The 144,179-nt window shown below is 41.8% G+C and overlaps 8 protein-coding genes across 9 annotated transcripts; 5 read left to right on the forward strand and 3 right to left on the reverse strand.

The window, feature by feature from the left end:
* Nucleotides 1-695: 695 nt before the first annotated feature.
* Nucleotides 696-6,494, reverse strand: trim105 (tripartite motif containing 105). Its single transcript, XM_069670146.1, has 7 exons — nucleotides 6,411-6,494; nucleotides 5,596-5,941; nucleotides 3,879-3,974; nucleotides 2,949-3,182; nucleotides 2,742-2,755; nucleotides 2,475-2,590; nucleotides 696-2,217 (listed from the first exon to the last, which is right to left on the reverse strand). Exons 2-7 carry the CDS (start codon nucleotides 5,881-5,883, stop codon nucleotides 1,658-1,660), a joined length of 1,308 nt encoding a protein of 435 aa, XP_069526247.1. The 5' UTR covers nucleotides 5,884-5,941; nucleotides 6,411-6,494; the 3' UTR covers nucleotides 696-1,657.
* A 3,221-nt stretch (nucleotides 6,495-9,715) lies between these two features.
* npy7r (neuropeptide Y receptor Y7) lies at nucleotides 9,716-14,017 on the forward strand. The gene is made up of 2 exons (XM_069670450.1): nucleotides 9,716-9,767; nucleotides 12,865-14,017. Exon 2 carries the CDS (start codon nucleotides 12,902-12,904, stop codon nucleotides 14,015-14,017), a length of 1,116 nt encoding a protein of 371 aa, XP_069526551.1. The 5' UTR covers nucleotides 9,716-9,767; nucleotides 12,865-12,901.
* A 1,835-nt stretch (nucleotides 14,018-15,852) lies between these two features.
* Nucleotides 15,853-22,074, forward strand: prelid1a (PRELI domain containing 1a). 2 transcript variants are annotated; one of them, XM_069670034.1, is made up of 6 exons: nucleotides 15,853-15,942; nucleotides 16,550-16,669; nucleotides 18,721-18,946; nucleotides 19,040-19,153; nucleotides 19,444-19,522; nucleotides 21,093-22,074. In XM_069670034.1, the coding sequence occupies exons 2-6, from the start codon at nucleotides 16,578-16,580 to the stop codon at nucleotides 21,212-21,214; spliced, it is 633 nt and encodes a 210-aa protein (XP_069526135.1). In that variant the 5' UTR covers nucleotides 15,853-15,942; nucleotides 16,550-16,577; the 3' UTR covers nucleotides 21,215-22,074. The 2 variants fall into 2 exon arrangements, with proteins under 2 accessions (XP_069526135.1, XP_069526136.1); XM_069670035.1 differs by lacking the exon at nucleotides 15,853-15,942 and adding an exon at nucleotides 16,028-16,100.
* A 1,322-nt stretch (nucleotides 22,075-23,396) lies between these two features.
* On the reverse strand, nucleotides 23,397-26,529 carry mxd3 (MAX dimerization protein 3). Its single transcript, XM_069670103.1, has 6 exons — nucleotides 26,390-26,529; nucleotides 25,641-25,740; nucleotides 25,436-25,465; nucleotides 25,176-25,290; nucleotides 24,780-24,945; nucleotides 23,397-24,633 (listed from the first exon to the last, which is right to left on the reverse strand). The coding sequence occupies exons 1-6, from the start codon at nucleotides 26,457-26,459 to the stop codon at nucleotides 24,515-24,517; spliced, it is 600 nt and encodes a 199-aa protein (XP_069526204.1). The 5' UTR covers nucleotides 26,460-26,529; the 3' UTR covers nucleotides 23,397-24,514.
* A 1,168-nt stretch (nucleotides 26,530-27,697) lies between these two features.
* On the forward strand, nucleotides 27,698-41,664 carry fam193b (family with sequence similarity 193 member B). Its single transcript, XM_069670613.1, has 10 exons — nucleotides 27,698-27,953; nucleotides 29,791-30,069; nucleotides 30,691-30,877; nucleotides 33,346-33,564; nucleotides 36,021-36,432; nucleotides 36,534-36,717; nucleotides 36,829-37,062; nucleotides 38,584-39,661; nucleotides 39,748-39,823; nucleotides 39,987-41,664. Exons 1-10 carry the CDS (start codon nucleotides 27,795-27,797, stop codon nucleotides 40,081-40,083), a joined length of 2,925 nt encoding a protein of 974 aa, XP_069526714.1. The 5' UTR covers nucleotides 27,698-27,794; the 3' UTR covers nucleotides 40,084-41,664.
* Nucleotides 41,665-41,865: 201 nt separating this feature from the next.
* Nucleotides 41,866-48,639, forward strand: ddx41 (DEAD (Asp-Glu-Ala-Asp) box polypeptide 41). Its single transcript, XM_069669963.1, has 17 exons — nucleotides 41,866-42,006; nucleotides 42,898-42,993; nucleotides 43,231-43,381; nucleotides 43,523-43,597; nucleotides 43,734-43,794; nucleotides 43,878-44,014; nucleotides 44,121-44,193; nucleotides 44,275-44,428; nucleotides 44,720-44,856; nucleotides 45,001-45,163; nucleotides 45,832-45,963; nucleotides 46,084-46,155; nucleotides 46,247-46,343; nucleotides 46,668-46,817; nucleotides 47,772-47,843; nucleotides 47,994-48,104; nucleotides 48,260-48,639. Exons 1-17 carry the CDS (start codon nucleotides 41,905-41,907, stop codon nucleotides 48,394-48,396), a joined length of 1,920 nt encoding a protein of 639 aa, XP_069526064.1. The 5' UTR covers nucleotides 41,866-41,904; the 3' UTR covers nucleotides 48,397-48,639.
* A 116-nt stretch (nucleotides 48,640-48,755) lies between these two features.
* On the forward strand, nucleotides 48,756-55,121 carry dok3 (docking protein 3). Its single transcript, XM_069670138.1, has 5 exons — nucleotides 48,756-49,058; nucleotides 50,483-50,785; nucleotides 51,075-51,165; nucleotides 52,540-52,727; nucleotides 53,318-55,121. The coding sequence occupies exons 1-5, from the start codon at nucleotides 49,002-49,004 to the stop codon at nucleotides 54,194-54,196; spliced, it is 1,518 nt and encodes a 505-aa protein (XP_069526239.1). The 5' UTR covers nucleotides 48,756-49,001; the 3' UTR covers nucleotides 54,197-55,121.
* A 324-nt stretch (nucleotides 55,122-55,445) lies between these two features.
* atoh1b (atonal bHLH transcription factor 1b) lies at nucleotides 55,446-56,153 on the reverse strand. Its single transcript, XM_069670629.1, has one exon. The coding sequence runs from the start codon at nucleotides 56,151-56,153 to the stop codon at nucleotides 55,446-55,448; it is 708 nt and encodes a 235-aa protein (XP_069526730.1).
* Between the last annotated feature and the right edge of the window lie 88,026 nt (nucleotides 56,154-144,179).

The following is a 144,179-nucleotide window of genomic DNA, read 5'->3' on the forward strand; positions in this document are numbered from 1 at the left end:
TTCACATTAATGCAGCAGTAATACGTTTATACGTATATAATAGTAAAACACTTACAGGGACCTCCTGTTGCATAGTGTGCGCTTTCTGTACATTTTTCTGGTAATACAAACTTTCATGTTTTGACTTTTAAGGATCTGAATCCAGGACTTGTTGTGGCAGTGGACTGTAATATTGCCACTTTTACTGAAATAAAGGATGTGAGTACTTCATTAGTATTCACACACAGCAGGGGTTCTCTTCAATGAACAGATTGAATTGTTTTAGCCTGCATTCACAGGTCAAAGTGAACGTGCTTTAAGTGTTTCGAAACCACCTCTTTGAAGAGGAAAAGCACGAGTCCCCATCTGGCGCAGCTTATTGTGCCACTTTTCCAATCTGCAGAGGAGGCAGCAGCATCCTGCTTTCTGTGCCCCCGAGGCCCGCCGAGCGGCGCAGAGGCATCCCCACTGTCACTGTGTTTATATGACCCCTCACCTGGCGGGAGGAAACAGGACATCAGTGCTCTTGTGTGTTTGTGAAGATAAGCGAGAGCCCGCCTGTTCTCGCTGTTTAAGTGTCAGAGATGGCTCGTGTATTCATAGTTGCGCGTTGTGCTTTGATGATGCTTAATAACATCCTTGATTATTTCAAGTGAGGTCAAGGGAGTGTGCGGTGTCACAGCTGCAGAGAAGGATCAAAGACAAAGTTTGTTTGAGAAAGAAAAAGTGATTTGGTTTATTGTTTGAATCAGCAGTTTTTACACTAATGTTTTGGTCTTTATCAGGAAACGATTGACAGGTAACATGCAATGAAAACAAAGTGACTGCATAGACTCAATACTGCAAATAATTACATTAGAGTTATTTATAGTTGAAAATAAGTGAGCAACATATCATGAGTTCAAACTAAGGCACATGTAATATATATAAATGATTGTACAATAAAAAAATAAAAATCAACAGGGGCTGCTAAGTTGTCTGATTAATTCATAAGGTGCTTTGAAGTTACATTTGGGTGTCAAGCTCAAGTCAGAAAATCCACTGGAAATACAAATGCACATGATTTTCATTTCAGGCTTATGTTTAAAACATGAGGAACCATTAAATCAAACATAAAAACTCAGTAGTAAAGTGCACGATTCCTCAAGGCTGATTGAACTTTTTGGTGATTAAAAGGCTTCTGCAAACGAGCCAAAGGCCAGTCTGACTTGATGGAGGATAATTATTCAGATGATCATTGCAAGGTTAAAAATATATCCTTTAGAAATATGGTTGAACAGTAAAGAACTTGTACGTCTTCATGTGTGATTTAATGGTTCTTATTCAACCCAGAGTGGCTGAATATTTGTGTTTTTAATGTCATTTTGCTGATTGCTCCTTCAAAATAAGAGCCTCTTCAGAATGATTACATAACAATGACGATCTTTAAAAGGATAAAATGACAAGTTCAGAACGTTTCAAGGCTCTTGAGGTCATTTACAGATATAAACTAGAAGCTTCTGACAATACCCCACACATCACTACAGCATTAACGATAAAGACACCGTCTGGAAGTTTAAACTCGGACAGCTAACAATGGCAGGTCTGTCTTTTAATCGCAGAGAGATAACAGTCATTGGTCAATAAGTGAACCGACAGCTCCTACATACTGAAAAGCTATTTATTGATTGGACCCACGTTAGCCGGACAGAGCGACAGGAGGGTAGTGGATGAGTTTGATAGGCTGAGGCTTCTGACGACTGTCGCTGATGCATGGGCTGAAGAAGGGGAACACCTTCCCCCTCGGCCCGTTGGTGAACGAGTAGAGCAGACTCATGTCATCGCCGTTGTAGAAGGACACCCTCCTCTCCTCGCAGTCTAAGAAAACGCCCACCGTCTTGGGGGAACAGCCCAGCTGCAGCCTCGTCCACGGCTGCGTGCCGGCCGAGTACTCGGCCCCGTTTCGCACTCGCAGCGTCCAGTAGCCGCTCTCGGGGCTCAGCTTGATCCGAGCTTGCCGGTCTACGGCCTCAGAGGCCACGCCCAGGTCCCACTTGGGTTTGGAGCCCACTTCTATCTCCCAGTAGTGTCGGCCTGACTGGAAGCCCTGCGCTGCCAGAACGTTGATGCACTGGATGAAGCGTTTGTTGTGGCCTGCATGTGGGATCACAACGTCACATTCGACTGCCACAGTTTTGTCCCTGGAGACGTAGATGCTCGGGTGCGCTGTGTCAACATCGAAAGTTAATGGCGAAGGACCTTTGGGATGAAACAATTCATTAAATTATAACAGTGATAAAATCTTCGCTAATAGGATCCAACAGAGTGTCAAATTATAAATTGAAAGCTACTTATCACTAGAACAACCCTGTCATTACCTCCATTCTGCTACCACTTCAGTATCTATATATATAATACGCTGGTAATTCTTCTGTAATTACTCCCATTGTCGAGGCAGAACCACTTTTCAGCTTTCATCTTTACTGTTTAATGAAGCACAACGGAGGGGGAATTACCTGGCTTCAAAGCCTTGAACATTTTTCTCCATGTGATGTACTGTAATGGGGCCATGTACTTGTTGCTGAAAGCGTTTATATCAAACTCTGGAGCAATATCCGCCCGCACACACGGTCTGTCGAAGGAAAGCAAACACGTGTTTAGTTAAGGTGATTTATTCTCGGCACAAAAATACAATAAATGGAGACAGAAATCAAATAAGCATATGACAGATGCAAAAATGCCAAAAGCACTGAATCATTTGTGACACTGAAATGAATGCTTACCGAAGCTGTGGGAGCTGGAGGGAGGAAATGAAAGAAACATGACATTAACAACTTTTGTTTCCATTTGATGCAAAACTTGACACTCTGGGATTTATTTAAAGTGGCATGTGATTTATATACTCACAGCTTGACAGCTGCCACGAGGCATTAAACTTTTGGACAAACTTTGATCCACATTTAAACTTTTTGTCCTAGCTGGATCCTTACCTCTGTCACTACCACGCTCTCAGTGTCAGCGCTAGCCTGCTGTAGCATTCTCATATTTTCCTCCAGCTCCCTCAGAGCCAGCTCGATGGCCTCCAGGTGGTGCTGGACTTTCCCCAGCTCCTCCTCCTGCTCTCTCCTGAGCTGCTCCAGCACGCAGGTCTCCTCGTCCAGCAGGATCTGGTGGAGAGCTCTGAATTCTCCTTTGACACGAGCCTGCAGATCTGACCCCAGTTTCTGTGGAAGGGAAAAATTGACCGATGACACCAGAAGAAGACAAAACGTAGCATGTTGTTTTCTTCATATTAACACATTTTTTTCACCAGTTACCAAAGTTGTATGTACCATTAAAGCCCTAAATAACTTACAACTTTATCCTGCAAAAGTGCCAATCTCTAGAGTGAGGCAAACAAGGAATAATGAAGCTACAATTAGCATCTCAAAGCTCGGTGTCAAACAGACACAGAGTGTTGAAGCAAGGAAAGTTTTCCTGTTCGACGTAGCAGCACAGCATGCCCAAAAAAGTCTAGCTTTTATCTTCCATCTGTCTCACATTCATTAGATGTGTTGGTGTTTGTCTCACGGCGTCATGCAGTTTGGTATTGTTCAAACATTTAAAGGACTTCAGAACTGCTTGTGTCAATGCACAAGGAAGAAAATATGGCAGACTTGTTCCCATGTATAAGGCTGAATAGCAGAAAGGATTGCCTATGCATAGTTAACACACAGTGAAGTCAGAGGTTAGAGAGCCATTTATGCACCCAAGCGTAGACACTGTAATGATTTACATATCAAAGCACAAGCTGTCACTTGCTACGTGTGCAAACAGCTCCAAACATGCACAGCAACATATTGCAAACAGCCATTAGGGAGGACGTGTGCATTCTTATCTGCTAAGTGCTGCCATCCCTCGACTTCCCCGGAGGAGTGTACCTTTATGGTTTCCATCTTGTCTTTGTCTCGCCGAATACTGTTGACGAAGTCGTCCTTCCTGAGGCGGTGGTTCTCCAAAGTCTCCTTCAGTTGTTTCTGCATGTTACACAAAGCAAATCAGTGTGAGGCAGGGTTATTATAGTTAACGAAAACTAATATTAAAACTAGCAGTGAAATAATTATTTCGTTAACTGAAATAAAAATTAAAATGACAGTTTTTAGAAAACTGCTTCGTTTCGTAGTAAAACCACTTGAAGATGACATAAAACTAGTTCCAGAAGGTGGCAGCAAAGCAACACAGCGGATATCGGCTCCTGTAGAACCTCCAAAGAAGACGATACTTAATGTGCAAACTAGATTTTCTCAAAATGGCTAAAGTAGCAGGCAGGAAGCGGCACAGTCCTGTATGGAAATACTTTGACTACGACCCTGTAGTAGACAAAAGCAAATGTATCGTGATGAAGAGCAACGGCGACATTTGTGGGAGGCAGCTAAAAGGGAAAAATCCCACTAATTTGAAAGTTCACCTGAGAGGCTCTCACAGAGAAGCACACTAAAAGTTCCGGCTACGGCAGTCAAGGGAGCAGGAGACTGCTAACGTAAGGTCACAGTCAGACAACGGCACAACATCTAGACCTCCAGAGTACATGGTGTACTACCACATAATACCTAAAGAGCTAAAACTAAACTAAAACTAGTCAAATTCTGAAAATAAAACTAATATTACCCTGAAATCAGAAACCAAAAAGAAAGACTAATGGAACTTTCAAAACTATAATAACTCAGGTGAGAGGACAGAAACAAGAGGACATAAAGAGAGACCGTGCAGAGAATCAAGGATCTCAAATGTGAACTTGCCTAACACTGAGCAACAACAATAACGATCCTGGACTAACTACTACTACCTCAAGACTTTTTGTTGTTATTGGAACTTTTTGAGTGATGAGTAAACTCTTTGGTAATGATTGATGAAGAAAGAACACTTATTGTGTTGCACAATTAAACTGCAGTTTTAATTTAATGTATTTCTAATGTCTTGAATTATCTTATAATTGATTGCAATTTGGTGTAAAAACAGCACAAATTACAGTCTATTTTAACATCTTAGTAATTACACCGCAAGTCACCATTAGGTTGGCAGGAAGTAAGCAGGGATTACAGGAAGTGACTTCATCCAGTCAAGAAATCAACACAGGCACGTAAGGCCCGTTAAACTGCTACTTGTTGTGTGTTTGTTGCTTACTTTAGTTTCTGTATGGATTTCAAAAATTAGATATAACCTGTTGATCAATAAACTTTACAGGTGTTCAAATGGTGGATTTGATCACTTCTGGAAAAGAGCCTGGCTAGCTGTTTCCCCCTGTTTCCAGTATTTAAGCTAGCAGGCTTTTGCCTTGTATTTATTTTGTTATTTACTGGAGAGAGTGGTATTGATCTTCTTATCTTATTCTCTGCATGTTACTGAATAAACCAATTTCCCAAAATGAAACTAGAGTCAAAACACACCTTTGTGACAAAGAGTGACAAAGTAACGCAGATATTGAGCGAAACTTACGTCAGAAGTGTATTCGAGTTATATAACACAGAAGGTACAGAATGATCATTTTCAATTAGTTAATTTACTGCCAAAAACTTAATAACACTTTCCAAAGGACCAAAAGCAAAGGTGATTAAGGTAATCCAGCAGGATCATAGTTTAACATAAGCTTGAACTCACCTCTAGGTTCTTGAGGTAAGTGTCCGAGGTTGTGGCCCTGACTTTCTCCACCATGGCTGTCACAAGGTAGTTGGTTTGAAACTGCTTGCAGCTGAACTCCTTGCGACACTGTGGGCAGGTCACAGGTCCCTGGGTTCCTCTCCAGTACCTCGAGATGCAGGGTTTGCAGAAGTGGTGCATGCAGGCCAGCATGACAGGCTCCCGAAACAGGTCGCAGCAGATGGCACATGTCAGGTCCTCTTTCAGGCTGTCTTTGGAAGATGTAGCGGGGTTAGCAGCAGCAGCCATGGTTAAGGGGAGTTTCCTCTCCAAAGACTGTCCACACTGAGGAAGTGAAAGCAGAAGCCTGGATGGAAAGAGGGACAGAGAGAGTTCCTGAAGACAGTTTCAAGACAGTTACTTTAGTTCATAACATTATGTGAAGTTAATCATTGTCTAAATCTGGATCCGGCATAGTGTGCTGTGCCCCTCCCCTCTGAGGTCCAACACTTACAATAAATCGTTGCATATAACTTCCCACTTGCTCCTTTGTATTCGCCTACTTGAAATGTAAACGACAGCCAGTTCAAGTGTAAATGTTAATCAGGGCGAGCAGGAGCAGAAGTCAGGTGGTTTCTCACGGGACTCTATAAGCTAGCTTGTGATTTGTATTGTCAAAGCTTGGTCAGATGTTTGCTTTGGTTTTGCACTGTATGAAGCTTGCTAGCGTTTAGCTTAGTATAGCAGCCAGTAAACCGCCTGTTTATGCAACAAAAATGTAAAACTCGGATATAATGACAACAATTGACTTTAAGTTAACACTTTGACGAACTTACGTTGTCTGTTGTTCGCAGAATTATGACGCCAAATACTTCAAGGTCCCTCCATCCGCTCCCTGATCCCTCTTCGGCTGCTGTTTGGGAACAAGACGTACATCTCTACTGCGCATGTGTCAGCCAAAGGCGCACATGTGATTGGTCCAAATGTTCCAAAGCAAACAGCAGGATCTGAAGTCGTGTGGTCCGATACTTTTTCTGTAATCTCCCTCGCTTATTTCTCTTTCACTTTGCAAAGGCGCTGCTCGGAACACTGCTGTGAAATAAAGTTACATTTGCGTGCTATGACGAACGTACAGAATCATCTACTTCCTTCATGAGCAACCAATGACAGTCTGTGGTCATGACACAAGCAGAGCAGTAGTCAGCATTTTAGAAATACCAAGGAAATCTTTTAAAGGAAGTTTTGGACTAGCCAACCTAAAAATGACATAAAATGACAAAATAAAATAATAGAAAAAAGATAGATAAAAATAAGAAAAAAGAGAAGACAGATGAATATAAAATGAGAGAAAACAAAACAAAAACAGTCAGTTTATAGGATATAAATGATGAATATCTATTTTTAAGTCTGAGGATATATTGTACCAATATAGAAAAACGTCAGGGACCACAAATACAGTGGTAAAAATAAATAAATAATTATTTAATCTATCAATTGTGGCTGATGAAGTTTCCCCATTACATTATAGCTTATCTATTTAAAAGCCATCTCCACAAAGACATTTATAAGAGTACAATTCTGGAAGTGGCCCCCTAAATTCCTACGGTTTCATATGATTTAAATGACCACTCCAGTAAAGTAATGCACTTACGCAAAGTAACTTACAAGAATTCCTATATAAGAAAATTCCCATAAATACTCAGGTCTTTCAAAGTCCACACACACCCACTTTGTAACGCTGGCTCTTTGCCAAAATGTGTGAATTTTAGAGCTTGAAAACAACAACACGCAGACAGCAGAAGGGAGGAGAACTCATACGCATCCATTTTACATCCACTGAGTCAGACTAGACATCATAAAATTGTTTGTGTGACAACTCCAGGTGTAAAATCAGTGAAGTGCACCTGTAACTAAATAACTTTTGCCAACATCAACTATCTAATTTTCTGAACAGGATATGTGGCGTGTGTGTCTTAGAATAAAAGATAAGTACACCAGGAGGTATAATTGAAACATCCCACACAGAGGTTTGCCTCTGGGATCTAATTTGCAGACTTCACACATCATCCATCCTTTTAGATCAATGTTTTAATCACTGAAGAATTCAAGATTTGGCTAAATGCTCCACCTGTCAAATAGTACCCATGTCAGAAACACCAAAAGGAGAAAGAAGGAGGCACGAACGGGAAATGTCTGTTTTTCTGTCCTCATCTCCACATTTATTCATTCACATGGCCTACACACGGAGAGACGGACCCTGGTAGTGTGTGCACTGTGAATTTCCTGGATGTGCTGCTCATTATTCAGGTACATGTATGATATGAGCTCAGGTAAATGTGTAACGCTGCAAAGAACTGCAGTTAAACCAACTGTTTAACTGACGCTCACACTGCAGAGAGGCCTAATTTTCTCCAAGGCCATACTGTAAAACTCTAAAGAACCCTTGTGAGATAAACAAGTTTGTGACAAGGGCAGAAATCCTTTATCATTCGTGCATGCAGGTCATGCTGACAGAATTGCTAACCTTGACTGCAGAGTGACCGGGTGCACATGGAGGCAGGGGCACGGCTATCATAATTGAGAGAATAAATTGAGGCAGAGAGGCGGCCTGCACCGCGATCAATGAGGGTAATCTCTGCAGCCCAGTCAATCAGCATGGCAATTATTTCATCACGACATAAAATCTCACCAAAATGATTCAAGGATCTTGCGGCAAGTCCAGGGACGTTCAAGAAACAAGCGTGAAGGGAGGCATGATCTCTTGATCTGTTTGCAGAATCACATCATTAGAGGCTGACAGTTGCTGAAGCTCCTCTATATATATCTGTCTGATGAGAGGAGATAATTTCAGACTGAGGGTCCTGTTCAGGGTCATGGGGGGCTGGAGCCTATCCCAGCTTTCATGGGGAGCAAGCTTTTCACACTCACACCCACGGGCAATGAACCTAATGAGCATGTCTTTGGATGGTGGGAAGAAGCTGGACTACCCGGAAACTCCACTATGTCCGAACTGGGGTTTGAACTTGGAACCTTCTAGCTGTGAGGCAACAGTGCTAACCACTGCACCAACCTACAGCCCCTGCAAATTCATATTAGTTTTATATTCATTGTGTTATTGGTTCAATAAATCCTGTTTATGTCAAGGTAACTTTTGCCCAAAGCTTTTCCAGGATTGTTGAGTGTGCTCAGAAATAGCTTTATTTCATACTTTGTCAATCAACCTTGAAATGTCTTGATGTCTGTCCAAATATCTTTTCACAATGTGATAGAAGCTGGTGCTCCAATGTGTGAAAGAAAATTACTCCCGGCACACAGCAATGTAGCGCCGTTCATTCAGACCTCAGAAGAACTGATATCATTCAGGTTAGTGACTCACTCTGAGTACTATTGATTGAAGCTTCCAACCAAACCCCATTCAAAAAGCACAACAGTTCGATGAAATGTTCTGAGATTATGTTTTGGCACCCAAAACTGAGATTTTATGTTTGTGTTTAGATCTTAAACAAAAAGAAAAATACGACAAACTTTGATCTATTTGAGGAAGCCATGGGAGCTCAGAGAAATGAGCTTGTGAGAGATTTGTGTCTTTATTGTCTTCACAGTGAATCAACTCAATCTGGCAGCACGTTCATGCTGCTGCATAACAATTAGAAGTTGTGTCATGTTTTATAATGTTCATTTGATTGCTTAAATTAGATCCGTAACACTGAGCCTCAAGTAAAGAAATAAAGGAGGATTTCCTTTACAGCCGTGTACGGCTCCAAAGTTCACTCACTGTACACATGCACGAGAGGAGGAAAGAAGAGGGTTTAAGAGGAAAGCCTTCCTGGAAATGAAGTGACTAATAAATGAAGATAAAACTGCAAAATGTCATAAACTCGGTGATGTAACCACTTTAAATTACATTATGGGATGTTGCATTGCGTTCCTGTTACTGTTCATCGCAATAGAATCGACATATAATACATCCCTTCGAATATAAATGTCATCTACAGAGCGCACTTCCTGCGCAGATCTCCACTGACAGTCCCTGGCACTGATGTGGACGCTGTAGACCTGCCTCAGGAACGCACAGTCGAGCCACAAGATGCGCACTGGGCGCTACAGCTTGGGAGGAGCTTCGGGATTTTTCCCCTCGTTTCACGCCACAGTCGAGTGAAGACTCGTTTTCAAAAGGAGAAATAGTGGGAAAGGTGAGTGCATTAATATGTGGATAGCGTTTATTTGTACTTTATTGTGACAATGTATCCCTTAGATGGAAAGATTAAGCATTTTCTGCTCTGTTCTGACTGCGTAACTTGTAGTTGCTTTAAGTGTTATATGTGCGTAATTTGGATGTGAGAGCAATATTTGAGACAGAACAAGAACAAGTGTCCAAATTGCGTAGAACAAGAAAGTATTTGTGTTGGAGGCAAACGATCTGCACCTGTCGAGCTTGCTGAATGAGCTTGGAGAGCTGCTTTTGGGATAATTGATTGCGCACTCCTCAGTAAGTTAATTAAATGGCGACAAATTACGCACAACCGAAGCATCGGTGTATATTTGATTGGCATTTAGGTGGCTCGTCATCATTTGGCAATTGTGCGTAGAGTTCACAAGAGCCCGGTTGCACTGTGTCCTCTTGCTCCAGCAGGTGTATGCTGACAGATCGCTCTCTGGCACAAGCTCGCCACAAGTCAAGAATTACCATCGCTGATCAGAAAAATGGTGCTTTGACAAATTACGGATGCTTTGGAAAGTGCACATGTCGCCTACATCCTGACTGTGTGCTCCTGTAGGAGGGCTGTGATGGCAGAGGGTGCAGACAGGGTGTGCATGCCTTTTGGTTTATTGGCAGTGCAACAACAGTTGTCATGAGCACAATTTCAGTCAGTTATTCTGCAAGTCATTTCCATGATGTCTGTGTGGGGCCTCACTCCTGACATTTTATATTGCTTACTTAAATCTTCAGGGGCACATGCAGAGGATGAGTTGGTGCTATTTAATTTCCGGGGAAATGCACACATCACACACACACACATATACTGAGACATACAGACTCTTTCCTGTCTGAACCCCCTGCTGCTGGAAGGCAATTAGAGAGAGGACAATATGATTCAGGTAGCGTAGATACAAAAGACAAAAGGAACCACAATAATGCAGCATTATTTAAAATGTGCGCCTTATTTTCCTCAATTAAATATCTAATTGTTAAAAAAATAATGAAAAAGCAAAGAAAAGCCAAGCAGAGATTATCCAAGGGTCTGTCACAGAAGACATGACCTCTCACTAAATGGAGTCTGTTTGTCTTAGTAGTCCCTTAGAGAGAACTAGGGTGTCAGCCGCAGATGTCTGTTTCTAACTATAAAACTTCCTCACTGTCCAGTTTGAAATGAAATTCTTTAAAACCAGAGTACAGATTTATTTGAAGCCTCTGGCTGAGTCTAGTGTCACTTAATTTAATTAGCCTTCATCTGCTTAATGTGGTTGCACAGCCTTAGCTGTCATTTAAGATTCAAACGCAAAAGTGATGACAGTATGTTCTCCCCGTCTTCAGCAGGAGCTCGCACGTAAAAGATGAGATAACAAACAACATAAAGTTTCCTGAAAATTGAGTATTTCTACCTGAAATTGCTTTGTGCAACACGTCCCAGCACCGATCCCTCCGGCAGAAATGAGACATACTTCACCATATTCCCTTTATGAGATTGCAGACTGTGAATGAGAGAGCAGCCTGCCGCTCTAATGATGTGGCTTTGAACTGGCTGGCTTCTCCTGATCACATTGCTTCCTCAATCATTTGCCTTTAGCCTTTATAATGGCACAGGTGTTCATGAAAAACTTGCAAGGTACGTGCACAAAATGTACAACTGCTGGAGCTGATGTCAAGGCCGCGGGGAAGCATATCTTCCATATACACAGCTTCAGGTAGCTTTTTGGTGTATTTTGTCCTCGGCATTGGAGCGCAGAAGGATTATATTTGTGTTCAAAGAGAGCTGATTATCATCTGTTACTGAAATGCATGTTTCATTTGCTTTGCTTGTCAGTACCCTCACTTCCTCAGTGCAATCTTGCGCAGTTGTTCTTATAATTAGGCCACATTCATTAGAGACTTCTCTTATCTGCAGCACTCACGTTAAACACTAAATGAGTGTAAAAACAGTCTGACAAACTAGCCACTCCAGGTGATATGAATAGAAACATAGTTGGATATCAGCGCTCTTCAGTTGAATTTCATAAGAGTTTGGATTTAGTCAAAGCTCTTGCTGTTCTTTCTACAGTGAGAAGGGAAAAACACCCTGAGAATAAATGACGTGATTTTATTTGAACCACTCATGATGCCGCTTTCTGAACACATTAATGAAGGAATGTGTGCATTAAGGGAGCGACAAAGTGGGCTAGGAGATATTAAAGGAGCAATTGGCCCTTGGAAAAAGCCACTGTCAGTCAAAGCTGGTCTTCTCTGTAATCGATAGAAGCGATAATATTTGAAATTGGCGCCATAACTGTGGAGAAAGTTGTACGAACAGCTCGTGGTTTCGCCCATTCCACATTCCTACAACACCCAGCGTGCATTGCGCCCCTCCCTCTGAAACGAACAGCCCAGCGAGAGACGCTGGAAAGACTCCGAAATAGGATGAGAATATACCGGGGGGTCATCAAAGAATCTTCAGGTCTGCAGTCTACATCTCAAACCTGACGATTTTGAACGAGCCATGACATCAGAGGCGGAGCCTAGATTGAGGAAGTGTAGTTTAGCGAGCTCCCTGGCCTCCAGATGACGCGTTTTACGTAGTCTGGCGGAGGTTTTCCAGGGCTCATTGGAGAAGCGGATAGCGTCCTCCAAAGGCACAGAGTGAAATTCCATTTGTTTTTCTACCATAATGGCATTAGCTCCACATAATAGCATGATAGGACTGAGGTTGAAGATTGGTGACCTGGCCCTTTAAGGAAGACCAGGGTTTAATTCCCAGCAGCGCTAACCCCTGGCTTGGTCATGCATTGAAGCGAAGAAGTGACCGGTGGGAAGCCAGTGAGGGATCCTGTTTTCACCCTTGGGTCGGATGTACAGAGGGGGATACCTGGGGAATGACCCTCCTGTGCAGATAAGCAACTGGTGACACCATGTGTATCTGTCTGTGGAGTCAGCAGTGACTAGAAATTGAGTTTTATCACTGGTAATAAATAAACACCTCTAGCTCAGGTGTTTTTCTGAATGACTACCTTTGTTTCTTTTCATATCTTGACGGAAATACTGCTCTGCCTGGTTTGTGCCACAAACTGATTTTATTTCACATTCTCTCTCCTTAGGTGTCAGCTCAGACTCCTTCTGGCATCTTCAGCTAAAATGAGCCCACCAGACACATCCAACAGCACAAGCGAAGGAGAGGAGGGTGAATCCGATCCTTTGACTCAACTCAACAGCAGCATGGATTTCCACACGCCTGGTTTTCACACAGACGTCACAAAGCACCTCAGGGTCCAGATCACATTAATCACAGCGTATTCCCTCATCATTCTGCTGGGGCTGCTGGGGAACGCTCTCGTTATCTACATGATAATTCGCTACAGAAACATGCGAACTGTGACCAACTTCTTCATCGCTAACCTGGCTCTAGCAGACCTCCTGGTGAACACGCTCTGCCTGCCCTTCACTCTGGTTTACACTCTGCTGGACGAGTGGAAGTTTGGGGCCGTGTTGTGCCACATGGTGCCCTTCGCCCAGGCCCTGAGTGTGCACGTGTCCATCCTGACCCTGACTGTTATCGCTCTGGAGCGTTACCGCTGCATCGTCTTCCACCTCGGTCGACGCCTGACGTGGCACTCCAGCTTCTTCATCATGGCCTTCACCTGGACTACGTCTGCTGTCCTGGCAGCACCCCTGGCCATCTTCAGAGAGTACCGCCATGAACAGATCCCTTCTATTAACATGGACTTCGCAGTCTGCTCTGAGAAGTGGCCCCACGGGACCAGCAGGGACGGGGTCATCTACAGCCTCTCAATGCTGCTCCTACAGTACATCATTCCTTTAGCCATCATCAGCTACGCTTACATCTGCATCTGGGTCAAACTGAAGAATCACGTCAGCCCGTCCAGCCGCAACGACAGCATCAAGCGCCGCAAAAAGACCACCAAGATGCTGGCGCTGGTGGTGGTGGTGTTTGCCATCTGCTGGTTGCCGTTCCACGTGTTTCAGCTGGCCTCTGACCTGGACCTGGTGCTCAGGCTGAAGGAGTACAAACTCATATACACAGTTTTCCACATCGTAGCTATGTGTTCGACTTTTGCCAACCCTCTGCTGTACGGGTGGATGAATAAAAACTACCGGACCGGCTTCCTCATGGTCTTCCGCTGCGAGGATAAGCCGGAGTCTTTCCACCCCGATGGCTCGTTCAGGACTCGCTCTATAAGAGGTCTGACTCTGAATGGTCGCAATGGCGGACATCCTCCCACTGCAGTATGAGCTTAACATAATGGAAAGAGACATTGAAAGCACCTCTAGTTTGTGGTGCTTGTGGTTCAAAAGTAGCCTTTTGACTTGAATGGTCTGAGCTTGAGTATCTGTGTCACTGGAGCGGGCTCAGGGTTTGCATGCGAATAGCTTTATGTAAAGCTCGTCTTTCCTTTGTGAACGGTACTTGTGAAAAAAACGTTTGTCGAACCTATTCAAATATGTGTTTAAGATGTTTACTCGGGTGTTAATTAACTTGGTATAATGTATAATGTGATTGTAACCACAGAGGTCTTGTTGGTAAGTAACGTCCAATTTATTATGCACTCCATTGCATACGTGAGGCCATTAATGTGTTCATGAAGGGAAGAGAGGGATCATCGTGACTGTGAGAGAATTTAATTTTCACACTTGTTTTTCTATTTGTTGGCTGTCAAAAACATTTGGACGATTTTCTCTTAATTAATCCAAATGTTGTGTTTTGGATTTATTTCAATATTCCAAAAATTACATTCAATCCTCGTCCAAGGAATCCAGACGAGGCTCTCTATGAATTTGTTTCCATCCAGGAAATTAATTGCTCTTACCTGACAACCAGCTGTTCCTGATTAGACGGACCAGCAGGCCCCTGCGTCCGAAGGAACCGGAGTGCACATTACTGAACACTGTAAAGTGAGAGGCACACATTCTTTATAACATATCATAATAACAGCATGAGGGCCGCTGCTAAGAGGATCAGAAAGTGATTTGGAAGAAGTCAACACATGTAATTGTCCACTCAGCTGCTCATTGTTTGAACACAGGAAAATGTATCCATGACTTCACCTCATATGGAGTCCCCATTCTGCACAGGTCTCCAACAGGTAGCTTCCATGCCAAACTAAACCGATCTTTGCTTGCAGAAAGCTTTGTTAAGTCTATCAGTGTAAGGTAGGAGCAACATATATGTCTGTCACATCCTGTATGGAAACACAGTAAAACTGAAAATAGTGCCACATTACACTCTGTAATACAATAAGCAGGTTACTCAAACATTTGGTGTTAGCTGTCCAGTGCACACACTTTCTGTATTACAGGAAACTTTAACCTCAAAGCTGCACAAACCACCAAGACAAGGGAACACACTTCACACAGAAGGAACATAGATATAACGTGCTGAGGTTCATTAAAGTCATACGCCAAAACTTCATTTCATACAACAAAAAAGAACCAGTGGGTCCAAATATCATCCAATAAAGCATTTAATGAATATGTGGCCTATGCTGTGTGATTTATTTAAAACAGAGAAACTGTCTAATGGGTTTGTATTGCTGGGTTTTTGACACCCACGTTACTGATTTCCTTCCTCAGCATATTTTCCTTTACATGCTGTAGATTATTTGAGAGGCTCTGAGCCTTCTTAAGGACTTAGCAGGCTAACACTATGGCATTAGACCTAGGGTATAAGCCATGTGTAAAGATTCAGCTCCAAACCACCGATTTTTCTCAGGGATTATTATTATTAGTATGCAGAGGAGATTATCCATGCCCTCCAGTAGGCCATAGGGTGTTTTAGGGGATACATCTGCAATAATAGCAAGACAAAGCCAGACTAACCAGAGTAATGTTACCTTTGAGTTTAGAGGTCTTTCTTTTCAACGAGCCTGACAGATGGCATTTTTAGTTGTTTTGACAGCATCCAACGACATTTGACCAAAAGGTTTTATTATGAAATCAGTTTAAATGCTGTGTGTCGTTTTGCACAGTCATCTGCTGCCCTCTAGCGTTCAATATGGATATCGCACCCGCACCACCCACCGGATATGACGTTAATGTTTGACCTTCCCTCTAGTCCGAGTGACGTTTGACAGAATTTGTCGGTGGCTGCATGGCTGAAGTTCATCCCGACAGAAGTTTAAAATGCAAAAACATAGCCTTTGAGGGTTGTCGACATACAGGTAACCATCACTGCCTCTGAGATTAACTCAGCAATTGCCTGTTTGAATGTCGGTCAGAGACATTTCTGGGTTACACTGGGCCATTCATTCACGAGGTTTGCTTCATGCTAGGCTAGCTGATGCTAACGAGGAAGCTAAGGAGTGCGGACGTGACAAATGTAATTGACGTTATATTTGATGTAAATCACTCACTGTTTAAACATGCATCAGTCTGAGCTTTTAGTGTTAGCTGAATAGCCTGTTCATATTCATACCGTAAGCGTAAGTGAGGTGCTTATTAGTTAAAACGATGCTTTTATCTGTCTGACAGCTGTCATGTTGCGTTCAGGTTAGCTGGAAAGTTCGGGATCATGTGCACCCCATTAACGTCTATGGCCTTTTAAAACGTAAAACTCACTTAAACAAACCTAAATCCTGTCATTCATTAATGGTATTTTTGTTAATTATTTGTCTGGCTCGTTGACAGAAAACATAAACTTCCCATTGGTCGAAATGCCATTGACTTACTCACCGTGTGTTTACCCTGAGTAAACACACCGGTCACTATGATGCTGTATTTGAAGGCTTGAATGAAACTGACTCGGTTTTTTGTCATCTGTTTCCGCAGGGTATTGCCAGAGTAAACGCACGGGACAATGGTGAAATACTACTGCTGCGCAGGTTTGCTCAAAAGCACCTGGGACCAAGTTTGTGTTGCTTTCTGGCAACGATATCCCAACCCTTACAGGTGAGGTCGAATTTCACCTCTCATCGTTGCATGAAATTCTTCATTCATATTTCATTGTGTAAATAACTGGAATTATGTCTCAGCATTTGTATGCATGGAATGCTAAGATGTGGTGCAAAATAGTTAGCTAATGTAAGTTTAGGATCCTACATGCTAAAAACCTCTCATCAGGGATTGGATTTAGTCATGTTATGTGGGGGGCTCTGTGGTTTCAGGGTTGCCATTGACTCAGAAAACTTTATAATATGTAAACAGTAAAATATGACAAGGTGAGATAAGTCTCTGTTCTGAACATTAAAGGCTTATAAAGTCACTCTAGATATTTTAGAAGTGTGTGAAACTACAGATGATTACGATAAAATGTAGCCAGTTTAGATCAATAGTGATGTCTAATATACTTTCTGGTGTAGTTTGCAAGTTTCCCCCTCTTTGCTTTACTTATCCTCTGAAAATTCAAAATCTACATGAATGCTAAATACGCAATTTAATAATAATTATAGAAGGGAAATGGTGAAATTAGCATTCATTACCTAGCCTTGGTGTAATTTAAGTTGCTCTGATATTCTGCTAAAACAATGATTGCCCAGATAATGCTGAAAGATTTAAATACGAGCTATCTTGACAGCTTAATGTTTAAGTTCCCTCAGTAGCAAAGACTGATTACCAAAGATTGCAGCAAGTTATCTTGCATTAAAGTTAAAGTATCATTTTGAAAAATCAGAAGATTTTTATGACAGGATAATCAGATAAATGTACATATTATATCTGTCAGTGTCAGACGTATTGTTCTCTCTACCATGTCGTTCACCTTTCACTCTGACGTGCTGTCTGACTGATTTACGCATGACTGAGGTCACTGATTGGCTGGGTTGCTTTAAAGCAGAACTACTGACAGGAAAAGGGGAACCGAATGAAATTTGCAAGTTCTTACATTTAGTGAATGTTCTCTACAGCTACAACAAACTTGTTTTGGTCATTGTTTAAATTATATAGATGAAAAAAGTATTAAAATATAAAAAATGATGACATGCAAGAGCGTACACCGATGTGCTGGGGCTGAGCCCTGGACTGCCCTGGCCCACTTTAACCCTTGGTAATACGAATCTCATAATCAATATAAAGACGCCATTCTGTCATAGAATAAGTAATTGAACTCTTTTGCTTTTATAGCATGATATTGCTGATTCTACAGTCGACAGATTAGGTCTGACACCACTGAGGTTGAGTAGACTTTTACATTTATATTCATGCGGTAACAACCATGAGTTTGATTGATAAATGAAAAGGTGCAATATTAATAAATTGGTTCCCAACCTTTTTTACTACACGGACCAGACAGTAGCTATAATATTTCTGACAGACATTAGGAGAGGAGCAGATATGACACAGATCTGTGTGTGTTTTGTTGCTCTGTAGCCTACCTGTCTCAATAGCGTCACGATCTGTAGAAGTATAAACTTTTTCTCCACCAGCTGTCATATGTCCATGCTGTGTAGTTCATATATTTCACTGATAAACACAGAGCTGAAGAGGAGCATCAGGCTTCATGATCAAACAAAGTTTCATATCACGTCATAGGATGTGATTAGGGTTGCCATGTCTGCGGGTTCCCAGGGGATTTGGTCTACCTTTGAAGTGTTGAAGCGCAAGGTCCTGTGCGGTTGCACACTTCGCACAGCCCACACAACGCTGCTGACTCCGTGTATGTTTGTCACAGACATCTTTAGGGTTTCGCGGCCCGGGGGTTGTGAACCTTTAGCAAGCAAAATGACGCAGCTTCTCAGCCTTAAATATTTGGTAGTTTTCCTAGAGATATAATGGCTTGATAGTTATATATGATATGATATTTAATTACGTTAAATAAGTTGCAACGCTTGCTCCTGCTCTTTTCTATTTTGGAAATAATTTTTTTAAAAAGTCCACAAAATCTTATATAATAGAAGAAACATAAAAGGTATATAATAAAATTTTAGTGGTGAAAATAATCATTAGTTGCAGACCGATACAGATGTTTATTGTCTTGAGCCACAGCTTGTCCTTCTCTCCCGCAGTAACCATGTCTTGACGGAGGACATCATCTTCCGAGAGGTAACTCCAGCCAACTGCCTCATTTCCAGACGTCTGTTGACCAAAACTAGCCGAGCTCCTCGCTGGATGGAGCGGTACCTTCCAAAGCAAATGGCCAGCTCGGCGTACATCATCGAGGACTCAATTGTGGACCCTCAGAAAAGGACCATGACCACACTCACATGGAACATCAGCCACGCACGTCTCATGGTACCACAACGTCTGCTTCCAGACACTCAGCACTGCACAGAGTAACAACACTGCCTCATGTTGCCTTTGTTTGTTTTTTCCTCTCTGTCCCAGTCCGTGGAGGAGCGCTGCGAGTACCAAATTAACCCTGAGAACGGCGGCTGGACGGAGATAAAAAGAGAAGCTTGGATCTCCTCCAATGTGTACGGACTGACTAGAGCTATTCAGGTCAGTAGAGTAAAGTGGAGCGCCACACTACGTAACAGCCCAGGGAAAGTGGTGTGTGGCGTCTGAAAGACAGACTTTCATTCTGTAATTGGAAACTTTATACACAGTGTTAAGATGCAACAGCTGAGCAGTCGAAGCTGCCTGCCAAAGTTAGATTGCTGAATGATTGATGACGGAATATGAGTGGTATTTTTTTTTATGTTGTCACGCTCTGAGAACATGTGTTAGTAAATATGTGACAACATGAGTTAAAGGTTGTCAACAACAGACTTTGTGTTTTGTCTTTCCAGGAATTTGGCCTTGCAAGGTTCAAGACCAGCGTTACAAAGACCATGAAAGGCTTTGAATTTGTGCTGGCCAAAATGCAAGGTAAATGGTGAACAATAACAACAATACTTACTGGATTACATTAGTGGATACAATTATATTTTTAATCTTTTTCTTTTGGGTCTCGTCAAAATATCTGCTATGACCAAGAAATAATAAGGAAGCAAAAGTGAAGCTCGCTAGGTTGTTAAAGCTGCAGCGGACTTTGCTTCACAATTGTAATAAAAGATCACAACCTCCAGGTCCCTCCCCCTCTCTCTCTCCGCGGCGCTCAGTCCTGCCTCCAAAGCCCTCCCTGCAGAGGAGGCTGTCATGCACGCGCAGGCTAGTAACCATGGTAACTGAAGGAACGAGATATATAATATGGCGGACACACCGGTAAAAACGTGAAATGACAACAACCGCAGCCGTTGTATTACACCACCAACACTATCGAAGCAGAGAGACATCAAACCAGCGGAAATCAGTGTTTTTGCTGTGAACGGTAATCTACAGCTAATTCTCTTCGGTAAAACCAACAGCACTAAGTTTGCTAACAGAGACAGTGTAAAAAACAGAGCCAACTGAGCAGTATCTCACTGATGTTGAGAAAGTTTAGCCGTGAGAGCACAGGCACACAGAACTATCAGGAGAAAGTCCGAAACGGTCACACTGCCTGGGCACTTCACAAACATATTTTCAGCCACACCACCATGAAACAACGCTGAACAGCAGCGGGAACAAGCTAACGTTAGCCCGTCTGCAACACCAATGTAACACAATGTCTCAGTAACCGCAGACATCTTGGCAATGTGGAAACATTTTTTGAAAACAAGCAGAAATGAAGCTGGGGTAATTACCTGTCGATCAGAACGGTCTTACTCTGCATCGCTTTTTATCCTTTCGGGTCCCGTAGCTCTCTTCACCTCGGATATGCCGCTCCAATGTTTACTCTCGTTTCGTTTCTGTCTCGGTCCAACTCTTTCTTTTTAGCTTGCTTTTCCTCTTTTCTGTTCTTCGGTTTAACAGTCCTGTAGTGTAAGCCTAGTTGGCAATAGAGGGACGGGCAGTTTCTTTATTCCCGGTGGTTGTTTTTAACCCTTTGTGGACACATACCTGCTGACGCTGCGCACACTGAAGAAATCGAGCTTGACCGTGTGAGCATGTGCGGTGGAGTGGTGATGCGCAGCGTGTGATTGACAGCCTGAGAGACTGCTCGGCTCTGATTGGTTGTTGTGTTTCGATTCTTGCAATTGCCATTAATGAACATATTCACGTATTAGCTTAACTATATTTGAATTGGAGCAAAGTGTGTTAAAGGCTGTAAGAATCTAAAATACAATACATTTTGCAACACTTTCAGTCACTTTTTGGGCAGTTCAGTGCAAACAAAATAAGGTATCAAATACAAAAGCTAAATATATTTGTTTTGGAAGTCAAGCATATCTCTGCATCCTCTTGATGTTGTAATATTTTGCTGGAAGTCGGCAAAATGTATATAAAGAGTGAAAATGTTATGCAAGTGTTGTCACAAAATGTAGAGCCATATAAATAGAACAGTTTTTTTCTATAATCACATTAATACACAAATATTTCAACAGATTTTCTAATAAAAGTGTTGTTACTGTTGCAGGTGAGACTCCTTCAAGAACTTTAGCGGAAACCGCTACGGAGCGAGCGAGAGAGACGGCGCTGGCAGCTAAGGAGAAAGCCAAAGACCTCGCCTCACACGCCCAGAAGAAACAATATGTGTGATCGGAGATATGCATCAATCATCAGTTCTGTGCAACTGATACTGGGACACATTTGTCTTTACCCCCCCTTTGGTTCAGTTAAGCACTGGGGGTAAGACGAACTGATCCCAGTCATGGGTAGACGCCTCTATGAGGAAGCATCCGACTTAAATGGTGGGTGGACCATAACAGGCCTGAGCTGGTCTAAGAGCCGGTTTGAGCCTCCTTGTTTGCCTCATGCTGAATTTATTTTACCTTTGATACCACATCATCTCAGTGTTTACCAGAGATAGTGAGAGGAACGGTTGAGTATGGCTCGGTGTGCCATAAAACGATCACAGCACTTTGCCAAGCTTGACACTTCCTCAGACCTTTGCTCAACCTCTGTGCCCATCAACATTTGCTTTTTACTCTGTTCCTTTTGACTATGTCTTGTTTTGTAATAGCTTTGTATTATTAACAGCTTCTTACTCCAGAAGTTAAGATTAGCACAGAATATTTATGAATAATGCTAATTCATGTGTACGATTAACTTCAGTTTTATGTTTTGTTGCTATCATGTTTAGTTCAGTTCACCCAGCCACACCTTAACCATCCCACCAAGACTGATTGCTTCAAGTTGAAGTTTATTGACTGGAGAAGGGTCCATATTGTTGGCTTTCATAGCTTGATAAAAAAATAATAATTTAGCACTCGATTATGTGGTAAGATCTGGTTGCTGTGGCTATCAGTGTATTCGTCTACATTTACAATGCCTGTACAAAAGATGACACCTTGTATTGTACATATAGCTTAGGTCCAATGGCACAACCAAGAACCAACCCAGCATCATGCTCTTACTGTATTAAATAAATATCAGCTTGTCAATAAATGGACAGTTTCTTTCTAACCATCATGTTGTGAAGTCTTTGAACAATAATCCCTCCATTTCAGTTTGTTCAGTTTGTCCCAGCACTGTTTGCAGGTGTTGGAGCCACAAATGGAAGTTAAGTGAATTTATTATTGGTATTTATTATTGGTGTTGGGCGCTCACTGGAACTTAATAACGGTAATGTCACTGATTATATTGATTGAACTCACTTGTTCACTTCCTGGTTTTGGCATTGACGGAGAAGGGGTTGGATTGGGAGTGAATATTTTTTGTTCAGAATCAGCTTTATTGGTTAGGTATAAACACATACAAGGAATTTGACTCCGGTTTATCTTTGCTCTCGAAGTATATTTAAACATTACAAGCCTGTGAAATACAATAGTGCAAGTATGACAGGTGTAATGATGCTGAAATATATAATATAATTTAGAAAAAATATAATATATATATATAATAATAGATTCGTGCCAGATGAGGGATGATATTTACATGAATAAAATGTGTGTCCACACGATGAGATGAACAATAAACATCTTATTTGCAGGTGACAGGGTTTTTCCACACTGATTGTTCTGCCGCTCTGTGACTGTTCAGTGTTCATCAGAGTGACAGCCTGTGGGAAGAAACTGTTGCTCTGTCTGTTGATGGCACGAATGCACTTGTGCACAAATTAACTAAGAAGTTTGATTTTCCGAGCAGGTAACCGGTACCTTTTGTGTTTTTCTGTGTTTTGTGTGAAAGAATAAATGTTGGAATACAGTTATTTATTTGTGTTATTCCTAGAGCGCGTCACAGTGTTACTTTAATTTGACAAGTTTCATAGGCTGATACCTGCAACAGTAGGAGTGAACCATGTTCATCTCACTTAACTTAGCGCAGACTTTTGTGTTGCAAATTTTTGCCGACATAAAAGATTAAAAGGAGCTGAACTTGGACATCAGACTGCAAAAAACAATGTTTTGGTTTGTGCAGCCACAGATTCTTAAAATTGTTGGCAGAAATAAAATGCTGGGTATAACTATCAATCCCGACTGCAATGCAAGGACCACCCCCAAAGTCCCTGGGGACAGAACACCTACGAAGGGTTGCAGGACATATCTCTGGGGTTGCTTGATGATAAACAGTATATCAATTTATCTTTCATTTTAAAACTTGCCTGTAATCTTTGCTTTATATTCTTTAACTACATAGCTATTACTTCTACTTTATATTTAAAACAAGTGGGAAAATTCCTTCTGTGATTGTACTGGTCACGCACAGAAGGACAAATAAATACAACTGGGGAAAACAGTTCACAAAGTGTTCAGTCCACTGAAATGAACACAAAAGCACATAAATATAGAAAATATTTATTCGATAAAAAAAACTTACACCAGTACAAAATGCTACATAATATTACTGGGCGGAGAGACAGATGAATGCATACATAATAATAAAAGATAAGGCATCTTGCATATACAAAGTGAAGAGAAAAAGCACCTTCAGTTATTAAATACATAGCAATGAATATGATACATACTTGTAATACAACATACATTGCATGATTACAAGTAGACATTACCTGCCTGGCTGTTTGTGTTGCATGCATAATTTACATTTATACTGACAAATGCAAAAGCCATGAAGTGTACAGTTGTGACGTACTAATGCATCTTTAATACTAGGCATCAGAATTCTTGCACTTAATTACAGACTGAATTGTCTACAAATACACCAGATGAACACTTGGCACTGTTACTTAATTGCCAGTTATAAATGTGCAAATATGACCAGTTCATTTCTGTTTCCTTTTGATATTTACCCACAATCCTTTAGGAACAAAACAAGTGCAATATGAGGACGTTTTGTGCAACAGAAGGAAAAGATCAAAATACATGGCTGAACTTACATAATAATACAACAAAATAGCACAGAATAATGTTTAAGTGCATGCTACATGACATTACTGAAATATGAACTTAGTGCTAAAGAAAAGCCGTATTGAATGCTAGAATAAATCTGATTTAAGGCAGAATTCAGTACAGACATACTGTAGTAAAGAATAAGTTAAGAGTATTGAATAAAAAGCCCTTATTTGGATATTAAAAAGCCCTTAAAATAAATGGTCAGAATGGTTTAAATCATTAAAGTTATAGATGTCTCATGGCTTTTAAAGAAATGCTGTTAATGCTTGCCAGAAAATATATATGCATTATGTTACATCCATCCCAGCCCAGTGATTTTAACTGCTATTCAGTGCAAATGGACACAGCTCATTCATGTTATGGTTTAGCTTGTATTCTGAAATATTCTGGAAAGAGATAGTCCAAAGTTACTCCTTCTGTGTGACAAAAATATGTCCAGTTGTATGGTAACATCTTTCGCCTCCCACATCCTCCTCAGTTTGCTTGTTTTTGGAATGTTTCTCCTCTTCCTGTTTACCTGGTTACACGAGTTACTGCTTTACTGCCGTCATAGCCAGGCTTTGTCCATGCTGGAGTAACAGTGGTCTGAATCAGTGTGTGTCATGCTCAGTCCATCAGAGTCCATGCAGTCAAACACGATGCTCTCCACATCAACCTCCACATCCTCTGTAAGGTAACCAAGCAGAGATGGACACATGAGAAATGTACTTGTTACTTGGTTTGAATGAAAAATGCTTATTGAAACAAAAGCTGTATTGCACTGCCAACTGTTCTGAGTTGAGACCCTCCTTTCTTGTTCCTGAGAGACCTACCTCTGTCAGAGTCGGACCTCTCGGAGGACATGGTCGACCCCTGACTGTTGTTCCTCATCCTCTCTGTTCCTCTCTGCAGCTGCTCCAGCCGAACCTGCAGCTCCCTCTGCTCCCAGCGCAGGCGACCCTTCAGCTGCTCCGCATTCTCATCCTGCTCTTGCAGCTTCTGAAGGGAGAAAGCAGAGAGGCGGTCGAGTGAGCAGGAGACACAAAAGCATTTGGAGGCCACCAAGCACCACAAACAAATGCACAATAACAATGCTCTTGTAAAAGAAAGTAACATGGCGTATTATTTAAAAGGAGACGCTGTGAATTCAGCAGCAAAGGACAAACACCTATATGAGTTAAGTTTACTTTAACTCTCTATACAGTACGATGCAAGGGTATTTTGTCTACCTTTATGTGAAGCTGGGCTCGTCTCAACAGACTGAGGGTGGTGTTTCTTGTAGAGTCAGATGACAGAGGGACTTGCTTCTTGAGCTGCTCCATGCCATGCTTCAGCTGAGCCCGTCTGCAAAGCACAACAAGCAGCAAATAAAGATATTTATCCATGCACGTGTAAACAGGAAGTTCAACATTGTTGCTTATTTTTTTCTAGAATATATAAACAATGAACCTAAAAAAATTTTTAATTTTTATATGACAACTTTCATTACCTGTTTTTCTCCAGCTCATTGTGAACCGACCTACAGTGACAGAAAGAAAGTATGTTAAGGTCTAAAATACACTCATCATAATAAGTGCTGCTCAGCACCGTGTGGGTGTGAGGTATTCATGCTTAAAAGGGAGCTCTCTCAAAACTGAAAGACAAACTACACAACCACGCCCTCTTGTCAGTTATCTGTTATGTAATGTATTCACCTATTGCCACCAGCAGATATCTTCTTGCTCTTCTGTTTGCTTCTCTTATCGGAATAATCTGGACTGAGAGGCAGGACTGACGCATATCCATGTTCTGCCTCTGCGCAGAAAAAGAAACCACACAATGTGTAAAACAAACATAAAAAATAGTCTGAAACTCAATGGTGTGCAGGGCTAAATATAAAGTTTTAACTTTTCTTAACACAAGCGAGCCTGTTGCTACAAATACACATCTATTACCATCTATTACCAGCTGTGAAATAAGGGGGGACAGATAGACCCGACTCCTGTCATCAGCATCATCAGCTGGAAGATCTGTTTTTAGTTTTGGCGCCATCACACACTAGCTATTCACAACAATGAAACCACTTTCTGCAGCCTCTCAAGCACAAATACACGACACAATGTCTAAAGTGTGTAAATAATGACAGAAAGTTGAAGCGTTGTCTGTTTCTGCCTCGCTTTCATTCATCCCAATAAGCGCTCAGATTCATTTTCAAACTGGAGCAGATTGGCGCCTTTGAGTACAATGATGCGACCGATATGTAGGTCACTGAGTCAAATGAGAAAGATCGCATTAAATAACCCTCTAGCAAGAATCTCGATGGTTTCTCGGACAAATGTATTACATTATGTTTCTGTAATATGTTTTGCTTGCATAGATACAGTCGCTTCATTGAGCATTTTGTTGTTTTAACAATAACCAACTTCCTCCCTTGTAGACTGACAGTTTGTCATAAAATACTTACCCCGCTCTCTTCTCTCCACAAACTCTGCAGCCCGAAGAAGCACCTGGATGTTGCAGACGTTTCCTTCCATTATTATTTTTGTTGAGATAAAACAAAAGCGGGTAAACAACCTACTGTGGTGCAAAGCGTCAGTAGCCCGAAGTAGCTGAAGCTGTGTCTGTGCTACGTCCTCAATCCACTGAACTCCCAACACTGGCGCTGCTTTCAAGTGTTCACGTAAGCTCGGACATCTGGAACTTTCGTTACGATTACGATCATCCGTATATGATAACAGAAGGGACAATCGAAAGTATTGGTATCTAGTGGTTTGTTATCGGCAAACAAATAGTTATTATTTGGTTGAAATATCAATAATATTTTTCAAATGTGACATTAACCTGTACAGACAGTTCTGGTGCATAAGCTAATACCCCAATGCCTAGAATACAATAATGACATTGTAAAAAGTCATATATCTAACAATACAATAAGATCATATTGTCATGAACACTATTAATGTAAAAATAATATCAAGCAAAAAATTAACATACCTTTCTGTAATAGGTCCATGGGTTGGTCGTTATGGCCCATTTACGCTGCCAATACAATTTCCGAAAGCCTTTAAAGGCATCGACAGACAACGTAAAACGTCATAGTCAAGCCCCCATCCCCTCTCACGGCACCTTTATTTTTCTGACATTTTATACCGGTTAACAGTGACATTGACGTGTGCTGAAGCATATTTGCGCCTAATAAATGAAACAAGAAACCATTGCATACGTTTATTGGCTATGAATTAGTAGTGCTGTTATATATGTGTGTAATTATTGTTACCCTTGTGACTTATTTTACTCTGTCCAACTAATGTCTCAATGTCTGAAAAAAATCTATATTCCTCGACTTAAGTCTAGATATTGTTAGAGAGAGAAAATTGAGATATTTTCTCCATAATAATACATGTTAGTGTTGTGCTATTGCTATGTAAGATACAGACTTCATGCTGAAAACACGATATAGCAATATTATGGATGTATCAAGCGAGTATTAACAACAATATCCTTAAAAATATGTTTAAACACTTAAAAAACTGCTTTTATTGCTACACTGAGCAGGGGGGACGATTTAATTGTCTTTTGAGACATAAGAAAGTGGGAGGGGAGGATTGCCCTTTCTAAATATGGCGGCGTCTGGCTTCACTTACTGTATCGGGTTTCAGCTGTATACTCCGTATTGCAGTGAAGCCTCTTTGCCAGCAGTATCTTTAACCTATGAACTCCTGAGTGTGCCAGTCCTCCGCCATATTGACTGTTGTCTTGACTGGAGGAGATAGAGAACATTTTGAGGTCCGAGAAGAAACGAAAGTGTGCTCTCTAAATCATTGAAACTGGTGCAAACTTGGCCAAAGCGTTTTATAAATAGCGTCGTGATGGCAAGGAAGAAAAGCAAGCAGCAAGGGGTCGCGCAGAAGGAGCTCGGTCCTGGACAGCAGACCGCACCGAAGAGCCCAGTCTCTCCCGGCGATGCAGCTGGCGGTGGCGGCGGAGATGCTGGGCTGGATAGGCTGGCCACCACCAGGGCGAACCAGGTAGGTTAGCTAGCAGCGAGCCAAGCGCTGCTTTTAACACAGGCTAGCTAGCATCTCAGCTAGCACCTCTCTGCTAATCCAAGCACCCTCCATTGTGTTTGTGTTTTTTGTAGTTAAATCTTGCAGAGGAGAAGTTACATGTAGCTGGTTGGAAGCTGTTTTAGTGTTAATGTTGTTGTGGATGTAGAGCTCTCACGTCGTTTGACATGTAATTAAATAAATAATACGCTCAACTTAGCGAGCAGAGCAGGCGGCTCTGAGGCACTGTGGCTAGCACTGCAGACTGTCTCTCCCTTGCCGGACAGGTGACATTGTGTCTCGGACAGGTCGTCCCATTTCCAGCGTTTACTACTCTCCACCCGCCCAGCTAACATTAGCCAGGAGGCTAGCCGGGCTATCATCTCATGCTAGCGTGCTGCAAGCGTGCTTACTGCCTACACTTGAACCCCTCAGACAGTAGAGGCTAACCAGTTACTAGCTAATGAGCTAGTTAGCCATAAGTGATAACGGGTTCATAATAAGGGGAGGTAACACTGAGAGTTGTTTATATAACTAGATCGTACTATTTATGCTTTTTTTGCTTTGCCAAACTCTTCTTCGTCTCTTTTGAGCTGATGTCAAAAGTTTGAACGCATGCAGACATCAGTCAGTGATGCAGAGTTGTATCAGTAATGTCAGCCTGCTAAGTTGATAGTAACAGTTGTGACGCTGGACCCCTGTCCCTCAGACACGGCTAACCTTACACCTGACCTCTGCGCCAGCCTGGCTGCTGCCTGGACTGAGTAATAACATTGTATACCTCATGTGAAAGGTGCCCGTCTAGACAGGCCTCATAGGTGTCAAATTTTGCAATATAAATTTCTTGGCAGAATTGTGTTGTGCTTCAGTAATTATGAGTTACATAGTTGTTTGTAAAACCGTAATATCTTTCATAAATTTATGTTTTGTCAGAGAATACTGAGAGGTAATTATAATCCATCTGTCTATGCCAGTTTAAGTTAATTTAGATTAAATACCATGTAACAGCTTCGCAATTAACCTTCTGCTGTGAAGTTTAAAGCGTCCACTTTTCTTTTGAACTGTTTTGGATCGTATCGATGTCACTTAGGGTTTGGCTTTATGGCCAAAATCCTATCACCATATAAGATTTTTCATATTTCAATAACGATCTATATCACGATATAGCATGTTTTCTGTTAATTTATCAAATAATTAGTCTTTATGAAATAACCACATGGTAAAGCCTATTTTTGGATAATCCTGTAAAATAAAAAGTACTGAGTTTCCCTTTTCGCTTGAGCTGAGCCTGAGACCTTTTCTGCACGTTGTGAGTCCACCCTGTCCACGTTAATAAACAGCGCCTCCCTCTATGGTTCGCTCCAGGTTTAGGCTACTCCCATGTGCAAGGATTAGAAAGTAAAACTTTTTCAAAATGCCGTAAAAATAGCCGTAAAGCAGTTCAGCCGCTGGTTTTGTGACATCACGATAGAGACGATATAGAAAAACACATACGATAGACATTTTCATATCGTTTTAATGATATATATTGTCATATTGCCCAGCCTTAATGCCCGTTTCTAACTGGAGGATGTTTTGCATTATTTTTGTAGTAGACTGCATTTGTTTTGATCATCTTTAAACTGAGTGTATATGCACATACATATTAATATTAGCATAAAGATCATCTGTTTAAATGCTTTCAATGTTGGGAAATATCACAGATTTGTTTTCTAAGATATCTAGCCTGTTTGATGTTAATTTCAAATTATGTGTCACATCACAGTTCAGCTATTAATCACATGCTAGTACTTGACCTCTTTATCCTTTCTCTACCTAGCCTATGCACACCTGCTGCCTCCTGTGCCACCGTGAGTTTAAGGATTGGGGAGCAGGCTCTGTTAACGGACTCCCTGGGGGCCATGGGACCAAGCTGGCTGATGCCGTGCCTGCACTCTCCCAGGCCTTATTGCGGGAGGCGCCAGGGCGTAAGCTTGCTGATGCCGTGCCCTCGCTGTCACAGTCCCTGTTGGGAGAGGTGCCTCTGTGGATCTGTCAGAGCTGCTGCAAGAGTGTGGAAGAGGAGGAGAGGCGGAGCACCCAGGAGCAGCCAACGCCGGTAAATAAAATGGGACTGATTTGGGTCATATGTCTGGAACCTTTTCACGATTTCTTTTTCCTACTTTTTAGTAAAACTGTGTTTTAGTTTCTGTAGACTGAGGTAAGCTCATCTCCATTCACCCGACAGATTTGAATTTGCATGTGTTTACTCACTAAAAGTATCTGTCTAAATGTCACATTGGATTTCATGTTTATTCGTGTTAAGTTTAAAATACTGTCTACTTTTTCTCTCTCCAGTTGAATTATTTGTACTCGTGTGTCTGTGGAATTTTGTAAGGCAGCAGTGTTTTTTTTTTACTTCTTTGGATGTTTTTACATACTTTACTTAAATGCAAATTCCTAAGACTTACTGTATCACCACACTTAAGCTGGACTGCAGATGTGTTGTTGATTCTTGGCTGATACTTGCAAATGCTAAAAAGCAACATAGGGGGAGGTTGCTGAACAGTGATTTTTATTTAACTTTATTTATTTATTTATTTTTAATTAAGATTGATTGACACATCTCTTAATGTGTTATAAGCTAATATTGGTAGTTCGTTTTTGCTACAGTGTAAGCCTTCGAAACAACCCTGTAATTGAGCACTTTGGTTTTTTCGTTGTGTTTTTTTTTATTCAGGTACCATTGTCACACTCTTCCTCCTGTAAGTCCCAGAGCTGTGGGAACGGTTACCCCGAGCAAAGTACTGTGGATTGGGACCCGAGTTCCTTCCTGTCAGCCCACAAACTGTCAGGTCTCTGGAACTCTGCCCACACCAACGGAGGGGAGCACTGCAACCACAACACTTCGTCACACTCACAACAAGGTCTGTCATGTCAGGGTGAAAGACAGCGGCAGAAAATATTTAATGACACTGACAGCAAAGTTTAAAACATCACACACCTCACTTTCAGACTATGTTGTAGGTTTCAGGTTTGTAAAACGGACCTAAATTTGGTTAAAATAAGAGCTGCACCATCGGCTTGTTAGCTTTCTTACATAGCAGTAAATGTTTGATATATTTTTGAACACTTTGTTCAGGTGTTACAAAGAAGGTGCATTTTTAAAGAAGAAAGAAGCTTGTTGTGAAGTTCACAGGTTCTACTTTCTTACAGCTCAGCAGGATGAAAGGTGGAAAAATGTTTTAAAATAAGCCTCTTGTCAAAACTACCAAGCGTCCTCAGATAGTGGAGATAAATTTAGAAATAACAGAATTGCCAGTGAAGATGATTTAAGAATTCAGAAAATATGACCTCAGTCACCATTTATGGAATATCAAGAAGAAACCCCTTTAAAATATTCAAACTATATATATTTTAACAATCAACAAATACATATTTTTTTATATTTTAATTTAAATTTTGCTGTTTGAATAGAAAAGTAATTTTTGCTGTAATAACAGTAAAATATCAGAAGAGTAGATGCAGTAGTCAGCCTGATCTTCTTGAACCATGCACTGTTCCAACATCAGTGTACCAAAATCTTCAGCTTTTTCTAAATCTACAGAAGGAAGCATTTCTTCACACTCATTATTCTCAGATTAGGACCTGCAGCTTTACAATATGACGAGACCCTCCAAAACATGTTTTCATAGGGACAGTGACAAGTAATCATCTCTTGCATGCATTGTGATACTTCTCTTTAAAGGGCCAGTTTGCTGATTTTCAACCTCAGTCCTATCATACTATTTTGGGGAGCTATGGAGCTAATGCTAATGCCATCATGGTGGAAAAACAATTTCACTCTGTGCCTTTGGAGGACGCTATCCGCTTCTCCAATGGGCCCTGGAAAACCTCCGCTAGACTACGTAAAAAGCTTTATCTGGCGGAGGCCAGGGAGCTCGCTAAACTATACTTCCTCAGTGTAGGACGCTCGCCTCCGATGTCATGTCTCGTTCAAAATCGTCGGGTTTGAAATGTAGACTGCAGACATGAAGAGAACTTTCTCTGCGTATTTCAGATTCTGTTCCGCTCTGAGTCAGTGCCTGCAGCGAAAACGGTAGTATTTCACTGCAGTGTCTCTCGCTGGGACGTTCCTTTCAGAGGAAGGGCACAATGCATGCTGGGTGTTGTAGGAACGTAGAATGGGCAAAACCAAAAGCTGTTTGTAGAACTTTCTCCACAGCTATGGCACCAATTCAAACATTATTGCTTCTATTGATTACAGAGAACACCAGCTTTGACTGACAGGGGCCTTTTTCCAGGGACGAACTGCTCTTTTAAATAACGTCTAATACTGTCTGTAATGGATGTTATAGGTTATCCAATGGAATTGTATCCATACACAAATTAGATGCATTTACTTGAATCTATAATATTTTTGCTGTCATATAATAGCATGTTAAATTTTAATATTATCTTAAGCATGTCTTTTAACAGGCATAGTAAGACATTACAGTAAACAGATCAAAAGTAAATTGACTAAAGTCTGATGTTTATAAATACCTGTACTTTATGTTTGGAGTGTTTCATGGTTTAGTGCGACTAAAGTAGCTCAGGTGCTCTACTTAGCTCTATGATTTTTAAGCCGTTATTGTGATACCAGATATCATAAGAGGAAATTTGACTGTGAAAGTGAAACGTGTTGGTCCGGGGCCAAAGCAAATGGGAAGAACAGAGTTTCAGACAGCTATGATCTTTGCTGTTGCCTGTTTTCTTCCTGTTTCCTGGCTGTCATGAAATCACCCTGCGGTTACACTGAGTATAACTGTGCTTGTATTTCTAGTTTAGCAAATATGTTAATGGTTCATTGTGCCAAATTGCATTTAAACTTGGGTAATTAAAAGGAGCCCTAAATAAGGGTATATCTGCTCGGTGAGTTTAGCTGTGCCCTTCTTTGCTGGTTTCTCAAGTATAAGTTATATCAAACAAAAAAGGTTTAGGGTTGGGCTGCCATTAAGAGTTACTTTTTTAAAATAAAGGACTATGTTAAATAGTTTAGATGTTGTAGTGCTACTTTCCGTCTCTTTTTTATCAGTCCTATTTTGGTTATCCAAATAGGTTTCCATCCTCTGGGTCTCATAATAGTGAAAAGTTATCACTATGGACAAATAAACTTGCTAAAACACGCCTCCAAAAAGCAGGGATTTATCTCAAACTCCAGAAAACATTATGGTGATTTTGTGATAGTATACATATTTCCAAGTGTTCCTCTTGTCACCTATTTTTACTGCATTTTTAAGGTCATGACTTTCATAGATGTTTTCCCAGGCTTGGGTGTTTGCAAAGTCTGTGAAAACAATTTGCTTTTATCGTAACAGTTCAATTTTTTTGAAACATTTTTTTCTATTTGCAGGTCTAGCAGCAGGTTCGGCCTGTCATGAGAAAAGAGGGCTCCATGAAGCGCCTGGGAAATCTGCTAAAATGTCAGCACCCAAAGTCTGTCCCTACAGTCACCCGTCATCCCAGAATTCCAGCGGATCTTCTGCTGGAAACTCCATGTCTACCTCAGCAGACCTTTGTAAGACCACTCCCAAGCACTTCAAGACCATGTGCCGTCGACCAACACCACCAGGTAACTTTTCCTCTGACTCCTAAAGGCGGAGATATACTGGCTGCCCTGTGTTCCCTGTGTCTGTTTGGCGTGTCTCCTGTGCACGTCCTCAAAAATTTAAGCTATGCAGTATGCACATGATCGGTAGGGGCAGTGTCGCAGCAGAGGGGATGTCAAGGTCAACACAGCAGCAGGGACAACAATGGCAAAAAGCTTTGAAGAAGAGCTGGTCAAGTCCGCGGTTATCCACATTTGTTCGATGTGTCATTGTCACTGCACAGAGAAAAACATGCCTGTCAAAACAGCTGGAGACAGATAAGATCCTTTTAGAATTTGACGTGGAAACCTGCAAAACTAAATGGAAACAAGTCCGGAGCGGTTACGTCCGTGCACGGAGCAAAATGTTGGAGAAACGGAGCGGGGGGCCGTGCCGACAGCGTGTTCTGCCCACCGAACACACAAAACCTGTCACTTATTCTGCTGTGATCTCAGAATGAACATGATGGCATCCTCCTCGAGTGTCGCCATGTCTGTTGTTTACATCCCGCACATACGATAGTTGCATACGACCTGAGCTCTCTGGTCTGCCCTCTAGAGGTATCCTCCAGTAACACACATAGTGCATAGACAAGTATGTAAGAAATGACGTTCATGACGCAGCCTGTTGTTAGAGTTTGTTGACTTTTTACATTAACAATATTGGCATGCCAGTGTTTGTATTTTAGTTTGGACTAAGGTTGTCATAATTTTCTTCTTCGATACTTTTTTGATACCACGTGTTCTAAACGTTACAATCCCCATTTTTTTTATGATCGATGGTACTGAAAGGTACCCAAGCTTTGAAAAAAAACACATGTACGATCAGTTTTCAACCCAAGTCTGCCGCGAGCAAAAGAGAGAGAGCTGTGGTCGAGCGACATAGAAGAGAGCGAGCGCCGTTAATGTAAATAAAGCAGTAAAACAGAGAAATGGGACTTTATTTTACGCTTGTTTCACTGCGGTTACGCTCTAAACAACAAGCTAACACACCTACACCTCCGTACAACCCCACAGGAAGGTACAGGGTTTAGTTTGTCTGCACCTGAAGTCATGCTTCCTACTGCTGACTGTGTCTGTCTGCTCTGCCCTCCGTCACCTGCAGCTCTACAGCAACGACACAGTACTCATTCACATGTCTGCAAATACCGACATATTGTTGAGTCCTTTTGACATCTTGTAAAAGACGAACAAGTTACATTATGTGTCTACATTATTGCAGACAGACAGAGAGCGGAGAGGAGAGGGGGCACTGTTACCTGGTCTTTACATTTCGTCCCTTCCTGCAGACTGTTGTCTGTGTGCTGAACACCACTGCACAACTATTGACTCCCAGAAATGTCCCAAACACAGCAGAATTAGAAGAACATGAGAAAATACAGATAAAGGATGGATTCTCTTAGACTTAGACTCAACTTTATTGATCCCTTTGGGATGACTCCCTCTGGGAAATTCAGTCTGCAGATACAGGCAAAACTTAACACTTCTTTTTATGTTTATGATTGGTATTTGAGAGGGTAGGCTATGTTTTATTATGCGTCTTAACAATATCAAATAATCATGAAGCCTTTAATCACTGTAAACAGTATGTCAAATCAGAATCAGCTTTATTGGCCAGGTATGTACACATACAAGGAATTTGACTCCGGTTTAACTTCGCTCTCTGTCTACACTGAAACATTAAAAAGCCTACGAAAGACAATAGTGCAAATAAGAGGAGTGCAACGATGCTGCAATATATAATATGATTTTAAAAAATTAGCTGGTTTTGTGTTCAGTGACTTTTTCTGTACCAGCACTGTGTGCAAGAAGAAATTTAAAAACAATAACATCACCCAATTTTGGTACCTAATGCCTTTTTTACGCTGCGGTTCCACCTCAGTGCCGTAACGAAGCTCCGTCCTCGTGCCACCTTTGTCATTCTACACTGGACCACATACGTAGCGTTGCGGAAGCAAAATGTGCGCGTGGTCTAAACAAATAGCGCGTGCATTAAATACACACATGGCATTGTTTACACAAACGCCATTTTGTTCCTGTTACGCCTCTGTTACTGTTACTACCTCTGATGCCGGACTTCGCCCCACCATTACGCCTCCGTGCGTTTTACAGAGAAGACCGAACGTAACAGAGGCGTAATAATCTTGCCTTGAACTGGCATTTTAAAAGGGCTTAAGAGTTCTTTTTTTGTTGCCCTCGTACTGAAACGGGTATCGCGTATCGTTTTTTATTTTTTTTACTAGTATCCTATCGAAGTTTAGAATTCTGGTATTGTGACAACCCTGCTTTGGACTCAACTTTAAAGAAGCCTTGATGGATCTATAGAAAAGTGACTTATTTGCATTAGTGTGTATATTGTAATACAGCTAATAAGAAATCATCATAAGCTAATGAGCCTATGGTTTTTGTCATTTTATCACATCATGTTTTCCGTTGTCCAGGTGAAGCCTTCCACCCCAGTGACCACCATCAACACACAGACTTGTCGGTACCCCCCAACAGCCCTACCGGCCTTTCTTCCCAGCATTCCTCACTCCTGCCCCCAAAACCGAGCTCAGGGCAGCACGGTCACGTAACTTCCTCGTCTGGCCCCGGTGTTGCAGCCCACGCTCCCTTCTCCCCGCTGGTACCAAACCTCCACGGCCCCACAGCCAAACTCAGTTCACCCAGTCCAGACAGTCCAACATCTGTCCACAAGCCCAGCCCCTGCAAAAACTCCCACATTCCTGCCGTGAACACACAACACAGCAAACTGGGCACATCGATCATGGGCTGTAACCACCCGTGTAATGGACACAGTGCGGGAACAGTGGCCACTTCAAATGTAGGCCATCTGACAGCTGGGGCCTGCAGGTTAGTGTAACTGTATCAGTATTGCTCTTCTGGAGCTTCTGAAGCTGTGTTTATTCAGGATGCAAATCCCTTATGAGGGTTAACTCTTCCTTTTTTTGTAGGGACCAGGCATGTAAGGGGCACAAAATGACTAATGGGACGTTGTGCCACCCTCCGTCTGAGCTAGAGGAGGGGGAGGATGAAGACAGCAGCTCTGAGAGGAGCTCCTGTGCCTCCTCTTCCACCAACCAGAAGGACGGGAAGTACTGCGACTGCTGCTACTGCGAGTTCTTTGGACACAATGCGGTAATTTCACGCTTATGTTTTTGCAATCCTTTTGTTAAGTTGTAACTAAAACTTCCTGTTGCCTAAAAAGCTAACAATATGAGTAAATTGTAATTTATCATTTGGTCGCAGCCTCCAGCTGCACCAACGAGCCGAAACTACGCAGAGATCCGAGAGAAGCTCCGCTCACGTCTGACCCGGCGTAAAGAGGAGCTGCCTCAGCGTCAGGACTCAGACCTGACGGTGACTGGTGCCATTGACAACCGGGACGTCGACGAGCTGCTAGACTTCATAAACAGTTCTGAGCCCAAACCTGTCAACAGTGCCAAGGCGGCCAAAAGGGCACGGCACAAACAGAAGAAGAAGGTGGGTTACTTTGGAAATGAGGTCTTTCAATGTTTTTATTCCATTTAAAACATTTTAATTTGGAAGATTTTGAAACTAATACTCTAAACAATACAGTACCTAAACAACCAACAGTTTTCTTGATAAGCTAGTGAGTTATCTGAACATGTATGTTTGAATTAGAGAAAAGAAGCAGATGTTCTGAATGGATGATTATTATCTAAAAATGCTTCAATAACTTGCCTAAAAATTGGCTAAGTTCAGTCCCTTCAATTTCAGTCAAGCACACACACTTTAAACAGGTCTGATACTGCATTAGGGATAAACAAGATAAAAGAGAGAAAAACTGAGATAAACAATTTTTGAGGTTGAGGTTTGAGGCACCTGCCTGTCCAACAGAAAGAAGGCCAGCTCTGCATCGCTCTCTCACCATGTTCCCCCCGTCTGAATGGGGCTCAGATGCTAATTTGAACCACCACCCACACTCACCTATGTCAGGGAACCACAACAGCGCCCCTCCTGTTTTGCTTTGCACGGAGGGGCAAAGCAAAACAACAGAATAGATGCAGAGGGAAGGGTCTCACAAGGGTCTGCACGCACACTCATAAGTGCCCATTATGAGTGTGTGCCCATAAGTGATGATTTATATTATATCTGTAAAAATCCTACTTATTATACCTTTTTAAAATAATTTATTTTTTTTGTTAACTTTTTCTTGATGTTTAACATGGACAGCAAACAACTTACACAAAGAAGTACACAACAATTACCCCCCACCCCTGGTGGCAACCCAATCTATATCACAATCAGCCTTAATACATCAAAATGGAGAAAGAAAGAGAGTATGAGGGGACAAATAAATAAATGAAATAAAGTAAAATGAAATAAAAATTAATGATTTCTTGAATATAAGATCAAATTTGAAAATATCTGTATGATATTAGCTGCATAACAATAATTGAGTAGGGTCTCTGACTAAGTGCGCATGCTAAGAAAAATTTTACTTTGTCAGTAAAGGAAGCCCAGGCACTGGTGGTAGATTGTTTAGCATTGTGCATTCTTGCCACTGACATCTCCATATACGATATATCTAATAAAGATTGTAGCCAATGATTACGGGAGAGAGAATGTGGAGGGTGCTAGTGAAGGGCTCACATTTTTTTTGCTGCTGTCAGACAAAAAAATAACACAAGCTTCTGATGAAATGAGAGAGCTAAAGAAGATGTATCATTCAAGAGGAGCAGCTTTGGACAATATGGAACGCTAATATAAAGTAGGTTAGATATAGTTGTAGAAACCATTTTCCAAAAATACACAACCCCAGAGCAATTCCAGTACATGTGCAGAAAGTTTGGATTTGGACGGTTGGGATTTTTGGAAGTGTCATCTAAATTTCAAAAGAATTTCTTAAATTTAGTTAATCTAAAAAGTAAGATAACGAATCTGACCAAACATTTAATGCAATTTTTTGGGTGGTTTAATTATGATACTATTTATTGTCCCAATAATTGCATTTTATGTGTGTACCTGTTCCCCTTTCAGGAAAAAGCTCAGCTTGGCAACATGGGTGCTGCAGGCAGTGACCCCCACTCCAATCCATCTGAGCCTGCGGACGAGCCCCTCCCTGATGGCTCAGAAGCCAGCCGGTTGCTCGACTGGCCGCAGCTGGAGCTGGAGCGTGTCAACAGTTTCCTCACCAGTCGGCTCGAAGAGATTAAGAACACCATCAAAGACTCAATCCGGGCCTCGTTTAGTATGTACGACCTCAATCTGGACGTCAACGACTTCCCAAAGAAAGCAGCCACGTTGGAGGGCAACCACTTACTGTCTCATCTCAATGGTTCCTCTGACCTGCAGCAGATAGACCTGGACCTGGCTCCTCTTTCACTGGGAAACTTTAAGAGCCATCTGGACCTGGTTAATGGATGGGATGACACAACAACTGTCTCATCCCCTAACAACAACACCACCACCACCACCACCACGGCATCAGGGGTCTCTGCTGGGTCCAAAGACATCCAGCGGTTGCACACAACCCCAAGTCTCTCAAAGCTCATAAGGGTTCGATCCCCAGAGAGATGCATTTCCACTGGATCTGACAGTTTGCCACAGGTGCCAGCCCAAGCTACAGCTAAATCGAAGGAAGATGTACCTGATCCCAAGAACTCAGTGGTTGGAAACGCTGGTGCAAAGACAAAGAAGAATAAAAAGCAGCAGCAAAGGCATGAGCAATCTGTGTCAGAGCAAAACTCCAACAAACCAACCAAAGCTGCCTCTGGGAATGAAACACAGAAAACCAATGAGTCTAAAGAAGTGGCCTCCAATGGCTCAAAAGCTGGAAACAAGCAGCCCCAGCACTCTGCAGACCACCAGAGAAATGGGCCCAAGAAGGCCGAGGAGAGTAGATCGTCCAAACATCCAGCACATGGAACAAACGGTAGCCTCTTGAATGCACAAAGGGGGAAAGGTGAGACAGAAACGCGAGGAAGTCGGTCGGAGCAGGATTCGGACAGCAGAGCTCACCCCACCATTACAGCAAACGGGCAGCAGCAGCAGCAGCAATCCAAGGGCAAGAATAAGAAGAACAAGAACAAGGGCGAGAAATCCAGCAGTGCTATCGGTACTATAAACCAGCTGCAACATCGTATGAAAAATATGAAATTCTTTATTTATAATGTTAACTAATGTAAAATTGTTTTTCCCTAGATGATGTATTTCTCCCTAAAGATGTGGATCCAACTGAAATGGATGAGATCGATCGTGAGGTGGAATACTTTAAAAGGTAGTGAAGCTGTTTATCAGGATACTTTTTATATACAAACTTTAAACAAAACTGTTTTACTGATTCACATTAACTGCATCACTAAAACTTGGCATTTTGTCTCCTCCTCCTCCTTCTCCTCCTCCTCCTCCTCCTCCTGTTCGTCTGTCTTTGTTCCCTCCAGGTTTTGCCTTGATTCTGCAAAACAAACCCGCCAGAAGGTAGCAGTGAATTGGTCCAACTTCAGCCTCAAAAAGGTTCCTTCCAATGCAGCTCAATAACTTGGACGAGTGCCAGAGAAAAAACTTACCGACACAAACTCTTTCAGTAGAGCCCTATTTGGCCCGAGGCCTTCTCTCATTCCCTGTTTTCTTCTCTTCCTTACTAAGCCAAGGGAACCTGGTTCAAATTCACACTCTCCATTCAGAAGACTGAAACATAACTTGTCGTGGCTGACAGGCCGGGGATCATTCTTAAGGCCAACTTGACCCTTTGCTATTATTGCAATGTTCACTAAATGAGATGCAAAAATGGAAAAAAGTCTGTTGAATCCACTGCATCTATGTGCTTATGTAGTATGTAAACAATTACCTTACATGAAATAAATGTTTTTATCACAAATCTGAGACATTTTAACGTCGTTAAACTTCTGAATTCCAATCAGTTCAATTTGGTGCTCACCATTATTATATATTATGCCTTGCCAGTGTCCCGCCCACAACACCAGTCTCAGTTGACACACGAGATCATTCATCTCATACTGTACACGTGTGTAGAACGACCACAAGACAACAGTTTGACATTTTATGAAAAAACACTCCTCTGCAGGCAGCAACAATGCATTGATTTCACTGCAGTGCATTGGGTGCTTGTTGATCGTAATCAAATGGGAATATTTTTTTCAATATTCAACTTTGATCATCAAATAATGTTGTAAATGATGGTAGAAAACTGGATGAACTAGCGGCCACACTGATCATGAAAATGATGAAATTATGCTTTCAAAACATGAATGTTTGACAGTTTTGAGTACACCTACAAGGTGTGCAACACTCGGCTAACAGGATGTATTTTAATAAAAAATAAATCAAATTAAGTAACCATGTAATATTTTCCTACGCATGAAATTTAGGATGGAAATATTTGAATACTGCCCCCCTTCTTTATCAGGAAAGCTAAATGTGTCAGTCACTTCAACGTCACTCCTTGCTGTTTATCTTGAACAATATCTCTTTACCCAGTATACACGCTGCCATCTGTAGAAGAAAGTCCTTTACCACAGTTTTCTCACTCTCTAATTGTTATTTTAACCCCTATATCCCAGCAGTGACAGGTACACCGGTGTGCATTGTTCATTTTACCTTTGGAACCATCACACATTGTTTGACAGTTATTTTCAATGCTTGTACATATTGAGTGATTTTTGGGCCCTTTTGAGCCTTTGTCATGCGTTTATGGAGGTTGTGTGTGTGAGCTACAATTTCAACCATTCTACTCTTTTCCCTGTACTGTGACCTTGGTGGCATCCTGTACCTCAGCTAGCCTATCTGAAGTCCAAGTCTTGATCATCTTTTGATGGGAAATACAACTGAAGAGTTGATACCTTTGGGACAAGGGCCTATTTTACATCAGTACCAATGTTATAGCTCTCATTATGGCTTTCATTGCGATGGATTATTTCTTTCTTGAATCTGTGCTAAGATTTTGTTTTCATATTACATCTCTGATGCTTTCCAGGTTATATTCAATTAGAGAAGATTATCTTAATGTTTCGAATGTAGATTTATACTATATCAATAATAGCCAAGTGTATGTTGGCTTGTTTCTTTTTTTAAAATTCACTTTTGATACTGTGAAAAATCTTTCGCCCAGAAAGATTAAAAACAATACAGTTTTGACAAAAATAAAGTGTGGTGTTTGCTTTCTAAGTTTACATATTGGTTTGGTTTGCATAATATACAATGCACACGACCTGCCTCTCCAGAAAATCGCCTTGAAATTTGAGAACGCATCGTCTCGATTAGGTTTGACCCGTCCGGCGTTCCGTACAGTAGTGAAGCTTCCTGTGTTGTGTAAACATGTGGATTAGCTCTATTTATTGAATGCGTGTCGGTAGTTTGATCCTTAAATCTGTGTGTTCAATAAAAAAGGAGAAGGCCACTGTATTCGCATATAAAATGGAGATCGATAACCGACCTAAAAAGGTAAGTTAACCGTATGCTATTCGCATTGTGTAGAGGTTGGCTAGCCAAAGCTAGCTAAAGTTAGCTAGCTTTATCTTGCTAGCCTGTATAGTTTTATTCAGGACGTACGATCAACGACGTGAAACTAAAGTTTTTTTTAATGGTATGTGGGGTTTTTTTTATTTGTGAACAGTGCTTTGTCACATTAAAGCCCCACTATCTACAAAATCAACGGTCGGTACGTCATTGTGACGTTAACTTTATAGAAACACAAAAGGTTAATTTCAGCTCAGAAGAAAGTAGCCTGCGTTTGTATTTAAGTGTTATATATGAGTGGGTGTTTGCGTTTTTAATTAATTCATAACATTTTGAAGTTTGAGGCAATGCAACTGAAATGGACACGATTGCCTTTCAGTTTATGCTCCTATAGTTTCACTGTGGACCTAATAATGTTGTTTGTGATCAGTGTGACAACGCTTACAAGACCCTAGAGTCCTCTAACTCTAGGGTAATGCAGTGTCTTTAGATGACTGAAAGTTTTCAAAAAGACAACCTGTTGCAAAAGTGTATGGTATATCATAAAATCATTTTGCCATACTGCTCAAATGTGTTTTCAGTTGGGGTATGCAAAGATATGACTCTGGCAAATTCAATCACATCCCAAAAATATCATGGTATTAAAGTCTTTGAGGTCATCTGTAGTGTCTTGCATGTATGATCTGCAAATAAACTTGTGGAAATAACCACTGAATTAGAATACTTGCCTATTTTAGCATGTTTTACTGTATGGTTAAGTTTCTTGAATTAACTTGCTCTGGATGTGTTTGAAGGGCTTTCTGCTGAATTTTAAGATGTAGCCTCTGTAGAGTGAAAAAACGTAACACTGCTGGTGACGGTAATGTGTTTGTACAGAGATCCCATGGGGAGGATGGGAGGTCTGGCTCAGAAGGATCTGAGGATGATGATTATGTCCCGTATGTTCCCGTCAAAATAAGAAAACAACAAATGGTAAGTTGTATTACGCCATTACGAAACTCTGTTTTGCTACAGGCTCAGTTTTCAGTATCACAGTAATTCCAGCTCTCATGCTTTAGATTTTTTGGATAAACTAAACCCTATTGTTAACATGTTTTTATTTATAAAAAAAGGACATTTTAAATGTTCCAAGAGTACACAAATATCACTTTCAAAACTTCAGATATCATCCAAACTGAATGCATTTATTTGAACGTGTGTACCTGACAGCTTCAGAAGATGTTGCGTCTGCGAGGAAAGGCGGTGGATGAGGAGCAGAAGGACAGCGGGGAGGAGCAGAGGGATGAGGACGAGGGTCTTGGTCCACGCTCCAACGTCAGTCTCCTCGATCAGCATCAGCACCTGAAGGAAAAAGCAGAAGGTATCCATCTCAAACTCAACCAACTATGGATTATGATCATTACCTATCTAATTCTTTTGACAGTCCAACTAAACATATTCTCACATTGCTCATTAGCTATATGATTGATTTCTCACCTGCTGTATGTTGTTGTATCTACAGCGCGTAAGGAGTCAGCCAAGGAGAAACAGCTGAAAGAAGAGGAGAAGATTCTTGAGAGTGTTGCAGAAGGAAGAGGTAAACATACAATACTGTCAAGTTCCTGTGATCATTTCTTAATGATATATTTACTTTGATAAACTTGTAAGATGTTAAAACAGTTGGTTCAAAAGGTTTTAAACTTGATAGACTAACTCACTTTCTCCTTTATCAGCCCTCATGTCTGTGAAGGAAATGGCCAAAGGTATCATATATGATGATCCAATTAAAACAAGGTCAGTTCTTGATCCATACATTTTATACAGTCTCATTGTTGGTTCTTTTGTTACTTTTAATTCAACCTGACTGCTCTTTATAGCTGGAAGGCACCACGCTACATACTGAATATGCCAGACACCCGACATGAGCGTGTCAGGAAGAAGTTTCACATCCTGGTCGATGGAGACGGCATCCCTCCTCCCATCAAAAGCTTCAGGGAGATGAAGCTTCCACCAGGTAACAACACACTCCTTCTCCAATACATACAAACACTTTGTGTTTCTGTACGAGGCCTGCAGTGACCCCACATGAATAGCGAGTAAAAACTTAATTGTTTTTGCAGCAATTCTTAAAGGTTTGAAGAAGAAGGGCATCGTGCATCCCACACCCATTCAGATTCAAGGAATCCCAACAGTGTAAGTACTTCTATTTCACAAATACTACAGAAACAGACTGTGCCATTGCTGTCAATGCTCATTTACCGACATTGTCTGTAGTCTGTCAGGTCGAGACATGATTGGCATCGCCTTCACGGGTTCTGGAAAGACTTTGGTCTTCACTCTGCCCATCATCATGTTTGCCCTGGAGCAGGAGAAAAGGCTGCCTTTCTTTAAGAGAGAGGGACCGTATGGACTCATCATCTGTCCATCAGTAAGACAAACCTATTCTATTGACAACACAGCTTTAAATTATGTGTAAGGTCTAAACTGTTGTTAAAAAACAGCTTTAGGATTCTAATAGATGGCTTAAACATCATCCAAATCAGTCAGACTGCATTTAAATTTCATTTCATTTACACATATAAACTGCAAATTAGTTTTAAAACTGCAAGTGACCATGAAAAGCTCAAATAATTATTCACTTTTTTACAGATGGTGTTTACTACAAGCAACCTTTCTGCAACTAAGCATGTCTGATTTTATACCTTCCTCTTTTCTCCAGCGAGAGTTGGCTCGGCAGACTCACGGCATCATCGAGTACTACTGCAAGCTGCTGGAGGAGGAGGGAGCTCCTCAGATGCGCTCGGCCCTCTGCATCGGAGGAATGTCTGTCAAGGAGCAGATGGAAGTAGTTAAACAGTAAGTCAATCAATCTGTTTCTGGCTTATTCTGAATTTCTCAATTTTGAAATAGTGTCAAGCAAAAAAAACCTGATTCACTGACATGGAATCATTAAAAATAGAAGCAGCATATAGTTCCATCTTTATCTCCTCTTGGTCGTAGTGGTGTCCACATGATGGTGGCGACCCCCGGCAGACTGATGGACTTGCTTCAGAAGAAGATGGTGAGTCTGGATATCTGCCGCTACCTGGCTCTGGATGAGGCTGATAGGATGATTGACATGGGCTTTGAGGAGGACATCAGAACCATCTTCTCCTATTTCAAGGTGAGCTCCTCCTCTGTAACAGTGTCCACCATATATTTATTTAATAAATACAGTAGACTTGTTTTCTTTTCTTTATTATTTCTATGTTCTGGTTGTAAAAGCAAGACAAGTATCATCCTCACAAATTAATACTACGTGTACGTGAGATGCAGTATGCACATGAATGGTAGGGGAGTGTATAGGCTGAGGGGATGTGACATGGACAACACAGCAGCAGGGACAACACTGGTCCGCAATTATCCATATTTATATGATGTGTCATTACCACTGCACAGTGACAAATATGCCTGTCAAAATAGCTGGCGACAGATAGCTTCTATTTTAGAAGTCGACATGGAAACCTGCAAACCTAAATGGAAACAAGTCCTCGAGTGTTGCCACATCTGTTGTTTACATCCTGCATATACGGTAGTTGCAGACGGCCTAAGCTCTCTGGTGAGACCTCTAGAGGTTTCCTCCAGTAACACGCGTTGTGCAGAGTCAAGTATGTCAATAATTACGTTCATGACGCAGGCTGTTATGTATGTGAACGCAAGGTTAAGCAGCAAGTACATCTCCGGCCTTAGTCCATCATCCATCTGCTGCCCTCGATCAATTGAAACTTAGCTTCATAGATGTAGCATAAAATTAATTATAACCGTATTAATAATGTATTTTTCCTCATCCAGGGACAAAGACAAACCCTGCTGTTCAGTGCCACTATGCCCAAGAAGATCCAGAACTTTGCGAAGAGTGCCCTGGTAAAACCCATCACTATCAACGTGGGCAGAGCCGGAGCTGCCAGCTTGGATGTCATCCAGGTATGATGAATTTTTGCTGAAAGAGGTTTTTGTTTTAGTCTTGGAAATTAATGCATTTTATTCATAAACTCAAAAAACAAGCAGTAAATTGATAAATACCTTCTGTGTGTGTTTGTACAGGAAGTGGAATACGTCAAAGAGGAAGCCAAGATGGTTTACCTTCTAGAGTGTCTCCAGAAAACTCCACCTCCTGTCAGTACTTCACCTTTTAAAGCATTGAAATGTACCAAAACAAACTCAAACATGTTAAATGTTTAAATATATTGTGTGTTTCTGTTGCCAGGTGTTGATATTTGCCGAGAAGAAGGCGGATGTAGACGCCATCCATGAGTATCTGCTGCTGAAAGGAGTAGAGGCGGTGGCTATCCATGGAGGGAAAGGTATGCACAACCCATTTAATCATTAAAGTAGATAGACATTAGTACATAGTAATGGTTCCTGCTGATGATTACTATTTTGGAGGAATGTCCAGCACAGAGCATGTATCATATACTGTATACACAGGCCCCTCTCTGTGAATTGTCTTGTAGTTGCCCATCATAACCACCAGATGCCATCCTGCTAACAAATGTCACCACTGCTGCTTCAAAGTTCAGATCTACGGCACAGAAAGCATTGCAGACACTTCCTTCATGTTTTCCACTTGTCATCGTCTTGCAAAACACTTTCCATTACACGTAATATTTTTTGTGTGTGTTTTTCAGATCAGGAGGAAAGAACAAAAGCCATAGAGGCGTTTAAAGAGGGAAAGAAAGATGTCTTAGTGGCCACAGACGTCGCCTCCAAGGGTCTGGATTTCCCAGCTATACAGCATGTAGTGAATTATGACATGCCTGAGGAGATAGAAAACTATGGTAAGAGGATATACTACATACCACTGGTTTTAAAACTTGTGTACCCCCTTGGAAATATATTTTCACTACAGTTACCCCCCTGAACAGCTCAAAGTATTTTTGGTAGGTATGAAACGGTTATAAAAAGAGGCACAAAAAAAAGCCACTATCAGTCAAAGCTGGTGTTCTCTGTAATCAATAGAAGCAATAATATTTGAAATTGGCACCATAGCTGTGGAGAAAGTTGAACAGCTTGTGGTTTTGCCCATTCTACATTCTTACAACACCCAGCGTGCATTGCGCCCCTCCCTCTCAAAGGAACGGCCCAGCGAGAGACGAGATATTACCGTTTCACTGCAGGCAACGGTTCAGAGCGGTACAGAATCCAAAATACTACGAGAATATACCGGCGGTCTGCAGTCTACATTTCAAACCTGAAGATTTTGAACGAGCCATGACATCAGAGGCGGGCGTCCTAGATAGAGGAAGTGTAGTTTAGCGAGCTCCCTTGCCTCCGCCAGATGACGCATTTTACCTAGTCTGGTGGAGGTTTTCCAGGGCCCGTTGGAGAAGCGGATAGCGTCGTCCAAAGGAACAGATTGAAATTGCATTTTTTTCAACCATAATGGCATTAGCATTAGCTCCATAGCTCCCCATAATAGCATGATAGGACTGAGGTTGAAAATCGGCAAACTGGCCCTTTAAGTAAGTTCATGATTGCAATGAAAGTAGGAATATTAAATATAACATGTAGTTTATCAAAAATACATTTGCATTATTTTATGAAGCAATTAAACAAAAACACTCACGCACCCCTTGCAGTCCATCACAATGCCCCTAAAGGTAACAGTACCCCCATATGAAAAACACTGTTTTGTACTGTACTTGGCCTAGCGTGCTTAAAATTGGTATTTTAATTAATCATTAGTCCTCCAAAAGTTGCTGAAGCTGGTTTATTGAATTTTTTTGTTTCAGTCCACAGAATTGGAAGAACTGGTCGATCAGGCAAGACTGGTATCGCCACAACGTTCATCAATAAGGGCTGTGGTAAGGAGCAATAACAATAACAAAACAGACCAAATACATCTCTGTAAAGGAGAATTGACTTTTAGAACATGTGCAATGTAATTAAGAGTATTAGCTTAACTCAGTGTATAGTGACACTAAGTTCACAACAAGTGTTGTCTGTCCCCACAGATGAGTCGGTATTGATGGACCTTAAAGCTCTGTTAGTTGAAGCCAAGCAGAAGGTCCCACCGGTCCTCCAGGTGCTCCAAACAGGAGACGAGACCATGCTGGACATCGGAGGTGAGTCATGTCTTTTGATAGGCCTTTATACTGACCTGTTGCTCTATGATAAATTTGTGTTTCAATTTTAAACGGTCCTTTAACGTTATCTGATCATCTAACCACAGCAGAGTTTGTAAAAGCCCTCCTAACACCTGATTGTTGTGTATCCACAGGAGAGAGGGGCTGTACTTTCTGCGGTGGTCTGGGTCATCGTATCACAGACTGTCCAAAGTTGGAGGCCATGCAGACCAAGCAGGTCACCAACATCGGGCGGAAAGATTACCTGGCTCATAGTTCGATGGACTTCTAAGAGGTTATCAATAGCAGGAAGATTCTCCAACGTGGAACTGAGAAACATTTCTGAGGAAATTGTACAGTTAATGTGCCGTGTCACTCGACTAAGGAAGTGTATTTTTATCATCACCTAACATAGATACAGATCTGTCAGATAAAAGGTTTTTTTTAACCCTTTAAATTGTTTCACTCAATCTGCCACACCAGTTCTGTTTGTGTAGCCTTTGTAAGATACATTTTTATACTCTAATTGTAAATAAAACCGTTACATCTGTTGTTATTTCTGATGCTCTTCCTGGAAAACTAAAAAAGGTGTGGTGCTGGTTATGTATGCTGAGGAAGTTGCTAAATCGAGCACAAAAATGCAAAGGGAAGTTTGACTCTAGAAAAAAAGCAACACACGTGTGTACTATCTTTTGCAACCCTTCTGTGAAGATCAGAGAGATCTTGACTTTAAGCCCTGACAGACGAACACAACATGGCAACGGATCGAAAGCTGATGATGACGTAAAGGAAACATTTATTTTTGTGGTATAGAAAGCCTAATTTTAATCTCTTGGGTGGTGACATCTGGGCCACAGAGCAACAACTGCTGTACTTTTATAGACAGAGCTTACAAGCATGGAGGTCATCTACAAGGAGGGGATGCTGTACCTACAGGGTGCCAAGTTTGGAAAAGTAAGTGACAGCATTTGCTTCCACAAAAAGGGTAGTTAAAGCTTTAAAGCGAGTGATATTTTTCAGACTATGTTAGATATTTGTTTCACGGTATTTGTTACAGCAGATCTCCTGACACGGTTAGCAGTACACTGCATTGCATAGACTTTTATGGAATTGACCAAACATTTCTTCAACGAATATATGTTAATGGTTGTTGACCTGCTTTTAGTGCATCCTCTTTCACAACCACATTCAGTCAGAAGAACTGACACTCTTCTGTGGTGCTAATGTTCAGGTTAATGTGTTGATCAAATCTGGAATAAGAGACACAAATCATAACACAAAAATCTATACTACAATTGCTTTCAACTTAAGGAAATGCAGAGCTGTTTTTCAGACCATTTCAATGTAACCTCACTACAAATGTCGGACTGAATCGGAATTTAGAATTACTATTAATAAACTGGTTAAACATTCATGTGGTTTCGCTAGAAGTGAGTTGCTATCTGGTGTTTTAGCAGTGGTGGAGAAAGAAATTAGTGGTGCTGTAGAAGTTAAATATTTGGGGTTTTCATTACTCTAAATTGAAAAAAAAAAAGGAAATGATCTTGCCAATTTCATAAGCTCTTCCTGTCTTTTTAGAAACTCAAAAAATGTATTTGTTTACTGTAATAGGTGGAGCAAAAAGTACAACTTTTCCTGGTGCCAATGTAAAAAGAATAGTACAGTACTTGAGTCAGTGCACCACTGCTAGTAACTAATTAGATTTGTGACATCATCATTTGTATAAATACATCTTAGTTTGGGTCTTAGTGCTTCCTTCCTCTTCATGATCTGTAAATATATCTGCACACAAGCACAGGATGAGCGCCTGGGAGAGAAATGGCTCTGACTGGTGTTCATATTCAAGCAGCAGCAGTATATTAGTTATGTACATAGGCCAAGATTAACAAAATATGAATAAAACACCCGAACAACAGTACTAAATAGTGATCAGATGAATAAACTGTGTTCATGGCCAATGCCAAACAAAGGTATGGAATATTATGTGCTTGGCTAAAGATGTAAAATTCATTAAAACAAGTTGAAACGTGAAAAGAGAACAGAAATTATATTATAATATTATTCTAATACACTTAACAAATCGTGTTCTACAATAATAAAGATGTGGACCTATTCCCTGATGGTCATATCTCTGTTTGGTATGTTCAATGTAGACAAGTTTGGCTGACGTTAAATATTCAGTCGTGCCTGTTGGCCTCAGATCATCTTGTGAAGCAGACATGTAAAGCGCTGTGTCATCTGTGTAACGTTAGGGAACCATGACAAGCATGACAATGATGCAACTTAATAAGATAAGATTTTAACTACACAGAAAGTGTGTCTGAAAACTCACCCTTTAAAGTAACTTTTCCTGCCTCTCCCTTTGTCTTCTACAACAGAGAACATGGCGGAAGATATGGCTGATGCTCTTTAAACCCAGCTCCACAGGGGTTGGACGTTTGGAGTTTTATACTGTACTTGACAATAATGCAGCTTCTGACCAGAAGAAAATCAATTGGCAGAAAACACAAGAGAGAAAAGTGGTGCGTCTCAGTGACTGCCTCAGTGTCTCCCCTGCTCCAAAGGAATCTTGCCCTCATGGGTGCAAAGCCTTCTACTTAAATACCACTCAGAGCACCTACACTTTGGCCTCCACCACAAGCGATGACTGGCTGAGTGCCCTCTGTCTACTTGCCTTCCAGGTATCATACACCTCTCCTCTTGACCACTGAAACTTTCCCTTTTTTCTTTTCATATCAGCAGAAGTGCAATCATTTGGGAAAGATCTGGCTAAACCTTACCCACAAGCACAGACAGATAGCACAATGAGGAAGTTAATGCAGTATCTGTAACTTCTGTCACTTCACTTCTCTAATTCTTGTGCTTGCACAAGCTAAGCTCTTTCTTGCATCTTACCTTTTGAGGTCATAAAGTAAGATAAGAGGGTGGTGTAAACTCCATGTAATGTTTACTGTGCCACTGTGTTTACAGAAGGATCCTGGAGAATCAGACAAAGGGGGTTTCGAGAGAGGAAATGGCTTGACCATGGAGGACAATGACCTCTACTCATGTTGGAAAACAGGTATTGCTTCTCAGTCAACAATCAATAATAAGATACAGATATACACCGTATTCACACGGCGGCCATTTTCCTGTTATGTCACGCTCACGGTAGGAAGCTTAAACGCTAGTTTAACACAACGTTACACTGCTGTTGTATTTTGAATAAATATAGAGAATCTGACAAGTTATTATAATTTGGTTGCTTCCTGATTTATGAGCGAATGAGACAACATGGGAAACTGAAAATCTGGGGAGCTGCGGGCCATATTTGAGAACCCTTTAGCTACCCTTAGACAAACAGCTAATGTTAGCATCAGCCACTTCCTGGCTAACATTACGTGAGCTAGGATTTTACACCTTTAATTTTGTAGTGGTAATACTACCAAATGGCAATATTAGCTTTTTGCGGCTCCCTTGCTAATGGGAATGGCTAGCAAGTGGTTAGCAAATATGGCATGAGTTCACTCCAGACTTGTAATTAAATGATTGATTTGTCCGATACTCCCACTTTATATGCCTAAAAACCTGGAACAGCAGTACAACATTAAAACCGAATTTGAGCTTCCTACCCTGAGAATGACATCAGAGGAAAATGGACGCTGTGTGAATTTGGTCAATGGAGTGGCAGCTTGAAAATAAAGAATTATTGTGTTTAGGGTTTTTTGTATCTTGGGTTATTTCCATAGTTTCCCCTATTTATATTAGTACTGGCAAAGTTCATAGATGAGAACTAGGAACATGGTACCAAAATTATAAGTAGGCTACTGCAGAGGGGTTTAAAAGAAGAAAAGATTAAAAGAACTGGTGTATGGTCATTTATTTTTTCAACTGAAGGCAGGGTATTCTGACTTTTTTGGGCTGAGCAGGAGAAGCTCCATCATTCTTGTTCGAAACGTTTCTTGTATTGTTCTTAATTTGGAGGGTTTAATTTGGAATTAGTTGTAAGAAGATCATAAGAGTGAAATTGGTGAATGTATTATAATAAAGGAAACAGAGCAGGAAGAAGCTGGCAGTGAGGAATAGAGTCATAGTAGTCATAGTCAGAGCATCATAAATTCTTGACTTCAGCAGAAGCTGTGAAAATGTGTGAGCAGTAGCTAAAGCCACTAATTTATTCAAACACGAATGCCGGAATGTATTAGTGTCAGCAAGCTGTGGCTTACACACATTTATTTCTTTTTATTTCCTAATGGATTACACTCCTCCTGAACAATCCAGGCAGCCAGTCACGATGAGAGATTAGGAGAATGCAAGCAATTTCAAATCAGCCTTTTTCTGCATGATAATGTATTTGCTGCACATTTATTTCCTTTGCTGGTGCATTGCTGCTCAGGCTCAGTTAGTTACAGAGCTGTTTCAAGGGGTAAATCTTTCCTTGTCTTCTCACGTTTAGATCCGACCCTTCCTCCAAACCAGTACCAAGTGACCATCCAGAGCACAGAGGCGTCCAGGAGGTGTCAGCTGACTGGGATGTATCTGGTCTCTCCAGAGAAAGAGGCTGTGATACTGTTGGGCTTGAATACTAACCACATCGTCTATCGCTGGCCATATAACCTGTTACGCAAGTTTGGACAAGTTGAGGTAAAGAACTTTTGAATTAACCCCAAATCTGACAGGATACAAAAATATATTTAAACTGCAACAACATATTTGTGATAAACCTGACATTCACTTTATGTATGGTCTGATGAATATGAAGCACGGCCAAATGGTTAGCCTAGCTTAGCATAAAGACTGTGAGGCTTGTTTATTCTGTTCTAAAACTAGTAATATTATGTTGTGATATTATGTTGTGTTCTTCAGGTTTAATAGGCAATTTCCCCTCTACACAGTCTCTGTGCTAAGCTAAGCTGACGGCCAGGTGGCTGCAGCTACACATGTAGCATACAAACATGACATTGGTGCATGGCATAATAACATGTTGGTTTTTGGAGAGATGAAACAATATAATAAGTTACATCAGTGAAGCTGGTTTATGGATTTGGTTACTTTTGGACTTTGCCAGGCTAGCTCTTAGTGCTAAGCTAAGCTAACCAGCTGGTCGTAGTGACTTCACACAGACGTGAAAGTAGTAGTGATCTTAAAACAGTCAGTGAGAAATGCAGTGAGTATATCTCCCAAAATGTCACACTACTTCTTTAAAAAAAGTATCATTGGATGTTTTATTGCAGGGTGGATTCAGCATCGAGGCAGGCCGTCGCTGCGAGTCAGGAGAAGGAGTGTTCATCTTCCTGTCCAGGCACGGTCCGCACATCTTCCAGACTATATTAAAGCAGTGCACCGTGGAGAAAAGGCCTTCAGTCCAGCAACTCAGTGTCCACAGAAGATCATTATCTGACCAATCTCTTGTTATCTTCCCAACCAAACCCAACCCGCCCGCCAGTCCCCCGGTCCCCAGTCCTGCAGATGGTTTTGCCGACTCAGTGGACGACCCTGCCGACCACTATGCCACTATTAACGACACCTTTGTAAAGAAACTAAAGCGGCTTTCTCTTCTGAAGCCTTACTTCTCTAACAGCAAGGAGTCTGTGGGAGAGGAAGATGATGATGAGCGATGTCATTCCCTGGACTCTTTAAACCTGAATAATGTCATGGAGCAGGGCATTTATTGCAACCTTACGAGGTCTACACCTCCTTTGATCGCAAAAGAACAGTTCCAACCTGAATCAGAAGATTCAGACTGCATCTACTCAGAACTCAACATAATAGATTCTCCTTCAATTTCCCAGTTAAGGCAATTCACTCCACCCCTCCCTCATCCTGTACCCCCGCCTCCTCCATGCCCTCTTCCCCAGTTCACTCCCCTCCTACCCAAGCCCCGATGCCAGCGTCAGCCCCCCGCGAACATCCAGCTGGGGTACAATGCACAAGCGCAGCCAGTGGATGACATGAAAGAGACGGAGGAGGCCATCGGCTCCTCCAGCCATGCTGCCCCCACAGAGGCCCCCGGCAGTTTTAAACATAGGCTGGCAGAAATCATTTCCAAGGACCTGGCAAAGTTCCAGCTCCCTCTTCCCCCCGGAGCGAGCAGCCCCACATTTTCTCAGTAGGCTATTACTTAACAGGAAGCCTAGAAGGAGCAATTTTATCTATGATAAACTGTATTAAAGCTTAATTACTTTCTTTACTTTACTTTGAAAATCTCTGCTGGGAACATTTGGCATCAGATACTGGCTTTCAGATGTTTGGATGTTTATCTGCAGTGGGGGAAAGAAACAAATTAAGTTCTGCCTTTTTTTTTTTTTTTTTTTAGTTCTTTTTACTCCACTTTATCTTTTTTGACAGCTTTTGCCACTGAGTCACATTATTAATGCAAAATATAATAAATTATGATGCACTTTAGCAAGGACAAAGCTCACCAAATTAGCCCCAACTTTACCAGCTGCAGTATTAATAATAATTCATCATTAATGTTTGCATGCTTTGCATCATTCCTATGATACAATATTATCAATATTATCATCTTTAAATAGGCCATTCTGCATGATGAGTATGTATGTGTTATGTACTTAGTATGAATGCAGGACTTTTATTTCTAACACTATTATGGACACTGTTATGTTGCTGTTTTCAACCTCTGTTTATCTGCAGCCTATTTGATGAAAAACCGTCCTACATACATTTTATCATGTGATTCGTTTTTGAGGATTCAATGAGTACTTTTCTTCACAGCTGGAATGAAACAGAAGCGGCATGTGCTGCAGTATATTTAACAAGTCATTGTCATTACTTAATTAGCTGAATGTAAACCCCGCTATTGCAATTTTTCATCATGGAAATAGCTTTGAAATGTTTCCATGTTACATTCTGTAAATAACACAACATCTTTGTTGTAAGCTTCTACTTAATTAAGCTGTTTTTTACCTTTTCAAGAGAAGAAGAGCCTTTTGTATTTGATATTTAGTTTTTGCAGTAAATGTCTGAATGAAATATACAAAAACAACTTAAAATGCACACTCATGTTTCAAGCATCTTTATTGTAGCAAAACAATCCTCTTAAAATATCTATACATAAATATGAAAATAATTGTTTTTAATTTATGTCATTAAAGACAACTGGGAATGTCTTTAGTGATGTTCAGGCCGTAAAGTGCATTAAAAGGCCTCTGAGTTCATCGTGGCCTCAGGAAGGATGGTGGTTTTCATTTGGCAGTGCAACATCTAAGCTATTAAAAATGACAGGAGAAAATGTATGACTATGACACATGATCAACATTTCTACACGCTGTGATATTTGGTCTCCTGGTTCTTTCTAAAACAGACTAAACAGTGATTAAAAAAAAAAAGTCTGATTTTCTGTCACTGTCTGCCGCTCTGACTCTCCTCCATATCACTTAGGTGTGAGGACTCTCCATCACTGCTGTTGGAGGAGCTCATTGATGTATTTGACCCCAAGTCAGATGTAGGTCCAAGTATTAAAAGGTGGCCGATGGAGGCGCAGGGGTCTCCGCTCAGTTGGTTCGGGCTTTGCGCAGAAGCTGCTGGCAGGAGAGAGTGAATCAGACTCCTCCTGGAGGTCTTGTCTGCCGATCCTGGACGCGGACTCCTGCACTCCGGATGAACCACACCGGATAGGAGCTCCGACAGCTCAGTGATGTAAATCTGCGCCATTTGCAGGGTGTCATACTTGGACAACTTCCTCTCGTTCTCCAGGGAGGGGATGACGCTCCGGAGCTCGTCAAACGCTTTGTTCAGGCCGTGCATCCTCCTCCTCTCGCGGGCGTTGGCTGCCACGCGCCGGTGTTTCTGTGGGGCAAAGTGGCTCGTCTTTCCACCCTCTGCTGCCTTGTCAGGGTCCGTCTCTGTGATGCATGTTTGGGACACGCACTCAGGAAGTTTACTCAGTGAGAGGCCTGCGTCTGCAGCTCCGTGCGTCCTGGAGAACGCGTGGATTGAATTAGAAGAAATCCAGGTTTTGGAGTTGATGTGAGCGAGGCTGCGCTGCTGCAGCAGGGTGAAATCCTCCGGGTACTCCGGCCAGCTCTGAAGCTGTGCTTTTGCAGTCATCGCTGTAATGGCCCTGTGGTCGTGCACGGCTTGGAAAGGTCACACTGAAGACTGTGGCAGATGCTCTCTGGAGAGGTTTGCGCTGCGCCAGCATTTTATAGTCTACAGCCTCCCCTCAGTCACCTTGATGTCACTCCCAAGCAGCTCTGACAGCCTCAGGAGGCAGCAGCCAATCGCACATCCCCTCTGACCCTGTCAACGAACAATTAGACAAAGCTCCACTTTTTTTTCTCCTATTGTGCATTGTAACTCAATCACGGCCTTGTTATTATCCTCACACAGAGGGGGGCGACAGAATTAATCATTTAAGAGCGTGGCTTATATGTTTGAAAGCTTATAGGAAAAATGATCTAATGAACTTGTTAAGTAAAGTTTGGGCTGCATGACTGCTGGCTTTATCGTTAAACTTTTACAGAAAGTAACAACTGCGCATGCTTAAACTTTGTTTTTCGTGAGTTAACGAACTTTCAATCATCATCATCCTCATCATCACCAGCGGAGCTCCGCCACAGCTCCCAGTCCATGGAAAATGAGTGTGGGCTTGTTTCTCATGGCTAAAGGAACTGACTCGTTAATTGGCTCTTGGGGGACCTGGCAGCATCAAAGTTTGTTCTCAAACAAACAGTAAAAAGGAGGACAATCTTTCTCGGATTATTTGCAGAGGAATAATAAAACGAGCAGGTGGAAAGCAAGTCCTGAGACACACCTGTTTATAGCGGAGCCATGATAACTGATAAGTTGTCTAAGGACGATTCATGAATCATTTGGTGAGGAACAAGGATCAAAACATCTATAAAACACAACGCAAGTTCCATTACAGGCCTACATGTTATTATTATTATGAGATTATTCTATTTTTTAAGTGAGGCCAAATCCAGTCTGATTAATTACCCTAATTTTGATTAGTCACGTGGCCCCTGTGCCTATCAGCTGTTGTCCCTTGGCACTTCACTCAAGCTACACACCTCTGTCACAACCAGTGTCACCCACGTCTCCCATATGCCGCGCGCGACGACAACTCAGCCTCCACGCTGACACCCAGAGCTCTGACACGAGACCTAATCACTCATTAGGTCATCAATTACAGCGGAGGAGCCACTAAAGCAGCAGATCAGAGCTGTCCAGAGGGAGAGCTCAGAGGTTGTGATGATGGTGGCTTGGACAAATTTGGCATTCAGTGTACCCCCTCCTCTGTATGTGTGTGTATTTGTGTGTGTGTGTGTGTGTGTGTGTGTGTGACAGGCAATGGTGGGGCTCCGGTAAGGAAAATCGCCGTGACCTGCCTCGCCGCCAGCAGTTTAATGAGGCCTGGTCTTAGTTGAATAAATCGGCACGCTCTCCGTCCCGGGGTGTCCATTCACTTTTTGGCCCACATGAATATTTCATTCCTTCAGCCCCTCTTCCAGCGCAACAGCCTGCAGACCTGCGCGCGGGCTCTAAAAATTCCGCACACTTCCCATCTGGCGCGGGCGTGAGCGGGGGAGTGGCAGCGGAGGCCGAGGAGGTGTGAGGAACATTTCTAAGGTCAACTTTAGTGACCTCCTGCAAGAGAGAGACTGATGCGTCCCACCAGACAGGCAGGGAGGAGGGGGGGAGACAACAAGACTGTCAGCTAACGAGTTTTTGTTGCAACTTTCACTGTTGATCCAAGCCTCCTATTGGCCAATAAATATTCAAAATTTCCCCCTCCCATACAAGTGAAAGAGGTAAATGCAAGTGATCACCACCATTAGGCTATTGTTGAGCAGAAGTATTACGACCTGTAGGCTATATCACAAAGAAAAACTACTTCTAAACATCTGCCTTTAAAATCTTTATTAAAATTAGAAAACAGACATAAAAACAATTAAAAATATTTGAATATCTAGTTATAAAAGTATACATATAGGTATGAAATAATAACATGTAAAGAAAAATAAACATAAAAAGTCATACAAATGACAAATTTAACTACTCAAATTTTGGCAGTGATATCACCAAATACATCTGAACTAACAGCAAACTGTTTCTGCAGTAGAGTATCGCCTGGACCCTCACACCGCAGGTAAGCAGGTTGTACTGAAATACCTGGACAATATTGTCGAGTTACACCCAATTCCACTCAAATGGGAACAACTGTTGAAACAGGCTCCTGGACTCTTTGTATTTAGATAACACAGGTTCAGGTAGAGTGTAAACATTGCGGACTGTAGTAGCATGTCAGGCAATTTTGACCAATTTGTTCACAATGAGGGCCTTTATGTTCTTTGCCTTTAAGTGCCTATAAACTATTATTTATAATTGTTCATATTATTGTGGTCAGTGATAAACAATGTGCAGTACTTTTTGTAGTCATCACACATGTATACAGGTATCTATGTGCTGCAGTATTAGTCTGAAGACACTGCCAGGTAGGCTGTATCAAACATAATATCAGATAAGCAAGACAATAAACTATCTTAATGGTAGCTAGCATAAAATGCCGCACCAACCTCAGTTTATTGCCTGTAATCGTCCCACTGTTTGTCAACCACTTAGCAACTTGCGTACCACAACTGCAGCTTTTAGGTGAAATTAGCTCGACATGCAGTCCTAAAAAGTTTACCCTTCCCCTTAACTATTAAAACCTAAACCTAACAAGCCAACCACAGCAGCACCCACTTGTATCACACATTTCATTTACCATCACATGGCGGCCATGTTGCTTTGTTGTCATGCCCTCTCTGGGAAACTCAAATGTTGTTATATTATCGTACTGCTGTGTTCTAGGTTGTAAATCTTATAAATGTATGATTGATTATCAACTGCAAAGAAAATCGCTGGTGAAGAAACACCATAAAGTTAGAACAACCTGTTTGATAACCCATTATCGACTGACAACAGCTGATGTCAGCATTCAACCACTTCCTAGCTAACATTACAATTAGCAACCAAATATTTCCTAGCTAACATCACTATTACCAACCACTTCCTAGCTAACATTAGGCTACCATTTCCAACCACTTTATAGCTAACATTAGGCTACTTCATACTTTTAGAAGATACGTTTTTAGCTTAAAGTAGATTACATCATAATTCTGGATATTGGGACATATTTCAAGCTAAAACAAAATATTTGATAGCCCATTTGCTAGCCTACTGCACCCTAGCTAACATTAGCATTCAGATAATTCCTACCTAGCTGTTTGATACCATTTGATAGTGTTACACGTCACGATAAGAAAGGCATAAATCCCTAACTAATGGTGATTTTAGCTATGTGATAGAACGCTAATGTTATGTTGCATGGTGTTAGCAGGGTTATCATATTGTTTTAGCTTGAAATATGTCCAAATATACCTGCCTATTTTTAATATACCTTGTCTGTTCAGTTGTTGGTCAATAAAGAACGATGATGATGATGATGAAATATTCATTGTCATCAATGCGTTGTCACACCACAAAAATGAGTACAAATATCTCTTCACTTATCAAAGCCTACTGTTACATTTCTATGAACATTGTAAAACGTGATACCTTACTCCTGGGCTGTAATTGGGGAGAGAGAGAGTAAAAGTGGTTCCAAATTGTCTCATTGTTCTAATTTCTAGTAAATGAAGCAGGCCTAATAGGGAAATTAAAGCAGTCCTCATTTCTCAGGACGCCTTAATAAAACCTCCTCTATCATCCCCGGGGAACCGCTGTCGGGGAACTACGGCCCCAAGCAATCTATAATTAATTCAGCTCTATTTCAGAGGCTTTAGTTTGACGTGTTGTGTCTCTGTTTCTTTGTCCACCTGTTCTAGATAGTATAACACCTCATAAGAATGGCATTGTATCCACGCAAACCACATGCTTTAGATTAATTATGGTCATTTTGTGGGCCTCAGATTGTGTAATGATTTTCAAGTTTAAAAAGTAATATAGCAGGAATAGTAGGGGGCTACAACCAAGTTACTTTTCACGTATTTAAGTTGTATGGTTAGTTTGACTTTTTTCCCCCAAACTCACCTCACCTGTAGTCTCTTTTTATCAATCTAGGAGTTCATTAGAAATGTAGTCTCTATTTTCCTAAGAATCAGCATTAGCTATTTCTTTGGAAAATTGCTGTCCAGTCTTTTTTTTGAAAAGGAGCCATGATGATGCATTACTAAAATCACCAAAAGTCTGACTATACACTCCCTTGACACTATTTTATAAATGAACAAATACAAAAAAATACAATTGTAATAGGCTATTTACAAAGGCATTGTGGCTTTTGTTGTAAATTTCAATATCATATCCAACAATTCCTTTAATATTATTTTCTTAAGGTTAATTTTATTTTGGTAACTCTTGGTGATGGAGCCATTCCACCCAATAATGTTACAATACTTTTATCATGTACAATTAATCAAGTAATAAACAGATCTATAGTATAACTCTACAATAACACACTGAGTATGAATCCCTTCCTCACCATCTTGGTTCTAAGTGGTCTATGAGCTACAGTGAGCCACCGTTTATCATTGTGTCTCTCTGTGTTTAATGAAAGACTCCTTAATTTCCTAACAATGGAGCATTTCCATGTTTTTCCACAGAATCGTTCACCAGGAACAGTGAACCTCTTGATGTCGGGAGCAGTCACTCTGTAATTATCCGCACACACCCGGAGCTACGGAGGTGCTTCTACCGAGCAAAGAAGAACTCTTAATGCCGGGGTTTCACACGCAAATTAGGACAATTAGCGGCCTCATTAATTTAGGAAAAGGGAAGTAATATTCTAGTTAAAGTAACGGTTCATTAAGTCAATGTTATCTGTGCTAGGAGGCTAATTGATGAACTCTTGGGGAAGGACAGTAATAACTCTCGCGCACTGAGTGGACTTCGCTGAGTTGCAAACATTAAACGACTTGGAATGATCATTTACATCAGCTTTTACTGTAAACGGACAACCTGTATCATCGCGAGAATAGCTGCACAGCCGGCGGCTCCAGTGAAGTGGAAGGAAATGTCGCGATGTTTGAGATGAAGCCTCTGCAGGGGGCCGTTACTGTGTGCGATGCAGGGGTTAGACGGAGCCCGCGGGGTCAGCAGTTTACTCAGCATGACGGCGACAACAAAGCAGGTCTTACAAGTCGGACCTGCACCGATGATCACAGGAGGTAGCTTTTGTCACACACGTGTCTACAAAAACAACAATCAAGGTTATGTTAAGTCAGAACACTGTTTGAAAAGTATACTGTGCCAACATACAGTGTAGTATCCCTTCCACGTTACTTTACTTTGAAGTAAACCTGTTCCAAATGTAGCCTTTTTTTAGGTCATGTTTTTATGTGTTAGACTTAGAGTCCATAACACATTGTAAGTATAGATACAGCAGTAGTTGACTCTATTAGCTAAAGTAGCCTACTGTAGTTGAGTGGTCATTCATTTCAGGGCCAAATACTCCACTACATTTACTTTGCATAATAGAATTTTATTATCACAATATATGATCTGCTTCTTAAATATAATGCTGTGTTGCATATAAAAGTGCAATAAAAGTAGTAAAAAGCAGCTTCAATAAACTTAAAATATTAAAATTGTAATAAACCTTATATATTGAATAATACAGACTAATTACTGAATTGGGCTGTTCTGCTCCTGTTCGCACCTTTATTTTTGATAAAGGAAGTAAAATATGGTCATAACATGTATTTTGAAGCTAGGACTTTTAAAGTAAAGGAGAAAATGCACTCTTTGGTATCAATACTTTTACTCAGTAAAGGATGCACAGGGTGTGAATATTAGTATAACTATAACTAGTCCTATGTATTATTATTAATATTTTTGTTTTTATCATAATGTATGCAGCTCTCTAGCAAACTTCCACAATAAATCGATCTTGAAAGAGACGAGGATTGTTTCCTTCATGTATGAAGTGAGCTCTTTTCTTGTAGCAGCGCACCATATGGCAGATAGGCAGACTCAGAGTGGGCTGTGAAGAAACCAGTCCATCAAAAGAAGAAGAAAGGCTTTCAGACACTCGAGCATCGGGGACTCTGAGGGCTGTCAGCGCTCGATAAAGACTTAGGATGTGTAATGCATGCTCAGGCTCTATTGTGCTCTTTATAACATGTTTACATGATGTTTTGATGAACAGACAAACACACTAAAAATATCTACAATCCCATTTTTTCAACGTGGGACTATGGGAATTACCAAAACAGGCATATGGTCCTCATGGAGTTTATTTCACTTTTAAAATAAATCGAGATAACTTAAGTGTGGACCATAACACTGTAACCTTTAGACATTGAGTTGCAGCCAAATAAGACAGAAATACACTTTGTGATGCTTATTTTGTAGTTGTTGCTCACACACAAAGGTGATGATGCCATCTGCTGATTGAAGCTGTAGTTTGTGGTGTTGCTGCTACTAAAAATAACAGCGTAAGTTACCAACAAACTGGGTCAAAACATAAAAAACTAAAGTCGCAATTTTAACAAAGAAATACGTAAAATGTATTGTATTTGTAGTTAGGGTTTTGCATTACATTACATGATTTAGATGTTTATATTGTTTTCTGATGACTGATAACTTGAATTTTTATCAAAACAGATCAGAACAGTTCATTGAGCACTAAAAATATTTGACATTGTCCCTGCTTGTTGCTTGTTTTTTATTTTATGTGATTTTAGTGTGAGTATATTTGTTTTGCAACATGAACAGAATTTTATCTGACAACTACAACCTGGACTCTTAAGTTTAACAGTTAAGGAGCACCAGAAATATATTTATTATTATATGTAAATGTAATATGAATCTGAAAAAGTCAAGTGTCTATATAAAAAATGATGCACTTTCACCAGATACCACCAGATGGAGACAACACAACACATTTGCGACATTCAAATAATAAAGAGCTATTTTATTCAAATAAGAGAAGTCAAATAAGGAAACCAAACATCAAGATTATATAACTATAATCACACATTCAAACCAGCTAAATTATCCTTGAAGAGCTGACAGGGTTACTGTGTATCAGACATAAATCCTGCAGGAGACAGACGGTTGTCTGAACAGGGTATGTCTCAGGAGGCTTCAGCAATGGTCAACAATCAGAAAGCTATTTACTGTGAGGATAAAGATGTGTATCTTATCATAATAAGGCCTGGGGATTACATGCTTCATGATACGGGCCAATACAAGATGCAATCGTATCCTCAGCACAGCAGCTCCTCAACTCGAACCTTCTCTGTTGGGAAACAGAGGAAAAGAAAATCCTTGTAAAACTTTCCCTGTTGCGAAAGACAGGAAGGTCTCACCTGTCACTTCCTGTCATTTTTATCATCATTGGTAAAGTAAGCCTTGATAAGAGAGCAGGATTTCATGTGGAACGTGTCACACAGCCGTCAGTAGAGAGCAGTAGCGCTCTGTGTTTGGAGCTGAGCTGCATGTTAAAGCAGCATGTGGCTGTGAGTCAGTTAAGATGAGCAACACTTTGTCCACTGACCTCTTTGACCTTGCAGAGAGAATTAAACGTGCTGCACAGAGTGAGAGCCGTTATCACGTCATGTGGACATCCACGAATCATGCCAGGCTGTTTTCAATAAGTGATCCTTTGAAACGTGCGTGACCTTCAGTGCCTGTGAAGTCAGTGAAGCGCCTTAGAAATGATAGTGGACCGCTTCCTGTCAGCCTCTGTGGCTTGATCTCTCCCCTCCTGTCTGTTATACGCGGAAATGTTTTGAAACTTTGCGGGCTAACCACGTTTAACAGAAAATCTCCATACTGACAAGGGACTGTGAGAGCGCGGGGCACAATATTTAGAAAAAAAGATGGATAATTATGTCTGTCATGATCGCGGTCAGAGGGTTAGCTCAACAAGATTATTTCATTAGACGGATAGTGACAGCCACAACCAACTTCAATTATACTCGTGCAAACCCTGTAATTTGGCAGTAAGGATTGTTCATCAACCTTCACTATGGATTTTCTATGCTCGATTAATATAATTGGATTGAGAATCACTGATGTCTCAGTCTGATCTGACATCGGAGCTGATGTCAGATTTTTGCAGCAACAGGATTTATCTTAATATTTAGTGGATTTGAATTATGAGCTGTGTTTGAGCATCAGTGGTGTGTGTGAAGGCGATAAAGCCAGAGAGCGAGAGAGGGGGGAGGAGAGGGAGCCTTTTTAGCGCTAACTGGGCGACAATGAGGCAGCATGTCCAGCTCTACAATGGAGCATGTATATAACCTTCATTATGAAAAGAGCAATTTTCTGCACCTGCCGGCTAATTGTTCCCATGCTGACACTTTGGATTGGTGTGATCTCTCCTTTTTAAAGCACTAACTTCACGTGCAGGGTGGTGTGATATAACCGCGGTAAAGAGAGAGAAATGAAGGGAGGCGGAGTTGGGGTGAGACTGCTGATGAGAAACGGCATCTTTAACTGAGAGGAGCTGTTATAATCCGTCAGTCACTTCCATCTTTAAAGCAGCAGTCCCTCTATGATTCAGCTGTGTTTTTCTGTGATTTGTGCAGCCTAAAATGCCAGATTTCACTGCATCTTGTTTTTTAAAAGTTGTAATTTAAGTTGTGATATTTTGAGGATTCTTTTTTTGTACAACAGATTACACGCCAAACCGCTCAAATAAAGCCATCTATTGGCTGAGCCGGCTGTTTGTTCCATTTTCCATGTCAAGATGCCAAAGAACATTTGCAAACTCTGAATGAAACTACTGTCAGAAGCACTGAAAAGCTCAATTTGTAGCCTACTGTGTGTCTGCATATGATCCGAATGCTCAGAGGAGAATCTATTATTTATTACATTAACTGTGTTCTACTCATTATTTTTGGGTGCTGCACTAAAACAATCAATAAGAGATGGGAAGATTACCGTCTGTACGAGGAGTCTTTGAGCTCAGTGCGGACACATACGTCAATAACAAAGCCTCTGATATGCGGTAAGTTAGGAACACAGCTTCTGATTGGTCGACAGACTCAACCCAATGCATAGACGTATTGCTAAGTGGACAGCTAACAATTTTCAACACAGAAAAAATTGATAAATAAACACTAAACGACAATGAGTATTGGATTTATCATTATGGATTACCTGTATAGATGAGTCTCTGGGATGACACTGTAGTTCCAGGCTGGATTATGATGCTCCTGAGGGAAAGATAGTCACACAGCCTGGGTAGAACGGGCAGCTCTCCGCTTCATGGGGGGAAAAGTAAGGGTTCTAGCACGCTGCATTCCAAAGATGTGATACAGTAAACGATACCCTCTGATACATTCTGTATGTCATCGATTAACCTACACAGGTTCATATTTTGAGGAGAGTTTGGTGATGTACATGATGACAACCGCAGGGAAAAGTTGCACAGAATTCACAGGCAATGGTTGAATTTGCATTAATTCTCGTGATTGCATCATTGGGACTTCATGGAGGATCTGAAGAAGGCTGGTAGGGGTGCCAAAGGATTCCTGAAGGAAGTCATGGTTCCTGCATGGCACTTCCTGTTCACTCCTGCTACCCTCTTCCTGGCTGCCCTGCACTTAGACAAAGATAAAATGTTGATGTCATAAATCTTAGGAATAATCCGGGACGTATATTCCCGAGCCCAGAGGCTAAACTGAATGGAAATCATTAGCACCTTGTCCTTCATTGTGATCCTCAGGCTGCAGAGTGCAAGTGAGGGTGCCAGGGGAGAGCGCCATAGGTGAGCTTCTTGGCTTTGGGAAGCAGTGAACAGAGATGGATGAGAGCAGTGAGGCAAAGGTGAGGGGTGAGGAAGAAAGAAAGAAAGAGGGGAGACTGCTGGGAGCTGGAGTGTGTAGTCAAAGGGAGGTGCAAGCTGTTGTATAGGATGAGAGGTGTAAAGGTGTTATTCCTGTGATAGCTCAATCATTCGCAGACATGAACAACTCTCGCCCATTGTTTGAATCACAGCCTGATAGCAGTTGTGACTCAGATCATTCTCCTGTGTGGTACAATGTGCTTTTACTCCACAAAGGGACCACAAAGTTGTTTTTTTATTCATCCTCAGAAGAGTATTTCTGTGTCAGAGTCCTGCAGCCCGCACATCTGTGGCAGGTAACACGGCAAATTGTGTTTGTATGATTTATTCATTTGGAGATGGAAGGTACAATGACAAGGCAGCACCGCTGTGAAGTGCTGACCAACATACGAGTGTGTGGACTGAACCTGCTGAAGAATAAATCTAATTTCTGCCTTCATGGTTGAAAACAAGACTGATGTTTGAAAATTTGCATAATAAGTGCACAAACATGCTGCACGGTTGTGCAAATACTCAGCCTAGGTATCTTCTTCTAGCTACTTTTGAAGAAAAACAAACCATCAGCTAGTCCAGGTAACTTTTTAGGAAATACTAATTATATTAAACATTTTTTGCCAAGAGGTTAGATGATAAGATGAATCCCACTCTCTTGTTTGTCAGCTAACAATGTAGCAGGAGGTTAGCTAAGCTTAGCAAAATGACTGAAGGCAGTGGGACAAAGCTAGCCGATTAAATAAATGTGATAAGATAGAGGGGGCTGTACAGTGGTGCAGTGGTTTGCGCTGCAGCCTCACAGCTTTAAGGTTCCTGGTACAAATCCCGGTTCAGATGTAGGGGGCATTACTGATTCCCCTTTCCCACCTTAATTAGCGTGTTGACGCGTGTTTTTCAGATGCGGGAAGACCCACTTGTAAATGCAGATTGTCTCTTGTCCCATTGCCAGTGGAGTATACCCCTGTCGGTCTCTTTTCTGCTGCGTCACCGTCTGACGTCACAAACACGCTGGAGACAGGGTTGGTAAACAGTGAAGATGTTACGGTGGTTAGGTCTTTGTTGTATCTATTACTCATTCAGTCTGTTTGTCAAACTCGGCGCCAACAAATTTGGAACGATGTTCGAGCGCTGCACAGAGACGGGTGGAATTTGTAGCTGAGATGACAAGGAGTCGCAGAAGTTACCGACGGAGCATAGCATCACGCCGGAAAGGGGGTGGAGAATAGCGTGTCACGGATTTTGTGTTCCCATCAATGCTGATGGAGCCGAGGCGATAATTACCGGGTCTACTGCAGAGTTATTTGACCCGGGTCTGAATGCCGATTGTAACCTTTCCCACAAAGCAAAAAAGCCGGGTGTTAGCGTGTTTTTGACCAGTGGGAAAAGGGCTTGTGTGGGGTTTGAATGTCGGTTCTCTCCAGGTACCCCGGCTTCCTCCAACAGCCCAAAGACATGCTTGTTGGGTCCATTGGTGAATGTAAGGGTGAACAGCTGTCGTTTGCGTCAGCCCAATGATTGACCGGCGATCAGTCCAGGCTGTACCCCGCCTCTGGCTCAATGACAGCTGGGATAGGCTCCAGCCCCGAAACAGGATAAGTGGTATAGATAACAGATGAATAAGGATTTAACAAATGTGATAAGATAGAGATATACTTTTGGACAACGTCAGGCCCGTTCCAGTCTTTATGCTAGGCTAAGCTTAAAAGTTGCTGGCTTTAGCTCCGTATTTAGCATACAGATTTGACAGCTGTATTGATCTTCTCATCTAAATCTATTTTTTTCCACAGAAAGCTTTTTTCCCCCTGTAGACATGTTTATATTAAATTTAGAAAATAATATTGAACTGTTAACAGAGTAAAGTCCTATAGGGAGGCTTTTACAGTCTTTTTGTTTTATTTTGCATTTGACCTATTTCCCACGATGCCAGCTGTTAGGGATTTTATTGCTTTACAGCCTAAACGCGTCATATTTGGGCTTTTTATTGTCTCCGCAGTGGAAAATTGACTTTGCATCCTATTTTTAAATATCTCTGAACCAGCCCGTCAGCAACATAAAGAATCACACACTAGAGAGCAACCAAAACTAAGTGAGCAACATGACAAAAAACCTCAAACAAGAAAGAGTACTTGAGGTATAAAAAGTGGCCGAGGACATCTGCAGGGCATCAGTAAACCTGGGAGGGTAGAAAAATCATGACTTTGTTTTGTTGCTCAGGGCAAGACTTGTTTTCCCTCACATTCACTCTCACTCATTCTCACACACATATGCTTGAACACTCCAAAATAAAGCGTCCAAAACATAAGTCAATTCTGCTCGTCTGTGAATTCTCCCTTTACTTTGACAGCCGTTGTTAGAATATAAGCTGATCCGGGGTGAGTGGCATCCCTGGGAAGAAGAAAGGATGAATATTAAAGAAAAGAGAGCAGAGAGGTGGTGCTACACAGAGGCGGGGTGCCAAACATGCCTGGCATCACAAGGTCAGGAGCGATGCCCTCTGGCAGGAAGTGCTGTGAGGAATGGCAATGTCAGTCAGAAACCTCCCTCACCCCCTTGGACCTGTCAATTTGCCGGCGATAATTAATCTCTCTCTGGTTAAATATAAAGATTGTAAATCACAGCATGATCCTGCACCATTAGGGGGCCTTCATCTGTCAGCTGCAGACCTTGGCTAATGGCCCTTTGTAGCAGAGCACAGGCTGAGGCAGCACACTAGAAACCCACTGCTCCTCCTCATCATTTGTTTCTCATGGAGACATGCCGCCTCCAATCAGCAGAGTGAGGGAAATACAGCCGCAGGCATGAAGACAGCAGTTTGAGACCGTCAAAATTATCATCCTGAAAACCAATATCTTTACTTTGCACTTATTCCTACTGGGCACCATGTGTGAGGCATGCATTTAAATGCTGGCTTTATTGATGGCCAATAAATAAGGTCAGTATTGGGAAGAACTTTGGGTTGTAAGGTTATTTACCTCCAGTTTAACTTGCCTTGAATCTGTGCCATAATCCATTTAAAACAACTTATTAGAAAAACAACTCTAAACTTGATGTATTATTATGCCGCATAAACTCTATATTAATGACTTAACACTATTGCAGACCTGATGTCTCCATATAATTGACTTATTCTATATTTTATATGCATTTCCTACAGTAAATGGAAAGTTATGCAAGAGGAGGATAACCTGCCAATTTTTTTATTTTTTTGCCGGGAACCAAAAATGATCTCAATAAAAATCAGAAGTGCAAGTATTAATCCATAATAAAGTTTTTAATCCATAAATGAGTCTCAAATGAGCCTTATTTATGTAACCCTGCATTCCTTATTAGAAGCATTCTTCAGTCAGTCTCATAAAAAGCAGAGAACAGTTTCTCTAAGACTAAATCTTTACAAACACCAAAACTTTTTTGTCTCAAGGGTCACACCAGGTCTCTTCACCTTGATGTTGCACATTAAACACAAAGCTGTAAAACAGCAGCAGATAGGCACTAAAGTTCCCACAGGCAAAGGGGCACGGATGACTAACTTGAACAAAACACTTATAATAATATACACCGATCAGCCATAACATTATGACCACTGACAGGTGAAGTGAATAACATTGATTATCTTCTTATAATGACACCTGTCAGTGGGTGGGATATGTTGGGCAGTAAGTGATCATTTTGTCCTCAAAGTTGGTGTTTTGGAAGCAGGAAAAATGGGCAAGTGTAAGGATGTGAGCGTCTTTGACAAGGGCCAAATTGTGATGGCTAGACGACTGGTTCAGAGCACCTCCAAAACCCGGCTCTTGCAGGGTGTTTCCGTTCTGCAGAGGTCAGGATCTACCAAAAGTGGTCCATGGAAGGAAAACCGGTGAACCAGCGACAGGGTCATAGGCTGCCAAGGCTCACTGATGCGCCTGGGGAGCAAAGGCTGGACGGTGTGGTCCGATCCAACAGAAGAGCTACTGTAGCTCAAAGTGCTGAAAAAGTGACTGCTGGTTCTGATAGAAAGGTGTCAGAACACACAGAGCATCGCAGTTTGTTGCGTATGGGACTGCGCAGCCGCAGATCGATCATGATGGCCATGCGTATCTCCTGTCCACCGCCAAAAACGGCTACAATGGGCATGTGAGCATCAGAACTGGACCAGGGAGCACTGGAAGAAGTTATCCTGGTGTGATGAATCACATTTTCTTTTACGTCATGTGGATGGCCGGGTGCGTGTGTGTCGCTTACCTGAGGAAGACATGGCACCAGGATGCACCATGGGAAGAAGGTAGGCCGGCAGAGGCAGTGTGACGCTTTGTACAATGTTCTGCTGGGAAACTTTGGCACCTGCCATTCATGTGGATGTTACTTCGACATGTACCATCTACCTAAACATTGTTGCAGACCAATTACACCCCTTCATGGAAACAGTATTCCCTCAAGGCAGTGCCCTCTTTCAGCAGGATAATGCGCCCTGACACACTGCAAACATGGTTCAGGAATGGTTTGAGGAACACGGCAACAAGTTGGCCTCCAAATTCCCCAGATCTCAATCCAATTGAGCATCTGTTGGATGTGCTGGACAAACAAGTCCGATCCATGGAGGCCTCACCTCGCAACTTACAGGACTTAAAGGATCTGCTGCTAACATCTTGGTGCCAGATACCTCAGCACACCTTCAGAGGTCTAAAGGAGTCCACGCCTCGATGGGTCAGGGCTGTTTTAGTGGCAAAAACGAGACCTACACAATATTAGGCAGGTGGTCATAATGTTATGGCTGATCAGTGTAAATATGAGTGATAAATAATAACTACTTGAGTCATGAGACATTTAACCGTGCAACAGCCCAAGAATACATATTGGAATATCCTACCTAAAAATATACCATCTCTATCTATAACCATCTTCAGTTTATTGACTGATGCGCAAGAACATGGACTCATATCTGCCTATGGGCCACAGTAAGCTGATGCACAAACAAATGGATGACTCACTTACTTCGTGCAAGAGTTCATCTGCGGACGTGTTATATATAGGATGACACAGACGAGCGTCTCTGCCCTCACTCTTGACTCTTGGAGATAAACCAGACACAGTGAGGTTTGCAGAACTAACTGAATGTCTCATATCTAACCTGTGATCGGTTGTGGCATTGAAATAGAACATGTCAAGCTGTTGTGCAGGCTGTTCATGGTCAGCACTGACGGATAATGAGTACAAATGTATTCAATGAGCAGAGTAATGTGTGTCCTTCGCATTTACACACTTAAGCTTGAGTTGTCTTCCTTTGTCTCCTCTGAACTTCATTGCTATTCTGCATAGTTCAGCAGCGGTCACATTCAATAACAGCAAGCATTACAGTAGAGCCTTTAATTACTTGTACACAGCCTGGTGACCCACTTCACGGTGATCATGTTATCACTTCGCCGCTGCTTTCTGCTGAGCACCTTAAAAAAGACTCCCCTCACATCCCTTTGGACTGAGCTTCACATCAACCATAATAAAGTTGTTTGTTTGTGCGCTTGTAGGGGGTAAACTGTGCGATAGTCTTTGAACGAGCTGTTAGCACTGTGCACTGTTGTGCTTGTTAAATGCTTTGTTGGAAGTTTGACACTCAGCTTCTCAGGCTGCACTCGACACCGCCGACCGTATCCTTAAGTCATGAGGCTGTTTCATGCTGGGCCCCCATGGGTGAGGGAGGGATGACAGGATAGCAGAAGAAGCAAACAACAAATGTGGGCACACGGTTACACACACACATACACACACAGGGAGTCACCTTTAAAGTGTATGAGAGCTCCCTGATGCCAGTGCTGCCATACTGCATGACTAATGCAGCCCGCGAGTCACTGTTTCTCCTCGCCCAGTCCCCGAGAGCTGAATTAATTGGCTGTCATCATGGTAGCTCTCACTCTCGCGCACACACACATAGACACACACATGGCATGATCAAGATATAAATAAAATCGAGTCAACGTGGCATTTAAGTGACAGGCAACCATAAACACATGCACCGTCCAATGGCGGGCTCTTACTTCAGGGTTCCCATCAAACATATGGAACAGCTCCCTGATATTCACATCACAGCAACTATCAAGTGTTAGCCACAATCATTAACACTCTCATGTCTGTCTTCTAAGTTCATATCACACTTTTTTATACTTCTTGGCCGGAGGTTTTCCCTAATTTAAGTGTAATTGCGGGCTGGATTACGTTCAGTGTGATTATAATGAACACAGGTAGTGTGACACGATCACAGGTAAATGGACTACACATGCTTTTCTGGTTTTCAGACCACTTAAAGCACTTTACACTACTGCCAAATCATCGACGATAAAAAGATGGAAGTGTGTTCATGTTCAGGTGTTCTAAAAATGGGCTCTAACGCCATGATTGACAGCTCTGTTGAATGATTAGCAGAGCAGAGGAGGAGCTTTACGTATCCGATATTATCTATGACAGACTATCATCGATGGACTGAGTCGACCTGAGGGATCTTTAATGTTTGTATGGTAGAGGTCTTCACGGGTCTACCGGAACCTGAGGACTCAGGACCTGACCCGGGACCCGGATGGGTTTGGGTCCACGGATTACATGGACAAACGGGTCCAGGTAGGGACTCGTTCTATAACGGCCGGTTCCAGGTCTGTTCAACATTATGTGTAATACCCGAGTGGATCCGGGAAAACACGGCCGTGATTAGAAAGTGCTCATGAATAAAGTGCTGTGTGTGTTTGTGTCTGTATTCGCTTGAGAATGTGCAGGAAATGAAGTGGAAAAAAACGGTAGAAAGAGCAACAACGAGTTGAGTGACACACAAAAAGGTTTGTTTTGACAGCTGACTAACGGTAACTTGTTAATAGAAATCAGCTGTGAAGTCGGTGCTGATCAGATAATAGACGGGTCCGGTTCGGTTCCGGGTCGCACAATTACGGGTCTCTGAGGGTTTGGGCATTACATTTTGGACCCATGAAGTCTTCTATTGTATGGTAAGTTAAATGTGAGCTTTGGTTAGCAGAAGGTCAGTATGGCCATACTTGGCTCTGCCAGCCGATCTCTACTGCGCAGAAATGTTTAGTACAACATGAGGAGGTAGAGACACTTTGTCCATCTTTTTATAGTCATTGTCCCACATTCACACTCACTCATACATTGATGGTGGAGGGTGTCATTCAAGGTGCTAACCTGCCCATCAGGAATTAATCTCATTCATATACACACTTTGTAATTCATGGTTTAGTGTCTTGCCAAGTAAAACTTGTGGAAGTTTCAAAGTTGTACACCTACTACAGTCAATCCACTCCACCTCTGAGGTGATCTGAAATGATTGATGTGCCATACAAGGTGCCAACCTGCCAATCATTATGTAATCTCATTTATTCATACACTGAGCAATTTGTGGTTCAATGTCTTGCCAAGTATAGTAAACTTCGACATGAGGACTGCAGGAGCCAGGGACCCAACCGCCAATGTCGCCACTAGAGCATGATCAACTTTACCTCAAGTTGTACCAAGTTTAGGCAACAGATGCAATTTGGTTAAAGTGATAATCTCTGAGATTTTCATGTAAATGTCTGTCTGTTAAGTCTCTATCTATTGCTGAATGAGGTAACACAATGTCAGCCTATGGCCCACTGATGAAAGCCTTTGTATTTGCAGTATATAGTATTATTATGGACTGGGTGTCTGTGGCGACATTCGTGGAAAAAATCACAAGCGGCGGTGGTTGGTCTGCCAGAGAGGGTAGGCAAAGCTAAACGGCTGCTTTTCAGGTCTCTGCAAGTGTTGTGAGTAAACAGTAATCTACTATGGCTGAACAAACAAAGAAAAGATGGATGACTACAGATACAACTTCAACAATAAGTGAAAATCCAAAGAAAAAGAAACAAATTCGACGCTCAGATGAAGCAAACAGTCTGAAAAGGAAAGTGACCGTCAGCGATGAAAATCAAGAGTTACAACCGAAAAAAGGGGTTAAAAAGTCATAAAATTCCACACTTCTCCAACTCTGATTGATAGTTTTTCTGCATGTTTTTGCCAGAGATGTCACAGCCACCTTTCTTTAACATTAACCCCGTTTTACCAATGTTACTCATCGAAGGACGCAGTCTAAATAGATTTTGACAATGAGATAAACATTTTGTGTGTTGTCGGTTTGGATGTAGCACAATGAGCAGGTAACCTTTTACAGACCTTATTTGAAAAGCATTCAAATTGCAATGCACTTAATAGACAAAGAGCGCTGTCTCCTTTTCTATTTGCTTGTGCTTTGAACCATAAACATTTTTGTGTTTCTCAACAGTTTGCTCAGACTGAGAAAATAATTGAGTGTCATTCCAACCTTCTGCTTTTGCATAATACTGTCTGAGTAGTCATGCAGCATAATATCCTGTCTGTCTGGAAGGATTTCACTTTTGTTCTGAGCGTTTATCATCATTTTAATATGGGCGCAGCAGAAAGAATCTCATCAGACAGTGACAGTGATGTGTTGTGATGTTTACATTACCTCAGACAGAGGGCTTTACCTTGTTGTGACCTCAGACGTGTTTTACAACGTGTGTGTGAGTGCACATGTGTTCAGGAGAGTTTGTTCTGCCTATCTCTTCGTCCTCTGAGCCTTCCCTTTCCACAAAACTCCAGATGTTGTCTCCTGCTCATTTGGGAGGAGACTGAGCACTCAGGTGTGACTAAGACCCTCAACAACAGCATTTGAACAAAAGTTAAGCTCTGCCATGTGTTTTAAGTTTTCAGCTTTGCAGGGAGAGGCGGTAATTATCAGCAGTATAATGATGATAGGCTTTGTACAGTCAGTGCAGCTCCTTTGCTGCCTGACTAACTACACAAGCACAAGTGAGACTGGTTTTATTATTAGCTAAGAGTTTGGAAATATTTACTTGTAAAACATTTTTCAAACGCACAAGCACATTCTGAGGTTGCCATGTAATTACCAGAAGCTGCAAGTGAGTCAACATTTAATTTAATTTACTATCTTGAAAAGCCACAAATACTTCTACGACCGCTCTTGGCAAACTGTTGCTAACTGAACTTGTGACTTAAAAATCAATTAATCTAAATAAAGTATTTTGATTACGACCTTTTAATTTAAAGTTGTACATCATTGGTTGGCCAGTACAAAAGAGAAGAAAGCCAAGATAGCAGTAGTCAAGATGAACCACCCCCTCTGTGAGTCTACAGGCTCCACTTACGCAAAGTGATGCTAGATAAATGCTAACAGGCTGCTAATATACTCACAATGACAATGGTAATATCTTGATGATAATTAGATATAATGCATATGCATTCCCAAGTAAGGCTGATAGTTTTGCAGGAAACCAAAGTCATACACCTTGATAGGAAAATGAATGTTTATACAAATTGTTGAGATAAATCTGAACCAAAGCAGTGGACCAGGACATTGACCACACACCAACCAAACACTGGAGCCCTGTCTACTAAAAAATATGTTTTTATACAACTCATTTGCAAATGAAAATGATTTTTGGAAAACAATATCCACTGAAAAGATTTTCTATTAACAAATATTGTTGACGAAAAAACCAAGACCTGGCACCCTTCACGCACTTTCAAGGGACCTAACCAAAAACCTCCAGACTCTTCAACCCATTATCAACACATCTTCTTTGTTATGCTTATTGCTATTATTGCTATATATGCAAGTGTGAAAAATAACGTTAACTTAACCATCTGCAATCGTAGCTGCCATGATGCCAGGTTTACACCAGAGGCAGAACACAGCGGTTATAAAGTCTTTTCATTTGAGCACCTGGGTCATTCATCTAGCTCTACTCAGCTTCTGGCATGAGAAACTAGGAGACAAATAAATATGCTCATTTCTTCAGTTTATTTGAGTGATTGTGCAGATAAAACAACAAATTATGATTAAAGCGAAACCTTGAAAGCAAAGGTTTCCAAGAGGCTCACAGCACTGAGTCTGCATTACTCCAAGCGCATATTGACCTTCTCTCCCCACAGTCGATTCTGCTAACATTGCTGTCCTTGAGCATGGGATTGGTAATGGTTGTGTTGGCCTGAGTTGGTTCATTTCCTATCTTAACAATCGTAACGGAACCTTCTCAGTAAACAAAGGGATTTTACCTCCTCTCCAGCCCATCTATTCTGTGGGGTCCCACAAGGGACCATCCTAGGCCCCATTCTGTTCTCTATATGCTCCCATTGGGTCAAATTATCCAGAAGCACAACATCTCCTACGACTGTTACGCCTGATGACACACAGCTTTATCTAAAAACAAAAGATCAGTGAGATCCCAACCTATAAAGTGTCTTGAAGACATAAAAAGATGGGTGGCCCCATTCCCTCCAACTGAACGAGAGAAACACTGAGGAGGTTCTTTTTGCCCCCCCAGATTCCATCAAAGTGACCTTTAACAGTTAAGGTCAACCGTCCACCTACCTTAAAGCCCATGTTAAGAATCTTGGTGTGATATTTGATTCTGACTTAAAATTTGACAGTTAACCAATTTCACACTTTTTTCCAATTAAAACATTTCCTCTCCTCTAGTGATTTAGAAAAACATCCACGAGTTCATCTCTTCCTGGCTTGATTTTTTTTTTAATTCCCTTTATACTTGCCAGTCGTCCTCGTCCTGCCTGCAACTGGTCCAAAATTCTGTCGACAGGCTTCTGACTGGTTTCAGGAAGAGGGAGCATAATAGTCCTATTGTAGCCTCTCTTCATTGGCTTCTAAAATGCCTATGATTTTAAGCTTGCGTAGTTTGTGTTTTACAATGTTAGAATGTGAAAATTATGTTTAGCAGACACTGTTGTCCAAAGCGATCCACATCTGAGAGTTAATACAACACAAGCAAGGATCTAGACAGGAGGGAACAATGTGAGTACATAACAAACCTCCAGACCCCTAAGATTATCTGACATGCGCCTCCTGGCAGTCCCTCGCTCTAATCTTAAACGTTGAGGTGACCTGGCTTTTGCAGTCAAGGCCTTTAGACTATAGAAGAGTCAGTGATATTTTGCAGCCCCCCGTCTTCTTGTTTTAAGTTGCCTCAAAGCCTCCTATTTTTGTCTTCTGTCATGAGTTGGCTGCTGTTATGCTGTATTTATGTTTCCTGTGTTGTTTGTTTCTCTCTCCCTGTTCTTTTATTAAATCACAGTATGAGCTGTTTGTCACACAAGTACAAATTATGTTGTCGTACTTCACTTTATTCAATCTATCTTGGAAGCTAAGTACCAGGCAGGCTGTCTTGCTGTGGTTCTTCATATGGAAAGAATTTAGCCACTTAACAGCATCCTTCCAGAAGTCATTTCAGTTCAGGTCTTGTTTACTTCCCTGCACTTTTACCCTCCTGCGGGCAACTTTTACCCTCCTTCAGAAAGCACCAGCAGTGTGGTGCCTTGCTCAAGGACCTTTTAGCCATCATGACGGGGTGCGTGTAAAGTAGCAACAGATGTGACTCCAGCTAACCTCCAGTAACAAGCTGGCAGCTGGAGCACACCCAGCTCCGAGTGGCAGGGATCAAACTGACAACACTGATAATTGGGTGGCCTCTTTACCTCTGTGCCAACTCGCCACCTCTCCAGAGTCCGCGTGTGCTAATCCACTTTATCTTTCATCATATTCATGGGAGCAGTTGACACCACTTGAATAAAATGTAATCATAAAACATAATCTTGTTATCGTGCTAGGTGACAAATGTAAATCCTTCTAATGTGCCTCACAAACAAAGAAAATCATCACTCCGCTCTTTGTTTTTCTGACCCAGCAGAAGATTCAAGGTGCTGCACGGATACGGATGATGTATTGCTATATCTTTTAGTTGTGAGAGGCAGAGAAATATTATCACATTAACACTTGATTTCCATTTTCCATGAATAATTTCTTTTCTGTTCCATTTTCAGGGACATATTTCATCCTTCAGCACAAGTGAAGAAAGCTATATAACACCACCGATGCTGCTTACTGCTAAATGGTGATTTACTGTTGAAATGAAACATGTCTGAAATATGCTCAAAGTGTTGGAGAATGTTCCTTCCAACAGTCCTCTGTAATCACACAGCTACTTCTATTCATAATCATCCACAACACAAACAATGACAACGGTCCAAATTGTCCGCTGAATATCTTTTAATATTTGTTGATTTTCCAGCCATATGTGCTGCGACAACCCGGCAATGTGAGAGACACTGCGCCTGTTATTCACACTGTGCTATGATATTTGATGACAGATTCCAAGAAATTAATTCCAGGGAAACAGACTATGAGTGGCTGATAATAGCACCTTTCTATTGACAGGGCTTTCACACAGATCAAAACTTAATGGGCTTCATAATTAATAGTGATGATTCCTCTTCCCTCTGCTTAGCCTTTGTTGGGGCAAAACAAAATGAAAGGCTGACATTTCTCAGATTACTTACGATTGATCTTGCCCATCCTACTGCGAGCGGCAAATGAGAAGGGCTAACCAGCGCTGCCTTTGAACCTGTGGACGTCCGCAGGCTTCAGCAAAGACAGAGCCGACAGGAAAAACATCTCATTAAATGTCTGTGTGTGTGTGCGTGTGTGTTTTACTATACAGCACCCCTCACATATAGGTACTGTTAGGCTTGTTATTGTCACAAAAAAGTTATGAAACACTTATTGCTTGTTTGAATTCAGTGTATTGCTCCCTGAGTGCAGTAAGTACTGCAAAATAGGCAATGAAGGGGCACTCCAGCAACTTAGTGCTGCACTTGTATGAAATTGGGGAACTTGTGAGAGACAGCTCAGCCCACAAAATATCCAGAATTTAGAGTTATACTCCTTAAGAATGTCTGTCTGTATGTGTCAGCCATGTGATTGACTGCTGATCAGTCCAGGATGTATCCTGCCTCTCGCCCGATGACAGCTGGGATCAGTTCCAGCCCCCCATGACCCCTAACAGGATAAGCGTATAGATAATGGATGCATAAATCCTTTAAGATTTAGATTAAATCTAATCTCTGTTTACAGATTCTACTTAGAAATATAGGACCTGTAGGCAGGGATGTGGATTTTAGGGAAGGCAAGTTTTCTGGTTTCCATTTGTAGTACGCTTTTAGTCCAAGTAGTATTGACCAATCACGTATCAGCAGGCTGCGGCATATGCAGGAAAAACAGTCTGTGTGGAGAACAAAAGCAGGCATAATCCAGCATAATGACATCCTGGCTCCCATCAACGATTTAGCTTCTTATTAACCTCTATAAACATCTGCAGCAAGTTCAACTGCAAGTTCAACAATTTAACTTGAGACAAATTCCCTTGACTCTGCATCACGAAAGCTGTTCAACATTTAGATTTCTCGAGTTTTTTAAATGCATCGGACATTATCGATCTGACTTTGGTTCAACAAACGAGCATTTTAAAAGTAGATTTCTTCTCCTCTTAACGACAGCGCTGACATTGCTTCATTTTTACTTTTACAAATCTGCATCATGATGTTTTAATTTCGGCAAAGTAAATCACAAGAAAAACGGTTTATGTTTTGGGTTCATTCCGCTGAAGTTAGCCAGAGTGCAGCCTCAGTGTAATTTACTATTTACAGGGAAACTGAGACCAGAAACAGATGAAGGGGCGATTTATTGAACCATGAAATGACTGTGATTATTTTACTTCACTTTGATGTGAACACACGGTCGCTTCTCAAGTTGCATGGAAAAGGAAGTCCTGGCTGGAAGTCATTTATCACTAACCGCTGGCTAAAGCAGATATGCCCGCCATGTTCACCGTTGTCCCCAGAGGCTATATCGTCTCAGCCGATGGGTTCCAACATTGGATGACATCAAAGCCCTATGATGATTATTGTCAGCATCTTTTCTTCAGTGAACATGTAATATATTTACATTATGTAATTATTGCTCCAAAAGTATTCATCATAGCATTTATATGTCATTGTTTTCGTGAAGTCCTTCACATGCAGCCTCGACGATTACTGTTCCCTTTTCTGCAGCCGTGTCACACATGTGTTAAGTTAATCTTAATGCAAACCGGATATTTTACAACTGCTCGTTCACATTAAATTCATTAATCCAGTAAAACAAGAGGCTTCTGATTGGGCAGCAGTCAGTGGAAATCGAATGTTTTTGTTGCCAGCGTTAGACCCGATGGCTATCCTCCATCAGAAATGCATCTACAAAACAAGACATGATGATCTTTAGCAAGTTTGGAAAATGTGGAGGTGTGGAGTTTGGAAGAAGTGAACTGACCAGACCTCTGTAGCCTGCTCCTCGAGGATACAGTACCCATAACAAGCATAACACTTCTCAGACTGAACTATCAATAGCTAAGTTGCATAATGCTTGCAATATGTGTGGAAAAAATAGATATTATCTCTAGTTCTGCTGCTTTGGTTTTGATCTCTTTTCGGCCATTTTTAATTAGTAAAACACTTAATATTCTCTTCAAAAACAGGTGCGAAATACATTTTTTATGTAACTAAACATATGTGGCATTGTGGTGTGTAATCACACAAATGCTCTGGGCTGAGAGGATGAAACGTTCACTGTTAACCAGGAGACGTGAGCCAAAGAAAATGTCCTGCCAAGACACAGCAACAAGATTAAAAAGCATCTAATAAATGGCTCATTCACAGAAGAGCATCGTCTAACCAACCGGATTCAGCCGCTGGCCTTCATCCAGCCAAAGAAGTAGGCCACCAGACCGTCCAGTGTCAGTGTGAGCGTTTAAAATTGGTGAGTGTATTATTACTGACATCAACACAGTCATTTATTACAGCTCGTTGCGAGATAACAAACCCCTTCATTTGCTCTCTTCTGCTCATTTGTCGTTTGAAAACTTCCTCCTCTGTGCGGCTGTCTAACTTCTAACAACATGACTTCACCCACCAGCCTTTTAAACAGTGCTGGACCGTCCTGTTATTTACCCCCACAGTGTATTAAAATGCCAAGCTCGGAAATCATAATGAGTTTTTGAATCACGGTTGCTGACCAAAATGTGGGAGGCTGCGAGTGCAATTTTCATTTTCAGAGACTGTGAGAAATGCCTCCTCTGCTATACGCTAATAATGTGTCTCTTTCCTGTGTGCATCTAAGATATTGTTTTACAGTAATTAGACTTTGTGCTTGAGCGATTCCTACTTTTAATTAAATGAAACTCAAACTGAACAAGTGTGCCAAAAGTGCATTTTTCACAGGAAGAGTTCGGTGCAGAAGTAAAAGAGAAGGTCTTTAGTATTGATTTGTCTGGAAGTGTTAGAGAGACAGCTCTCCTGGCGATCCATCTGAGGAGGCTTTTGACCTGGGAAATGAGCACCTGAACTGCACACAACAAGCGAGTAATGAGCCGCCTGCTGGCTCGTCCTTGTGTTCCTGAAAGAAGTATTTTGTTTTTCCCCCTCACACTCCCGTTTCCCTCTTGTCTCTTCAGATGCTCCTCTTAAGAAAATTGCCCTCATATGAAAATAGCACGCCATTCTTTTGTTCCTCCAATAAAAGATGTAACAGCTGCTTCTCAGGGAGTGAATTCTAAATGAGGCTTGGCATTGCCCTCCGCTGTCAGATCCCACAATGACCTCTACTTTCTCCTGCTTCCTACCTCCTCAAGTCTCCCGCCTCCTCCTCCTTCCCTTTATGTCATCCTCCGTCCTCCTTCCTCCACCTCTCTCCTCTGGTTCCCTCTGCTCCCGAAGACGAGCCCCTTGTGTTGGCCGTGTTGACAGGGCTTTCTCACTCGGATGCAACCGGAGGGAAGCTGATGTGTCCCGGGCCGCCTGGAGCATCACGGCATGTGATGGCACCTCAGCCTCTGCTCTTAACGCAATCCACAGGAGTGCCTGATGTGGAGAGAAGAAAAAAAGAACAAGGATGAGTAACAGGGTCTTATGTGCCAATTTATCTCTCACTGTCTCGTTGTAATAATTGCACAAAATCTACCTGCTAATAGTACATTAGACTGTGACACTAAAATCCAGAAAATATTCATTTTAGTTCCACTTTAATTTCTTCTGTTGTACTTTCTTCAAATTTCTTTTGCGCACACTCGTCTTGTTTGATCCCCCTCTGGGAGAGAGAGGTGTCAGTTTCCCGTGACTCAATTAATATTCTTTTGTTTCAGTATTTATGTCCCAAAAATGTTATAATGTTTGTCCCAACCATCTTGCACTGGTGACCTCATTTGGAGCCAGAGTCTGCACAGTAGACATCAGCAGGTGGAGCAGTATTGACGTCCCGCCCCTTCCGCTAACCAACACACATTAAACTTATGGAAAAAACAACGAGCAGCTCTTCATCAACTGTAGTGATTGTCTCCTCTCACCATTCCTCCCCTACTCTGCTACTTGGCAACAGGACGCTGCAGGAGCTGTATTTTTGGACAGAGCTTTCACTTGTGGTGTTACATCCCCTTTTTATAGCATCAAATAACTACTACTTAGAAAAAAACACTTTATAGCTACAATGACGGAAACCGAGGCAGGCTTTATGGCTTCCCTTTTTGGGAGCCGTCATGTCGTCCATCTTTTTATTCGATCAATGGTCCCAACCTTTCAATACTTTAGCCCCTTTTACACTGCCAGTTCAAGGCAGGATTATTACGCCTCTGTTACGTTTCTTCTTCTATTTAAAATGCACAGAGGCGGAATGGTGGGGCGAAGTCGTTCCGCCTCCGAGCCGGCATCAGACGTAGTAACAGAGGCGAAACGGCGTCTGTGTAAACAGCGGAGCCGGCAGGGCGGGGCGGAAGAGCGCCGTGTGTGCGTGTATTTGTAGTACGCGCTGTTTGTTTAAAGCAGGGGTGGCCAACCCTGCTCCTGGAGAGCTACCTTCCTGCATGTTTTAGGTTTCTCCGCACTCTAACACACCTGATTCGAATGTTTCACTCGTTACCAATCCCTTAAGAGGCTTCAGTTGGTTGATAACGAGCAGATCATTCAAATCAGGTGTGTTAGAGTGCGGAGAAACCTAAAACATGCAGGAAGGTAGCTCTCCAGGAGCAGGGTTGGCCACCCCTGGTTTAAACCTTAAGCACGTTTTGCTTCCGCGACGCCAGAACAGCATTTGAAAACACACACTGGAGCGGCTTTACACCAGGGTTGCTTGGTCCGATGTAAAATGGCGAAGGCTGCATGACGGTGGAGCTTCGTTACGGCGCTGAGGCAGAACCGCAGTGTAGAAAGGGCTTTTGATTTCATTGAACTTGCTCTGAAAAACAGTTAAGAGTGAGTGCAGCTAGCTTACAGTTACAATAAATTAAGCTACATTAGTATACTTATATATCTGTATACTTATTTGTGTAGGACGTGTTCAACTATAAAGAGATCCTGATGTCACATCTTTCCTCTCTAACAAACACGGCGCAGAAGTTCACTGCCTACAGCTGCTCCTAAAAGAGTCCCTGAGTGAATCCTGCTGCAGTGATGAAGAGTTTGAGGCACAGCACTGGGGTTAAGACTACGGTCCTTAGTGTGTAGGTTGTCCCACTTCTGATTGCTGCTGTCAGTCCTGATTGCTAAAGATCAGCACCAGGAGACACCAGGGAACCCACATTTCAAGCATGCAGCCCGCCTGAACCCTGCAGCCGGGGCATTTCAGAGCCAATCCTCCTGCTGAATAAATGATTCATCCTCCGTAAAAACTTGGGATTGTCAGAGGGAAGATGGGAAATTGTGTTTGCGAGGTTTATCAGCATGTGGCCAACAGGAGGATATGATTATTGAATGACTGCATCATACATTTCAATGTGAAACGGGGAGATATGCAGCAAAGGAGGGAGGGGAGGCAGCCGAGTAGAACAGGGAGGATGTGACAGAATCAGGGGATGTGTGAAAAGGGAGGCTGTGGGAAGATATTTAGGCCACAATGGGTTTTTTTAATCGGTTGCACAATATGCAGCGTGTCTGCTACCTTAGATGTCCAGCTGCTGCTGATCTCCTGGGTACTGCAGCTACAATGAAATGATGCTGTGACTCTTTATGCAGAACATGCTATTATTCTCCCAAAGCAACAATCTGATCAGTGAGCGTCCCTAACGAGCAGCCGCACAAATCCCACAGTCTTTGGACCACTTTCCTGGATTTTGTAGCAAATTGGGCCGAGGGATTGGATCAGCTTAACCTTTCACCGGTAATCAGAGGTGATTATAAGCATTTGGACATCCTGCTATTCAGAATTATAGAGACGGGTGGCCAGTTAGGCGGTAATTATACTGCAGATGCTTATAAGGTAGGTTTTTGTTGCACACAATTTTCAGCTCAATAGGTAAAAGGTTCAGCTGGACAGCAATAAAAAGAAATAACTGGGCTTATTTACAACAACCAGGCTCAATTTTTATATTAATAACACAATAGCAAAATCAATAAAACCCCTTTCCCTTTGGAGGATCTATTTTATTGGAAGCATTCATCCAACCAGGCTCCAGCACTACTTTTTCCTTGTTCCAACCAAGCAGATGGATTTTCTAAAAATTTCACCAAACAGCTTTTTACCCCCCATCTTTGTTTCCTTGACAACGCATCTAAACAAGGAATGGTCTCCAAGACAACAGGTCTGAAAATACCGCAAATATCTCAGCGTGTGTGCGCGCGAGCCAAGAGGTGAGAGGAAAAGAGGGGGAGAGACTGTGCACTTTTTTCCCTGCTTGTTGCATTTCCTTCTGCGTGACCGCAGCCGTATGTGTTGATTGATCTGTTTGCTGCACTGCACCTATATCACACACACAAACACACGCAGGCTGCAGCGATGGAGATGTAATAGAATAATAGGATTATCTGTTAAGTCAAGGCTCTGCTCGCTCTAAACTGTAAACCCTTCCAAGAGGAGGAGCATGCGTGCCAGCTGGATCCTTTTCATCACCAAAAACAATACTCTCTGTGTGAAACAAATAGTGTTTTTCGCTCGAGATGGACCAGAATATGCTTCGCTGGCTGAGGATGTTCATCCAAATCTCAGATCCACTCACAGGGCCAACAATTCATCCCTCCGTCTGTTATTGACCCATCCCCACTCCTGTGGATGACTGCATCAGCCGACAGGGTCTCTTTGTTTTGCTGAAAATTTCTTCATCTCCCCCTGCCCACTCTACTGTATCAGTAGTTATTACACAGACCTGTTACTATGGCTCACTCTGCGGGAGAAAGAAACGCTATTAAAGGCCTGATTGTGAGCGTTGTTTGCATCGTGACATCATCACTCCTCTCGGCAGACTCGTGTGTGAGGCTATGAAGCCATCTGCCAGACAGAGAGGTCAATACAGAGGGTGAATGCCTTTGCACGTTCATTAAGAAGATGGGAGACGGAGACGGATCAAGCTCTTAGTGGCCTCAGAGCATTAACACAACATTTCCCAAAGCATAAAAAAGAAATGGATGGAGATAATCAAACCGGGGCACAAGGACCTTTGCATCATCGAGGGTAGCGTCTCCTTCACCAGTGGAATTCATTCTTATTGATTTACCCATTCAGTAAGAAATAACTGTATTCTTTATTGAGGCATAATAAATACATCCCACGTACAAAGGAAGAACCTTGCACTCCCAGCAGAGAACAGACTCTTGGAAGCTGAGCCTCTGTCGTGCTGCCTTCCTGCAGAGCTCCCTCTGTCAGCATGGATTAGAGAGTAGTGAGCTGGAAAACTTCAGAAACACCTCCCCACGTCGTCCCAAACTCAAGAAATATCTGCAGCCATGCATACAACACATCAAAGGTTATTTTCGATATTAGTTATACATATTTAATAACAGCCTAGGTGTGCATTGACATGTGATTCAGAAGCACATTGTGTCAGTCTCCATTTCACTGAATTGAAAATTTGGTGCAGGATGAATACTGAATCATTTATTGTATTTAAACTTGATAGTATGTTTGTGGGACTTACAAATACATGGTGGTGTGAGTTTACTCAAAGGGATTGGAGGCTTTCACAAACTAGATTTCCATCTAAAGAAGCATTTCTGTCAAAATACGTGTCAAAAGTCAAAGTATGTACTTTATTATTTAGCCATTGATGTGTTATGTATTATGTATTAATGTATGATTTCCTCTTAAATATTAAAACTGTGTGAGTGTGGCATACCTCTAGTGGTGTAAACAGGACAACATTCAAAAACTATCTTAAAAAAATTGCCGCCCCATTTTTTAAACTACTGTGCAAAACGTACTGACAACATGTAAACAACCTGGGGATAAAACTTGTGCCAAAAACTGCAGTTCCTGGAGTAGCCACTTGAGGCTGACACCAAAAGTGAGTCAATCCCATAAACTGTGTCCCAATCCACGTGCTGCATCCTTTGAAAGAGGCGGTCCACGGAGGATGCTCCATTCATAGCCTGCGTAGACCGTTAAAGCCGAATTGAAATGAGACGGTCTGGTCTACCCTTGCGTCACCAAACGCCGCTACTGTCGCCTGGCGACAGGTAGCTAGCAGGCTACCTAGCTAGCATAACTAACGTCGTGTAAGTTAACCTATTATTTTAAAAATAATTTGTTTCAAAGGCCTTGTCGTTTTTTTTTTTTTTATGTGTAACGCTGGCTATTGAATTGAGTTGAAACGAAAAACGTTTACATTTTAAGGTGTATTCCTTGGCCGTAAAAGTCGGCTCCCTAAAAGTGAAGCCACATCATCTCTATCGCCCCCTGCTGACTGGCTGCAGTATAGGTCATAAAGCCCGCCTCCTCCATGTTAACAGATGGGACATGAGTCAAACTATAAAATCTAAATACATGCATTTGATGCTGTAAAAAGGATGATTGACATCTCTCTTGACAAATACGGCTCCTGCAGGCGATCTGTTCCTGATTAGCAGAGTAGAGGAGGAACGGTGAGAGGAGACGTAACTAAAACGATCACTACAGTCATTACAGTTTACATACCTGTGAACGTCTGCTTCAGACCAACACAAAGAAGCTGTTCTGCTGTTTAATAAGCCGGCATGCGGGATCTTTGCTGTTTTTTTTCAGGAAGTTAAGTGTATGTTTTGGTTAGAGGAAGAGGCTACAGCGGCTCCACCCGCCGATCTCTACTGTGCTGACTCTGGCTCCAAATAGCATCACCATCGCAAGATGGCAGCGCCTATCATGGGGGCTATTTTGGCTTCAATTTCTGGAGACGCGTCGTCCATCTATATATACAGGCCTTGGTCAATCTCTATTAGGGCCCAAATCAAAACGTTACAGGAAATTAAACGTTTAAAGCCTGTTACAAAGGGCATGGCCACTTTGACTAGGGTCCCGCTAGCTGCCTGCTAGATGTCACTACAGCTAATTAAGGTCTGTGAGCTTGACATCTTTGCCCTTGTTTTAGTTTTTGGGCCTTTTTGGGATTTTTTTTATGCAAATATCTGAAAAATAATACAGCTTGCTGGGAGTATCAACAGACCAACTGTCCAAGAAATCTGTTGTCCAGCTTTTTCGATTACTGAAATTCTAGTATTATTTTATGTATACACAGATCAGCCATAACATTATGACCACTGACAGTTGAAGTGAATAACATTGATTAACTCGTTACAATGGCACCTGTCAGTGGGTGGGATCTGTTTGGTAGCAAGTGAACATTTTGCCCTCGAAGTTGATGTGTTGGAAGCATGAAAAATGGGCTGTCCAAAAGGGGGTACTGGTAATACACAATATTAGGCAGGTGGCCTTAATGCCATGGCTGATAGGTGCATACATAGCACTAATTAGCAGGTAATCTTATCAGCAACATCACTAATACCTTGCTTTTGTACGTGCTGTGATAAGAAACACTGTGTTTGTACACAGGCCTGGCTCTGAGAATGGAAGACAAACAAGGGACTTAGAATGATCCTTACAATAGTTGCCAACAGACATTCGATTTACCTTCCAGTTTGCCAAGACATGCTGTTGTTGCGATGTTAGCTATAGCAGCAGGAGAGTTGTGAGTATGCCTGTCTGGAGCTGGTGTGCAGTGTATAGTAAGCCGTCTCATCCTCTATGCATGTACAGCCTGATTCCATTTTCAGTTGCCTCCATCCTCGTCACTCTTAACACACGGAGGGTAAAATCCCCAAACATTTACATAGTTACTTAATATTACATTTTTAGTTATCTCATCGAATTAGTTGTTTTTCGTCTGGAGAAACCTTTGCTTCATATCACAATGCCAGACGCATCAGTCAACTCAGAGGAGAGGACGAATTTGTCTGAGCGAGGCAGGTACAAGATTGGTCTGAATATAAGACGACCCTGATTATAAGATGACCTCAATTTTCAAGACAAATCATTTTCCAAAGACTGTTTGGAGACCAAATTTGTTTTTATAAAGAAAACAATTTTATTTTACCTTTTAAATAAAATCAAGTTTTTCATATCTTTAGGATTAAATTGTAACATTTAAGTTCAATAAATACCTTTAAAACATAATATAACATAACATAACATAACATAACATAAATCATTAACCGATCAAAGTGAAGTGAGGTCTATTTGTAGAGCACTCTTGAAACAGCTGGATAACATCTGGTAACGGGGATACCTTAGTTCCGTTTTTCAGTAACACACTCACACTCTCCTGTCACTCTCTTGGAAGCGGCCGCTTTGAGGACCATGGTATGATTTTCTCTGTTACCATCTGTTAGGTAAGACTGTACGCTGTGGTACGGCAGCCTGGATCTCGGGGGACTCCCAGGAGCTCTACCAAGGTGCGGAGGGCCAGGCTAAGCCCGCTGAGAGCACAGGAGGACGGGGCTTCGCGGCGCTACGGTGGCCCGTGATATTTTTGGCCAGCCATTTTCGGACACTCACTCTTGTGACAATAATTATCTTAAAATTGACATCATAACTCCCCCCCGTTTTTTGTTTAACTTCACCTACTTTTAAGCAACTTGTTCTGGACAATCACAGTCTCTCCATCTTTCATCCCCCTGGCACTGTAGCTGTGAGTGACGGCTGGCCTCAGTCATGAGGGGTACACTCGCTTTACAGATTAGCGATGCTGTCGACTGTTGTGAATGTATATGTTGGCCTTTAAAAGTCTAGACCCTGAATATAAGACGATCCAACTTTTTCATACGTATATGGGTAAAACCCGCGTCTTATATTCGGACCAATACTGTATATTTGACATGACCACATTTTCCAAAGCTTTATTTACATTTTTATGTATTGGATCATCTTCCAGAGAGCTGGTGTCTTCAGTTCTGTTAAAGGTGCTAGAAATAGAATTTACATTTTTCATGCTCTTATTCATTGTTACTATCACTGTGTAATATGTTGTGAGCAATGACAAATCAAAAATCTCTCTGTTGTTGCTGTTACATTGAAGATGACACAACATCTGAGCTCAGTGAGTCAGCTGCTGAGCAACAACCTCCTCAGTGAAAACAACCTCATTTACATCAGCCTATTTACAATGCTTCCTTGTTTGCTTGTACAGATTTGATTCAACCACAACAAACAGCAGCAGCTCGGTACGTTTTGGCAGATGGTCATTGATTTTTCTTCATTGAATTCATCACCGAGGAGAGTTGTCCAAGACGAAGCCAGCTCACGACTTCAGTAAATGAGGATAACCAAACTCTGACTGAAATGTTCGGGTAAAAAAAAGACTGATTACTCAAGTTTCTGCAGCTTCATTAAAGTACGAAATGAAGAATGACTAAATTCATGCTTTGGGACATATTAACAGTAATTATAATATAGTAAATATTGTCCGATGTGTGATTAATTAGGGAAATTCAATGGTGTCCTTTAAAATTGATGTTCTTGTCCCAGCAGGAGTTTGTTAGCCCGTTCAGCCAGGAGCAGACTCCAACCAGAACCAGCATCAGATCCCAGTGGAGCCTCTTCACTGCAGGGAGCCAAACACACAGGTGAAAACCTGGTGAAACTAGATGTTTCACAAAGTTTTATTCATAAGTTTCGAAGCCAATCCCCCACTGAGTGTAATGAATTATCAATGCTACGCTCTCAAACACTGCCAGCATTTCCTATATACAATATGGCAGGATGGAGTCGATTGTACAGGCTGCATTACAGCAGACATTCAGTAAATATTCATATGAGCGTACAGGTGGTAATCTGCGCCGAGAAATTTCTGTGACCACTACATCTGCCAGTTCAGTTTGCGGTGCATCTGGCCTGTGTTGTACCGAAGCCAGTTCCTCTAAATAAAGACAGACTTTTTGCATCCCCAGCTCCCACCCTCTGTTCTGCACACAACACTTCCCTTCAGCAGTGCCAAGCAGCCCAAATTAAATCAGGCTTAAATAAGATATATCTCCATCTCCGTACGTGAGGAGAGACTGATCCTCGCAGCAGCGCTTTGACATTTCTCTCAGGCCGCGGGACGCCTCTGAAGGATTACCTCAGTGGGAGTGGGCTGCATTAGCTAGCCCATGACGACTCTCTCTCTGTTGATAGCCGTGGCAGGTACACCTCAGCAAGGAGCCCTTGTGTGGCCTGTGGAGAGAAGTGAAATGAGTATAAATTGTGGGTGTCAATTCCAAAGGGGGAAAGCTGGTCATCTGTAAAAGAAAAGATGTATGAGCACATAAAGGAGGGTAATTCCACTCCTCCGCCGTGAGAGGAGAGGATGACATTCACTCCTCTGGCCTGTGACACAACTTTAGAGTTTCTTCTTTGACCTTTTTGTGCCTCTTCTTTACTTTCTTTCTCTGACTTCCTCTTTCTTGTTTGCTCTTCAGATCAGAGGCATGTCAAGAGATTTAGACTGGGATGGCCCAAATGGGACACAGACTTATGCATGGGAGGCATGAAGTAGTGTGGGCATTTATTTACAATTTTACTAATTTTTGTTAGATCATCTTACACTTGTTAGATTCCTGTGTATAGATTTGTTTTAGGAGCAGAGAGGCAACATATAAATCTTCCATCCTTAACTCTTTGAGCACTGAAAAAGAATATGTAACTTTGCAACATTCAAGTGTCACAAATGCTGCTTGCAGCCTGTTGCAACAAAGTCCAATTAGTTGGTACGGAGTTAAGTCCCGCCTCTGACTGGGTGGATAGCCAGTAAGATAAGGTAAGTAAGGACTTTATTAATCCTGAAGGAAGTTCTACTGCAAGATTGCTCTACAATTATAGCACATTTATTACTGTTGTTGTGAAGAACAGGCCGTTGCTAGGGATGCAGCTCTAATCACACAATCTGGAGGACTAACTATAATCATATCTGCCGAAAGAAGTCCAGTGCATTTGACATCAGCTTGTTTATAGAGGGAGAAAAGAATAGAAACAAAACAACAGAGAGAAAGCAATAAAGGTTAAACGATACAAAAACTGAAGGCTACGACAGCGAGATCTACAAAACTGAAGACAGCACATGAAGTAAACATTAAACAGAACACAGTACGGGATACGGCGGGGTTTAAAGACGGAGAATGGAAAAGAAAATGTCAACAGACTGACAGCAGTGTCCATTACAAACATTTTGCAGCGGCGGTCAACGGTCAGCTCTGTGAAAACAGCTAGCTTAGCTCATGTTGATGTGAGTAAAAACAGCTAGCTTAGCTCATTTTAATGTGGGTAAAAACAGCTAGCTTAGCTCCTTTTAATGTGAGTCAAAACAGCTAGCTTAGCTCATTTTAATGTAAGTAAAAACAGCTAGCTTAGCTCATTTTAATGTGGGTAAAAACAGCTAGCTTAGCTCCTTTTAATGTGAGTCAAAACAGCTGGGTTAGCTCATTTTAAGAACGCTACAGAGTAAACCGTTGCTATGGACGCAGCTCTGTGAGTGTAACAGGCTCTTTTAAGGAAAACAGAAGATAATCATTCTTAAATTAATAACATAATTTCCAAATCAATTGTGTCAAATTATTGATTTTGTAAGTGAATAGTCGTGCAGTAAGCGGGACACTGTATAGTGAGCAGGTTGTTGACCAGGACTGCTCATTCCATTCCGCGATAACAACCTGCTCACTATACATCATCCTTTACATGACAACTCAAACTATAATATTAGTTTCATATAAAAGTTCATGTGGTGGCACCTGGAGTGGCCAATCAGATTTCAGAGGGGGGCCATGCTACCGCCTACCTTCTGGAAGTGCCCCTGCTCCAGTTTACATTTGCACTCACAAACATCCAGACTTTATCCTCTGCCAGTCAGACAGATGCGCGCACACACACACCCACCCACACACACACACACACGCACCCTCTTATTGATTTGCATTCCGATTTGTGCTCAGCCGAGCCCATTGTTTCTCCGTGTTAGAAAGTGAAGGGAGCGATGACCCAACTATCAATCAAGAGTAAGACAAAAGCAACACCTTTTTCCTCAACAGGCATGCACGCTATTTGTCTGGCACCGCATTGCATCCTCAAGGTCGCATCAAACTGACAGCTGTGCCAAAGCAAATGTTGAACACCTTTTGATGCAGCCTTTACAAATTTGTTTAATGAGGAATTGATTTTCACTCCTCCTCTTCTTTTTTTCCTGTTAGGGAAGGAGGCAGGCTGTCCCTCAGGCCGGGTAACAGCAGGCGGTTCAGCTCCACAGGAGCAACAATCAGACAGAGAAGGAGAGGCGTTCACCCCGAGAACCGGCAGTAAGAAGCAGCTCGCTGGGCGGAATGACTCACAGACAGGCCCATTCAGACGCACATGATGATGGCTGCAGTCTGCCTGCTCTCACATCCACACCAGGCTGCCGGGCCCGAGCGGATAGACTCCTCCGATGCTAATGTGTTGTAGCCTAATGTTGTGGAAACAGATGGAGCTCAGTCATCAGGGCTGAATGAAACAGTAGACAGAGAGAGGTGGAAAACATGCTTTGGAGTGCGAGTGATCTCATCAAAACATCAGAGGGATCAAACACATCAGGTCTGCTGCTTTTAAGTTCGGCCGCCCGGACAGAAGAAATGAATAAAACATGGGCGAGGTCTGAAGAAACATGGCTGCCAACCAAATAGGAGGTTTGGAATTTCTTAGCCAAACATTTATTCATGCTCAACGTGCTGAATACAAAATATTGTTTCAAGGAGGAGAGCGGCTCTGACAGGAATAGTGAAATACAATTGATGGATCACAGAATTATTGATCGGTTAAACACAGGGATTTATCTGCCATTGACTAAAATGCATATAAATCATCATCATCATTTCTATTCTGTACACTAACAGCCAATGAGGGAAGAATGCCAAAACCCAGAGGACGTCATCCTGGCTAAAGAATGCGTTTGGCCTTCTTACCCCTTTATAATAACTCAGCAAAGATGGTCGAGTCTTTCTAAATGGGTTAATGAAATCTCAGACTTTACCCGGCTGAGGAAGACACTATTGATCCCGCTGCAGGGAGGAAATCCTATATCACCGTGCCAGTTCAGATGAATCATTGGCCGCGCTGTATGACATTGCTTTGCATAATGGCAGCGATCACACCCTCTCTGAGAGAAGTTTGGAATAACGATCAGGGAGTGATCACTCAGAGTCAGAAAACAGGTACGACACATATAAATGAAAATGTTCTAAGCGGGCACTTCAAAGAAGAGAAATCTAATCAAATGATTTCAAAAGTTTCTTGTTTCATCTCATTCCTCGCCTGATGAATAATGGGCAGTCTGCGTCCATGGAGGATGGAGTAATATGCTCCAACAGATGCCGTGTGTGCCTTGATTATTTTCATTCTGAGAAAATGACCCTTTTTTCTCTGCGACAAACATCTTTGATTGACCAGCCGCCTGCGCCGGGTCATCCAGCAAATCAATGGCTGGCAGAATTCATGCTAGAAAGTGTCCAGGATAATGCCTCTACTTAAGGAAGGAGGGAGAAGAAGAAGTGGTTTTTTTTGTTTCATGAGGAAGTGTCTCTGAATAGTCATGATTGACATGTCTTCAGACGCGAACAACTCGAGGTGCGGATCTGTCAGCATTGATCCACGCTAAGCTCCAGCAGAATAAGATAGGGATTGGAGCAACTAGAAGTCCAGCCACGGTGGATGTCTCGGCGGTGACATTGTAGACAGGCTCCTGTTCTCACACAGGCAGGCAGAATTTATGGAAATGGAAGGTGAGTGTTGAGACGGATGGGAGCTGATCATTGTCTGTCCCATGCAGCAATCAGGTGAAACCCTGCAGGGCTGAATTTAAAGCAAATGCGCCCTATAAATCTCCAGGTTTCCCTGGGCCGTCTAATGAAAACTAATAGACAGACCGTGAGAGGAGCCATCCATCGTGCTAGTTTCCTCCGCCCAATAACGGGTTACTCTCCTGTTGGTGCTGAAGTAGAGCTGTAAAGTGTTTACATGCAAGTTTCTCAGGGGGAAAGTCATCTTAAAAGTAAACAAGCTCAAAAACAAGGCCTCCTCAAGTATTAATGCCGGCTAAATATAGACACAGATCAGTTAAATATGTACTTAACTATCTACCTCATGCCGGAGGAGGAAATGCTGTCTAACTGTGCAGCATCCTGCAGCCTTTTAAAAACAGACGTCATTGATTTTCAGGCATTTTCAGCACAGTAGCAGGAAAAACAATTTCAGCAGAAATTGGAAAATTGACATATTTTTCCGTATATATCCGAGTGTAAGCACCTTTATGTAAATGCATATGTGCTTGTTGGATGTTTATGTGCTCCTTCGCACGCAGTAATAACATTTGATTTCCGAGGAGCGGGGCCCATCCTGAGTGGAACCACAGGGAGCGAAAGTAGCAGCGAGAGAGAAAGACGGGGGAGAGACGGGGGAGTCAGGGAGGCTGTTGGTGATCTCAGCCTGCAGATAGGAACCACGGAGACGTTCCCAAATAGAATGTGACTTTGATTTCTCACCTCATTTCACTCTCAGCTGTCAGATAGGTTTCTGCTCAGATGACATCTCCTTCACGACGACGCGCAAAAATGTGGAACGGCTCCGAAATGAGGCAGCTGCTGCCCTACATGCCAGGCAGCCTCGGTGACATCATCACCTCCGCCCGCTCTCCTGTGACTCAACAGCACTGACAACAACAATTACGACAACAAAACTTAAGCTGCAGCCATGCAAATGATGCACTGCACCTGTCTTACACCCCCACCCCCTACCCCCCACTCTCTCTTTACTGTTTCCCACCTCTGCCTCTTTGTCTGCTCCTCCGTCTCCCCGTGAGCGGCGGTGACCCATTTATCAGTGATGCGTCAGCGTCTTGTTTCTACCTGTTCCGACACGTTGATGCACAGCCATCTTCTCCTCGCAGTCTCACACGGGAGCTCCATTAGCACTGCGGTTACTTCCTATAAAGAGAAAATTACATTACAGCCTTGACATCGTAATGTGTGGGGAAATTACTGTTTGATTGTGTTTTAATTTGAAAACTATATAATGGCACGACTTTATAATAAGGCTCCCTTTTATTATAAGTTTGTAACTAATGACTTTATTAAATAGTTATTAAGTCATTTATTACTGCTATATAACGAATGGCTAATTTTGGGGGGTTGCTAGTTTGTGCAAAATCCCATTAGCAGGTTTTTTCCTCGTCTGTTTTGTCATATTGAAAACCATTTGTCTGAAAATATGGTGCTTTTTAAAGTCTTCTCTTTAAAGGTTGAGTGAATCCCTCCACTACGTACATAAATAATAAATTAAATATTTCAATGAATAAACAATAAAGGTTTCAATAAATGAATGGAGGCTTTTAATAATCAAGTTTGTGGTTAATGTTAATACAATGCTACAAAAAAGGTTTGATCCAGATGGTCCTGAAAAATAGAAGTCAAACAGGGTCTTTAAAAACCACATCAATGATGTATGAAGCATTAGGAAATTGATTTAGTATCTTTAAGTCCATCCAGTAGTTAACCTACTTACTCATCAAATGTGTCAAATTTCAGTTTGTGCTGCGAATTGTGCTTCCGTGTAACATAGGATCACAGGATGTAGAGACGTCCTCCTGTGTGTTATAGGTGTATAATTCACATCAAAATGTGTTTACAGTGTCTCGGATGTTGTCAGCTGAAGGTGTCCCTGGTGGAAAAGGATGAAAAACAACAGCAACAAACGGCTATTTCCAGCTAAGCTCAGAGCTCCCGTGCAGTCTGACCACATGCAATAAATAAGATATGTGTCTCGTTCCGTAACTCTACCCTGTCACCGCTCCCGGTCATCTTCTCATCCTGACTCCCTTGAGGGGTCGGACAGGATCGGGGCGTATAACCCCGGGTGACCGGCCGGCCGTCCGGTGCAGAGGATAAACCGGCTCAAACTGCACGAGCTGGACATGGATTTCTTTCAGCCATCAGGGACGACTCTGCAACGGAATCTACAAGGGCCGTCTAGTGACAACAGATCTGAGTCATATCTGTGATCGGCTGGCTCGGCCTGTGTAAGAGACACCGGCACACCGCCTCTGTCCTTGTGAGGGATTATTAGGGAAATGGAGACGATGAAACAATCTGCCTGTGGCGGCCGGACTAGGTCATTTTCAAACCTGTTTGCTGTCGCCTGCGTAGTGTCATGAGGCTTACTTACCACCTGCTCAGCTTGTATTCTGACCATATCTGCTCCACTTGGCGATGAATGCTATCTCAACGAGACAGCTGGGTACTGGTAACTACCCTCCAATGTTTCATCAACAGGGATTCATGTGTTATTCATTCGCCCGGGCTGCTGGCCGGTGGCCATGTAATGACTGTTGATCACTGCAGTTGTAAACTGGATTGAGATTTTCGCCCTGGTAAATTCTGCTGTTCATTATTCCTCAGACATCCCTGAGCGAGCACAGAGCTGCAGTCCCAACCATATGAATAACCTAATCAAGTAGACATCCTCGGGAACTATAGCCGGCTCATAATCAAATTATAATCAAATTCTCATGGAGTTTAAAAAGCATCATAAAACTCTGCTCAATAATTCAAAAAGCAAATATGATATTACCAGGCCTTGTTTAGAAATCCGCCCGCCTGCCACCCATCAGTGAGCTCTTTTTTGCCCCAGAGCGCCTGCGTCTGGTCCTTCAGCTGCAGAAGTCTGAGAGGGCTGGCAGCCACGATATTAAAAAGGGGAAGCCACTTGCTGCTTCTGCAATATAAGTGTAAATATGGGCACCTAAGAACAGCTGGGTTATGAATAATGGAAGCAGGTTGCCCTTGGTATTCATGGGAGGGGGAACTTTCTGCCACTCAAAAACACAGAGAGAAAGTTCGCAACCTCTCGTTGTACTTCTCTTTTCTGTGTGCTTTTCTGTGCACACTCGGCCTTCAGACGCCGGTTAGAAGTGAGGCAGCAGCAGGAACGCCGCCGGATGCTGCCGGCCTTTGGTAGCATTCACTTGTCTCTTTTTTTATTCCCTTTTCTTCTTTAAGAGATGCATCTAAAATGCTGCTGAAGAGGGATCTGTTGCAGTTTGTGACAATAAATAAACAGCGCTGCCGTCGGCGGCGAGCATCGAGAATAGAAAGAGAGGTCAGACGCTGCGGGGCGTGAGCCAAAGCAGAGAGGTCATTCTGCAAAGACACGGCCGATCACTTCACAAGTGGAAAATAAAACAGCCCCTGAAGCAAACTGCAATCAAACTTCAAGAAACTCATGGAGGAAAATATGCTTTCTTTATACTCGTCTTTGTTAAAGTGTTGTAAATTGTCCGCATTGATTTTTTTCTCCATTAACCGATTACTGTCTCGGTCCTGACTGGCTGTTTGTGTGCTGCTGAGTGGGCTGTCTCAGCCAGCGGGGTCAGCTGTCTCATAACACATAATAGTTAGGGAGACCCGGCTGAAGTTTAAGACAGGATGCGTTCAGAGTTGCTGTTGACGGTGGTCGTTCAGAGTTTCCTGCTGAGCTCTTCACTGCAGAAGCTTTGTCCTGTTGCAACACGGACACATTCTGTATCTGTGTTTTACTCCACAACGAGATGAGTCCAGAATGAACTGAACTGAAATGCAAGTGTTGTAAATAACATACGTTGTGTACCGTCTTCTGTCGAGACTGTCATTTCCTTCTGCTTCTGCAATAACGTCAGAGAAAAGGGCATCGACTTCCTTATTTTCAGCTGAGTTGTTGAAATAGGCAAAACTAAAGCCACAGTGACGACAGACAAACTACAAGTGATGTCACTTTAGAATTTGACAACAATTACACAAAGTATTGATTCATTTGTGACTACTTTATTTATATATGAAACATTGGCTTACCTGAGCGCTGTCACATTTTCCTATAGGGACCTAATACCATAGATAGTATTTGGGAATGATACTGTATGAAATCAAAAATCACCTAACTTTTATAAAATGTATTTTTTATTCTATCTAAAAGGTATAATATGTAGGCTTTGTCTTTGTAAACATCGTGAGTTTGATTTTATCTGATCAAGATCAATTTTAACTCAAGAAAAGTGTGTTGAATAGTATCGAAGGCATCTTGTAATACCCCGTTTCCCACCGAAATGACTGCGTAGACGCAAGTTTTTCAGACCTGGGAAGACCCGCTAATAAATGCCGATTGTCTCTTTTCCCATTTCCATTGGACTATACTCCTGTCGGTCTTTTTTCTGCTGCGTCACCGTCTGACGTCACAAACGCGCCGGAGACAGGGTTAGTAAACAGTGAAGATGTTACGGTGGTTAGGTCATCATTCAGTCTGTTTATCAAACTTGGCGCAGACAAATTTGGAACGATGTTCGAACACTGCTTGGAGGGAGGTGGCATTTGTAGCTGAGACGACAAGGAGTCACAGAAGTTACAGACGGAGCATAGCATCGCGCCGGCAAGGGCGCGGAGATTAGTGTGTCGAAAAGGATAATTACCGAGGTCTACTGCAGAGTCATTTGACCCGGTCTGAATGACGTTTGTAGCCTTTCCCACTAAGCAAAAAAGCCGAGTGTTAGCGGCTTAAGTGACAGAGAGTTAAAGTGGATCAGTAAATAACATTCTCATCCACATAATACTTTTGAATGTCCAGATAACTAAAGTGACATGAGAGACGTAGATGTCACATTTCAGGATGGATAACAATACAAATGTTACTGATGGAGGTTGTTTATTATGCCTGAGCTGAAAACAGCAACTGATTTCAATTGTTTGGATGTTTTGCATATTTTTTTATAACTCATCTAATCTGTTTTTAACAGCCCCTGAAAAATAATTAAACACTGATGAAAGATAAGGCTGGTAAGGTTGTGCATTTTCTGTCATTAAGCATCACATCTCCCCCGATGAAACTAATAGAGGCCATTAGGATTGCAGCAATTATTGTCATTACCACAAAAAACACAACAACAAATGTGCTAATTTGTTATTTGTGATACTGATATAAAAGCACTTTTTTAAAACTCTGTACCCCCTCTGTAAACCTACACTATTGTTCTGATCTATTTTTATTTTATTGCATCTATTTTTACTGATCGTCTGGGAGAGTTTGTGCAGGAATCAAGCGAAATTTCTCTCGGGATGAAACCCTGAATCAAACATGATGTTCGAGTAAGTTCCTGCAATTTGAATCCTCATTGATCTCTTTAAAACTTTTGCCTCATCAACGAACTGAGACATCATTTAAGTCCTTGAATGTCACACCGCTTAGCGGGTGCTTTGGCTTCTCCACAGGTAGATAAACACTTTTTTGTTTCATCCATAAAGATTAAAAGTCGTCCTCTCTCTGGGGCTACAGGAGGAAAAAATGGTTGCATATGTATTTTGCATTTGCTTCAGTAGCTCTGGCTGCTAATATGATTTGTAAGAGGAGCATAAGATGTAACATCCCATCGCGGCGGAGACATTTGAATACAGAGTCGAGCAATTAACTGAGAAATCATGCATGAGTGGGCTCGCTCACCAGTCTGCTCTGTGTATTAGCCAAAACATCCATATATTAAAGCTGGCTGAGCCTAATGAACATCCCGCTCTTATTGATGATCCCATTGTTCTGTGGAGGAATTTACATAATCGCTACTTTACTTAGATTAAATTTGCCTCCATTAAAACACACCTCTTCCTCTTCTCTTCAGCTGAGGTGGTGATAATATCGCCTCATAAACCTGTTTGTATTTTTAGAAGAGTTATAAAAATGACAACTTTCCTTTAAGTCACATTTATAAAAACAAATTGCACACCGACTTCAAAGTGTGTTTTTTTCCCCTCCTTTCTCGTCTTTGTGCTCCCCGTGTCGCGTCATCATTATATCTCACAATATTTTCTGCTGAGACAGGGACTTGCTCAGAGTGTTTTTATGTTCTGGGGAGGGGAGAAGGCGGAGGGGGATGAGGAGGAAGGAAGCGGGGAGATAATAGTTTGAAGGCTGTGTCAGTGGTAGGCAGGCTTCAGAAAACATCAGGGCAGCGTTCGCAGATAAAAACAGGTATACCACCCCATCATGTCCTCGGAGCAACTGTGCTTTGATATTTTCTAAAACATCCATTGATGTCTCTGACGGCACTTTTCCTTGTTTCTTTCTCTCCCTGTAATGACAGAGTGAGACGCTCTGTGAATGCTAAATCAGGGTTGGTTTAGATCTGTGGATTTTATCCATTTAACTGTTAATTTGAATTAAATCATTTACATTGCTTCTGAAGGTACTAAAATACAGACAAGGAAAGTATAAGCTGCTCGTTCCCACATCATTAGAATAAAGAGGATACTGTATTTAGTTGCTTTGTGTGTTTGTGTAGCTGTATTTATTGTGTTTTCTGTAGTTAAAATGATAATCTTGAAAATTTTAGTCACTATCTATCGCTGAATGAGGTAACACAATTGTGATTGAGCCTATGGCCCACTGATGAAAGCCTTTGCAGTATTACAGACTGGGTGTCTGGTGCGACTTTTGTGGAAAAAATCCCAAGCAGCACCCAGTTAGTGACGTGTTTTCCATCACCCAGCAGTGGATGGTCTGCCAGAGAGGGTAGGTGGAGCTAAGTGGCTGCTTTTCCGGTCTCTGCAAGTGTTGCGAGTAAACAGTAATCTACTATGGCTGAACAAACAAAGATGGATGACTACAGATACAACTTGAAACATAAGTGAAATTCCAAAGAAAAAGAAACAAAGTCGACGTCACACATGCAACGCTGTCTGGATATCCGTGAAGTGTGTTCCCGCAATTACCGTTTATCGCCATAGGGGCTGCCAAAGAGAACGAAACTGAGATCTTTCAGATTACAACTTTAAAGAGTGTCCTTTTACGCTGCATTTCATGTCAAACTGCTGAACATGTTTTCTATATTTGCTTGGGTTCATTGTATTTTGTTTTGTTCTCCTTAGTTGCTGTTTGTTGAGCTCTCAGGGCCACCGTACACCGAAAAAATGTTCAACACAGTAAGTATGATTCTTTGTTAACTTGCTCCAGCAGGAACAAGCTCTGAGGGAATGCAATCTTGTGTATTTATTTATCGACTTATTATTTATTTTATTTTATATATTTCATGTGTATTTATTTATTCTCATTTTGTTTATTCAGTTTGTTATGTCTGATGAAAGGGGCCTGGTAATGGTTGGGATGGGAAGGCAAACCAATAAACATATTGTTAAAAAAATAAAAGTATGATTCTTTGTTGTTCAATTATAACAATAATAGTGTCTGAATATTGGTGCGGTTAAATTAGTAGGGTGAATTTTTCAAATACTATTTATCATGAACTATTATAGAGTGAATCTGTGCTGATAGGGATCTGATAGAAGTCTCTGCTGCGTGATAATCCGTCTGATGTAACCGTCACTGAGCTTTTTCTCCCTTTCCAGTTTCCAGTCAGGGTCAGGCATCCAAGCACATCTTTAGAAAACACATAGATGCTCTGGCAACCCACAACATAAACACACACACACATAAGAAAGGATGCATCCCGCTCTGGCGCATATACACACACACACTGAAACAAACTGAATCTGAAATGAACTGAAACAACTGCATTGATTCAGATTGGCAAGAACATTCAAACGGTGACCTTTTGACCTCCTTCACACTCACACCCTCTCATTGACATTGACACATTGATTTTCATGTCTGGACTTGGAATGTGAAGTGTGTTACTCTTGGTTTTATTAAGTTTTTGTGACTGAACTTGTTAACATTAATCATTTTGTGACAGAGTAGGATTGTGATTATTCTCCTGTCTGGTGCTGAACTATAATTTTTGAATATTTGGGGTTATCCTACGCTACAACCGTAGGCTGCCGCTAGCTACGGCACCAGGAGCTAGCAGGATTGCAAACTCAACATGGCGAAACAGATGGTAGGTTATAAATTGAAATAGTGACTTGTAAACACGTTTTTATTAGTAAATAGCTACAGAAAACCTTTTTCCCTCTGGGATACCCCCCAAAACAGACTGCGTCTTCTATTACGTGTGATTTATAGTCTGGATTTTATTGTAAATGTGAGCAAATTCAATCAGTCACTTGAAAAGTGTCAAAATGAATTCAGATTTTATGCAGTTTATATATAAAAACACACTTTTAAACTATGTATAGTCCAGTTTAAAATCTCTTTATCTGCACCACAGACACACTTACTGTCTTCAGCATCTTAAACAGGATATTCACAATCCTGGTGTCTGCATACTTCACACCAACAGATTGAGATTATCCACTGCACAGACTAGAGGTTCAATCAATAGTTTTTCATACAGTTATTTAACTGTTTTAAGGAGCAGCATGAATAATACATGTAAAAGCAAAGAAACTCTCTGCTTTATGTGTATGTGCTATAATAATCAAATTATACATGTGATATATATCTGTATTGAGCAATATATAAATAATAATGACATTCCCATCAGCCTGTGCTGTACTTTGCATTTCGTGCAGTTTCATCACAACATTATATCACCGATGAAATATTTGTCTGCCACGACACGATTTGGATTTGATTCAATTGATGGGTCTGCGATTAATATGAGACCATGTCATCGCCCCATACAAAACAATTCAATTCAATTCAATCCTTTTATTGTCAGTGTCATAGTAAATATAACAACGAAATTCCGTTTGGAGCATTCATACACTGCATAGCAAATGATGTAGTAAAGTGCAAAAAATGGTGCAAGACCCTTCCCCCAACAAACAATACATTCAGTTACATTCATATAAACTCAGCATATTTACCTGAGCCGGCCCGAGCCCTCGATGGAGACACGGAAACACTCTGCAGTGAGCTCAGTGCTCCAGCACACAGAAGAGACATCCAGAGAGATTTAAATTCAAAGATAGATCCCCTCTGAAGTGAGGGTTAATCAATCAAATTTTATTATGTAGCGCCAAATTGTTAAGTTAATTAGATAGAGACCCAACATGAATCCACCATGAGTAGCACATCGCAACATGTGGCACAGTGGCAAGGAAAAACTTCCCTTTAACAGGCAGAAACCTTGAACAGAACCAGACTCATGGTGAACAGCCGTCTGCCTCGACTGGATGGGCCGAAAAGAGGGAGAGAGAGGCAAAGAGAGGGGGTTAGAGGGAAGAGGGGGTGAGGAAAAGAAGAGGGGGTTAGAGGGAAGAGGGGATGAGGAAAAGAAGAGGGGGTTAGAGGGAAGAGGGAGTAGGGAAAAGGGGGGGTTAGAGGGAAGAGGGGGTAAGGAAAAGGGGGGGTTAGAGGGAAGAGGGGGTGAGGAAAAGGGGGGGTTAGAGGGAAGAGGGGGTAAGGAAAAGGGGGGGGTTTGAGGTTAGGGTTTGACTATTGCAGCCAGGGGTGGAGCTGAAGCTGCTGCAGGGTGGCGCGGTCCTCAGGGATGATGGTCAAACACCGCCTCAAGAAGTCCTGACATTCTGGAGAGAAGACGACACAATTTGAGATTTAAGTAGAAACAAAAGAGTCGTGCCTGTTTTGGAATGTAAACATGGCGGATGTTCATTTAAAAACAGATATTAACAAATGTGAAAAGTTCATCAGATCTGAATCAGATTCTTGTTATCCATCAGTCCTGTGTGGTTAACAGAAATATAACAATGAACTGTCCTCAGGAACAGATAATGCCTCAAAAGTGTTCTGACACAAAGCAAAGTGAACGTTGTAACAAAATCAGCAAAGAATCAGCAGATCTGTCAGAAAAGTCTCCCACAGACACACACAGCTCTTCTAATGTAACATCCTTCTCCCTGAACCATGTCTAGACTAACTTTACTGCTGCTTCCAGTGACTTGTTTCAACCAGTGCACAGTTTGATGACTTGCACACTAGGATCTTTTTACAGCTGTAGAGCGCCCATCCATCTGTCTCAGGTTTTATCTGATTTAATAGCAGGACGCCAAAATAACTTGATCATGATGCAGATTTGTGAAAAGGTCTTATTAATGTTTGTCAGGTCTGTCTGACAACAAGCAAATCACTGTTGCTTGTTTTTTTGAATGGAGTTTAGATTGACCGTTTCTGATGCATCAGAAATTAAACAGGCAAATTCCCTAAAGACTCATGTTTGCTTAGTTTGCATTGAACTGTAGAAATGTGCCTCCTATGGCGTCTTTGCGTGTCATTTTGGAACACAGAAATTCACTTTACTTTGGGTCTGAGAACACGACAGTTGCTGCTTTCTCAGAAACTGGATGTCATACCTTCGGATGGCCAGCTGGTTAATTGAATCTTCCCATTAAGGAAGTCCAAGGTGTCAAACTGGTGAGGATGGAGCATTCGGTATAGCAGGGCACCAAGCTGCCATACCGTGGTGGGTTCCGCCTTGTACGATTGATGCTTGTGCCACTCAGGAGGCGCAAGCTGAACGGTCCCTGGAATACAGAGGAAGAGAGGATGAAGAGGGAGCTCAAACATGAAGGTAAATATTTGACAAAGTGGCCAATGAGTAAGAAGCAGCCGCAGAGGCCAGATATCATACCACTGAAAGATTGGTGGGGCTTCTCGACTTCGAAGCTCCCGCAGCCAAAGTCTATAACCCGCAGTTGCGTGAAAAAGGAGACGGATTCCACCAGGATGTTGTCCGTTTTTATGTCCCGGTGGAAGACTCCTTTATTGTGCATGTCGATAGCCGCCTCGACGATTTGAGCCATGTAGTTCTGACATAGAGAGAGAGAAACAGATGCTTTTATGCACATGTTCAATTACATTCATTCATTAATTACAAATATCAAAAAGCTGTCATCTTGCTTGCATGAGGAGGAGAATGTGGATGCATTAATAAAAACAAAATAGTACAAAACAATTCAAATGTTGACACTTAATTGACATGAAGCATGTGATTTTAAGGCTTCAGTACCTTAGCTTCGTCCTCGTTCAACATGTGGCCTCTTCTGTTGATATAGGTCGTGAGGTCAATGGAGGGAAATGGCCTCTCCATGACGATCACAACCTCATCCACTAGTTGGTACCAGTCCAGGAACTCTACGATGGGAGACATCCCGAACTGGTGAGGTCCACTTGCGGCTCTCTGCATGAGGGCAACTTCCTGTGGGATCTGATGTAGCTAAAAAACCCAAAGCAAAGACAAGACGTTTAAGAGCTGTAATCCTCACACACTAAACTAGAAGTTAAATGATCAGATAATAGAGCAGAAGATCAATGATCGCTTTACTTACAACAACTTCTTGGTGGATTGCTAGCCCTCGAATGTGTTTTATTGCGACCTACAAGACACAGACACAAGGTATGAGTTGACTCTTTCTTTGGATGTGGTAAACGGTTTATTGTCCTCAAGTGAGGGCTGGGTATTAATTCCTCCAATATATTGATCCATATTGATATTTAAATTTAAGAATACTGGTCAAAACCGCTGAATAAGACAGTTACACTTTAAATATGAGTTCTCTGCAACTCTTGTTGGGCCTGTGAGCCGAGCTGCAGAGCAGCGCTTTCTGTTTAAAATGTCCTCAGTGTTCATCGTTTACAAGGTTTCTATTGGGAGGAGTCCCCAATACAAACAGACCCAGTGAATAACACCAGTAAAAACACTGAATACAGCAGTGTCACAATTAAAGGTAAATGTCATCACGAGCTGAGCTGCCGCTAACATTAGCTTTGCTTCTTCTCTGATAACTTCCCAGACGTCAGATGACTGAAATCATGGTCAGAACGTGTTTAAAGATCAGATAAAAAACAACTAAGATCTAAAATGTGACAGTTGGAAAATTGGAAACATTTTAAAGTCTGGCATGTGAGCAAAAAACTGCAAACTGACTGTTGTCGTCTTTGTTATATTGAAATCATTTTATCGCTTAGCCACTGCCTAGTATCGTAATAACAAAATATATAATATGAACAACCACTCTTTTAGTTTAGGCAACCAAAAGCTGCTGTCTAAACACTCCATCAGTCAGCCTCAGAGTGAGTGTAAGATGTGTGTGAGATACTCACTGGCAGAAAGTCTGCTCTGCGGCGACCAGCATATACGCAACCGAATCCTCCTTCCCCGAGCTTCTGGAGCTGCAGATACTTGGCTTGGAAGTTCTCTACACAAACACACACACACATATTGGTTTTACTACATTGTCAGAAACTTGTGTTAATGATATGAAAGGACCAACTGTTGTCCAGATGGAATGTGACCAGATCTTTTGACATGTTCGATGTGTTGACTGAAAGGTTTGACCGAAGGACAATCCGGTTCTTTGTATGAACCAACAATAAACACATTCTGCTGTGATCTAATCGCATTCATCGAGTCAAAAGGATGCTGAAATAAGAACATCATGATGCAGCTTTGTAAAAAGTATTCATGCTTTGTTGGGTGTGTCTGTAAGACAATACAAGCAAACCACTTTTGAAATGATGTAACATCAGGACAGAGTTGAATTTGTTATCTCACGTGAATCGTATCTAAAAATTAGCTTTACTTTTGGTCTGAAATCTACTTTTAAAACATCAACTGAAATCTCTTCACAGCTGGTAAAAAGAGGAATGATCACATAAACCTCGGACTCTTTTTAAGTGTACAAACTGTGTGAGTTTTCCAGTGACAAATTATCTTAGAGACTCTGAGCTTACTTCGGCTGGCGTCCATGTTGGAGATTTTAGGTGAGGTCTTCTTCTTTGATGTGCCTTCATCTGCGCTGGCCTTCCTCTTCTTTTGCATTGGTGTACCTTCATCAGCGCTGGCCTTCCTCTTCTTTTGCATTGGTGTACCTTCATCAGTGCTGGCCTTCCTCTTCCTTTGCACAGCCTGTTCAGCTTGCACAGACGCGTCCTTTGGTTTGCTAGCGGAGGCATTTCTTTCGCTGCAAACCCTGGATCTCTTTACGAGATTCCCAGTGTCGATGTCGGCCTTTCTCTTCGATCCTCTGAGGCTTTGCTGGTCCACTAACACGATGCTGTCCTCACTGCTGATGCTCCATATCCCGCTCAACCTGTAGCTCTTGCTTGATGGTTCTTCGTCAGGGCTAGACTTGTTGCCCTGACTCAGATCCACCAAGGGTACATCGCAAGGTAGGTTGAGGGACGGTGAATCCACCAACCCGAAGCTGTCCTCATGGCTGGTGCTCCGTGTTCCGCTCACCTTTTGCCTCTTGCTTGGTGGTTCCACAACGGGCAGAAAGTCAGGATGACGGGTGCAGGCTTCGTCCCTTTCGGCGCTGACCCTCCTACTTCCTGTCATGTTTCCTGCAAATAATGTTTCAAAATTTTACAATTAGAAAGTAGTCCGCCTTTTCGGGGGGTGATACAAGCACATCATTCTGCTCAGTAAGACGTCTAAAAGTAAACTAAAACAACATAAAATATGCGACACAACATTAAACAACTCAACCATTAACATCACAAGCAAAGATGCATCGCAGGTTACTTTCATGATTGAAGCCACCAGAAATGCTCTGGCCTTCAAAACCTCAGTACAATCTGGGGGTTTGTTTAGTAAATTACATACTTAAACTGAACTGTAAAATAGTGCCATCAGGTCAAATACAGCACATTTTTTCTACCAGATGTGAGAAGTAAAAAAGTGATGAGAAAACTGTTACAGAGAACTCCCCACACAGCAACTAGAGCATGAGTACAAGTCCAGTGGTTCAGTTTACACGTTGCAGTACTTGCAGTACAAAGACTTTGCTCTTTAGTGAATTAAATTTGCTTTATAAATAAAGTTTAACTTGACTTTACTTCAAATGTAAAAAGTCAAAAGTGAATTGAAGCAAATTACAGAACAAAGATTTAAATTTGGATTCAAAAAATATCTTCAATGCAAGATCAGTGTGCAGGAATCTTCACTTTTACACATAACTTACAGTAAAAACGGATCTTTTTTAACAAGTCACAGTCCAGTGATAACACATGAGAAGACTAAGAAGTATCTTTGTTAAATATCAGCAGAAAAGCAGGAATATGGGCGATAACTCAAACTGTGTGCCCTTTCTACCTGGTTTAACATGGATGATAATGTAATTGGGACTAGGATTGAATCCTTACCTTTGTCTTCGCTGGATTCCAGCGGGCTGCAGCTCTTCTTAGATGCTGAATTGATCATCTTGTATTGAACAGGATTAGTGATTGACCAAGTGACTGCTACGTTGGAGAGCTGCTGTCGATCTGAGGTTCTGTCTGATCTGAAGTTATCTTGGTGGCTCAGAACGGAATGTTAAATGTCGCCTTTAATGCATCACAATGAGACGTGTTCCATTCCGCCAAACTCTGAGAATGTTTGTGATCGAATCCATCATTACAATTCTTTTTTGTGAGATATTGAAAGATTCACACCCCTAATACCTGCAACTGATGTTTTACTTCAAAACATCACACAAAATAATCGGCCAGTGCAAAGTAACGTTTAGATGTACAGTATATGCACAGTGCTCCAAGCACAACATGTTATTTAGATATTAGTTTTCAGAACTGGCCCTCAAAGCAACAGCTCATTAAAAATTCCCATTGATAATAGAATACAATAGAATAAATAATTTCAATGGACTTCATTTGTACCTGGTGAATAAATAAATAGAGGAATAAAGTTTAGATGGGTGACTAATAATAATAACAATAATAATAATAATGATAACTTAGACTTATATAGTGCCTTTCAAGGGACCCAAGGCCGCTTTACAGAGTAAATAATGAACAGACAACAGAACAAAACAAGCAAACAAATAGGCAGAAAGAGGTAGCACTGAAAACAGGGGAAGGTGTTGAATTATAGTCCAAAGGCCGAGGTGAACAGATGCGTTTTGAGCCGTGAAAGCTTGTGAATTATTGAATGAACATTTCAAATAGCTCCCTATTGTGCTCAGTATTTTTGGGGACGCCAGCGGAATCTTAGATTATGGGATTTAGTTTTTTTTTAGGTGTTACCTGATGACAGGAAGTGGACGCCAACATGGCGTTCATGCTGTTGAACAACTCAGCGGCCCGATCCCAATCTCCACACTAAAGCCTGAGCACTGAACCCTCACAGACTTTAATGACGTCAGGTGTGAAGCACGGGAGTCCGTGAGGGTTGTCATAAATAATTAGAAAAAAAAACCTCTAGCACGCTTGCATCAGAGCCCTCGTGCACTTGATGAATGACAGTGGGACAGCACTAAGCACTCAAGCGCCTCAAAGTCTGTGAGTCCGTGAGTGTGGAGATTGGGATTGTGGCAGTGTCCCGGCAGTTTGGGATTGGTGTCATTTTGCCTTCATGGTTTTCTGCCACAAAGTTTTTTCTCTGCGACTCAGGAGAGCACTGTGTCCTCTGAGAAACCAAGAGCCAGAGTTGACTCTAGTTATGCCCAAACTCATTATCTATGTGTCTCTTTGACTCATCAATCCACCCCAACCTTCACCAAACATAAACTTTTTTTATACTGTCACCCGGTTTCCTAAAGGATTTTGTCATGCAGTCACAAAATATACTCCTTAGATATTCCTCATGTACCAAACTTTAATCTCTAAATGGTGATCAAGTGTTGGAATCCTATAGTACTTACATTGAATTTTCATTTGTATTTATTCAGCTGTGACAGGGACAAAATGATGTTGGTAGCAACTGGACAACAACAATAATAATAATAATAATACATTTATATAGCGATTTATTTTATTTATATTTACTGTAAAACTTGGTGTAGAAGATGCACTTTAAATACTATTTTTTTCCATCTAAAAAGAGAGCTGCGACCTACCAGTGCAACTAATATACCAGTATAAAATGCAGATAGAGGTATGTTATTGTGTTACGGTATTTTACCCAGATGATGACGCTATCTGGTTGTTAAGTGGTGACGTCACATCTCTGTTTTCCTCGCTGTTTTAAGTGAGAAAAACCAACTTGATTGTTGCTCACGCTTCGTCACAGACATGCGTTCCGACGGGAATTGATGGGAACACAAAACCCAGGTCGACACGCTATTCTCCGCCCCCTTTCCGGCGCGATGCTATGCACTTCTGCGACTCCTTGTCATCTCAGCTACAAAATCGTCCCGTCTCTATCCAAGCAGCGCCCGAACATTGTTCCAAATTTGTTGGCGCTGAGTTTGATTCACAGACTGAATGAGTAATAGATACAATAAAGACCTAACCACCGTAAGATCTTCACCGTTTACTAACCCTGTTTAGGGCGAGTTTGTGACGTCAGATGGTGACGCAGCAGAAAAGAGATCGAAAGCACTATACTCACCTGGCAATGGGAAAACCGACAATCGGCATTTATAAGTGGGTCTTCCTGGGTCTGAAGAACCTGTGTCAACATGAAAGGGGTATTGTCCAGCTAAGTCTCCGTTATTTAAACTCTCCAGACTTCCCCTGTTTCCCCTTCATTAGGGAAATTACTATTAACCCCTCATCTTTTTGATTTCCCCCACCGCCAACACACACACGCCCACACACACACACACACACCCACCCTTCCACCCACCCACACAGACACAAACCATGGCAGAATTCCTGGCACAGCTGAATGCAGACCCATTTGCCAATTTCTGATTAATTCGTTTGTCCGTTTACTCAAACGCATGAGGAATTCAATTAATTTCAGAAAGTGGAACAATAATGGGCCTAATCAAAATAAATGAATCCACAAAACCACATCATTGCTATTTATTACAAAAACACATTTCTCCAATTTGGTATGATGCTTTCCAATATCCGTGGGCTGACCTGTTATTCCCAGTTAATTAAAAGACATACACAGTTGTGCTCAGCACAGCCCTTCAATTGGCTCGGACCTATCGCAGCCAAAGCTGCTTTTACAGCAAGTTAAACAGGCGTGACGCAAGTCTGGCTGCACCTCTGGATTACTCTCGAGTCCATACTGTAGAGAGTCACGCTGACTGAGTTCATTTACCTGTAGGTCTTTATCCAAAGCAGATCACAAAGGGACTTTAAACAGGGAGAAAACAGGAGAAAGGAGGAAAAACCTCAACTAATGAACAGACTGTAAGAAAAAAAGAAATGATCTTAACCAAAGAAATGTTAAAATGTATGACCATATATGGACGTGCCCTTAAGAAAACATCAGAAGAATTTAATCATCGATAAAAGAACTAAGTTGTTGACCTTGGCTGTAATTTCCACAGCTGCTATAATTAGTGCAAAAGTGCCCAGTGACATTTTGTGAAATGGCTGTAAATTGCATGCATTATGGGTAATTTATATTATGTCATATAGTAATCAAAGTAGCTCACTGTAGATGTAGTTATTGTAGCCAAACATTACATTACTGATATTGTGCACAAAAAAATCTGTATCTGTTCTATACTGTGGATTTGACAGTTAATACTAATGTGCACTTTATGGTAATGGCATATTTTTGTATGTTAATTCACTATGGGAATTCTCGTAAAGTACATTTAATAAAAAGCAGAGGTTTTATTAGGAAAATGTACCTAAGGATTCAAAAATGTCGCACTGTATTGGAGTTGTGTTTACTGATGCATTAATATGCAATCAGCATGTTTTAGGTCAATTTGTTGCTCATTTTGAATAATGTACAAACTGTTAAGTACTTAGATCTACACCAGGGGTCGACAACAGGTAGATCACGAGCTACCGGTAGCTCAAGGACTGGATTTTAGTAGCTCGCTAAGAGGTTTGCAGACTCTGTACATAAAATCAGATGACAATAAATGCACCTTGAAAGCCTCTTCCCACTTCAATTCAATCAAATAAACAGATGTCCCTCCCCCTCCAACACAAAATAATAGGACTGGCCTATCAGCTGTCAACAATAAACAGTGATGCTCCTGGCAAGTTTGTCAACGCCTGAACCTGACCAATCACAGCAATGTAGCAGTAAGCTCCATCAACAGGTCGGGTCAAGTATGCTGTACGCTAGTTGACCTAAAGTGAGGAGTTCGATGCCATTAGCCTGTTTAGCCACATTTATGATGGCCAGTGAAGGTGGCCACGCCAAGACAAAGCAGAAAACAAACTATTTCCAAGGGGAGTAGGAAAGTGAGTTTTTATTCACGAATGCGAAGGACAAGTGTGTGAGCCTCATCTGTGGTAATGTTTCAGTCGACAATAGGATCAACATGTGGCGCCACCGGCAGTTACAGCGATGTAATGCATGTAGCTCTTGTCCACTTTCATTTTTTCAAAGTAGCTCTCAGATGAAAAAAGGTTGGAGACCCCTGATCTATACAGTAACAAGCATCATGATTAGTAGGTTATAACTCGAGCTGCAAAGTACAGATCTGTACTGAAATAAAACGGAGAAAGACCAGAGGAGGGAGAAGATCGACTTCTCCCTCTTGCTGAAGGACGAGTTGTCTGACTTTTTGGATCTTTTACTTTTGCCTCAGGATATTTTATGCCAGCCTACCCTCAAAAAAAAAATATGGGCCTCATCTTGCAATCAGTTTAATAAATGACGCACAGTCAGGGATCTGATGTCACACATGTAAGGCCACGTGTTCACCTGATGTCACTGATATTTAGGTTTAATTTAAGAGTATCAGTATTTATTTATCAAAGGGGTGAATTCAGGCGTTACAGTTGCTCTGACACAGAGAGAAGCATGAAGAAATATAGGAAATATAAATATTATAACTGCCAGAATAAAGTTAAATACAAAATAAGATGCAAAAGAGTTATATAGAAAAAAGGGTTATTTACAAATCAACAGTAAGGCAGTATTTATGTCAACGTATTGCACAGTTGAATTATTGCACAGTTATCCAGCTTATGTACAGTTGGACTTCAGTGCACAATTTAAACTAGGTGTCTGTGTGTCAGACACTCAGAGGGAGGAACTGAAGAGTTTGATGGCCACAGGCAGGAATGACTTCCTGTGGCGTTCTGTGGTGCATCTCAGGGGAATCTCAGGCAGTCTTTCACTGAACATGCTCCTGTGCTTAACCAGCACATCATGTATTTAGGGAATTTTAAACATGGGTAGTCAAACTTTTAGTTTTTGCATATTTGAGATAATAATGCTGACATGTATTTTCATCAATCCATCCATTATCTATATTGCTTATCCTGTTCAGGGTCGCAGGGGAGCTGGAGCTTATCCGAGCTGTCATTGGGCGAGAGGCGGGGTGCACCCTGAACTGATCACCAGTCAATCACAGGGCTGACACATACAGACAGACAACCTTTCACGCTCACACTCACAGCTACAGGCTATTTTACAGTCACCAATTAACCTAACAAGCATGTCTTTGGACTGTGGGAGGAAGCAGAGTATACAGAGTGAACCCACGCATGCACGAGGAGAACATGCAAACTCCACACAGAAAGGCCCGCTCCATCCTAACCAGGACTTGAACTAGGAACCTTCTGGCTGTGAGGCAACACTAACCACTGCAGAGAGAAGCCCTGATGTGAATTTTTCCAGCTCAATGCTGTTACATTATTTAGAGATATTTGGAGGTGGGTGTTGCAGTTGATCTAAGTTTAGTGTAAGGTCAAAAGAAAAAGTGAATGCTGCTGGAGCGGGCACTGCTGAGAAAAAAGTCCCTTACTAACAGCTGTCCAGTAAATGCAGTCGAGTAAACAATTGCTGCATAAATAAAGATTCTGATTAAGTAAAGTACAAGAAGAACTCAACTAATACTTGCACTTAGCTAAATTTGAACGTAAAATAATACATTGCGCAGTCCAAGTCAGACAGGGTTCCATTAGGCCTTATTCTGCTTCTTCCCTAATTGACAATGCATTATAAAAGTTAAAAGTATTTCTCTCATTATCATTAATGTGTGTGACTTTGTGTTTGATGTGTCAAACCAGGACAGCTGCAGCTCCTGCAGCTCTGCCCCACGGTTACAGACTGACATCGACTTGTTTTGCCTCCGCCTTTCCTGTGCTATAGACCCGCTGAGACCTGCTCCGCTGTGCCATGAGTAACCTATACAGCGCCGCATGTCAGCTCACAAGTGACTGCCACAAATATCAGACAATCCGGATGAGACACTTTATCACATTTCATTGCTTTTCAAACGGTTTCCAAGACAAGGACAATGTGATTTATTATTTATACTCCCAAAGCCACCTTATCCTTCTCATCCACTGGGCGGGCTAAAAATAAACAATTCATTTAGGACTTCTAAGCACAGATAATGGACGCTTTGTGCTTTATGCAGTCTGACAGTGTCACAGCAGACATGATGGGCCTTGAAGATTTTTTATTATTTAATAAATAATCCAAACAAATCATTTAAATTAACACTGATTGAGATCTGTTGATCTGTTCTCTTCATGCACAAGAGAAAGTGCATATTAAATTTGGTTGCAGTTTAATAGAAAAAGTCAAATGAAGGCAAAGTTTAGTGGCATCATGCGTGCAGCAGATGCAGCTTTGAACTGCGTGTGTTTTCTGTGCCTTAATTTAAAGCAATTACATCGTCAGAAGGCGATGGCAGTCTGGGTTACAGGACAAGGTTACCTTGCCGGGCTGCTTATCATGGAGAAAGTGGCCTGCTAGGACAAAGCAATTCAGAATTTTATTATCATTCAAATTAGAACATATAGAGGGGCTTCTATCCGATTGGTGAAATAATGGGAGTCATTTATCTAGGTCTCGCCGACCTTTCATTTCCCATTCATGTCTTATTAGTGGAGCATACATCATCATCCTGCCATAATTAAAAAGAGAAAATCAAATTGATTGTAGGGAAAAGGTGCATGCAGGTGGAGATTGAACAGAGCTGTGTGTTCTTTGTAGCCTTGTGGCCTTTTCTGTGTTGATGCTCCTGTGATATTTGGCTTCTTGGACGGACAGAAGCCCAGGAGGGACACTAACCAGACGTCATAGGTGTTTATCAGCTCTGGGCTGGCCGCTGCTATAATCGGAACAAAAGCATATTAGTGGCCGAGTGATTAATGCAGCATGAGACTGAAGGAAAGGTTTCTCACGCATATTAGTCTCCATAATGGATTTATGAAAAACAAAATGAAAGTAGCATGAGCTTATGACGGAGATAAGAGAGGATTTATTGTGTAAAAGTGGGTATTTTTGCAGTTTGGAGCTCTTGTTTTCAAGGCCAGGCAGCACTGTGAGAAAACCAGTATTAAATAACACATGATAGACAGTGTTTTGAATTTAAAGCGAGTGTACGGTGGCGTCTGGGATGTTAAAGATAGTTCCAGCGCGATTTCCCGTCAAAATCTAAACAAATTGAATATGGAAGGATGTTGTTATCGCTAGCATCCTGTTTACAGACGTTCACAACACATTCAGCGTCAACAGATCCAGATAGGAACTGAAGGGAAAGTAGTTAACTGCTCATCACACTGCAGTTCAATGAGCATAACTCAATAGTGTGTCTCCTCTCTTCTAGATGTGAAGCTTTCAATTCACCAGGGATCCACATTGGAGAAGATAAATGGGGTGAGAGTTACCCTCAAAGTGGCCCTAATGAGAAATCTGTGGGAGATGCTCATATTTTATCTGCAAAATAGAACAAAACAATTCTCCCCAAAGCCCTCTTAAATGCTAATTGAATAGTAACGCAATGCCTCAGGCATCTTGTTGTCAGCTCATTTGGGCAGTGATTTGTCTCAATCCGTCATAGGATTCTCACTTTTGGCACACTCTCAATGAACTGCTCAATGTGCCATTGAAATTCAATTTCATAAATCCCAGCGCTGTACAGCCGCCTCTCTGCCAGCATGCTCCACACTTTATATCACCCTAATTCCTCTTTTAGAGGAAGTGAGATTAGTTATTGAAAACTTTGTGAAATAAGCATTATCTGCTCTTCTGTTGGATATTTTCCTCTGCGTTAGAAGCACCAACCTGGACTGATGTTAGGAGCTTTGAGACTCATGTTACCGCACAGTTAAAACATATTTAATCGCCTTTCTTTGTCATGTGAAAATGGATTCCTCGAGAAACATAACAAAGTCTTATCTCACCGCTGCACTAATAAAAATGATGGATAACATGCGAGCCTGAGATGATTGGAGACAATTGGATTTCACCCACATTATGTAATTCAAGCGCTGCTTGGAGAACAAGCTGGAGTCTCGGGTTCCTCCTTGACTTCTCTCCACCCAGCAGGGTTATGAAGAGGCCATGATGAAAGCCTGCTGCGACAGAAACAGGGGCTGCTTTAACACCAGAGCTGCATGGTATGACCATATGCTGCTTCCAACACCCAGAGCAGATGATCCCAGAGGTTAGCTGCTTTGCTGTTGTTACGAAATATGCTAGAACTACTACCAAATAGTAAGAAATATGAAATGTACTACTGTGAATTCTTAAAGATGCCCAAATGAGTAGTTTCATATTTTGTATATTGAATGACTGAGTATATACTGGGCTACTTATTGGGCCAAGCCAGCATTTCCCCTTAACTCTCCAGAGCTTTTTAGCATTTTAGCTCATTGTTTTGTTCTTTATGGCTCACAACTACACGTTGGCGGGCACACGATGGCTGCCAAGCGTTCTCAGCGTGTATTTGGAGCGTTGGTTGCGCACGGCCTCAAAACTTAACCCTACGCGTACAGTAGGGGCAGTGTAGAGGCAGCAGGCGGCAGGGACAACAATGGCAGAAAGTTCTGAAGACAAGCTGATAGACCAAGATTATCATTGCCACTGCGACAAACAAGTCTGTCAAAACAGCTGGAGACAGATAAGTTCCATTTTAGAAGTCGACAGGGAAACCTGCAAAACTAAATGGAAACAAGTCCGGGGGAGGAACATGTTGGAGAAACAGAGTGTGGACGGTGAAGACAGTGTGTTCTGTCTTCTGAAAACACAAAAACTATTTTTCTGCCCTGTTCTCAATATTAACATAATAGAGTGTCGCCATGTCTGTTGTTTACATCCCTCACATCCAGTAGGCGCATACGGCCTGAGCTCTCTGGTGTGCCCTCTAGAGGCATCCTCCAGTAACATGTGTAGTGCATAGACAAGTATGTGAAAAATTTACTTCATTACGCAACCGGTTGTGTACGCGAACACAAGGTTAAACAGCAAGTATATCTCCAGCCTTACTGCTCTCATCAAAGATGTTTCCAGATGCAGCAGACAGCTGACTTAAACAAAAAAGCTGTGCTAAACCATTGTTACGCCACAGTAGACAGAGAGTTAGTAACTAGCAGGTGATCATAGGGGAGCATTAGCAACTAAAGAGCCAGATATTTCCCTCATGCTGCGTTCACGGATTCAGGCAGACGATAGATGGCCAACACCTTTTGGACGTCACGGGAAAAGTCAACAACCGCTCCGACGGAAAGGCAGAAAGGGAAAATGAAACACAAGCTAATTCTTTCATTTACAATGTGGATAGTGAAAGGAGAACTGCACTTTGTGTATCCCTTGTCTATCTATGTCTGAAAAAAGAAACAAAAACAAAAGCGCATGTGGTCATAAAGTTCGGGGTGTTGCTGAACCAAAATGATCAGCCTCTCGTCGTCAAGATCAGCCGTGTTTTCTTGTTGTGATGGGGAGGTACGTCACATCCGGTTGTAAATTCCGATGCGGAGGGAAAAAGTTTAAACAATTTTAACTTTGGATGGCAAAGCTGTCGACCTTTTCCGTTGCTGGTGATTTTACCATCCTGCTCTCATCCACAAAATGACATCCGGTTTGCCGCCTACCGTCTGCCTGAATCCACGTGAATGCAGCATTAGGAGTTGATGGAGACCAAAACAAAGCCACAAGCTGAATCAATTACGTTCTGAGACATGACACCAAATTCATCATCATGTAGCTCTATATGTGCTTGAGCTGCAAAGAAACAATTGTTCACTAAAATGTCACATTAACTTTAACAGTTATATGTTATGTTTAGCTTATTTTGCTGCCCCCAAGCTGCCAAAACGCTTTCACTGCCACTTTAAATGACTAAAGTGAGTATCTGAGCCCTGAGGGATTTACTGTCTGTCAGGTAAAGTGAATGAGAATCTGTACGAAGGTGTAGGTGAAGGTGAATTTGTCATAACTCGCAAGTTGGTAACAATAACAAACCACAAAAACTACAACATGAGGCTCTTCAGAAGGACACTGCTTCTACCTCTGAAGTCTTTAGCTGGGTTTAAAGCAGAGCGTGCCCTCTGAAAACCCAGTTCAGCCACTCCTGCAGTCATTGCTCTGTTTCTGCCATCAATAACATTAACAACAGCAGACATACACACCCCATTAGACTAAATACTTAATAATCAATAAGTGCCTTGTTTACCCTTGCTAATTAATATTCTGTTCAATTTTGACACACGCTACCAGAGCTTTGCATAAAAACAAATGTGATGCTTGTTATCTAACAGCATCTTTGAACATCTTTTACTTACTATTAAAATATGTACCGTCTCTGTTGAGCACAGCATGTCAGCTTTCATTTGCGAGCTTCCCCGCCACCCCCTTGTCCCCTTTTAAATTCATTTGCCACCTCTGAAGTTCAGCTTCAGTCCAGCAGTCCCTCTCAGTGTGGGGTGACAGAGCAGGTTAATTGCTGAATTTTGATTGTCATGCTGTAACAGATGAACGTGGAGGAGCGAGTACGGCGTTAACAGATAGATAACAGATTGCCATCTCTGGCTCGCAGCAGTCTGCTGTGGCATAATGGTGTCAGAGTGAAGAAATTTTAATCACAGAGGTATGTAATGACATACATCTACATATCATGGATGAGTAAAAATAATAGATGAACTCCTTCTAGCTGAACAAATACTCTGCATGTACTGTATATGTCAGTGAGCTGCATCATCCTCATCTCATGATGTTAAATTTAAACCTGCTCCCAAATCCCTGAGCTAGTAGGATTTGAATCACCCACTCTGAAATGTGACTCAGACATTTATAAAAATACTGTAAGTTGCAATAAATCAAAGGATTTGACTTTTGGACTTTAGAGGTGCAACAAATATTGAAGGCATGCCGGTTTAACATGACTAATTTCATCTTCTGAAGGAATTTGAACTATTTCTGTTACAGCTTAAAAAATACTTTTCTGTTATTTTCACATGAACCTTGATTTCCTTTAGTTCTTTTTTTAAATTCATTCATTTTTTGGCCTTTTGTGCCTTTATTGACAGAGAGAGGACAGTGGTTAGTGTCAGAAACAGGGAAGGGGAGAGCGGGGGTGGCACACGGCGAAGGGCCGAGTGGGTGCAGAATAAAGATATTTCGGTCATGAATGATTCATTCAAAAAGAACAAATCTTTTTAGTGAATTAAATGATCCGTTCAATTCCATGCATTGATTCGTTCCTGCCGTTTATTAAATTCTCTCTCGCTTGATGTTAACGTCCAACAGAATCGTGTCTGACTCTGCTCTGCTCGTGGCTTCCCAATCCCTTCCTTCTTCCTTTTAGAAAAACAGACTCATTGATGTTAGTACGCGCCAATCGCCTTTTGGAGGAGGGCTGTATTTATCAAATGACCATGTCATTGGTTAGGAGAACTACGGAACGTATCACTTGACCGGTGTGTCTCACTCACTCGTCCACTGAACGAGAATGGTCCTAGTGAACGACACGACCCGATTACGAACGAAAGTGGGGCGGAAGTATTTCAGGCGTGCATACAAAGCTAATTCACAGACGTTTAAATTACTGACAGATGAACACAAACTAAATTATGTTTATTTATTAAGACATTATAACGGCCAAGTAACTGTTATGAGTTGTTTCTTTGTTGCTACGGGTCAAACAGAAATGCCACTGACTTGTGAACGAGTCTCATGAACTAATCTTGCAGATGATTGAGATTTGAAGATCCGAATCACTGCAAAGACCCATAACTGCCCGGGGCAGCCGCATCGAGGACTGTAGCCTCTGTAAACGGGACGCGCAATTTAACCACTGAGCTAAACCAGCGGCCACTCCTTCTTCCTTTAGCTCTGATTGTGTTCAAGAGCGTCATCGACAACAGATGATCCAACCTTTAAATCAAAACAGCTTTTTCCTTTGTTGTGCTGCATTTTTAACTTCTTCAAGAATTTCTTTCACACTCTTTCTTTCAATTTGCACCATATGACGATAGAATAATGTGGATCATTTAAGATAATAGTATTTGTTTTTAATACAATTAAGATTAATTACCAAGTAGATGGATCTTCTTTGCAGGGTTCCCGTCAGCCGCAGCGTGACACAACCATCTTCTTCTGGGTTCCTCTGGATTTGTCGCCGGTTGACAACACTAAGGAAAGGAATATTATACCACATCATCGCAGGATTAGACATTATTTTCCGTTGTTGCTGATGCCTAAGCCCTGTCTAAGCCCTCGTTATGTTTAATGGTGTGAGTTATTGCCTGCCCTGAGCATTGTAACTCACGGGACGCAGAGCATAGAACATTTATAGACCCTTCAGTCGCCATACAGGCCGAGGCCCGCTCCTGCAGAAAGCAGCAGATAAAAGAATAACAATATTCCTGGTTGTGCTGCTGCTCTGCCAAACCTGAATTTTAAAATCCACACACCAGGAGGAGATGATTTAAATAATTAATGCGCTTTATCACATTGTGTATTTTTGCAAACAGTCGGAGCTCTTCAAGCATGCAGTGTTTACGGAGAGCAGTCTAGAAGGATCCACTGAAATGAAGTGGACCGGGTCGTATTAGGGGTCAACCCATTATCCTTACTAATGTGCTGTGAGATTGGTAGCTAATTGATATTGCATGCTAATTGATATTAGCGCATGGGCACATTATCAGCCTTAAGCTTTACATACTGTCCACACACATACAGCTAAGAGAAGCTGTGGACTCATTTACTTCAATCTTCCTTCCTCTCCACGCTTATGTCTTGCTGATTTACATTAAATATTCTGAAGCTCCAGCGCAGGACATTTAACCACAACATCTTCACCTGCAGAGGGAGGAGGAGATGCTTTTAGCCTGGTAACACGAAGGGGAGAGACCACGACTACAACCAGCAGGAAGAGGCGAGGGGAAAAACAGATTCCTGTGAGGTAAAGAGGAGCATCATTATTCCAAATTATAACTGCATGTGATTGCACCATGTCAGCTTTTAACATCAACTTCATACCAGAAGCTGAAGACCTCTCAGCAGTTGTAAGAAACATTGTTTTCCTGATTATATCTGTGAGAGTAAATGTCATAAAACGAAGACGAATGACAGTAAAACATTGTTTTACTGTTTATATTTGTTCTTACTACAAGACTCAAGCACCTGTAACGCGGTTTAAATCTCACAGCCGTATATGAAAGGTGCATAAGATCATTTCTGATTGATGGATAAAGTCAAAGGTCACTCAAAGAAAGTCCTATTTCACAAAAGACATATTGACAAACCACAAAGGAAAAGCACAGGTGTAATGAAACTAACATTGGAATTCCAATTAGCTCCTCCAGTATTGGGGTCAAGCTATCGTGCATGCTGTTTCTTTGTCACACTGTCGTGGCTTAGTGACACTGTCTGCTCTTAAAGGGCCAGTTCGCCGATTTTCAACCTCAGTCCTATCATGTTATTATGGGGAGCTAATGCCATTATGGTAGGAAAAAAATGCAATTTCACTCTGTGCCTTTGGAGGACGCTATCCGCTTCTCCAATGGGCCCTGGAAAACCTCCACCAGACTACGTACAACGCGTCATCTGGCGGAGGCCAGGGAGCTCGCTAAACTACACTTCCTCAATCTAGGACGCCCGCCTCCGATGCCTGCAGTGTTTAGCTGAACAAAACCACATACCATAAAATGTAAACATTTGTTCCGTGATGTGCCTTGAAACGCTGCCTGCTCTCCTGTTTTCCCTCCAAGACATTCCATATTTATAACTGAGCCATGTCTCGTTCATAATCGTCAGGTTTGAAATGTAGACTTTGGACCTGAAGATTTTTTGGACAATCCACCGGTATATTCTCGTCGTAATTCGTATTCAGTACCGCTCTGAGCCATCGCCTGCAGCGATCAATGTCCTAGACTGGAAAACGGTAGTATTTCACTCCAGGGTCTCTCGCTTGGCCATTCCTTTCAGAGGGAGGGGCGCAATGCATGCTGGGTGTTGTAGGAATGTAGAATGGGCGAAACCACAAGCTGTTTTTACAACTTTCTCCACAGCTATGGCGCCAATTTCAAATATTATTGCTTCTATCGATTACAGAGAACACCAGCTTTGACTGACAGTGGCTTTTTCCAGGGGCTTTTAACATAAACCAAGCCAAAACAAAATACTGTAGAGAAATATATGTAGTGTTCTCAAAGGTTCTTGAAAATGGGAAAGCTGTCTCACTAATGGAAGCTCAGATACTAAATGGAGCTTGGACATTGTGAGCATTTACAACTTGAGCACTGCAGTGTCCGTGCTGTTCGCTAATGAAATGGTAAATTGAATGTTCTGTGTTGAAGATTTTTCAACTCGAGGAGCTCAGAGCGTTTCCTCACAAACACGAGGCGCACAGAGCGGAAAATGCAAGGTACTCTGCAACGCAAAAGCAGCATGCAGAAAGCTTCCCTCTCATTGAAAACAATGACAAAAAAGCCCAGCTTCTAAAACGCGTTCTGTCTGATCAGGCCATAAGCCTTCAAGGGAAGCTAACAGGCTATAGTAGCTAGCTAGGAGCCAGTGCCTCTTGGTGCATAGCTACCAAGCAGACCAATTAAAGTTGTTACGGTTTGAATCACTCTGATGTGTAGGGGTTGGGTGATTCTCGATTTACTTGCATTAAATAACAGTCCGCATTTCGTCTCCACCACTAAAGAGGACCGGAGTCCTCTAGTTCCTTCTTTGTAGTGATAGTTGCTTCTCTGTCGGATGCTTCTCCATCGTCATCCGTGGACAGGAGGTCCATTTCTCGCTCTTGATCAGTTTTAATCTCCTGTTGTTGGAGCCATAATCCAGTATTTGTTGGTTTTATGTTCGACACGGTGACTGTGTCATGCTGTTTTGATATCAAACACCAGGTGGAGCATCATGTATGGGAGTGCATATAGGTAATCCCCAGGTGATGAGGAGCAGGTGTGTGTATGCGTAGGCAAACGGTTTTTACCTTTTGTGTCTTTTGTTACCGTCAATGTGTCATGCCCGGTTGGCTCAGCTTGCTTTATATTTGATGACTGGAAACATCGCAACATTGAAATCTGCCCTGATGAACTTGTTTGAATGCCGACAAAGATGAACAGTGCATGGGCATCGATTTATCTTCATCCCAGAACACACCCGAAACTTGTTCACCCATCCACACCTCAGTGGCTTTTTAAAATATATTGGTTTGTATAAAAGTCACTACAGTGATTAATGTTGGGTTATTATTTCAATAAGTTAAGTCTTATTTTGGAGGGGTTAAAAAGGCCAAAAATTCGAATACTGATTTTTTCTGTTAATTACCATGGCAACGATTGAAGCTTCAAAGCTTTGAAGCATTCCGGTCAGCCCTAGTAGTTACATTTCTGGGGAGGTGCATGTCACGTGACTACAGCATACCTACGACATAGATTCAAGCAGAAGTACAAATCAGGCTGAATGCATCTCTACAAGTTGCTGACCAACACTCCATATGTGCTGCTCAAACTTACATCCTGAATCAGTGACCCACTTCTCATTCATGCTTTTGTCACTTTCACCTTGCGAGTTATCAGCCTCTGAACTCCTGTGAGTTTAACTTGCACGTTGAAAGAACTTCCTAATTATGCTCGCTGGCGTTCTTCCCAGCATGCACTGCATTTAAATGAACTGTCTTGAATTTTTTCTGTCTTATCATTTTGGCAAAGTCACAGGATGAAGACCTTTTCTGTATGTTTGCTGAGTAAATCAAAGATCTATTTCTGATGAGACTTAAAATTATGTTAACTATGATGGAAATTAGTGTACACGTCTTTATTGTACTCTCCTGGTGACATATAAAAGTTAATTACAGTCCTTAAATTAAAAAATCCTTCACTTGCCATTCTAACGTGTGTCTAAGTTTAACTTCTTTGGTCGTACGTCAGAGGTTAAATGTGGTATAACCTTGTTTAAAAAGTTTGTTCCAACCATTTCTTTTGTTAGAGTCTCTGTGTGGCTAAATACTTAGTTAACTATATCCGGAGGACCTGTGGAGGCTTGTCTTGTGCTTAGAGTGAATTAGTTTGTGTGAGATAGAAACCCTGCAGTCCTTTCCACCTTAGTTTGGCTCATTTGGGCACATAAGAGCAATCAGAAAGCAATTGTAGCCTACTCTGTGGTGAAGTGAAGCAATTGGATCTTTCTGGGAGTAAATCTGTTGTGGGTATTGTTCCCATTCAGATTAATGCTGTTTCACTGAGTGGTAACACTTTAATGATGTGTGTTTTATGGATAATAGGCATGACTTCTCAAGTGTTTCACAAACATGGATATGCAAGAAACCGTTTTTACATGTAGCTACTTGATAAAACAGGGACATTTAATTGTTGACGATGTTTTGGCCAATCACGTACCCTTTAGCTGCAGTATTATCACTGAAAAATGTGTTGATAAAAGCACTCCAGGCCTCTGATAGAAATGTCGAGCAAAGAGCCTAAAAGCTTGTCAAATGTTCAAGACGCACTCGACTATTTAGAGCAGACAAAATCAAAACAGAGATCAAAACAGGTTTAAAGTTGTGAAAACTTAATCATGTCATCCATATTTTCCATTACATAAACACAGCCGGGTTTAGATTGCAGGATGGCGTATTCTATTCATACACACCAACAGCTGCAGCTACTTTGAGAGGATTACTGAGGTCATGAGTTCCCACAATGCACCCCTTGTACCCTTCTGAATATTTAAAGACAGACAACAAAAGAAAAGTTACGTTTTTTTCTCATTGTTTGGATTTTTCATATTTAATTAGTGACTGTTATATAATTTTAACTAGCTTTTAGCTTTTATGCTAGCTGCATGCTTCTAGGGATGGCAATCTCTGCAATTTTGTGCAGATGTTCATGGTGCCCAGAGGATGATTTTCATTTTTACCAAATTTGACAAACATGATTTTTACTCAGCTAAAAAATGTCAAGTCCTCCAAAACTTTATGAACAAATATCTGCAAAATTAATGCAATCAGTCTTTGCTGTACTGTCTGTTGTGATGATTAGCAAAACTAAATTTACCCGGTGAACATTATAACTGCTTAACCCGAGCATTTTAGTGTTATCATTGTGAACATGCTAACTTGCAGATGAACAGCATGTTGCTCAAAGCACCACTGTGAACGCTAACAGACGATTACTCAAACCCTAATCTCTATTTACAGATTCTACATAGAAATGTAAAATCTGTAGGCAAGGGCGTGGATTTTAGTACAGGAAGTGCTCTGGTTTGTAGTACGCTTGTAGTCCGAATAGTATTGACCAATCATGTATCAGCAGGTTTCAGTGTATGCAGGAAAAACAGTCGTAATGACATCCTGGCTCCCATCAGCGTCTATCTGACAATGATTTAGCTTCTCATTAATCTCTATAAACAGACATCTGCATGCTAACAGCTAACAATCTGTTGTTGATGAAAAATTCAACTTGAGACAAATTCCCTGACGCTGAGTCACGAAAAGCGTCTAGATTTCCCAACTTCATCAAATGCATCAGAAATGATCGATCCGACATCCGTTCAACAAACGAGCATTTTAAAAAGCAGTTTTCTTCTCCTCTTGAGGACAGACCTGACAAAGCTTCATTTTTACTAATCTGCATCATGATGTTGAAATTTCTGACCTGTTAATTAAAGTAAATGTCAAGAAAAGAGATTTCTTTTTCGACTTCATACCACAATAGTTAGCCAGAGTGGAGCCTCTGTGTAACTATTTACAATGAAACTGAAACTTACCAGAAACAGGGGGGTTTAATGAACGCAGAAATGATGCTGTTTATTGTGCAGACATACCTGTAAACAATGCAGCGCATGGAAAAGGAAGTCTTGACTGAAAGCCGTTGATCGACTGCTGGCTACACGCCCGACATGCTCACCGCTGTCCCCAGAGGCTATATCGTAGTCAGACTAGAGCTGATGGGATCGGAGAGATTGCTGAAACGCTAATTTAGTTATTAGCTTTTAAATTTGTAAAATTAAAACAAGTAAAACAAGCTGAGTCTAAAACTGGAGTCAGCTTATGAAATGTTAGCTAGATGGAGAGATAGATAGATAGATAGATAGACAGACAGATAGACAGATAGACAGATAGATATTCTGTGGAGCAGTGTCTGGTTGGCGTGTGAGATGGGATGTGTTGTTCTGCACATAGCTAACATGCTTTGTGGGCCTCGAGCCTGCAGCCTCGCTGTTTGCCAGGAGTTTTATGAGACGAGATGCTGTACATGACATTCCGTTACCTCAGTTTCCATGGATACCGGCACCTGATTAGACAGGAAGTCTTGCACGTGCCCTCTGGATTGTGACAGCAAGACGAGCCGGATGACATCCCTCCAAGAACCTGTTGTACTCAGAAAACAACAAGAGAACCAACAGAACGATGTGTTTATCAGCATGTAAACATGTAATCACCTTTATCCTGTTTAATTCTCTCACCCACCCAGCGATGCAGAGTTTGGACTTTCTTTCCTTCTGGTCTCCCACTTTGGTTCATGATCAAATGTTTGACAATCTAGAGACGTGATTGACTTTTTTCCCCCCTCTGCTTTTATTCTCCATTTAAATCCTTTATTCGTTTTTCACATTCACTGGCTCCGTTCCCTATTCCCTCTGCTCAGCATGCATGAAGTGGACAGCACAGGGAGCCCAGAGATCCATAATCCCCCTACAGGAGAGAAGTGGATGGCTTTAATGATTAAAATCTTGTCAATGAGCACCTTCCCTGGTTTGAAATGAGAAATTTGAAGGCCTGTTGGAATCAGTCCAAAACAGGGCGGCACTCACCACATCAGCATTCCCCTCAATCAATGGTCATTGACTGCAGCAAGTAGGTGCTTAATCATTTTTAATTAGAGATAATCAGACATCTTGTCCATTCTAGTTACAAGAGGGCAAAATCGAGGTCTGCGAGGATCAAAGTTCCCAATTTGACATTCTGAATCCAATTTCTTTAATTTGACACCGTTGTTCATCCAAGTTTTTGGTCTCTGAAGGGAAGTAAGCATCGACAAACGAGATTACTCCTCGAAAGGACGCCGTGTTCACAGAATCACGGTGGTGTCAGTGTTTTCGAGGCTAATTTATTGTGTGACAACAACGGTGACAGATCTGAACAAAACAGAGAGTGAAGTGTTGGAAAATGCTCAGCCGAGTCCTGGCTGGGTGTGGCAGTGCAGTGTCTCTCTCTATCTGTTAGTAATGAGGCCCAGAGAAGCCACGGCTCTCACCCCTCACTGGGCCCTCATACATCATTAATGTTCCCACATCATAGTCCTGATAATTACCGGGGACGTGAATGTCACCTCAGTCGCGCCTCCTCAACAGAGGATGACAGCACAAGGTCTGTGGTCTGCCAGACGTGCCGTGAGTGCGTTGCATCTCGCACGCATACCTCGCACGAACACACTCTGAGTCTCTCTACAGACTCACAAACATACCGATTTCACCCAGAGTGAACCATATGTGTCCTCTTATTATACTCACAACACATGGGCCGCTTGACTCCTTCGGCTTTGTTCCAGCAGACTGCTGCTCAACTTTTCTTCAAAAGCACTGATAAACATCTCTGTGTCAAAACAAAAGCCCTGTAAAAAGAAAGAAATACATTTGTTAAAGGAACAGTTCACCTAAATTACAAAAAGATTTCCAGTTACCAGTGATATATTGCCATTCAGTTTTGGTCTCCACTCAAATACTATGGACGTGAATAATAGCCAGTATCTCAGTATCTTATTTTAATCTCAGATGTTTCCTCATCTCATGGTTTATGGGCAATGCCATGTTTAGTGACAATACTGTAAGGAGTTTTCTCTTTAAGACAGAAAGTTACGGAAATTAGGGCCTGTGTCCACTAATGGCGCTTACGCCTTAATTTCAGAGCGCTTTAAACCGGCGTTATGAAAGTTGTCATGGCGGCACTTCTGCCTTCTTTGTTAGTGACCATTTAGTGTGTTTTAAATTGCTCTGTATGTTTAATGTTTGCTTTTATTCAAGGACATTTTACAAAGAAAACATGAAAACAATAAAAAGGAATTGTGTCGTGGCGTAAGCCGCAGCTCTACACCTGGAAATTGTGCACTTGAAAAAACCAAAGCATTAGCTTCTCCTCTGCCATTGTTGTTGACTAAGATGATATCAGAAGTCCCGCCCCTTCTTGATTTTAATTGGTTGGTGAGGGAGGAGTGACATTAATGAGCGCAGCAGTGTTCCAAAAGTTGAACTATTTTCAACTGAGTGCTGTGAGCGCAGCGACAAAACACAGCTGATGCTGAGGACATTGAGAGCTGAAAACACTGAACTCTATTGGTTTTGTATAGAAAATAGGCGCTGCCATCACAAAAAAAAGGCCGTTAGTGGACACAGGCCCTAATGCAGGATATGCAGACATTTCGGTTGCATCAAAGCAAAGCCAATTTTCTTGTTTTGAATTTGCATTTCAGTTAACAATAGGAACAACCTTTCCTGTAACTAAAAGTCAGGAAGTGGGGGCTAGCAGGGTTTTGACCTCTTCCTGAAAAAGAATAATAGTTTCTAGTCTAGCAGTTACTACAATTATGAAATACGTTAACGTGTTATTACATGATTTAAAAGCTGGTTATTGAAGCAATAAGGATGCTAATTGCTAACGTAGTTAAGACATTGTGATGCTAAACGCTGAGGATAATAGGGACAAAGAGGAGGAAGATTAAGAGGACTGTGGACGAGCTGCGTTAATGTGTTAGTTAGCATTGTTAGCTAAAAGTTAGCTTCTTCTGTCATTTGCTCTGTGCCACGAGGTAAAGTTAGCTATAGTGGGTAGGCAGCTGCTAGCTAACAGAAGTTGTGTGGTGCTGATTCCATCAACAGTGAGGTATTTTCTATTTCCATAGATGTTTTTTGTGACGGCTACTTGGATTGTACTTGTTAGGGTTTGTTCTTGTACAATCTCGGAACCCATCGGCTGTAGTCTGTCTATGATATAGCCTCTGGAAGCAAAGGTGACCATGTCAGGCATTGAATGAAGGTGGGGTCGATCATTTCTGGTGCATTCGAGGAAGTTGGGAAATCTAAACGTTGAACGGCTTTAATGACAGCGTCAAGGGAATTAGTCTCAGGTTGAATTTTTGATCTAGAACAGATTGTTAGCTGAACTTACATGCAGATGTCTGTTTATAGAGATTAATAAGAAGCTAAATCGTTGTCAGATAACCGCAGATGGGAGCCGGGATGTCATTACGGTGGATTATGCTCCTCTTGCTTTTGCTCTTCCGGGCAAAGGACTGTTTTCCTGCATACGCCGCAGCCTGCTGATATGTCACTGGTCAGTACTACTCAAACACACCGCAAATGGAAACAAGAACACTTCCCGTACTGAAATCCAGTAAATAAATAAAGATTAGCTCTTGTATTATATGCATTTGATTTTTACCCTGGATATCTGAATCTTGTTTTACTTTAGGAACTAATTATGTAAGTTTTTGTTATTGTTTGATAGGTCAAAAATCATTAGCATCTGCCCCTGGCACCACTGCTGCCCCTCATAACCCTCTGCATTTCATAATAGCAATGCTGAACGTTCTTTTTTTGACATTGGATGTACAAAATGTTGATATTTAATATGATCTGGAGTTTCGCAGAGACCTAATATGGATGTTATTGCCTGCTTAAACTCAATTCAACAGTAACATCCTGTTCTGGAAAATGAGTTCCCATAATGATGATGTTTGATCTACAGGACACACTGTCATTAGTTTTCATCTGGACTATTTCTTCTTATTCCGACCCAAATGAGCCACCCGTAAGGTTGTAGAATATAAGTAAGTAACAACATTTGTGGAAAGAGGTGCTGCTTTTAAATTACATACACATGTAAACACCACAAACAGTTTCCAATTTCTCAGATCTGTTTGAGGGTGGCAGTGGACACTTCATACAGTGAAACCTTGAACCACATAACATCAAAACTTTCTGCATGACTACGCACCATCTGGATGAGTGAAAAATTATCTGATCTGACCCTTTAAGAAATAAATAAGTAAATTTGCATTTAAGCTTCCTTCGAGCTTTGTAATTCACATTTCCTGGCTTTGCTGAAAACATTTTAAAAATCAGATAATTGCAAAGTTGTAGTGATGTAACACTTTTCACAGCACATGAATAAAAAAAAAGAAATCTGGGCAAAACATTGAAGTCTGCTCTTTAAAAGGCCGACTCCTGTTCAAACATTTAAACCCCCAACATGTTGTGGCATCAGGGAGTGAGACTTATCATTCTCGCTGTCAAATTACCCGTGTGACTGAACAGATGTTTGCACCTACCTCAATTCTTCATCATTTTTCCTCCTCTGCTTCTCTTTTTCTCCAACTTTTTACACTCGCACACAAATGCAGACTCACTCTGGGTTTTGCCTGAACCCTCATTTGGCCAATTACTCTGACCTTCCAAATTGCAGAGACGGTCCAGACCCTCTTCCAGTGAGTGTAACACACCCTCCTCTCCCGCTCTCTGGAGAAATATTCAGCACGCTCCTCCAACCCCACTGATAGGACAGTTTAGTTTTAAATGAGCCTGTTTTGCCTCAACACATTTCTTCCCGCATATCTTCCAGGGCTGTGGGTTTTATTGATCGCTGCCTTCCCAGGGGTGCTAGTGCCTGGACTGGGGCACTCAGCAGCAGCTGGTTGGTCTGCTGATGCCTGTTAGCCCCGCTGGCTGCTCTGTTCTGGGCTTTGAGTGGTGCCAGGCTCAGCAGTTACCCCGCTCCCCTACAGCCCTGTCTGAGGACGCTTGTTAGGAAGCTGCCTAAAATAGAGGAGAAATATCTCCAGTCTCGCTGCACCACTTCCCTCTCCACACGCCTGGCTGATTTAGCCGGCTGTCTGGCGCAGGGTTACCTGCTACCTAGAGTGCAGGGTTTATGTAGCTGTGTGTGTGCCCGCGCGTGTGTTTATGAGGATGAATTTGGGGCTGATCTCAGGTTTATCTTAAAACAAGGCTTGGTTGGGTTGTTTACCTACACATGTTTGGATTTGAGGCGGTCTGCTGGGATTTCCTGTAGGAAGGCGGACTGCAGGGAAGCTGAAGGGGAAGTAAGGGCACACGCGCTTCCTCTCTGCGTCCCCGCCACAATAAATCCTGCTGGTAGAAGCTCTGCACTCATGCATTCGCTGTCAGTTTTGCTGGATAACAGCCAGCAGAGTTTTTACTCATTTGAATTCATCCTGTCCTGTTTGTTTGCTATGGAAGATGTTTTTATCCAGCACCTCTGGTTAGGCCAGTTTGTGCTGCGATGTCCCATTTCAGCTCTTATAACAATGTATTTAACTCTTGTTTTCAAAGCATTACGTTTTAGTCATGTGACTTTAATCTGTTAATTATTATTTCATTTATTTTTCTAATTAAAGTGAAAATCTCAAAATTCTCAGTTTCGTTCTATTTGGCGGAACCTTATGACGATAAAAGGTAATTGTGGGAGCTGACATCCCAGATAACCAGACGTCCACGGTTGGCTCTGGTTGTAACTCGTGATTTTCCTCGCTGACGGTCGCTTTCCTTGTTAGACTGTTTGCCTTCATCTGAGCGTCGAGTTTGTTTCTTTTTCTTTGGATTTTCACTTATTTTTGAAGTTGTATCTGTAGTCATCGATCTTTTCTTTGTTTGTTCAGCCATAGTAGATTACTGTTTACTCGCAACACTTGCAGAGACCAGAAAAGCAGCCGCTTAGCTCCACCTACCCTCTCTGGCAGACCAGCCACTGCTGGCTGATGGAAAATGCGTCACTAACTGGGCGCCGCTTGTGATTATTTCCGCGAATGTCGCCACAGACACCCAGTCTGTAATAATACTATATACTGCAAATACAAAGGCTTTAATCAGTGGGCCATAGGCTCAACTCCGTTGTGTTACCTCATTCGGTGATCGATAGTGACTAAACAGATATTTATTTAAATGAAAACATTATTACTTTAAATTAAATAGATTATTTGAATGTATTTATTTGAATTTATTTTATCCTATTCATTCATTCCATTGTTTCTTACATGTGAAAAGAGGAGGCTGGTTATGTTCTCTTATTTGTTTACCAGAAAAGCAAAAAATACACAACGCAGTAAACTATTTTCATGAGTAAATGTAATTGTATGATTGGTCCTCTGCAGCCATTTGCCTCATAAAACTACAGCTTTCATTGTGTTGGCCAGTACAATAATGGTTCTCCAGTACAGTAGTTATACTGGAGTTTGATAGCACCGCAGACGGTCCTCCATCATATCCACAAACTGTTGGGGGTGATGCTCTTGGCAACATTGAGGCCAGGTGGTGCGAATCAGTAAACAGCCAGCCAATCAATGTTCATATAACCACTTGGCTACACACACAGACACACCAGCTATCAGTCAATACATTTTCAATTCAGATTACGCAGTTAAGTGTCAGATACTTCATGGTATGACTGCATTTCATCCCCCTTTACTGCGCACATAAGAGAATAAACGTCCACAAATAACGCCTGATTCACATCGAGCGGCTTCATGATGAAGGCGAGTAAAAATGTTGTTATTGTTCATATTTATTTTCCATCTAACAGCTCATCAACCTTTTCAAAATAAAGCCACCACATCATCCGTCACCTCGGCTGCGCTGTGACAAAGTGTTGGCCGGCAGCGATCATAAAAATAACACATGGTGAGACATGAGTGATGCAGCCTTTTTCAAAATAAAAGAACTATATGTGCTAAATAATGACACCTGCTCATGTGATAATCTAATGCTTTTACTGGCCTACATGACTTATTCATAGATGGAAATTGAACATGACTAAAAAGTTCTCTGCTTTAATCTTTAATGTTGGAACAGCCGCCCAATCCACATTTTGTTGTTGATTTAAAGGCTGTGCCAACACTGAACACATTTGCATAAACTCCAAATATGAACTCAATATATTGAGGGTCAGACCTTAGGTGGAAGACGCTGCGTCCTTATATGCCTCAAATACATAGAATAAAAGTATTTCCATGGAAACTGAGCCGACTGTGATGGTAGAAATGGCACATGTGGTGCTAAAAGTGTCACATGGGCGGTTGTTGTTTTAAGGCTTTTGTTGTGTTTGAGAAATGACATTTAATTAAGTACACATACACTTGTACTCCTTACCGTCTGGAAATAAACACTGGACAATAGTGTTGCACAATCGCATGTTAACTGGTGACTTTCAGCCGGATGCGTCTGTGGTTGTCGTTGTTACAGCAGCTGTTGAAAACAGGAAGCGAATACGTAGCTGTCCTCATGAATGCCTCTTTGTAGTTTTTCATAGCGAGCTCAAAATATATAGCTTAGCTTAAGTTCAACAAGGAAGACTGTTTATACTTATTCACTCATTCATCATGTCAAGTCTCTCTCTCTACCTTTCTCGGTTCTTCCTGTCTGGTGATCAGCTGATTATCGGCGTATACTATTTAAGTAGTAAACCAACCAGAGTCAGCCTCGACGTCTGTCGACCAATCATCCCGCTGCTGTCAAATTTTAAAGCTGTCCTCTCTTCCGCAGACGTTTCAGTTTGATCATTGCGGCCCTCCTCCACCCCGTTCACCTCCAATCCATCTCATCAGTGTCCAAGTGCAGCAACTCAGCTCATCCTGCATCCTGTCTTCACCACCATCACCACCATAACCAGTGTCTAGACTTCACCTGGTTATCCTAACCTACTCTCGGCCTCTCTACTCCTTCAAGCACTTTGTCACAGCCCAGCTCAGGGGAGGGACAAGAAGGAGAGGACCACACATTACTTTTAACCAAAGATTTATTTAACCAAAGATAACTCAAACACTTCCAAAGTTAAACGTGTTTATCAGTAATATCAGTAATGTCCAGAGTGCTGAATGAGTGTAAATGTAGTGTAAGAAACCAAGGAAACTAAATAAGGAAACAGTCTAACCCAAACAACAACCCATATGCCCAGGAAGAGAGAGCGAGACTGGCTGAATCCAGCAGCCTATATAGCTGAGGAGCAGCAGACACAGGTGCAATGATTAGCAGATTTCACTTTGTGGTTCTCTCCTAACAAAAGAAAAGACAGCCCCACACATTAAGCCAAGAGGGCTGTCACAACATGAAGACATCACGATGGGGTCTAATCGCCAAAGACATTGCACATTTCATTTTTTCCTTGTAAGTAAATAATTGTTCCCTCTTAACAAAGTCTCTCCTGTTTGAAATACTCTGTTGCGTCTTTGAAGCGTTGTTTGTGCAGACTTGTCATATAGGCTACTAACATTCAGTAACATTTTGAACGCTGCTTTTTGTTACGCTGAAAGAGGAAGAGAGCAGGTCAACACCGGTTCCCCCGAAACGGCTCGTCATCAGTTGTTTGGAGTTATTTCAGGTTTAGTGTAAGACATTAAGCAAGAAAAATAATATACAAAGAGTGCATGAAACCTGAGTCTGCGCCACAAAGCAACACAACTAACTTCTTCCATCTCCCCGTCCTTGTCCAGCGTCAAGTCAGACATCCATAACAGCGACGCTGTACAGCACGACACACTATCCATCCAACTCCCAAAGACTCACTGACTTTACCGATTCAATTTGCATTTTGCCTCTATAAAGATGCACCACATTCAGATACAGAACCTCATTTTAAGTCTTAGTTTGATGCTTAATTTGTACATGAGCCAGAATGTAGCGCAAAATAGAGCTGAAAGCGTTGCTCTGTTTATTTAAATGTGAATGTACATTAAAAAAAATGTAACCCTAAAATGAATAAATAATCATGATTATCATTTTAGCCATACTCCTGCAGCCCTAACGGACAAGAATTAAATCTAACACATATTCCAGGCACACTTTGCTCTTGTTACTGTGTAAAACTTTGGCAACCAAACCTACGATATATTCACACTCTCACACATTTTGTTAACATGTTGGAGCAACAGAGATGACTTTTGAAGTCTCCGTTTGAAGGCCAGCAGATGAGAAAATCTGCTTTAAATGTGTCACAGCAGGTGATAATCCGTCGTGAGAAAAAATGATCAAATAATGAGCCAGAACACGGTGTAATGAAAATAAAAGCATGTGTAGTTTTTACACGGACATATGTGCGGTAAAGAAAGAACACTGGGCAGCTCATTTGATGCAGGATTATCAGCTTTCTTGGCTTCGCTGTTTGGACTTTCTATACAGGGTCACTTGTTTTAACCTTGTGCTGTGAGTACACGCTTCACAACTGTGCATGTCATGGTACTCACAGTCAGCTGGTAATAATCCACAATATCAGAGTACTGTGATTTGCGATGCTGCTGGCACAAGTTTGAAAAATAGAAAATGAAAGCACTCTCTCTTGCAGGGTGTTGGGGAATTTTTCATGACTTACCCACGTCAGTATCTCTGCATTGATTGGGCACAGTAGGAGGGAGCTGTTTCTGTCTCAGGTAATCTGGTGTGCAGGAGGTGGAGTTCTGTGTAGAGCTGAGCAAGATGGGTGGAAAATAAGACATTTAAAAGGTCAGTTTGCCAAGTTTGCTAAATAATACATACAGCATGTTAGCTGCAGCCCACTTCCATACAGACTCGCAGTATACAGCAGGACTACGCAATGATTTTTTTAGATGGACTAGATTTCAAATAGTGAGGTGCCAGGGAAGGATATTTACAACGTCTGACCTGTAAAGCTAGTTTAAAGATAAGATAAGATAGAACTGTATTAATCCCTAAGGAAATTCTAGTGCCAGACTGCTCAAGTACAGTACAAAAAACCACCACCACTGGGGGACTACTGAGGAGAAGAGTCTAATTAGCGACTTAGAGCCCTGTTGTGATGGGAGTACCAGGCGCCTTTCTTTGGCAGAGTGTAGTGGGCTGGACAGAGTGTAGACCTGGATGAGGGCGTTCAGGTAGGCAGGAGCCGTTTTTGTAGCTGTTTTGTAAGCGAGCAACAGGGTTTTGAATTTGATGCGAGCGGTGACTGGGAGCCAGTGGAGGGATATGAACAGTGGAGTGAAGTGCCGTTTTGGGTTGATTGAAGACCAGTCGAGCTGCTGCGTTCTGGATCATCTGCAGAGGTTTGAATGTGCATGCCGGAAGGCCTGACAGTAGGGAGCTGCAGTAATCAATGCGTGATATCACGAGAGCCTGTACCAGCAGTTGTGTTGCATGCTCTGAAAGGTAGGTTCTGATCTTTCTGATATTGTACAGGGCAAATCGACATGACCGAGCAACCAAGGCCACATGAACCTTAAAGGTTAGCTGGTCGTCAATTATGACGCCCAGGTTCTGTGCAGACTTAGTGGGCCCAAGCTGGATATTGACAATGTGTCTTTAATCTTAGAAGTAAAGCAGGCTGTTTTTTTAAAAGGAATGTTGCATTTAATAACTTGTTTAGCTTGACTCTCCTTAATCCCATTTTTAACAGCCTAGGTTAAAACTTTTTAATAAAATATTAATTTATCTGCTTAACAACAGACTTAACTAATGAATCGACCAAATAGTCTGATGATAAATTGATGAGCGTCGAGTAATCAAACAAGGAATCGACAAAGTAATGGATGAAAGCTCTGTATAGCTGCATTAACAGTATAAGAGGTAACGTCTCTTATTGGAAGATTTTTTTTCTTGAAAATACTTTTAAAATTCATTTTTTATGATTATATTTCCTATAAACATTTGAAGCGATGGTTGGAGGTTGTTAAACACCTGTTTTTAAAAAGTATATATGGTTGGTGGAAATAAGGACAGCTAAAATGTGGTATATGTATTATGTGGTTTAGTCATGCAGATGCTTCTAATTGGAAAACACATCACATGCAATAAAAAAAGACATAATTTCAACTCATTTTATGCAAACTGTCAACTTGAAATGTAGTGAGTTCATAGTTCAGTATAAAAGTGAATTCTCTCTGTGTGATCTGTGAAGGTTGAAAAAGAGTCACAGTCATGTATCCATGTGAGAATTATTGGATATCAGGACATGACTAAACACGTTATGAAGCCGCAACGGCAGCGAGTTCAGCTGAATCATTAGCTGCTCTGCCACCAGCACTAAAAGCCGGACCGGCTCCAAACCCTTTGATTCCCATTTCCCCCTTTCATGAAACACTGAACAAACTGTGGCCAAATCACACCGCGTCCCGGGGGCCAGACTAGAACGTGTTTGAATGATATAATTACCGACAGCTCAGCGGATAATTCGATATACAGGACATCATCTAATGTACAGTGCGTCATCCTCACTCTAACGCTCCCAGACGGAAAGCCAATACATCAGCCATAGTTTGGTGCTGAGTGTGAGGAGAGACTTTTATTTTGGCAAATGTAACAGATATTTCCATAAAGGCTGCCAATTAAGCGAAAACACACACACACACACACACACCTAAAATGACTAGGTTGATTTGGTTCCCATATTACATGCCAGGTTATTGAGCTCAAGCTTTTTATTTTTTCTTCATTTCTAAGAATTTTCTTTGGCTTTTGGCTAAAATTTTAATCTGCTGCCAAAGAGTATGGCTCACGGAAATGCTCGAGTAATGGCTGCCAAATTAAGCGGGGCATACTTGTGTGATCCAACAGCATACTTTTACGTGATACAGACGGACAGACAGAAAAACATACAGACAGCTACAGCATACGATGGACATAGAGAGGAGAGAGAGACGTACAGACAGACAGCTACAGCATACGATGGACAAAGAGAGGAGAGAGAGACAGACAGACAGACAGCTACAGCATACGGTGGACAAAGAGAGGAGAGAGAGACAGACAGACAGCTACAGCATACGATGGACAAAGAGAGGAGAGAGAGACAGACAGACAGACAGCTACAGCATACGATGGACAAAGAGAGGAGAGAGAGACAGACAGACAGACAGCTACAGCATACGGTGGACAAAGAGAGGAGAGAGAGACAGACAGACAGCTACAGCATACGATGGACAAAGAGAGGAGAGAGAGACAGACAGATGGCTACAGCATACGATGGACAAAGAGAGGAGAGAGAGACAGACAGACAGACAGCTACAGCATACGATGGACAAAGAGAGGAGAGAGAGACAGACAGACAGACAGCTACAGCATACGATGGACAAAGAGAGGAGAGAGAGACAGACAGACAGACAGCTACAGCATACGGTGGACAAAGAGAGGAGAGAGAGACAGACAGACAGCTACAGCATACGATGGACAAAGAGAGGAGAGAGAGACAGACAGATGGCTACAGCATACGATGGACAAAGAGAGCAGAGAGAGACAGACAGACAGCTACAGCATACGATGGACAAAGAGAGCAGAGAGAGACAGCAGCAGATTATGAGGGGTCAGCAGTGCAGCAGTACACTGCATGCTGACGCCGTGTGAAATATGACTTACGAGAAGCAACATAAATGCAATAAACTTTTTTTCCATCTCGTCAATAAATGTTTAATGATGGCAGTTAAAATGTAAATGTGCATATTTCAATTAAATCAATGCTAAAGATATGTACTTTGAATGTAAATAAGGAACCCACTGCGTATGTTTGTTTGTAAATCAAACTAGCCTGAATCCCCCGTACTGAAGTCCTGGCTTAACCCCTCCTAAAAACAAATGTATTGAAATCCTACCACGTTTTAGTAAACTATATATATGAAGAAATATCTGATCAATAAATTAGGTCTCTGCTGGATTACTGTGTTGTATAATGGCAATTAATGGGAAAAAATGATGCTTTGCTGCTGAAAAACAGCAGTTTTTTAACTTTGATGAGTCTAACCTTGTGAAATATTCTGATTAATATTGACCCTAAAGGCAATATAATATTATGACTTAGAGTTATGACGTAACTTATGTTTGTGCTGATGATCCTGGCTGTCAAAAGCATCCGTTATCGATACCGCTTACCCTGTTCAGGGTCGCGGGGGGGTGAGAGCCTATCCCAGCTGTCATTGGGCGAGAGGCAGCATACACCCTGAACTGATCGCCAGTTAATCACAGGGCCGACACACAGAAACAAAAAACCTATCATGCTCACAATCACACCTGCTGGCAATTCAGAGTCACCAATTAACCTAAACGAGCATGTCTTTGGACTAAGGCTGTCACTTTTGGAATTCGTTCCGACTATACGTAGTGGTACATGCAGCGCTTCTGAGGTGCGCTGGTGGAGGTGATCACTTCTGTTGCACGGTCTTATACTAGAAACATAGCTCTGTTTTGGGAAGAGCTAAGCGGTGAGAGTGGGGTGGTGGAGCGAGTGAGAGAGAACGTGCACAAGTTACTTAAAGCGACGGAGCAGTTGGTAGCTGTAAACTACTAGTGTACAGTTTAGGTATGCTGCTGGCGTATTGAAGGGAGTTAGCTCGGAAGCTAGCGACAGCTTTAGCCCTGGAGCAGAACAACAATAAGTCTCCCCTGTGCTTTCTGACTACGATCGGGATGCTGAAGCAGGAAAGGTTAACAACGACTTGGCTCGTTAGTTTCCTCCATCGGTCTGTAGCAGGCAGCGTGTTATCGCCTTCTGTTGGAATACGAGACACACTACGTTAAACGTGAGAGCCTTCTGCTTCTGTCAGACATAAAGTAAGGCTCATCATACTGACACATTGATAACTGACATATATAAGAGAAGTCAGATAGAGAGGTGAAGATTTTCCGGCTCAGGCTAACAACTGGAACAGACGTCCTTCTCACCTTCATACTTGAGGTAAAATAAAAAGCGTTCAATCCGTCTGTGGTGAGCTACTTTCAAAAGAACACCATCACATCTGTCATATTCACCCTGCTGAATTGGTTTATAAACTGCATGAGAGGAGACTGATGCACCTCTCCATCACCGCTCCACCCGCACCAAAAAAGAGAGAAATTAATTAAATTCTGTATGAGACAAAGGCTTAGGACATAAAGGGCTGCTGTTAGCATTTTTCTAGCCCATTGATTCCTTGTTACTACTGCACATTATGGCCCCCTGAACCCTCATAAATCAATTCATAGCCCATTGTCCTTTTTCAGAAGGCTCTCTTCACTGTTGGCTCGAACATGGCCGAGGTGACGATAATCTATTGTTTCAGTTTAAAGCTCAGCGCTGCACCTCAGACCCACGGCCACAGAGGCCAGCAGGATGTATGTGCTGCCTGCAGGGAGAGAGGCGGATACTGAGCATCGGCTGACACACAAGGGTCGAGCTGTGCAACACGGGGAATCCATCTTTGTCTCTGTGAGGGATACACAAAGTGCGGGCTAAACTTAGAACACACGGCTGAACCCGAAAACACCTGCAGACGTCTGAGAGGATTATAACAAACAGGAGACGGAGAGAATTCAGTCAGTAAATCCTCAGATAAATGTAATTAAGGGGAAATGACAAGTGACTGAGCTGGAGTGTGGATCAAAATTGAAAAACTGTTTAACAGAAACATTAAAATGCATCACTGCTCTGTCGGCTGCAGTTTTTGTCTTTCATGATTTTAAATGTTCCCTGAGGTGTCTGTTTGATTGTATTATAATTTGTTTTCCCAGTTTGATTCATCAAAAGGTTCTTCAGGACCGGGAATGAAACACACGTGGAAAACATAAAAGCCGATAACAGGAATATTATATTAGATTTATTTAATAATGAAGAAAGCCTGCAGTTAATACATGATCAGTTTAAATAAATATCAGTTGCAAACTATGATTTAGTTTGAGTGAATACGTTCATGTGTGCTGCTCTTTTACTTGTGTTCTGACTGATTCTCTTCATGGCCTTTATCACAGAAGTGAAGTGTTCAGCACCCAGGGGACTTTGTGTTTCAGGGCTGTGACTTCAGAGGTGGACAAAAACAAAGAAAAGAAAAACAAGCAGCTTTTCGCTGAGCAGACTTGTTTTCAGTTCAGGGTAACAATCGGACTCCGGATCGATCTCTACTGGTGTGTGGACGGACATTAAGTAGACCAGTGAAGCAGCTAGTTAGACACCAGAGCTTAGCCTGAGATCATTATCCAAGGCTGGTCAGAGACTGTACGTGTGTTGTTCATGCTCCTGAAGCTGATCAGCTCTTTTTTCCGCCCTATTACTATTCTATGATCTTTAGTTTTTATAGTCTGGGGCTGCTTTTAGTAGGCAGCACTTAGCCGCCGTCCAACTTAAACCAAAAAGGAAGTTAAATGGATTTATAAAGCACTTTAAACCCAAGTGGTTGATCAAATACAAGCTTGTCTGAGCAGGAACAGACATGTTGTGTGCTGAATGTTGTGTGTTTTCCAGCAGGCAGGAGTCACAGGCCTCTCCGGCCTGATTTGCATGCTGATTCTTCATCTGTTTGCCAGATTTGAACACATTAGCAGACTTTGATCAATCAGTCAGAAGCCAAAGTTTTGTGTGGGTGGTCCTTTTGCACCAAAAGCATGTTTTTTTATGTTATTAGTATGCTCATAATTGCAGCTAAAACACGCCATCTATGACTCGCTGCTTTACAATCTAAAGTAATGATCTCTAAGGAGCAGCTCGAGACGACAGACCACATCAAAGACTTTCAGAAACTTTTTTAAAAAAAGGACCTTTTACATGGAAACGAGCTTAATTGAGCTCTTGTTCAAAAAGCACCATTCATCATTCAAAGAGCGCCTATAAGAGCACTGACTGTTCTCTCGTGAGTCATGCATGCTGTGCATTTGGATCTCTTGACGACAGTAATATCTCATCATGTCTTTGACTTGAAAAGGTGCGAAGGCTCTGAGATGTGGGCGCAGGGAGGCGTCGCAGAGCGCTGAGAGGTCACTCTGTAACCTGACAGCAGCCTGTGGGCACAGCTGTAGGCACTCCTGTAAAAGGTCACCCAGCCTGACCACTCACCCCATCAGACCCCATCACTGAACACTGCACCCAGAAACGTGATGGTGCCCTTTTTGCTTTAAAGCAACCTCTACAGTCATTTTCTCCTTTCGTCCCTTGTTTTTCTTCTACATTTATAGTCATCCTTCAATTACTAACAAAACCTGAACACAGAAATGTTCAAAACTCTCTTTATCTTCTCAAAGTCAGCAGCTTGGTCAGTGGCCCTATGCTTCAAAATATGACACTATGGGTATCACATAGTGTCAGTTTGCATGTGCAGGGCTCCATAGTCAAGATACAATAATATATGTGCAACGTCCACTTAGACTTTCAAAATAAAGACGTAATGTTTGTGATAATAAGGATGCTTCATTTGTTTAGATTTTCAAAATAAAGCTTACTGACAATTATTTCTCATTTAAGGACATTTAGATGATCATCAACTTTGGTTAATGTAGGGGAAAGCATTAGTGTAGCCATGTTTAGGCACTACATGAGGTACAGGCCTCCATGTACTCTCATTGTATGAAATTGAAGCCAAAACACCTCCATGACAGGAGCTGCCATCTTGCACTGGTGATGTCATTCCTGGAGTGGAGCCGCCGTAGCCACTTCCGCTAACCAAAATGCACACTTAACTTACCAAAAGCAAACAGCAAGGATCCCGCACGTCGGCGTGTTTAACAGCAGAATAGCTTCTCTGTGTTGGTCTGAAGCAGACATTCACAGGTATGTAAACTTCAATGACTGTAGTGATTGTTTTAGTTACGTCTCCTCTCTCCGTTCCTCCTCTACTTTGCTAATCAGGAACAGATCGGCTGCAGGAGCCGGATTTGTCAACAGAGCTGTCAATCATCATTTTTACACTTGAACGTAAATCAGCACGATAAGAACTAACTATAATGACAGAAACCTTGTTTGAGAAAAATGTATTTGTTGTGTATTTTGATTTTATAGTTTGACTCATGTCCCATCTGTTAACATTGAGGAGGTGGGCTTTATGACCTTTACTGCAGCCAGTCAGCAGGGGGTGATAGAGATGATTTGGCTTCACTTATAGGGAGTTGCATGTCGTCCATCTTTTTATACAGTCATTGGTTTGACCCATCCATCGCCCCCTGCCCACCACCCTAAGCAGACTTACGCACTCTTTAGTCTTTAGGCTTATTGTTCTAGAGCGGTACCTACATCAATTGAAGACTCTAGAGTGGGAGCAGGCTGTGATGTCACATATTTCCTGTGCAGCAGCAGTGGACATCCAAAGGTTGATTTTTATTGTTCTACATGTGAACTTCTAGCTGTCTAGTTTTGACGTTAATCTCTTAAGCAAACTCTTTTGTCTACAATCACCCTTTTGCTGCTCTGTTACAGACAATTCAGGGAGAAATTTGTGGCAGAAGAGGAAGAGGTACCAATCTTTATTCCATCTGTAGCCACACAGGTCAGAGTAAACTGCAGCCATCTGCTGTTTGTACATCAGGGTTCAGCTTCATAGCTTTACTCTCCCTCCAAATGCTTTTCTTGAGTGGACAAATTACTGTTATATACGAACTATTTCCATTCCTCTCTCAGGTGCACATAAAGTACACAGCAAAGAAAACCTCAAGCACTGAGGGTTTCAAAAAGCACTCTGGGAAATACACAGAGGTAGAAAAACATGAGGATGATGCTGATGGCATGATGATGGAAAAAAGGTCACAGAAAAGTAAATTATATCACTGAATGACTACTGAGGAGCAGTAAACATTACAGATAATGTCCATCGCTGTAAAAGGTGCACAGGGTCCGCTATAGGACACAGCGCTAACTATGACATACTGTAGTGTGAGGCCGGCGTGACGTACTAAATGGAGCACGAGGTATGCAGACCTTCTGAGGAAATGAGGCTTCACTCTGTGTCTGTATGGCTGATTTAGTGCTGATGGTGCACAATAAACCAAATAGACATAAATTACTTTCTACGACAATAATAAGCAGCAACAAAATAACAACCGACTCTGACTGTTATGTGTTACTATTATGGACTAAGCACATGAAAGTTTGCAAAAAGAGTCATAGAAAAACACTCCAAACTCTGGGTACCATGAATATTAATAAGAAAAGTGGCCACCATACAAACTCTCATGGAAGACCAAAGATGGGATGCGAACAATCGCACAGTAACAGGCCAAACGATTTCCAATAGAAGAAACAGGCAGCAAATTCAGAAACAATGCATATTCAAAAACACATGCAAAAATCCGAAACAAATGTAACGAGGGAAACGCGCTGCCAATGAAAAAACGTGTCAGAGGAGCTTTTCTAATGGAATTAGTTTGGGCCGTTTAAGCGGATTGCCCTTGTTGGCCACTGTAGATATTTCTCAGTGATGGTACAAAAGGGAAAGGAAATTCATCCTCTGATGACCATGAATATTTATGAAATATTAGAGAACCCAAGATTTTTAC

This window comes from Semicossyphus pulcher, unplaced genomic scaffold (assembly GCF_022749685.1).
Source record: "Semicossyphus pulcher isolate SPU_LCO1_2020_fin unplaced genomic scaffold, fSemPul1.0.p SCAF_2, whole genome shotgun sequence".
Taxonomy (NCBI): Eukaryota; Metazoa; Chordata; class Actinopteri; order Labriformes; family Labridae; genus Semicossyphus; species Semicossyphus pulcher.

Coding starts and splice junctions, on each gene's coding strand:
- trim105 (XM_069670146.1), bottom strand. CDS start 5,883: ATGGCTGCTGCTGCTAACCCCGCTACATCTTCCAAAGACAGCCTGAAA. Junction 3,975..5,595: donor CTTACCTCAAGAACCTAGAG/GTGAGTTCAAGC, acceptor TGTAACATGCAG/AAACAACTGAAGGAGACTTT. Junction 2,218..2,474: donor GTTCAAGGCTTTGAAGCCAG/GTAATTCCCCCT, acceptor TTCATCCCAAAG/GTCCTTCGCCATTAACTTTC.
- npy7r (XM_069670450.1), top strand. CDS start 12,902: ATGAGCCCACCAGACACATCCAACAGCACAAGCGAAGGAGAGGAGGGT.
- prelid1a (XM_069670034.1), top strand. CDS start 16,578: ATGGTGAAATACTACTGCTGCGCAGGTTTGCTCAAAAGCACCTGGGAC. Junction 18,947..19,039: donor TCAGCCACGCACGTCTCATG/GTACCACAACGT, acceptor TCTCTGTCCCAG/TCCGTGGAGGAGCGCTGCGA. Junction 19,154..19,443: donor GACTGACTAGAGCTATTCAG/GTCAGTAGAGTA, acceptor TTGTCTTTCCAG/GAATTTGGCCTTGCAAGGTT.
- mxd3 (XM_069670103.1), bottom strand. CDS start 26,459: ATGGAAGGAAACGTCTGCAACATCCAGGTGCTTCTTCGGGCTGCAGAG. Junction 25,291..25,435: donor AATGAGCTGGAGAAAAACAG/GTAATGAAAGTT, acceptor TGTGCTTTGCAG/ACGGGCTCAGCTGAAGCATG. Junction 24,946..25,175: donor GAGCCCAGCTTCACATAAAG/GTAGACAAAATA, acceptor TTCTCCCTTCAG/AAGCTGCAAGAGCAGGATGA.
- fam193b (XM_069670613.1), top strand. CDS start 27,795: ATGGCAAGGAAGAAAAGCAAGCAGCAAGGGGTCGCGCAGAAGGAGCTC. Junction 30,070..30,690: donor CCCAGGAGCAGCCAACGCCG/GTAAATAAAATG, acceptor TTTTTTATTCAG/GTACCATTGTCACACTCTTC. Junction 30,878..33,345: donor TTCGTCACACTCACAACAAG/GTCTGTCATGTC, acceptor TTCTATTTGCAG/GTCTAGCAGCAGGTTCGGCC.
- ddx41 (XM_069669963.1), top strand. CDS start 41,905: ATGCGTGTCGGTAGTTTGATCCTTAAATCTGTGTGTTCAATAAAAAAG. Junction 43,795..43,877: donor GATGATCCAATTAAAACAAG/GTCAGTTCTTGA, acceptor TGCTCTTTATAG/CTGGAAGGCACCACGCTACA. Junction 47,844..47,993: donor GTTCATCAATAAGGGCTGTG/GTAAGGAGCAAT, acceptor CTGTCCCCACAG/ATGAGTCGGTATTGATGGAC.
- dok3 (XM_069670138.1), top strand. CDS start 49,002: ATGGAGGTCATCTACAAGGAGGGGATGCTGTACCTACAGGGTGCCAAG. Junction 49,059..50,482: donor AGGGTGCCAAGTTTGGAAAA/GTAAGTGACAGC, acceptor CTTCTACAACAG/AGAACATGGCGGAAGATATG. Junction 52,728..53,317: donor GCAAGTTTGGACAAGTTGAG/GTAAAGAACTTT, acceptor GTTTTATTGCAG/GGTGGATTCAGCATCGAGGC.
- atoh1b (XM_069670629.1), bottom strand. CDS start 56,153: ATGACTGCAAAAGCACAGCTTCAGAGCTGGCCGGAGTACCCGGAGGAT.